Below are 144,179 nucleotides of genomic sequence, written 5' to 3' on the forward strand. Positions count from 1 at the left end.
AAGAGGCCCAAACCTGTTCCAGAATGTGCACAAAGCAAGTTTCATGAGGACATGGTGTGTTAAGGTCAACCACAGAGTCCTGCCCTCGACCACAATGAACACCTTTTGACACCAAGTGGAACACTGACTGAACCCTAGACCTATTCACTTTACACAAGTCTCACTAATGCTTGCATAGCTGACTGAACACAAATCCCAACAGCCCAAGTCAGAATCCAGTGGAACCCTTCCTGATGAGGTCGCTCTCCACATGGACAGCCAGGAGATACACTTATATTGCCAAAGGTTTTGGGACATCCCTCCAAATCTGTGAATTCAGGTGTTGTTTTCAGGGGTTGGGCTCAGCCCCTTAGTTCCAGTGAAAGAAACTCTTAATGCTTCAGCTTCATACCAAGAAATATTTTACAATTTCATGCTCCCAGCTTTGTGGGAACAGTTTGCGGATGACCGCTTCCTGTTCCAACATGATTGCATACAAGTGCACAAATGCAAGGTCCATAAAGACATGGATGAGTGAGTTTTTGACCATTCCTCTAGAAGCGCATTTGCGAGGTCAGACATTAATGCTGGAGGAGAAGGTCTGGCTCGTGGTCTCCGATCTAATTCATCATAAAGGGTCGGGACTCTGTGAAGTTCCTCCACACCAAACTCACTCATCCATGTCTTTCTGGACCTTGCTTTGTGCACTGTTGAGCAGTCATGTTGGAACAGGAAGTGGTCATCCCCAAACTGTTCCCACAAAGCTGGGCGCATGAAATTGTCCAAAATGTCTTGGTATGCCGAAGAGTTTCATTCACTGGACCTAAGGGGCCGAGCCCAACCCCTGAATTCACTGATTTGGAGGGGTGTCCCAAAACTTTTGGCAATATAGTGTACATGGGATTACAATAACACTCTCCGGTGTCACCCAGACGAGAATAAGGTTCCATTTTGAGTCTGGTTCCTCTCAAAATTTCTCACCAATGTTGCCTCAGAGAGTTTTATCCTCTCCGTCACCTCTGGCTTGCTCAAGAGGGATACATTTAAAATTTATACCCCAAAAATTTATATATTTCTGTAAAGGTCTGTTGTTAAAAGTGCTTATAAATAAAAAATTTAGTAGAGATTTTTATAAGAGCAGAGAGACAGGAGAGAGAATAAAATCTGGAAAATGGATGCACATGTGGGTGTGATGGTCAGGGGCGCACAAGTTTTTGGCCATATAGTGAAGTAGTGAGGAAAATATACTATCTGAGATGTCTGACCTTGGTGTGACCTTGACCTTGTTCGATTTCACATTCTTGAGTCAGACGGATGACCCTGAAAATATAATGTGCCGAGTGCCTGAGGAACAATAAAAATCATCATCCTCAGTTTCTGACCCCAATTAAGCAACCACTCACGGGAACACACAGAGACTGAAATCAGCTTTAATATTTAACACTCTCGGGTCAGAACGATCTGAACAACATGATGCAATTTTCACTTTCGTTACAGAATCTGATTCACACACGTGGTACTTCACACTGGAAATTTGCAGGATTGTTCAACTTTTGATTTAATAAAAAGAAATGAACGGGTCGTTCTGACCTGAAGGTTGAAAAGTGAAAGCTGGAAGTTTCAGCTTTGCGTAAGGAAGTGTCATCAATCACGATGTGAGAGCAGAGGGAGGCTGGAGCATGGATTATCAGACCAATCACGAAGCCAGAATCAGGCACCATCAATTATGTAAGAATGTACAAAAATTTACACGGTTAAAAATATCTCCTTTACGATACCCTGAAATATCCGAACAGTAATTTTGCTTTGAAATTGCATTTGTAGCTAAAATTAATTTTAAAAGTGACTCGTCCTCCTGTCCTTCACAGATTTACGTCCAGAACGTCTGGCTACAGACATCGAAAATCACCACATTGCTCTGGGAAAATTATAACCCTATGAACGCGCTTCGCTTTCTTAAAGCCATTTAAAGTTCAAAATAACACAAAGAGGACAAATCCTCTGACAAAAACTGAGGGACAGCGGACAGGGCCAGGAACGAGCACCTAAATAACAGCAGTGAGAATATATATATATATATATATATATACATACATAATATGTGTGGCCTGTAATTCATCAGAGTGGAGGAAAACAGTGAGAGAGAGAGAGAGAGAGAGACAGAAAGAAAGAAAGAAAGAAAGAAAGAAAGAAAGAAAGAAAGAAAGAAAGAAAGAAAGAAAGAGTGGGTGAGAAAGAAAGAAAGAAAGAAAGAAAGAAAGAAAGAAAGAGATAGAGAGAGAGCACAGAAAGAAAGAGAGAGAGAGAGAGAGAGAGAGAGAGAGAGAGAGAGACAGAGACAGAGACAGAGACAGAGGGAGGGAGCGCGAGCGAGCACAGTGAGAAAGAAAGAAAGAAAGAAAGAAAGAAAGAAAGAAAGAAAGAAAGAAAGAAAGAAAGAGATAGATAGAGAGCACAGAAAGAAAGAAAGAGAGAGAGAGAGAGAGAGAGAGAGAGAGACAGAGACAGAGGGAGGGAGCGCGAGCGAGCACAGTGAGAAAGAAAGAAAGAAAGAGAGAGAGAGAGAGAGAGAGAGAGAGAGAGAGAGAAAGAAAGAAAGAAAGAAAGAAAGAAAGTATTCAGTACTGAGGTATTACATGTAGAAGCTTCAGCTTGTGTTAGTGTACAAACATGTTATTATCCTGTGCTATTACAGAGAGGGAGATTATAACACATTTCAGTGAAGGTTCTAAGTTACAGCCTTTAATAACAGAACCCAGGTCTCTGTATAATCACTTCTTAATGAAAAGCAATAAAAACCAGACAAACATCTACACCATTACATAACATTATAAACAAGAGAAATAAACCCATGGCTCCGAGATCAGAGAGGAAGAAGAGGGAAGCAGTTTAATCCGATCCTGTAACAAATGGAAAAGATTAGAATGGGGTTCGGAATTTTTTCAATGGAAACGGAAAGGGGACTTGGCTGAACTGATTTGCTTAGATATTAAAAAGACATTCAAATGATTTTGTTTACATCTCAAGAGACTCTGATGAATTCTTACTTTACATCTAAAGAGACGATTGGATGTTTGTTTACAGGTAAAGAGACTTGATTCCAAATTTTGTTTACATCTAAACAGACTAGATTCAATTCTGAGAACTGGTTCAATTTTTTTGTTTACATGAAAAAAAAACTCCAGTGAATTTTCCCATTTTTATTTCAATTTTTTGTTTACATCTGAAGAGACTTGACTGAATTCTTTGTTTACATTTAAAGACAACTGGTTCAATTTCTTGTTTACATGAAGAGACTTCAGTGAATTTTCTGTTTCTATTTTTTTGTTTACATGTAAAAAGACTTGCTAGCTTTTGTTTACATCTAAAGAGACTTTAATGAATTCTTTGTTTACGTGTAAAGAGAATTGATTCAGTTTCTTGTTTACATATAAAGAGAATGCAGTTTTTTGTTTGTACCTAAACAGATGATAAAAGTTTTGGTTAGGAATGATTTGATTCGATTTATCTATTTGTAGAGTAAGTGATTTTAGTGTGAAAGCTGCAGGCTTCTTTAGATGTGTTGTAGCTGTATATACACTATAGTGCCAAAAGTTTTGGGACACCCCTCCAAATCATTGAACTCAGGTGTTGTTTTTCAGGGGTTGGGCTTGGCCCCTTAGTTCCAGTGAAAGGAACTCTTAATGCTTCATCATACCAAGACATTTTGGACAATTTCATGCCCCCCACTTTGTGGGAACAGTTTGGGGACGACCCCTTCCTGTTCCAACATGACTGCACACCAGTGCACAAAGCAAGGTCCATAAAGACATGGATGAGTGAGTTTGGTGTGGAGGAACTTCACAGAGTCTTGACCTCAACCTGATAGAACATCTTTAGTATGAATTACCAAATTCCATTAGTTTTGGCCTGTGAGCCTTTACATGCACGTGTATTCCATATGGAGTTGTTAATACAAAGTTGGGAGCATGAAATTGTCCAAAATGTCTTGATATGCTGAAGCATTAAGAGTTCCTTTCAGTGGAACTAATGGGCCGAGCCCAAACCCTGAATTCAATGATTTGGAGGGGTGTCCCAAAACTTTTGGCAATAGTGTATGTATCCTGATTCTTTCTGATTAATGAGCTGTGGGTTTTTTTTAAGAAAAGGAGTTTAAGTGTGTTGTTTGTCTGCAATAAAAAGAAAAATCCAAGTGTGAAAGCGTCCTGATTGGATTTTAGGGAAATCAGATTTGCTTTGCTGTGTGGACAATGAGATTACTGTAGACAAACAAGAAACAGTTTTGAATCAAAACAGAGGAATTTAGTGCAGTGTAGTAGGACGTTGGGGTTCACATCTCGAATGATCCGTCAGCGGCTCGTCCAAAACCTGACCTCTGAGGGACACCTAGGAAAGTCATTAATCCCCGAGCTTCAACTCGGTCATCGGGTTTTGGCTTAAAGTGCAAGCGATGACGACGCCGCTAACCGAAATCACATGTTCGGAATCCTGGACGAAGCTCACTCCTGCTCTAAGGCAAACGAATTCCTCGCATTCCAAATGGAAAACGTATCTCCATCACCCCACATGGAGGAACACGGAGATAAGTGGTAGAGGCGGGTTGGGGAAAAAAAAATTTCGCCTCGGAATTGTCCGATTATGAAAGTGCAGTATGTGAAAACCGGAATAACGGGAACTTTACGGGAATATTGCTGCAATCACAACAACTCTTGCAGGGAAATAACTCAATTGCCAAAAAAACAAGTGCTAGATTATTTTTGCCAGGACAGCGTGCCCCTGTCTGCTAACATTCCTGAATAAATACGTCACACGTTTATGACGTAAAATTGGCGCAGGATCAATTGGAAAACAAGCAGCAAAAAGTCTGAGAAGAACAAACCACACTATGTTTTACTTGTAGAAATTTTCTCTTATCCATGGATTATTGACTAGTCAGTTCTTAAGTATAAATCTGACAGAAAAGAGAAAAAAATTGCAGTTTAATGTAATTTTGAGTGACGTTACGGTATGACAGACAGGTGGGACGTTGGAGACGGCTTAAGAGCATCTGCTCCAAGATCTCTCCGTTATCTCGTCACTGTCTCTCCGGCACATTCTGGAAATATTCTCCTCTCACGTCAGAGGCATCTTTCACCCGTTTGCGATCTGAGGACTATCCTCCGTCGCTGTTTAAATGTCACCGTGCTTCATAATAAAAACAGATACACATGCAAAAGAGGAGGTCGGGGTTAGCAAATCCGTGAAGGCAGAACGATCGAATTCCAGGAAGCGATGCGATATTGGTGAACTGGAACAATGATGGCTGATAGAGCGAGAAAGCGTGCCGTGATGTGAACCTGTGACACGTTGTGATTTGATAGGGCAGGATCAGGTCAGCCATGAAATCAAACATTCTGAACAAAGAGATAAGGGATTTGAATACCCGCTGGAATTAGATGTGCAGATGAAAGGCTCGAGCTCGGGTCCGTGAGCGCAAAACAAACATCAGGCACGTTGAGCACGCACCTGACACTTGAAGCGTATCTGTGGTCTCCGGGTAACTCCGTGTCAGCAGCTGGGAACGGATCGGCTGCTCCCACAAGCTGCTAACTAAACAAGCATTTTAACTCACCTGAAGCCTAAAGCAGAGCAGATTTCAGTCACCCTTTGGGTTCTCGTAAAGGTTCAAGATATTCTTTAAGCATCATTTATCCGGTTATTTCCATCATAGGAAGATGCTGGAGCTCCTCATCTTGATTACTGATCGTTTATTAATTGTGAAAGACGTGTCTTGTCGTCTGATTGGTGTTAAGAGAATTTTTTTGGGGGGGGCGGGGGGGGTGTGCATGTGGGTGTGAATAAATGAGAACCGTAATGGAAATCTCAAAAGTGACAGCTGTTTGAAGAATCGACTGTTTATTTAAATGCAATTAGAGATGAAAAGGTTGCCTTGACTCGACAGACGATTAGAGCGCAAATGTACTGAGAAGCAAGAAAGGCGAGATGAGGCAAGTTTAATTATAGAGCCACAGATCATACACAAAGCACTGTACATAAAGTGCATTAAGAGGAGATTAATAACAAAGGGATGCGATAAAATTGGAAATGATGCGGAATTTAATCGCGTCGGTTTTTTCCAGCACTCTGAGGGAGGAACATTATGAAACACGGTGACAATTTAACCTGAAATACACTATACTGCCAAACGTTTTGGGACGTCTGCCTTTACATGCACATGAACGTAATATGGAGTTGTCCCGCCCTTTGCGACTATAACAGCTTCAACTCTTCTGGGAAGGCTTTCCACAAGGTTTAGGAGTGTGTTTATTTTTGACCATTCCTCTAGAAGCGCATTTGTGAGGTCAGGCACTGATGTTGGACGAGAAGGTCTGGCTCGCAGTCTCCGCTCTAATTCATCCCAAAGGTGTTCTGTGGGGTTGAGGTCAGGACTCTGTGCAGGACAGTCAAGTTCATCCACACCAAACTCACTCATCCATGTCTTTATGGACCTTGCTTTGTGCTCTGGTGTGCAGTCATGTTGGAACAGGAAGGGGTCATCCCCAAACTGTTCCCACAAAGTTGCAAGCATGAAATTGTTTAAAATGTCTTGGTATGAAGCTGAAGCATTAAGAGTTCCTTTCACTGAAACTAAGGAGCCGAGCCCAACACCTGAATTTAATGATTTAGAGGTGTGTCCCCAAATGTTTGGCAATATTGTGCAGCTGAAGTATTAGATATTTCAAAAGCTGCTGTAAGAAATGTAAACATTTTCCGTGTAAACACTTCCTGCCAGACATATCAACCAATCAGATGACTGGGATTTCCCTTCTCACAACAACGCCCTTTATTACTCTTATCAGACACCTCACACATTTACAACTTTATGCTTGACATTTTATTATCATGCATCAGTGCTCATGTCCTTTACAATGGATCCCAACTCTATCAGCTGCACAGATAATTCACCCTAATATAGAATAACGTCATTGTCCTCTTACACTCCCTCCCCCTCCTCCAAAACACACGCCAGGAGATATTAAGCTGAAAGACAGACACATACACGGATGGCATCTTTCCACGACGTTGAAATTCACCTTATCGGAAACAAACAATAAAAAAAGCTTTGATGTGAGACGCCAATTCCGTCCTTCAGCCGTGAAACAACCCGAAGCACCGCAAACACAGACGTCGAGCAGTCACTAGACACGGAAGGTCAAAGAAATCAAAGATGAGGCTTAATCCTGAAATCAATTGTACTGGAAAGATCCAGCATCCAAAAAGTTCAATGTAACACTCACTGAAGGCAGAATTCCCAGTCAGGATCTCAGATAACGCATATGCACCCTGAGTTCTGGAGAATACACTGATCCACACTGCACCTATATTGAGGCTTAATAACACAAAGTGTCTCTGGCTCCTGTCATTTTCTGGTCTAAATGTGGGGGCGAGGCTGGTCTCAGAGGAATCACATGTTATTAAGGCTCAATATAGATGCAATATGAATTCATATCTTATCCTGGCTCATGTACAGATCCTCTGTCTCAGCGTTGTATCCCTGTGATTCGACTGAACAAGAAATCATGTTTCAGACATAACCTCTGTTTCGCGAAGCCCAAAAATGTGGTGTAATTCATCCTCATCACCCGTGATGGCAGTTTAAATCTTTCCCCAATCAGCCCACACCATTTCCTCCCATTTCCACATATGTGGTAAGAGGAGACCGGGTCGGCTCGGTTTACACCACCGCTGAATGTAAGCGCTGATGTCCAGTCATGTCCTGTAACTGTAACTCAAACGACACTTCGATTAAATTACCTCCTTTTTAAACCTTTTGAAGACTCAGATTATTAATAAGGGCGTAAATCCGCACGTCCACGCGCTTCACGCAGTTTAATAAAGCCATCAATCTACTTCACATACACACAGCACCAAGACCGGACATGTAAGCGTTATATGAACTTAAATCTATAGGCAGAAATTGAAGTAGTTTGGATCAAGGATAAAGAAAACACGCATCAGATCCATTTGACAGGAATAAAGCTACGATGCTGCTGAAGTAAAAGCGCTGTATGACTCTGTCCTGCTGCAGGACGATGCAGGACGAGTGAGCTGTAGACATTTCTTATTAGTGCAGCTGAGTGAAGTACAGGTTAATATTCTCATTGCACATGCATATGAATGGCATAAAATTATTCATATTATTTAATCACATAAGGTCCAGTACAATGTCAGGTCTTGCTGAGGACATCAGGGTATGTATCAGTTACAATTTGCTGATAAATAACAATAGTAAGTGATAAGTCTAGTCAGCAAACCCGTCGCATTAATCAGTTAACTTGACTCAACAGTTACAAGCTGCTTATGTGAATTTACACTGATCAGGCATAAAATTATGACCACCGTTTGCTGCCACGACAGCCCTGATCCGTCATGCTTTGTGTATTCTGAAAACTTTCTATCAGAACCAGCCTCAAGACACAAATCATCCAGACTCAAATCATGTTGGATGTAGGAAGACTGATCATGTTAATGTTACTCAATCACGGACGCATTTACCCTCAATCAATTCAACAAGCTTTTATCTTCCCGAGGTAGTTTTAGCAGATCTTCTTCTTTTGGCTTTTCCCTTCAGGGGTCACCACAGCGAATCATCTCTCTCCACCTATCCCTATCTTCTGCACCCACTAGCTTCATATCCTCATTTATTCCATCCATATACCTCCTCTTTGGCCTTCCTCTTTTCCTCCTGCCTGGCAGCTCCATGTCCAACATTCTCCTACCAATATACTCACTCTCCCTCCTCTGAACATGTCCAAACCATCTTAATCTGGCCTCCCTAACTTCGTCCCCCAAACGTCCAACATGAGCTGTCCCTCTGATGTACTCTTTCCTAATCTTGTCCAACCGTGTCCCTCCCAAAGAGAACCTCAACATCTTCAGATAAACCGCAAAAAGGGTTTCCTTTCGAAGCAGGTACCGTTTCTGCTCACGGGTTTGGTTCCTCATGACTACAACGATCCTGATCACATGACTCTCTATGCGAAAGAAAAGCATCAGATTTACAGACCGTGAGTCATGACACTCCATTATGTACATAAGTCATGCTTAATACCAAGGTGGTAATGTCTGTACATAAAAAATAATATTTGAATTTGTTTAGTTCAGCTTCATACATCGCTCGAACTCATTTTCTACAATGACTGTTGTTACCTGTTGTCATTTTTACTCCATGAACTGAACGCATTCAATCTATTTAACTCAAACTAACAGCTGAAAATGTCGGTTTGGGTTCGAGCTGAGCGTGGGAGCTCTCCTCGCTTCACGCTACATTGCTGAGCGACGTGATTGGCTGTGGCATTACTTATTTCTATGCATTAAAAGTTTTCACAAGAGATAACAAATTTGCATATTTGTATACTGTATAGTTATATGTCTATGTGATCTTTAGCTCCGCCCCCAAAACAATCACAGGATCGGTCGTCAGTGTGACCGGAGGTGAAGGAATAGCAGCTTGTTTATTATTAAAAACAGAGTTATTAACCTTGTACAAAGTCAAATCTGCAGAAGATCGTCTGCACTGCAGTGTGCTGAATGCTCATGTATATAATTTCCACGATCTATAACTACATTACGACTCTGAGAGGACGAGGATGGAGATGGAAAAAGAACCGAGTCAAATTCTGCAAGGTAAGCGCACCAGAAAGTCTATCATATGAGCCGAAGAGATTTGATCAATTTCTAAAAACAGGCATCAGCATATGGAAGCGTTTTAAAGCTTCCTGTTCTTTACAACAATAGACAAAGACTATCCAGATTAACATTAACGTATTTAAGCTCTGACACCGAAGCGGCTGTGAAAAATACCACACTTACTGACGTGTGTAGCGACAAAGGCGTTAAACACAAACTCCTTTGTTTACCAAATGGCATTTCATTGTGCAGAACATGCCAGGAGGCAAATACAGGTCATGAAAGAGTAACTCTACACCTCCGAAAAGAAGTTTAAGCATGAGACAACGCACTTTCCAGTTCTCTCCCAAAAACAGCACCTCTTCTTTAATGATGGCCTCTTATTTGTGGTTCATTCAGGAAAAAGTTTGTAGCTCGTAAATCTGTAATCTGGTAATTACTGAGGGACTATTAAAAGAAGGTCAACGCTGCAAGAAGTCCAAAGATAACATTTCTGTGTTTATAGTGCACCTGTGCACATTAATAATCTTTAGACCAGTCTGTAAATATTCACACACACACACTTATTTACACTACACACTGATCAGGCATAACATTATAACCACCTGCCTAATATAGTGCCCCTTTTGCTGCCAAAACAACCCTGACCCGTCCTACACTGTGTGTTCTGACGACTTTCTATCAGAACCAGCATTAACTTCTTCAGCAATTTGAGCAACAGTAGCTCGTCTGTTGGATCGGATCACACGGGCCAGCCTTCGCTCCCCACGTGCATCACTGAGCCTTGACCGCCCATGACCCTGTCACCGGTTCACCACTGTTCCTTTCTTTGGACCACATTTGATAGATACTGACCACTGCAGACCGGGAACACCCCACAAGAGCTGCAGTTTTGGAGATGCTCTGATCCAGTGGTCTAGCCATCACAATTTGGCCCTTCGTCAAACTTAACACATCAACTTTGAGGACAAAATGTTGACTTGCTGCCTAATATATCCCACCCACTAACAGGTGCCATGATGAGGAGATCATCAGTGTTATTCATGTCACCTGTCAGTAGTCATAATGTTACGCCTGATAGAAGTGGTGAAGAAACTTCAAGAAAGATAGAATGATTCACTTTTCTGCAGTCGACCCCCTCGAGTTGATTCAGAACCGAGTCGCTCTGTTAAATGCACTGAGGGTCTGATTGCTTTATAAATGAGTATTTTTGTCACGCAGATGCCACAAAGGATTATTACAGGGGAATGTTGCAGCACAGAATGACAATTCCGATGAAACGCACCGCATTCGGGACGCTCTGCACTTCCATTCGTTACGGAAACGCCAGTGGAGATGGCCGCCGTGCTCGTCATCGCAGTCTTAAATTTAAAGCTATATGTGATGCAAACAAGCAGAAAGTCCATTCATCATGCTTTCTAATGGTTCCGGCAGCACCGCTTTGGATTGCACTGGAACATTTTGTTCCCTCTAAACAAGAAAGCGGTCTGTCATTTGTGAGCGCAAGGCCACAGTCGGGATGAGGTGGGGGGAGAGACACTGTTTACCTATTCAATAGCGTCCCAGCCCCTCCGAAACTGACTCTCCAGACTTGGCTGTTAAGTTGAATCCCTGGATAAAGTCCAGTTCCAGGCGGAGCGTTTAGATTCCCACAGATCAGCGGGCGAGTGATTGAGCTGAGAGGACTGTCTCGCTCAGACACTTTACTCAGCTGCTGTGTTTACAACCATCGCAACTTAAAAAATAAAAATAAAAATCCACATCGCACGACCTAATCTGCCTTGCCAGAATCTCACATGGAATTTTTTCCACGGATTGGAATGATCCATGGATCATTAGCAGGAATGTGAAGTCTGGAATAACAAGCAGCAGTAAATACTCAGTGACACGGCTTATGTAACATACACCGCTGGTTCCTGACCCATGGTCCTGGAGCATCCTTGTCTTGGATAATTTGTTATTTTACTTTGTTAGGCCACACACCTGATCTCTCTCGAGTGTGTTTGAGATGGAAAAACACTGAAATGTACAGGGCAAGGCAGGAGGACTCCGAGATCGGAGCTGGAAACCACTTGCTTGGACGAGGGGTTTGGAGTCGGGGAGAAAAATAACTGATTTTAATAACGCTCGGCAGCTTTTTGGCTCGCTTCTAACATGATATAACATTTGGCAAGTGCACGTATATGAGCAGAGTATCCAAAGAGTAAATTTCCATCTGTTTTTTTTTTCTTCCTGACCCTAAACGGTCAGCCAAGGCATGTTCGGTGTCCAGAGTTTGCTTTCTCGATCGCAAAGTAGATCTCGATTGCTGAGAAGTAATGCAAGCTTACAGCATATCTGAGCTGCCCACCATTCAACAACACAAGCGTTAGGCCACGCCTCCGAGTTGACAGCAAAGTACATACTGAGGAAGAATATGTCTCAGCTTCATGACCTTTTTTTCCCATTTTTTGCACATCCTCCTGTATCACAAACCACATGAACACATCTCACCGAGATACCGAAGAACCCTTTGTGATGAGTTCAACATGCTCTTGCTAAAACACCGAGCTATCAGTTTATCAGCGTCCTGTACTTACGACTTACTTAGTCCTTAGTTTCATAAGTCCAGTTGAGAGAAAAAAAAAGATAACTCACGAAATAAACATTGGCTGAAGGAATGCATATTAAAATCTCATAAACATTCCTAGATGTCTTCTTATTGCGTAACAATAAAAACAACAGCCATTTGCACTGGAACATGATGTACAAAAGACATTGAGTCGAGTCCTAATTTTTTTTTTTTTTTTAAACTACATTCTATCTACTAGCCAGCAAAATAGCAGTGACCCCCATCCTGCTCTCAATTTACTCTACAAGTGCTACATCACAGCTTGGAACTGTTGACCTCCATTCACTCAAGCTAGGAAGATAACTGGGATGAGTGAGGATTCAACTATACTATAGACCAACTATACACTGACCAGGCATAACATTATGACCACCTGTCTAATATCATGTTGGTCCCCCTTTTGCTGCCAAGACAGCCCTGATCCGTCAATCACTGTGTATTCTGACACCTTTCTATCAGAACCAGCATTAACTTCTTCAGCAACAGTAGCTCGTCTGTTGGATCGGATCACACGGGTCAGCCTTCACTCCCCACGTGCACCAATGAGCCTTGGCCGCCCACGACCCTGTCGCCGGTTCACCGTTGTTCCTTTCTTGGACCACTTTTGATAGATACTGACCACTGCAGACCAGGAACACCACACAAGAGCTGCAGTTCTGGAGATGCTCTGATCCAGATCCTTCCTGAACTTTCTACCAGGAGAACACATTAGGTCTGGTGCTTGGACCCCTAAATCGCTAAGAAGTAATGCAAGCTTATGTCATAATATAATAACCATTTCTGAGAGCTACTAGATTAAACCACAGAAACTTCCCAATGCAAGCAAAAAAATATCATCATTGTATCAAGCTGAATCCAAAGAAATTCATACATGAATCGTTCACACAGGAAATTTATTACATATAAGAAGACTAACTAATGTAAACCTCTCTTGATCGACTTACATATCTATAACCTGCACGGTTTCCTGCTCTTTCATATCCGGAATATTCCGTGGAGGTTAAACTGCTCGGTTATTCTGTTTACAGCTTTCAGTACAGGATTTATATTAGAGCTTTGGAGTCTCCATTCACATCCTCATGCTAGGTCACAAGGTCAGGGACTAAAGAGCATCATCCAGAACATTTTGTGAAAACCGGCTGTTTCACTTTACAGGCATTAATTAAAGAACTTAAAACAAAAAAAGTAAAGAAAGCAAGCCAACACAACCCATAAAATACAGGAAATAAAAAATAAATAAATCATTCAAACAAGACAAAAGAAACAGTGACGTATAAACGAAGGAGATTTCTCAGCTGTCTGTACGCTTGACCTTTTATGGAGCTTTTGGGCGTCTCTATATGCAAATGAGCCGTGTCAGGAATGTGATTAAGAGGGAATCACCAAATCCACGACTATAAAGAACATCAGCAAAATTTTTGTTGGGTTTTGTTTACACAAGCACACAAATTTACTATAAAACTAATTAAATGAGGAACAATGTTTTATTTATTAAAGAATTACAAGTACTTTTTTGTGTGTTTATCGTTATATTTATCAGTTATTCCTTCACCACCTTCCCTCTTCACTCTCTTGAAGATCAGAAGACAAACACAGCTTGTCATGTTACCACCAAACTTCATTAGACTGTGACAAAGTGTTGACACTGGAGACTCCTTCCTAAAATGTGGTGGTGTTTAACAGAATAAAAAAATATTATCGCATTAAAGGTTGTAAGCGATTTGAAACAGAGTTCTTTGTGAAGCTTATCAGCATACAAAGGTCTTCAGGACAGAGGGGTTTACACTGTCTGGGTTCATGGTACGATGATAAAGTGTATTTTTGAGAGAGAGAGAGAGAGAGAGAGAGAGAGAGACAGACAGAGAGAGGGGAGGTCTGGTGTTTATTGTAGCTATAATGTAACTGAACTTGCATCTCTGACATTAATCTCACCTTAAACTGTTTCTTCATGTTTCTTCATAAATGAAACAATTTCATCACCAGCAAATCATTCTGAAAACACACACACACAGTACCATGCAGTAACCCAAACATCTCTCTCCGAGCGGCAGTCCTCTTGTGTATTGCATTACTGTGATGCATTGCATTACACCACCCTCCATGCATGCATGCATTACTCCTGCATAACCACAGCCTGTCATTCCTAACATAGTGTAAATGTCTCACAATCAATTCTCATGACTTTCCAGGCAAAACAACACTGAGCTCACCAGAGGCCAGGTCTCAGCAGTGCAGTGGGATCTGTAGCGTGAAATATAAGCAGTAGGGAATGGAGTTCCTGTGTAAGCAATGAGCTCAGCATTATTGTGCACTTCCAAGCTCTCATCACTCCTAATAATCCCCTCCTGTTTCCTGTCGTTTTGGAGCTCCACATCCGGTTTCCACAACAAGAGGAAGCGCGTGAGCTCTACACGCACACACACAGCCCTTCCCATACAACAGGATCTGGAATATGCCATGGAAACCAGTATATATTTTCCCTGATCCTAAATCAAAGACACTTTTGTGAAATGCGCACTTTAAAGAAAAATAAATAAATAAATCAATGAAGTGTTCAACCGGAAATAAACACAAGCACGAGCTGCCTCCTGAATGGTGGTTTGTTTGGTTTGGTTTGGTTTTTTAAAAACCACAGCACGCGCACAGCACGGACCCGACGTCGTTGGCTTTAATAAGCGCTTTTTTTTATCAGTTTTATATCTAATTCTTCATAAAAGCAGGAATGTCATTCTGTTTAGGTTGCGGTATAACTTCTAAAGTCGGGACATTTCGTTTCATTCCTCCTTCCCCTAAAGTTCATTCTGCTCAGCTCGCGCACTCCTAGCTCTTAGCATTTAAACATAACGTAAAATCTCAGGCGATGCTATGCTAAGAGAAACTATGCTAAGCTATCGCTGCCTCAAGCTGGGCGGCCTGCATATAAACCACAACATGAACTCTCTCTCCCTCCCTCTCTCCCTCTCTCTCTCACTCTCTCCCTCTCTCTTTCACTTTCTTAAAGGAACTCACTTGTTTTCTCGTGGTCGTATCCAACGATGATGAAATAATCGGCCAGCCTCGCCATGTTTGCCTCTTTTTTCTTCCAATTCCTCCAGCACAATTCAGCATTTTTCTTTCTTCAAAAGCACAGCCATGTTTGACACCGACGCCTCGAGTGCGCACGCGCGCCGGGCTCCCGCGAGCCCCGCTGGATGGGCGTGGGCGCGGGCGCGCGCGAGACCTCAGCCTTGGCTGCCCTCTGTTATCCAGCAGGCTGTAAACAGGGACGTGAAGGGTTTTTTAGGGTTAATTCCGGATGCTAAGAGATTATACCCAGAACGAATAGTCTGTCATTCATTCATTCATTCTTCTTCTTCTTTTGGCTTTTCTCTTCAGTGGTGGCCAGTGAATCATCTCTCTCCACCTATCCCTATCTTCTGCATCCTCAACACTTGCACCCACTAGCTTCATATCCTCATTTATTCCATCCATATACCTCCTCTTTGGCCTTCCTCTTTGCCTCCTGCCTGGCAGCTCCATGTCCAACATTCTCCTACCAATATACTCACTCTCCCTCCTCTGAACATGTCCAAACCATCTTAATCTGGCCTCCCTAACTTTGTCCCCCAAACGTCCAACATGAGCTGTCCCTCTGATGTACTCGTTCCTAATCCTGTCCAACCGTGTCACTCCCAAAGAGAACCTCAACATCTTCAGCTCTGCTACCTCCAGCTCTGACTCCTGTCTCCATTCATTCAGAGTAATTGTTTTACTCTAGTCAGTGGTGGAGGTGGAGATGGATGTCAGGAATATTGGACACCAGATGAACTACTCGGCACAAACTCATTCACACCTAGGAGTAATTTACGGTCATCTGTAACAGTTCCTGGGGTACTTTTGTGCACATCTCACCATCACACCCATATGTACTTTTTCCCCCAAACTATTCACACAAATCTGGAAGCACCCAGTTGTATAAGATGGATGCTGTACCTTTGCAATTCCTTTCACTGCAATTACACCTGCTCCAGGTCCAAGGTTGATATGAGAATTCAAATGTCCTATACAGAGCTCTGACCTCAACCCTGCTGAACACCTTTGGGATGAACTGGAACACAGACCTCCTCAACATCAGTGTCTAATCTCACGAATGCTCTTGTAGCTGAATGAAGACAAATCCTCACAGCCACACTAGAACATCTAAATAGAGCTTATTTTAACAGCAAAGAAGGAATAAATCTCCATTGGGTTGTTCAACAAGCACATTAGGACGGGATAGTCGCAAGTGTATACAGATTTTTGGTCTTTTGGGCAAAGCTACTAGGAGAAAAAACTCTGGAAGCTAATCCCAGGATTGATCCGCTTTTACATCATACATTACCCATAATTCCCTTCGACTACCTGTTGATAGAGGTGCAGTGGGATCAGATGTCTCGGATCATCTTAACCTAATGAGAGTGACGCGGCAGCACTTTAGTTCTTTAGTCTGCTCAGCTCTCTCGCCTCCTCAGCTCAAGCAAATTAGCTGCCAGATCTTCAAATTTCACCCTTTTACCGCCGTCTTAGCCATCGCCTTCCTCTCATCCTTGCTAACTAGCCAAACCAGTGGTTGCACCAATGTCGCCACTTGACACAATATATTTATATTTCTTATTATCATGACATACAAAGTTGATTAAAAAAAGAAGCTCTTGCTGTTTTATGAAAACCTGAATACATCCATCCATCCAGCCATCCATCCATCCATCCATCCATCCATTTTCTATACCCGCTTTATTTCTAATTAGGTTCACGGGGATCTGCTATTCCAGCACACATTGGGTGAAAGGCAGGGGTATACCCTGGACAGGTCACCAGTCCATCACAGGGCCACATATATAGACAGACAACACACTCACACTCACTCCTATGGGCAATTTAGAATTCAATCAACCTAATGGACATGTTTTTGGACTGTGGGAGGAAACCGGAGTACCCGGAGTAAACCCACGCAGGAATAGGGAGAACATGCAAACTCCACACAGAAAGGCCCCTGCCTGTTCAAACCCGGGACCTTCTTGCTGGTTCAGTGCAGTGCTAACCACTAAGGTCAGGTTGGGTGCTGCCCAACCTGAATGCAGTCCCTTATGTATGAGTTACCTTAAAATGCCATTGTAATTGCGCTAGCAATAACAAAGACAACCGAGTGACATCAGCAGTGCAGACAAACACATTCTTCTCACAGGAGTAATGACAATACAGCACAACAAATAAAGCCCCAGATTCACTAAACACATCACACAGTATAAACACCTCTAATGTGATTCAGGGTGACGTTTCCCTCCAAGCCCGTGTAAGCACCAGACCTCTTGGGGAAAATGTTAGAGGAGAAATTGATTTAAAAAATCGAATTCGAGGCAACGAGGCGGCGGCGCTCATTTCTTTATTGCGCCATCATGTGGTGTGATACACCACTGCTACAAAGATCTGTTAGTTAATGGGTTACGCAATCTCCATCATCGTGTCAGGGCCACAAAGGATTAGGATTCCAGATGTGAATGCTGCAAACGTGTGTGAAAGCTTTACCTGCTCATTTATTTCTCAGTCTTACTGCTGGACTGAGGAACAATCCAGCAAACATCTGCACCCAACAGCGATGCTGATGATCAGTGATTAAAAACACTCATGCTGTTACAGTAATGAAAATCACAACCCATTGTTACTAAAGTGTTTATTTTTGACCTGTTATAGTCAGCCTGTTTGCTTGAGTCACTTAAATAAATCCAATCTATTTAATTCATCCATCCATCCATTTTCTATACCCGCTTTATTCCTAACTAGGGTCAGCAGTCCATCACAGGGCCACACATATAGACAGATGACCACACACACACACACTCACTCCTATGGACAATTTCGAATTACCAAATCAACCTAATGTACATGTTTTTGAACTGTGGGAGTAAACCCATGCAGGAACAGGGAGAACATGCAAACTCCCCTGCCTGTTCAAACCCAGGATTCTAACCCAGGACCTTCTTGCTGTGAGGCAACAGTGCTAACCACTATGCCCTTTATTTAACTCAGTTCAATTTTATTTTTCTCAATCTATACTGAGTTAACTTCTTGTAATTGTTAACTGTGAATTGTAAAAGTCACAGGCAGGTGTAATGCAAGGAAGGATATATCTTTAACTCAGAATCCTTTAACGTCACAAAAGATGTAACACCACCAACAAACAGTCAATAAATACAGACGATAAGCTATACAACAGACCCTAAACACGTTACAAACTAGATTCCTGTTTTTGGTTGAAAGCAGGGAAACCCGATGCTCTTGTAGCTTGTCCTTTGCACACAATTTGATGTCTAGTGTGTCCTGAGATGCTTTTCTGCTCACCACGTGTGTATAGAGTGATTATTAGACTCAGTTAAAACCACTCTCGTTTGATTTGTCTCATGAAAAAGGCGTTTTTTCATCCACAGAAATCACACTGTGGCACATCAGGGCTGATGTTTGTCATGAACACCTGAAGATCTGTAGCTGCATTGTGTTGCCACAACCTGATTGGCTGGAAACAGTATACACTGTAGTATATACACGGATTCCAGGCACAGGATAAAAACACTCAGCGACTTATACACATCACTTTAGTTTTTTCCAAAAGTTGAGAGAAAATAAAATCCAGGAATGCACCAGGAATCTTTCATGATCTCAAGGTTGCAGGAAGGACGAGTTGTTTGTTATCTGACTCACGCATGCTATGTATGAGTCCAACACAAAGCAATTCCTGAGACTCTAATATCATACATCCAATTTTCTTAACACAGGTAATAGCACCTGACTGTTCGTATTCCTTTAGCATGACTAATTACTTTCCCGATTCTGACTCAGCAAGCGACGCCCATACAAGGACACAAACAACCCCCCACGGGCCTGGTGCATAAACTTTCAATCAGCCCATAAAAGGATAAAACACTGTGCTTCACGGCGATTACTTTCTATCTGGCGTCAATTAAATTTCCAAACAGTCGTTATGTTACCGGCTGTAACGTAGCCCTGTGAGTGTCACATTCTTTCACACCCGGGTCGTGTCTGTCTGTCAAAGAGCCGATAAAAGAAAAACAATCACAGGAAATTCCAGCACTTCCAAATAAATGATGCTCACGCTCACAGTAGTCGATTATTAAGGCTGAAGTAATGTATTTGCATTCCCAAATCTCTAGGTATCTGTTGATTCCTGAAATTTCCGACAAATATTTACATAACAGATTACGCCACATGGAACAGGAATAATGTTAAAGATTAATTGGGTATTAGTTCGAAACCAATGCTTCTCAAGGCACCATTTTAACTCTAAATTAAATAATAATAGTAATGATAATAAGAATAATTATAAAATAAAAATCCAAAGCCACAGATCTACAGTTTGCAGTACAAATAAATTCCAACTCTTCAGATATCAGGCTCATTATTTTAATGCGGTAAAGCGTTGGAGTCAAGACGTGTTTATTCTAGAACTTTCCTCACATTTTTTTTTTTATAACGTTGATGTTATTCATTATACTCATAACTCTTTATGAATTCTTGAGAATCAAATGAATCAAGTTGATCAGTCAACCCGGCTCATAAATATAGTAACTTTGACAGTAGGATTGTATTTATGACATATTCTTGCGTCCACATTCGGATTCTCATATCCAAGACTAGAAGAGTTCGGGTCGAGGCGGGTCGAGGCTTAAATCAAGATCCAGAGTCCAGATGTAGTCCAATCCAAGATCCAATCATTTTCCAGGCCAATCCTGTACTTTTGAACTATTTGGCTTTACTCATGTATCGCCGAAATGATTTGGCGAAATGAGGCTGTTTCTAGAAAAAAAGGAAGTAATTCTCGTCAAATCTTGTAAATGGACATTTCATTAAATCTTACTGGAGACCGTGAAGATATTAAGCAAGACCAATGCTCGAGGACGAGACCAGTCCAAGTACAAATGGCAAATAAATTCGAAGCTCAAGTTAATGAAGAAAGAAAACATCACGAGCTCAGTCTTGGACTCGGGTTCTTGATCCCTTGTGCTTCACGGACCCCTGTTTAAGAAGCAGCACAATAAATGCCAAGTGCGATAAGTCTACATGATGCATAGCAACCACATTCGAGTGATTCATTCGAACGGACCGATTCATTCGAATGGTATTTTTCTCATTGAAATTTTTTCACCTCTCTAGGGGCCTGTAATCAACATCTGCTTGATGACCCAGTCTGACATTATATTAACCCACGTGCCTCTATTTCACTATCCTGAAGTGTTCTTACTAATAAGTAATAAACTGTTTTGAATGCTAAAAATACCTAGAAGGATTATTTAATGATGTAATGCATTTTGGGAAACCCAATGACATTGTTATAAAGCGTTTATAACATACTTCTGTAATTAACCAAAACATAAAAAAATTTGTGTCAAAGTTCATCCTTTGGACATCGCCTCCAGATTTGTCTCAGCCATGAGCAATAATAGCAGGAGTACAATAGATTTAGTGTTTCCATTTTGTATTCTGAGGTTGTAGGACATGTAGGCACTAGATCTTCATTTCCGCAATTATCCGTACAAAGCATCCCTTTAAGGTGACTCATGGGAGTTGGGTAAAACTTAGCAACCTGCATTTACTCAAATTAAAAGAAAGAAAACAAACAAAAGTATAGAATTGCAATGCGTTCGTGATATTCCTCATGTTTGGGAACTGCTGAAGACTGGAAATCCTGGCTGGGGAGGGTGGGTCCTGGTGGTGGTGGTGGGGTGTGTATGTGTGTGTTTGTGTGTGTGTTTGAGAGAGAGAGAGAGAGAGAGAGAGAAGGCCACTCCTACCACCTCAAGTATAAATGCTCTGACGCCTGGTGTGGAGATTCAGACTAATAGCCGAGTGTCACAGCTGCGTGAAGAGAGAGCAAGAGAAACGGAGCTGGTGGAATTTACTGCGTCTGTACGGACTCGTACGAAACTCCTCAAGCCTAACCTGAATAACCCAGGTATGCACTCTTCTTCTACATCACTCAATAATTCATTCTAGTGTTTATTTAGGTCAGAGCCTTTAATTTAGGGCTATGTGATCTACTTAGACTTTTTTGTTTTGTTATATAGATCTATAAGTGCAGGTTTTATGTTGTGTGTGTGTGTGGGGTGTATAGTGTTGCTATTTTTAAAATAAACCACCAGCGTTCTCTTGTGCACTTTTGCACTTTGGCTATTTAAGAAGTCTTTAAGCGGTGCAGCTGATGTAATAGAGGAGTTGAGTCGAGTCAGACAAGCTGCAAGGCAGATTAAAGCTCACCACGTTTGTAGAGCTCGCTCATCCTCTTGTAGCCTTTGTCCTCTTTCTCCTCTGCTCTGATGACCAGTTTACTTATTTGCACAGAGCATGACCTTCTGTTTTTTCTTCTTCTTTTTTTTTTGGACCGGCTTTTGGACTCTTGTGTCTTTTGGGCTGCAGAGCAGAGCAGAGCAGAGCAGAGTTTGGCTTGACTTAACCTTGGCAGAGTGATATTTGGAGCTTACAAATGTTTTTTTTTTCTTTCTTCCCTTGCAGATTTCAGTCAAAATGAAAGCGATTGTTTTGTCCTTCTACTTCTACTGCTGTCTGCTGCTGACTGTCACACCCAGCGTGGACAGTGCAAAACTCAACCTCAGCCAAGTTTTAAAGAGAAGGTGAGTCCTTTTATTACGAACGGATCAGAAAAGCAACTCGTACGTATGTTGGAATGATTTCTAAATCTAATCGACGTCTTCTTATCCGCATCAGCATCGGGGTCCAGAGGACAAAAAGGGATCTGAGTAGTCTGTCTGCACTGAGGGAAGCACCACAGCCTGGGCAATTTGTTCGCCCTGATGATGTCAAAGACACCCTGCTTCCACATTCCAGGTACTTTCCTACCACAGTATGATTTCACTCAATAGTAAAACAGCATGAAATGAGGATTCCAGGAATGAACATGTTTCTTTTGTCTTGTCTTATCCAGCACTGGTTTCGGTGTACGGACCAAGCGCTCCAAGAACTCCGTCAACCAGTCGCGGAGGTCAGGCTGCTCACTGGGCACGTGCACGGTACACGACCTGGCACACCGCCTGCACCAACTCAACAACAAGCTGAAAGTCAGTAGCGCCCCCATTGATAAGATAAGCCCGCTAGGCTACGGGCGCAGGCGCAGGTCCGTCCCTGAGATGCAGATGAAGATAGAGATGCAGGGCGGCCACCTGCAGCCAGTGTGGAGGCTGCACAAGCTGGAAGCTCTGCTCAGACGGACATGAGCGGGACGCCGGCTGAGGGAACTGGAATGCTGAGATTTCTCCTGCCAAGAGTTCTCCGGCACGTTCTTTCGCAAAGGCGAGCGGCTGGGACAGCAGACGGGGCTCGACCGAAGCACAATAAAAAAAACCAACAGCTGTTCCGTAAGCACTGTGAATGAGAGACAGAATCAGAGGAGTTCTGTGGTGGAGCACTGCAACTTTCTGGGGTGGTAGGGAAGTGTAGGATCGGTGCACTTGGTCCCTGGAGGAGTGGAGTGGCCACAGGAACTGAGGCTGAAGATCGAACCTCCTCTAACGGGACAGAATTTCGCTGCTCCTCAGGTGAACTATTCAGTGGGATTACGGGATTACGAGTGCGACTCGTTTTCTGTCTCGGAGAAACGAAAGACAACCAAACAAACTCTGGACTTTAATCCGGTGTATCAAACAGGGAAAGACGTGGATTGTTCATTCTGAGGAGATTTGAAGGATTTTCTAAAGATGGCCGTGAACCTTTTCCATCACAAACTCTACACCTTTCTGGACACTGTATGAGGGATGAATGCTTTAGATATAGATATTTTGAATTTGCCTTTTTCGGTCCGTAAAGGATTGTCATGCTACTTGAACATTATTATTATTATTATTGTTATTGTTATTGTTTTGTATAGAGATATGTGCAATCTATATGTATTTTTTTACTCCCAGTATATGTATATATATGCCAAACAAAAAAAAAAGATATTGTTATTTAATATTTTGTTTTTTATATTGCGTACTACTTTATAGAGAGCTATTTTTGTACAGGATTTAAAGGAATATGGGCATTGTTGTATATCGTTTGTCGTCTATCGCTCGTTATGTCTGTGATAATATATTTGTAAATGTGGTCGATTTTTGTTTTTTTTTTGTATGTCCAAGTCACATACGTTGTCATCTAATAAACTTCGAATTAAAAAAAACGAAACAAAACAAAACAAAACAAAGAAATGTCTTTGTGAAGATTTCATTTGTTCTGCTGTGACAAATATAACACAACACAACACACGGTCTTCTGTCTGGAGATCAGAGAGAGACCAGACGCACGAGGATACAGTCAAAAGAGGCTCGCTGTAGTCCCTAGTGGCCAAATGGAGGCTTTCATTTCATTTCATTCCTGGACTGGAAGCATGTGTGATGGAAGGCAGACGGTCTGTAAAGGATGCTGCTCTCTGGGGGGGTGGAAGGCGTGTGTGTGTGTGTGTGTGTGTGTGTGTGATGGGGGGTATTTTGGGTCGCATTCCTCAGGGATGTAGAGGAAAGGGCTTAGCACTTACACTCAGACAGGCACGCCATAGGACATTCCTCTTAAACACATAATTACCATTCCTGCCTTAATGAGAAGGAACTTTAGCTATGCACTTTTACGGTCGCAGTCATGCTGCTTTAATATGAAAGCCCCTAAACAACAATGTGATGACTCCTAGAAAAGGCTAGAAACATGGACATGTGTTTTGAGATTTCAATAGTTTATAATGTATTGCAGCAGTCCATGAAGCATAATCAGAGACCCCTGACAGTCTTCCAGTCTATCACAACCCAATATTATCAAACCTATTATTTTTATTCTTCTGTTTTGATAGTTAACAAAGTTATTGGGCTTTTTCTTTTACCAGGTTTAATCCAAATCACGTTCCCTCAACAGCAGGCTGCTGATAAATAACATCACTTTTGCACCCGGTGTGTTTTTCAATAATAAAAATAAAAATATATATATATGTGTATGATTATAAACATGTAAGTTATGAGCCGGATATTTGAATAGTTGGATTGTATTTGGGGAAGACTTGTATGTAGAAGCCACTTGTGCTCAGATTTCTATTTTTATTTCTTGGAAATAAAAAGTCTAAGGACCAGCCCTTTGCAAATATATAACAGAATAAGTGTCACATACACAATAATGCACAATATGACATGCATGTATGTATTAAAATCCGTTGTCTCTCTCGTTGTTGTGAATGAAAATAGTTGAAATAAAAATAGAAATCGAATTACTTGTACATTAGCAAAGGGGAACATATACATATATCCATACAGTATAGGGATCGGTGTCAGAACAGTAAGTCTATGATGAATAAAATGCAGATTTGTGTAATCGTGTGTAATTTTTAATGCAGTATATGTAATATGTTCTGTGCTGATTTAGTGTGTAGGGTGTTATGTAGAAAAATCCACTACTCAAGCCATTAGAGCTTCTTATCACTGAACCAGCTGTAGATCTGAAGCATCATACTAACATCAATTCCTGGATTGATGTTATGAATTTTATTATTGTAGTTAACTTTATTTATACTTTTAAACGTATAATAATAATTAAGATTGCTTGTAGTTATTATTATTCACTCACTACACTGTGTAATGTTTCATGTTACACTGGTCGCTCTTTACTGTTCCTCTTGCCTAGTTATATTTTTATAGTTCTGTATTTTTGGCTGCTGTCACAGGACCTCAGTCCTTAGTTTCGTTCTCTTTCATGTACCACATGTCCTGGAATGACAATAAACCTTGCCTGATCCTTGATCCTTGATAGCAATCTCCAATGCTTGCATGAATAAAAGCCAACAAAATAAAAGCAAAAGAAGAAGCAATACAGTCAAGGAAAGACACTGGAAAGACATCACGGCCCCCTGTGGGTCCCTGGACCCCACACATTAAGGGCCACGGCTCTTGGCCAACAAAATAAAGAGCAACAATTCTACAGAAGTTGTAATTTAACACCCGGGATAATATTTTAACCTTTTTACATAACCATAGTTTATGTTCTTTTTCCTTTGGCTCTGTGATTTCTGTGATCTTGTGCAGCTGAAGCTGAAGGCTCGTACCTGGGTGTTGTGTTATTCCACGTCCTACTCGTTGGTTTGTACTAGTCGGTTTCCTTTCCAGGCAGCTATAAACATCTTTCACAATCACACACACACACTTTTGCTTTCACATTTTGCTAGGAATAATTGCTAAACATTGCCCATAAAGTGAGTATGTGGATCTTATTATTGTGTCTAATCGTTGTCTGGTGACCATTAAAACAGCCTAGAAAAAAAAGTTCTCTATAAAGTTCCTTTACCCTCAGCCAATTTTAAAAAGTAAACACACTACCAGCCAAATAGTACTAATACATGTCTATGCCTGGCTTTGCTCTGCCCACTGTCTGATATATAAGTGTGTTAGTCACTGTTTTGGAGCACATTTGTTGTGTTTTTCTTTTTAAGGCTAAGTAGATATACTCTCTCTCTCTCTCTATATATATATACATATATATATATATATATATATATATATATATATATATATATATATATATATATATATATATATATATATATATATATATATATATATAAGTATAAGGATTTTACAGAGAAAGGCTGCTGAACTTCCCGTGTGACTGTCATGTGGTGACTGATGACCCTCTCAGGGTTAACTCAGGGCTAATAATCCACCCTCGAGTTATTCTGCAGTCTGAATACGGATCTTTATAATATGTAAAACTAGAGCGCCACCTAGTGCTGGTATTGCAGAAGTGCTAAATGGAGCTCCATACAGAACACAGCCTGCCAGACTTATTTAACATCATCAGTAAATGTATATATATATATATATATATTACTGCCAATATTAGCTTGTGAACATGTCCAAAAGCTAATATTTGGAAAGAAAATAATAATAATAATAAGTATTATTTTATTATTATTATTATTATTATTATAACGTATACATCTTTAGAATTGTGAAAAAAGAAAATTATTTATCTTATATATATATATATATATATATATATATATATATATATATATATATATATATATATAAGATTAGTTTTATTTTATATATATATATATATATATATATATATATATATATATATATATATATATATATATAAAATAAAACTAATCTTTAGTCTAAGATAAAGGCGCTGATCAACTTAAATTCTTTGCAGAATTTTATTATAATATTGTAGCTATTTTTTTTTTTAAGTTACTAAATAATTTCTTTTTTAATTGTTATATTATTGTTGTTATTATGATGGTCTTTTTTATTATTATTTATTTAGTATTTATTATTATTATTATTATTATTATTATTATTATTATTATTATTATTATTATTATCATTATTATTATTTTCTTTCCCAATATTAGCTTATGGACATGTTCACGAAGCCCCGCCCCTCCGTTCTACGATGGCCTGTAGAGAACACTATATGAGATGACTGACAGGCGGCCGGTCCAATCACAAACAAGCATTCCGAACCGCGAGGCTCTTTCCTAACGTGATTTCTCAGCGGTTTAATATACTTTTGCTAAAGCCACGGATTAATGCACTGTTTATCACTGCCTTTTAGATATCTTACGGATTATTTGTACAATGAGGAATAATTCGGATATTTGAGGCATTTGTTTTATTTGGTCGTTTGTTTGTTTTATTTATTAAATCCCATTATGTCAAGAAGCTTATTCAATATCTTTAATTAATGTAATCATTTTAATGCACCTTTAGGTTTTCTGGAATGAGTCTGTGACCTAAATAACACCAAAACTGGTGGGAAAACAAGAGGAAAATATATTCCACCCAATAACGGGAGTGGAATACTGCGGGTTTTGGATACGGCTGCCGTGTTTAGCTCTGCAGTGCCGAAAAAGTAACGTTAAACACAGGGTTGCCAGGTGTGTTCCAAATCAACAACAATGTTTACATTTCTTTTGAGAGAAAATCAGCTAAAGCTAACGCTCTGTGTGTGTCTAAGAAAAAAAAAGAAACTAAATTAATAGACTAATTTTATAATCATTATAATTTTATATCATTGATAATCATAATTATTTGCATTTCAAATTCCAATTGAGGATATATACGAAGAAGGAAGATTTTCTGATGACACTTCAAACAGGAAAAAATTATTATTATTATTATTATTATTATTATTATTTTCACATTCAGGAATAGAATAGGGAATATAAATTATTAGAATTTATTCCATATAGAAAAAGTAAGAAGTCATCTTTTCTCATGGCAACCCAAAATAACTGTTTATGCAATTGAAAAAAAAGATATATCAAGATTGCCCAAAGATGATGATGAAGAAGAAGATGATGAAGATGAAGAAGAAGATGAACAAGAAGAAGATTAAGAAAAAGAAGATGAAGCAGAAGATGAAAAAGAAGAAGATGAAGAAGAAGATGATGATGATGATGAAGAAGAAGATGAAGAAAAAAAAATGAAACAGCCTTTATTTGTCACATATACATTACAGCACAGTGAAATTCTTTCTTCACATATCCCATCCTTGGAGGTTGGGGTCAGAGCGCGGGGTCAGCCATGATACGGCACCCCTGGAGCAGAGAGGGTTAAGGGCCTTGCTCAAGGGCCCAACAGTGGCAACTTGGCGGTGCTGGGGCTTGAACCCCTGATCTTCCGGTCAACGACCCAGAGCCTTAACCACTTGAGCCACCACTGCCCCTAATGAAGATGAAGATGAAGAAGATGAAGAAGAAGATGAAGAAGAAGTGGTAGTGAGAAGTCCATAAATAGCCATGAAGAAATTGTTACTGATGTCATTGTTAGATTTTTGTTGATTGTAAATGTATTTGTTTGAGCGTGAACACTTAACTAATCTCTGTATTGCCTACACTCAAAAAAAACAACAACTCACACATACACTGGCACTTACACATCGATTCTGTGCTTAATTCAAATCTAGTGGAAATCTTGTGAAGTGGAAATGCTGCCTGTGCGTCATCTCGTCTTTATCCACCGCACTCACAATCTTTATGGCCTGTGGAAACATCCAGTCACAACCATGAATACACTGTCTCCTCTGCTATACCTATCAGGCATAACATTACGACCACCTGCCTAATATTGTGTTGGTCCCCCTTTTGCTGCCCAAACAGCCCTGACCCGTCCTGCACTGTGTATTCTGACACCTTTCTATCAGAACCAGCATTAATTTCTTCAGCAATTTGAGCAACAGTAGCTCGTCTGTTGGATCGGATCACACGGGCCAGTCTTTGCTCCCCATGTGCATCAGTGAGCCTTGGCTGTCCATGACCCTGTCACCGGTTCACCACTGTTCCTTCCTTGGACCACTTTTGATAGATACTGACCGCTGCAGACTGGGAACACCCCACAAGAGCTGCAGTTTTGGAGATGCTCTGATCCAGTGGTCTAGACATCACAATATGGCCCTTCGTCAAACTCCCTCAAATCCTTACGCTTGTCCATTTTCCCTGCTTCTAACACATCAACTTTGAGGACAAAATGTTCACTTGCTGCCTAATATATCCCACCCACTAACAGGTGCCATGATGAGATACAGAAGATACTCAGTCTTATTCACTTCACCTCATAATATTATGGCTGATTTGTGTGTGTGTATATATATATATATATGGAAAGCAAAACTCCGAAGCACTGATAGAAGTAATCAAACTTATACAAGGCGTCCATTCCAGCAAACAATTCCCCCAGTGCTACAGGGCTGTCTGAAGCTATGAGCAGTATACACAGTCTCTTATACTCCCATAAGACCTTTTCGCTATAGTGCACAGTGAGCCCATGCTTGTTACCATGGTTCAGCTTTTCCCAGGAGTCCTGCTTTGTGGTTTACATCCCTGAGAAATGTCATTAGGGTTGATTTTCAGCTGCAGGGTCGGGTTTGAGGGGGAAAGAAAGACGTCACGGTTCGCAGAGTTTCAGAAACAGACCTGCTGCATTCATTAAAACACGGCTCTTGCTTCATTAAGGTCTCGTGTCAGAGCTGTGATTTGATTCCTATGTGTTATACTTCTTGTTGAAACAGGAAGTCAGGGCATGCAGAAAGCCACACAAGAGCTAAGAGGGTTTGAGATACACTACAAGACTGTGGAATAAATAAAAAAACAAAAACTTTAGTCACTAGCTAAATTTGAAGAAGAGTTTCAATGAGAGTTTTTTGAAGTGTTAATGAGTTAGCAATTGCTTGTTGCTACTGAGCTAACAACATGATACTGTTGATGCTAATAACTGCCACAGTAGAGCAAGACGTACGTTTCTAGAGAAATTGGACATATAGAACATTGTCTCTGTTTATCTCTCTTCTGTTTCTCTCCATTTGTTTTTCTCTCACTGTCAGTGTTTTTTTCTCGTTTGAGCCTCCTCTATTTCTATTGCTCTTTATCTGTCTCTCTCCCTCTCTCTCTCTCTCCCTCTCTTTGTGACACTCTGTCTCTTTCGTTCTCTGTCTCTCTCTCTCCCTCTCTCTGTGACTCTCTGTCTCTCTCCCTCTCTCTGTATCTCTCCCTCTCTCTCTCTCTCTCTCTCTCTCTCTCTCTCTCTCTCTCTGTGTCTCTCCCTCTCTGTCTCTCTCTCTCTGTATCTGTATCTCTCCCTCTCTGTCTCTCTCTCTCTCTGTTTCTCTCTCTCTCTCTCTCTCTCTCTCTCTCTCTCTCTCTCTGTGACTCTCTCTCTCACTGTGACTCTCTCTGTCACTGTGACTCTCTCTCTCTTGCTCTCTCTCTCTCTGTCTCTCTCTCTCTGTTTCTCTCTCTCTCTCTCTCTCTCTCTCTCTGTGACTCCCTCTCTCACTGTGACTCTCTCTGTCACTGTGACTCTCTCTCTCTTGCTCTCTCTCTCTCTCTGTTTCTCTCTCTCTCTCTCTCTCTCTGTATCTCTCCCTCTCTCTCTCTGTCTCTCTCTCTCTCTGTGACTCTCTCTCTCACTGTGACTCTCTCTCTCTTGCTCTCTCTCTCTCTGTTTCTCTCTCTCTCTCTCTCTGTATCTGTATCTCTCCCTCTCTCTCTCTCTGTCTCTCTCTCTCTCTCTCTGTGACTCTCTCTCTCACTGTGACTCTCTCTCTCTTGCTCTCTCTCTCTCTGTTTCTCTCTCTCTCTCTCTGTATCTGTATCTCTCCCTCTCTCTCTCTCTGTCTCTCTCTCTCTCTCTCACTGCCTCACTGTTTCTTTGTCCTTCATGCACAAAAAGCTGCCTAAGACTAATTTTTCTTTTCATTTGCCTACTTATACCATGCACTAAAAGTATTTTCTCTTTTTGTGAAGAAAATACTTCTGCGCAGTGCTAAATATGCTTCACTTGTTTTGTCTTAAGACGTTTAAAAAACATTTTTACCCGCGTGTAAAACGTGTACCTGGCAACATGGGTTAAAAGGCGGTTGCTAAGCGACAGCAATTGGCTGATAGAACCCACCTCTTTTTAAAATCTGCACAATGAGATAATGGTAAGTGTGTGTCAATCATGTAAATCTGGCCGGAGATTGGTTCCCGCGTCAGCCAATCACAAGTTTAGCTTTTTCTTTAAAGATTCCGCCCTATTAAGCGGCTGCTGTTTCTCCTGTTCACCTTCGGGAGATTAATGAGGAGGAAGAGGAGGGGAGAGAGAGAGAGAGAGAGAGAGAGAGAGAGAGAGCAGCAGGAGGAGGAGGAATACAGGGAATAATAAAGGGAATACAGTGAAGTAAAAGGTAAGCGGTTTGTGAGGATGGACTGATGAGTTTGTTTTATTTATATTGATAAAACACGATATTTTTAATCACGGAGGCTTTAGACCTTATTGTGGCGTTGAGGATTTAATAAGTGTGTGTGTGTGTGTGTGTGTTTACATCTGCACGTCTGACAGTATTATAAGGTGATTGTAATATGATTTAATTGTAATAATAAATGATAAATAATTGGGTTGCAGTTTTCTTCGTCATGCGGCGAGGCGGCGCTTCTCTTCCTCTGACAGAGCGGAACAGAGGAGACTCAGGTGGGCAGCTGTCTCTCTCTCTCTGTCTGTCTGTCTATGTCTCTGTCTGTCTCTCTGTCTGTCTCTGTTTGTCTCTCTGTCTGTCCCTGTCTCTCTGTCTGTGTCTATCTCTTTTTCTGCCTGTCTGTCTCTCTGTTTTTGTCTTTCTCTGACTGTCGGTCCCTGTCTCACTGTCTGTCTCTATCTCTCTTTGGGCATGTCTGTCTCTTTGTCTTTCTCAGTGTCACTGTCTGTCTCTGCCTCTCTGTCTGCTTGTCTGTCGTTCTGTCCGTCTGTCTCTGTCTCTCTTTTGGCCTGTCTGTCTCTCTGTTTTTGTCTTTCTCTGTCTGTCTCTCTGTCTTTGTCTCTCTCTGTCTGTCTCTGCCCCTTCTGTCTCTCTTTCTGTCTGTCTGTTTCTCTCTCTCTCTCTCTCTGTCCCCTTCTCTCTTTCTGCCTGTTTGTATCTTTCTGTGTCTGTTTGTCTATCTGTCTGTGTTTACTGTTTCTGTCACTCTGTGTCTCTGTCTCTGTTTATCTTTCTTCTGTTTTTGTTTATCTGTCATCTGTATCTCTCACTGCCTCTCTCTCTCTCTCTCTCTCTCTCTCTCTCTCTATCTTTCACTGCCTCACTGGTTCTTTGTCCTTCGAGCCTCCTCTGTGTCTGTTGCTTTCTATCTTTATCTTTCCTTCATCTTCCCCCATTCTCTGTGACTTTCTCTCTCTCTGTCTTTCTCTCTCTCTCTCTCTCTCTCTCTCTCTCTCTCTCTCTCTGTGTTTAAGAATTCTGCCACTCTCTTGTCTGTGGTTCATCTCTCCTCTGTTTCTGTCTCTGTCCATCAGTTTCCCTCTCATCTGTCTGCCTCACTGTTTATTTCTCATTCAAGCCTCCTTTGTTTCTCTTCTCTTTATCTCTATCTCTTCTCTGGTTCTGTCAATTTGTGCTCTCTCTCTCTCTCTCTCTCTCTCTCTCTCTCTCTCTCTCTCTCTCTCTCATACTACCTTATTATCTTTTTTCTTCTCCCTGATTTTCTTTCCCACTCCTCTGCATGCTCTCTCTAGTTTCCTGCTCAGTCATGCGGATAACTGGACTCATTAATTCCTATATTTTCTGGACATTAATTTGAAAATATTTGAAATTATATCACAAATATTTTCACAGGACATGGTACTGGTTACAAGTCAAGAAACAAGAAACACATGATTAGGGATTGTGTTTTTGTTGGACGTCGTTGTTTTTGCTCTTATTGCTCGACCCCAATGTGCTTGACTGCTTGGCCTAGCGATCGATTCCAAGTGTGCCTCATTTCCTCCTGTGTTTCGAGTCGTATCCATGCCTCCACACAAGAGCCCGAGCTCTTCTGTCTGACATTATCACCACAACCTCGAGCTGAGACCATTAAGATCTGGGCTGCATCGCATTAATCTTCCATAAAGCTCAAATCCCTCAGCCAGTCATCTGATCCGCTCCTCCTCCTCCTCCTCCTGATCAATGAGGAAGAGAGCGCAGGAACACAGCCTTGAACCTCAGTTCAGTTTATTACAGCTCGACTCCACTAGCTTATCACATCGCTTCTCTTTCTCTCTGGAGTTTATGAGCCATTACGGCAAATTGTAGTAGATTATACACTGTGTATTTCTCACTACCTTCGAGAAAATAGCCAGGAAGAACTTAATAAAACATTAAAAAGCACTCGTTGAGTATATTGCAAAACTGTATTAAGTTGCACCAGAATGCTTGTTTGTGGTTGGATGTGCCTCCTGTCAATCAAAACCTGGGGGCGGAGCTTTGAAAACAAAAAAGGCGGTGTTCAAAAATTCAGACTTCTCTAACTATTAGAGACGTAACATGACATTAAAGTCTAATCTTAAACCAATACACCTTTAATTATCAATAGAAGAAAAAAAATTCAGCTGCATTATTCAAGCCTCATCATGAACTGGTTCCAGTATGACCACCTGCATAATATTGTGTTGGTCCCACTTTTGTTGCCAAAACATCCCTGACCCATCGAGGCATGGACTCCACAAGATCCCTGAAGGTGTGCTGTGGGATCTGGCACCAAGATGTTAGCATCAGATCCTTTAAATCCTCTAAGTTGTGAGGTGGGGTCTCCATGGATTGGACTTGTTTGTCCAGCACATCCCACAGATGGGATTGAGGACTGGGGAATTTGGAGGCCAAGTCACCACCTCAAATTTGTTGTTGTTCTCATCAAACCGTTCCTGAACCTTTTTTTCTTTGTGGCACGGCGCATTATCCTGCTGAAAGATTCCACAGCCATCAGGGAATACCGTTTCCATGAAAGCGTGTACATGGTCTGCAACAATGCTTAGGTAGGTGGGACATGTCAAAGTAACATCTACATGGATGCAGGACCCAAGGTTTCCCAGCAGAACATTGTCCAAAGCATGACACTGCCTCCGCTGGCTCGCCTTCTCTCCATAGTGCATCCTGGTGCCATACACTGTGACACCTTTCTATCATTACCACTTCAGCAATTTGAGCAACAGTAGCTTGTCTGTTGGATTGGGCCAGCCTTCACTCCCACGTGCCTCAATGAGACTTGGCCACTCATGACCCTGGGACTTGTATAGTGGACGGGCCACGTATTCTACAAACTAATATTAAATACTGACAATAGACAGCTTTCTTTGCTCCCTGGCTTTTTGATGAAAGTTTCTGCCACCAGTCTGCCCTCTTGTTTCATTATCAATAGAAGAAGGAGGAAGTGACCGCTAGCTAGACTTCAGAAGATGATGTAGTAGGCTTTATTTTGTCATGTACACATTACAGTGCAGTGAAGTTCTTTTCTTCGCATAGTCCAGCTTAGGACGTTGAGGTCCGCCATCAGTAGTTGTAGCGCTGGGGCTTGATCCCTGACCTTCTAGTCATCAGCCCAGAGCGTTAACTGTTTGAGCCACGACTGCCCCAGACTTATGGTATTGAATTTCAGAAGATATCTGGAATACCAGACCACGCCCCCTTTCAGAGGCCAACTAATCATCATAAAGAGAAGCTTTGCATCCATTTGTTCTCTTTCCCTCTGTCTCTCTCTCTCTCTCTCTGTCCCCCTCTGTCTCTCTTTCTGCCTGTCTGTTTCTCTGTTTCTTTCTCTCTCTGTCTCTCTCTCTCTCTGTCTGTCTGTCTCTCTTTCTGCCTGTCTGCCTATCTTTCTATGTTTGTCTGTCTGTCTGTCTGTTTACTGTTTTTGTCACTCTCTGTGAGTCTTTGTTTACCTCTCTTCTGTCTATCTCTCGCTGCCTCGTTGTTTGTTTTTCTCATTTGAGCCTCCTCTGTTTCTGTTGCTCTCTATCTATAGCTCTCCCTCTCTCTCTCTGTCTTTCTCTGTGTCTCTTTGTCTCTCTCCCTCACTCTCGCTCTCTCTCTCTCTCTCTCTCTCTGTCTCTTACTCACTCTCTCTCTCACGCTCTCTCTCTCTCTGCCCTCTCTCCTTCATACTGCCTTATTCCTCTGTTTTTTCTTCTCCATGATGATCTAGTTTCCTGCTCAGTCGTGCGAATAACCTGGACTGATATTAACTCCTTCATTTTCAGGACCCCCATGCATTAGAGACGTCAGTATGAAAATATCATATCACAAACGTTACCAGACAGACGAACACTTAATACCCCCCCCCACCCCCACCGTCCACCTCCCGCGTCTTGATTATAGCGTGATAAAATCCTGTTCTCTAACGAGCGTTAATCTTTCATCCCATTAAACCACAGCGTACTCGGATCTGCCGTGGACATGGGTGTTTGGGTCCTTGGGTGTTTATTAGCGAGCTTCGAACAGGATCTGCACGCAGGATGTGCTGTTCACTGAAACCAATCTGAGATTAATGAAGAAACAGGACGATACTGCAGTGAGATCATCTGATTGATTGAAATATTAAATTCCACCAAGGTTGTTGAACAAATGAGACACATTTTATTGACTCTGTTGTATCAAATGTTGTATTTAGGGTTACAGCTTAAGCACAGAGCTCCTCATATTCACCCACTATCATGACTGCTTCTGTGTTCTGTTGGTTTTGCCTATTTGTTTCTCCAAAACGATCTCAGCGCTCGATCTAACTTTTTCTGAAAGGTAGAAAGGGACAGCTGAAAAATAAATAAACACATAACAGACTGATCAGCTGCTTGGATCTGGATGGATCTTATTTTTCAATTACATTTTTTTAGTATACATATTTGGCGCTTTTAACAGTGTACACTGTCTGAAAGCAGCTTTACGGAAATATATATACTCTAATTGAAGTGGATAGTATTGACTTTTGATCTCAGTGGTCAGTGGAATCTGATGATTATATTTAGGCAGCAAGTGCTGAAAACAGCTGATGTTTTGGAAATAGGAAAAATGATCAAGTGTAAAGATTCGAGCGACTTTGCAAATATCCAGATTGTGGTAGCTAGAAGTTGGGGCTAGAGGTCAGAGCATCTCCAAAATGGACACTGAAGGCTCATTGATGCACGAAGGTTAGTCCGTCTGGTCCTGTAGCATGAAGTGAATACTGGCTCTGATAGAAAGGACACACAGTTTGCTGAATTCTTATACACCATTACAGTGGGCAGTGGTAGCTCAAGTGGTTAAGGCTCTGGGTTGTTGATTGGTTGATTGGTAGATTGGGGTTCAAGCCCCAGCACTGCCAAACTGCCACTGTTGGGCTCTCTCAACCCAACAAGTCTGATCCGTGGAGGTCCCGCCTCCTAAATAACAAGTCTGATCCGTGGAGGTCCCTCCTTCTAAATAACAAGTCTGATCCGTGGAGGTCCCTCCTTCTAAATAACAAGTCTGATCCGTGGAGGTCCCGCCTCCTAAATAACAAGTCTGATCCGTGGAGGTCCCGCCTCCTAAATAACAAGTCTGATCCGTGGAGGTCCCGCCTCCTAAATAACAAGTCTGATCCGTGGAGGTCCCGCCTCCTAAATAACAAGTCTGATCCGTGGAGGTCCCGCCTCCTAAATAACAAGTCTGATCCGTGGAGGTCCCGCCTCCTAAATAACAAGTCTGATCCGTGGAGGTCCCGCCTCCTAAATAACAAGTCTGATCCGTGGAGGTCCCGCCTCCTAAATAACAAGTCTGATCCGTGGAGGTCCCTCCTCCTAAATAACAAGTCTGATCCGTGGAGGTCCCGCCTCCTAAATAACAAGTCTGATCCGTGGAGGTCCCGCCTCCTAAATAACAAGTCTGATCCGTGGAGGTCCCGCCTCCTAAATAACAAGTCTGATCCGTGGAGGTCCCGCCTCCTAAATAACAAGTCTGATCCGTGGAGGTCCCGCCTCCTAAATAACAAGTCTGATCCGTGGAGGTCCCGCCTCCTAAATAACAAGTCTGATCCGTGGAGGTCCCGCCTCCTAAATAACAAGTCTGATCCGTGGAGGTCCCGCCTCCTAAATAACAAGTCTGATCCGTGGAGGTCCCGCCTCCTAAATAACAAGTCTGATCCGTGGAGGTCCCGCCTCCTAAATAACAAGTCTGATCCGTGGAGGTCCCGCCTCCTAAATAACAAGTCTGATCCGTGGAGGTCCCGCCTCCTAAATAACAAGTCTGATCCGTGGAGGTCCCGCCTCCTAAATAACAAGTCTGATCCGTGGAGGTCCCGCCTCCTAAATAACAAGTCTGAATCTGATCTAACTTGCATTTTATACAATTGAGGGTTAAGGGCCTTGCTCTGGGGCCCAGAAGTGCTGGCTTAGTGTACAACCCACAACCTTAATCACTAAGCTACCATGATCTGCAAGGGTCTTGTGGGATCCAGGCCTTGACCAGTCAGCTGTTTTAGTAGCACAAGGAGAACGTACACTATATTAAGCAGGTGCTTATTTAATGTAATGTAATCTTATGATGCAATGACCACGTGTATTTGGTCAGTGCTTTGGAGAAGCTGCTGATCTCTATGTTTAGATCTAAAAGGGCGTCGTGAGAAAGGTAACGGTGATGAAGACAGAACACGGAGTCAGCTCATGTGGACCAGAGCCTTGTTTAGTGAGGCAGATAAAGGCAGCTGAGACGATCGCCAGTAATTAGAAGCAAACAGAACAAACAACAGGCAGCTCACGTAATCCTCATAACACCCACCCTGCCCACACCTGCCCCACACACACACACAAACACACACACAAACACACACAAACACGGTCGTCTCGTATACACTGTACCCAGCTCGAGCTTTCATACTGGAGAGGATTATTTTATTCCTCATGCTGTAAACAGAGCCGGCGTGTCTTCTGCACTATGTGTGTGTGTGTGTGTGTGTGTTTGTGTCACAAGTCTCTGTGTCATCAGCTAAGTTGCAGTTGTTGCACAGAGACTAATACAGGGATCTGTTACAAGCCCGCTTATTGACCGGCAGGAATATTTATTTTGAGCCTCGACGCTCGTTTTCCAAGCGCCAGGGTTAAAGCCGAGAGTTCACGCGGAGTGTGGCGCGAGTCAGTCGAGTGCCGGGGTACGATACACAATCGATTCTTATACACATCACGAGTCACGAAACTCTTTTATGCGTCAAACATCGAACTGAACCGAATCCAACCGAACGCGGCTAAGTTGCACATAGTCCAGGAGCCATTCAAAACGTGTTAGCGTCAGGAAAACCTTTTCAGTGAAAGCTGTTTGGAAAGACTCAGCCCACGATAACAACGTTGCCTTCAGCATGCGTTCTGTTGACAGATTGGTGGTGTGGGCGGTCTGTTCTATTTTTAGCCCAAGCGTGGTGGCACGACTTCCTGTGAGGAGCCTTGACATGGAATGCTTGGCTTGGGTCAGTTCTTTGTAAGCAGCCGTACAGTTTCCATACGCTTCGTATTGGGAATATTGGTCATATTTTTGGGCAGCTGGAACGGATTATCTGCATTTACATTATTTCTGATCGGAAAATTCGTTTCACAATACAAATTTTCACCTTAAGAACTCTCCTCCAGAACGGATTAAACTCGTATGTTCAGGTTCCACTGTGTTTTAGTGTTTTTTATGCATTCGGACATTTTGAGTGTGTAATGATGTACAGTGCTGCTAGAAGGTTTTATAGTTTTCTGCGCATATGTGACCTGAAACGTGATCAGATCTTCGATCTCAGTAGATAAAGTAGATCAGGAGAACCCAACTAAATGAATAACACAAACACATCATTCTTTACATTTATTTATTATGTAAAATGATCCAGTGTTGATTCTTGTTTTCAGTAAATGATGTGACTGAGCAGCAGAAACTTCAACCAAAATATCACAGACAAATATATTCATTCATTGGATCATTTCACAATAAATAAATAAATAAACGGAATTTTTTTTGTCATCTTTTTAACCGGGTTCTCTGCTCTGGTTTTAAAAAGGTTTAGGACTTGGATGAAGATCTGGTCACATATCCGGTCAAATTAATGCAGAAAATTGTGAAGGGTGCACAAACTTTCAAGTGGCTCCGGATTCGATTCTGGTTTCCACCTCGATGTTGAAACACTCACGTTAAAGCAGCTAGAAGCTAGCTCCCCCACTAGTTTTTTTTTACTTTCTCTCAAAGACAAAACACGGGGAAAAAAATTAGCTTTACAACTGTGTTTATATCTGATTGTTAGCGCCTCCTTCCTTAAACGTTAAATAAACGTCTCCTTATATTCCATCATACTGTAATACATTGTGTAAGTTGTTGCTATGGAGACAATAACGTATCGGAGCAAGCGCAGTACTATAAACCTTATTAGGCCCTTATTGCGCCGATGTCACAGCGCTAGCTGGAGGCAAAGCTAAGTGTAAAGGAGGCCAGCGGTAAGTGCTGTGCAGGTAAACCTCACTTCCCTGATTTCAAGAGGCAACTAGCAACTGATGCGAGAGGCTGCAGTCTTTAGCCTCCTTGTTAGAGCACCCACCTCCCGTGCTGGAGACCCGGGTTCGAGACAGTTGTGAGTAGGACCCGGGGGGTTACATGAGGGAAAACTGGAAGCGGCTAATACAAACCAATACGTAGCCTGCTGTCATTGCCAGACAAAAAACCGAGGACAGCTGTGGTTAAAGGCAATAAAACGACCTCATCAGAAATTGGGGAGCAAGTTAAATAATTTGTCATGTAACGCTAACTGTTTAGCGTGTTAGTTAGCTAACTGGTAGCTAATGACCATAGACTAAACAAAGGAAACTGTTTGTGTCGTCTCCCATTCTAAACAGAAGCGTTTGAGTTTTTCTATTAGATAGATGTAGATGTCTGTTCACTCAACCGGAGGTCATCCGGTCACCTCGTCCATCCATCGAGTGAGCGTGTACGGGTCGGCCAATCTGGTTCTGTGATTGTTGATTTCTTCAAATAACATTTGTGGTCCTGGACAGCGGAGTGACCTAACACAGTCAGATAAATTGGGATTTTGACCAGTCATTGTTTAAAAACTAACTAACAAAACTTGATAACTTCCGGTTGTAAAGTGGTCAGGGAAATCTTTCTGCCTCCACCTAAGCTTCGCCCACAAAAAAAAACATCACAGAAAATGGGTCTAAAGAAAATAATTCAGCAGCATCTGACCAATCAGATTGCAGAACTAAACTCGCACAAGAATTCCAGATACGACAGTTTGGGGAGCCCCCTAGTGTTAGCCGTCATGTATTACAAATTTGTCTAGACTACTAGAATACACAGTATTGAAAAACTGACGGATAAAAAAAGCACTAATCTTTTACAAAACAAGCGAGTCGTCTTATTCGGATTAAATCAGAACGATAAAATAATACTGTGACCAGAAGAAAGGAATAAATTAGCATTGAGTCTTAAAGATTTATCCCAGTGAAGGTGAAAGGGGGGGGGGGTATGACTGGCAGGAAAGGACAGGACGGGCGAAGCTGTGCGGTGATCCTGAAGAAAACAGGAACAGATTATACCTGGGGGTGTGTGGGGGGGAATGTTAAGGTCAGTTTACGCGAGGCTTACGGTGCTAGCTGGAGGTCTGTGTGTGTGTGTGTGTGTGTGTGTGTGTGTTGACAGGCGCTCAGGATTAGAGGCTGTTGCGAAAAATGATGCCGTTGGCCTCTTAAAATAGAGAGACACAGGGACGCAGAAGAAAACAAAAGCACTGCACGCTACGTATCGGCGACTCAGAGCTCGACCGGACCTGAGACACAACACACACACAAACACACACACACTCACGTGTTCACACACTCAGAGCTGAAGCAGGAGCTGAGATGGCTGTGGCAGGAGCTGATGGTAAGGATGAGCGCACTTCTACACGCGATCGATCCAGTAGCGTAGGAGGAAGATTAATGGGCGCAGATGTGGAGTTTCTTATCGTGCATTAGAGGGTCATAGCGCGTCTTCGGCAGCGCGGGAGAGCTAAGAAACGCTACGGCGCTTTCAGCACAGGCTAGGCTGTATGACACTGCAGAAAGCAAGAAGCTCCCGGCTTTTCTTAAAACTGCATCCTTTTTTTTCTTTCAATTAGATTACGAATTATTGAATTGAATTAGAATTAGTCTGGAGTGGGTATGAAGCAGCTTGCGTGTGTGTGTGTGTGTGCTGGTTTGGGACATGTCGAGTGAACGAGAGAGCGAGTGAGGAGAGGAAAAGCAGCAGAGCAGCGCAGCACAAAGCAACACGACGCAGGCACGTCAGGAATGCGTGCTCCGTAACCGCTCTGGCCGGAATGCAAACCTTGACATTTCTGCGTGAGAGAGAACAGCGAAGGCTGGCGCGGGTTCTCACACTGACGGAACCGGCATCCTGATAGCAGCCAAGGCAGAACTAAGAGTGTGTTACCGGATACAGAGGCACTGGAATAGGAGTGATGAGAGGGTTTTGTCTCGTACCCCACCCTCACCCTGCTTTAATTCACATAGAGGCTGAACAGCGGTGCTGCTAATCACCAACATCATCACTCTGATATTACAGGGAAGAACAGGCAGCACACTGAACTGTCTCTCTCTCTCTCTCTCTCTCTCTCTCTCCGTCTGTGTCTTTCTGTCTCTCTCTCTCTCTCCGTCTGTGTCTTTCTGTCTCTCTCTCTCTCTCTCTCTCTCTCTCTCTCTCTCCGTCTGTGTCTTTCTGTCTCTCTCTCTCTCTCTCTCTCTCTCTCTCTCTCTCTCTCCGTCTGTGTCTTTCTGTCTCTCTCTCTCTCTCTCTCTCTCTCTCCGTCTGTGTCTTTCTGTCTCTCTCTGTCTCTCTCTCTCTGTTCCTCTGTCTCTCTCTCTGTGTCTTTCTGTGTCTCTCTCTCTCTCTCTCTCTCTCTCTCTCTCTCTCTCTGACTGTCTTTCTTTCTTTCTCTCTCTAAAGGTTCAATATTTAACAAACAAAAGAGACCAGAAACATGCAGCGTCTACGCTGCTATTTTTCTCATGTTCCCGTTTGTTGTTCTCTTGAAGTTGAAATGAAAACATTTCAAAACGTCTCCACATTAATCACAAGTGTGACATTTTTTAAATTGTATATTTATTTTAATCAACAGCCAGAGGGATTTATTAAGATGGATTTAATTTTTTTTTTTTTAAATAAAAGAAACTATTAGTAGTAATATTACAGCACTACTGGGAACATGAGAACTTTTTTTTTTTTTTTTTAATTTTGCATTGTTTATTGCAAATATATTTTTTAAACACTTTTTTCAAGTGTTTCAGCACCTAGTTTGCTGGATTGGGCAAAAAAAGGTTGACACTGTTGGATTTTATTTAAAAAAAAAAAAAAGTTTTATTTTATTTGTTCAGTTTTTAATTGATCCAAACAAGAGGTGCTATAATTAAGATATATATATTTTAATTATTAGAAATTATTATTGTTATTATTATTAGTAGTAGTAGTAGTAATATTACCACTATTAGGAATATGAAACACATTTTTATTTGTTTATAGCAAATATATATATATATATATATATATATATATATATAATTTTTTTTTTTTTTTTACCTGTTTTCGAGTGTTTCAGCAGCTAGTTTGCTGGAAAAAAGGTCACAGCAGTGTTATTTTATTATTATTTATTTATTTATTTTTTTTAAAAAAAAATTCGATTTCAGTTTTAAAAAAACAGTTTAATTAAGATTGATTTCATTTTTCAAAAAATATTATTAAATTAGCAATCATTATTAGAAGTAGTATTACCACTATTAGGAACACGAGTCAAATAAGTTTTTTTATTTATTGCAAATTTTGTTATTTATTGCAAATTATTTATTTATTTTTATTTATTTGTGTATTTATTTATTAAACTTAGTATTTATATCTCAACTTCAAGTGTTCCAGCTCCTGAATGGCTGGATTTAGAAAATAAATAAATAAATCACCAAAGTACTCACAAAGTGTGAAATTTTACATTTCATAAAAAATTCTTAGCATTATTATTATTATTATTATTATTATTATTATTATTATTATTATTATTATTATTATTATTATTAGTGTAGTAGTGTTAGCACTATTAGGAAGATGAGGAGGCAAATATTTTGTATTTTATAGTGTGTCGTACTTTTACTTTTACGTACAGTTTTTCATTTGTCTAATTTGCATTCTTTTTCAAAAGGACATGGTTTATGCAAACATGCCGTCGTTTCTCATTCCGATAAAACACTGTGAATGCTAGTAACTCTTTACTCCTCCCCCTTATTTAGGGCCCTCCCCCTCACTCTTATTATCCTCCTGGTGTGTGTGTGTGTGTGTGTGTGTTTGTTTTATCATTACGGGTTTATACATATGCGTAATTATAGATGAGTGTTTTTCTGACCCACTAACCAGCTTTCTGGCAGCACCACAGGAGCGTAGTATCAGATCTCACCAGGCAATCCAATGCTATTTCCAGCCATCATGTTGACAGGATCCATCAACTATATAAATACATATATATAAACACACGAGCGCCTGTTTGAACGCCAGGGGTGATTACGAGCGTTTCAGTAACCGAGAGGCCTCCCTGCGGCACTTTTGATCCCCAAACAAAAGAGATCTTCCAGAGGAATGTGTCATGAATAGAGCTGGAATGAATGTCTCTGGAATGAGGGAATAGATTCAACCGGCTAGCTTCGTTGGTTTACTAAGATCTTAAGAGCTATCTGCAGTACCACGTGCTGGTGCAGTGTGAATAGCGTTTGTTGTGTTCCTGCAGAAATGCCGCGGCAGTTCCCCAAGGTCACGCTGAGTGACGTGGACGAGGAGGTGCGTCTGCTGGCCGAGAAGGTGTACGCCTCTGCGCTGAAGGAGGAGGAGAACAAAGACGCCATCTCCATGTACACCGTGCCCGAAGACTGTCCCATCGGCCTTCAGCAGGCCAAGGACAGGGAGCTCCTCAGAGAACTGGCCGAACAGCACTCCGAGGAGACGGCCAAGAGGTGGGCGTGGTCACTGAGCAGCGGGGGAGGTGTTAGTGTTAGAGTCTATATCTCTTATACCGGGCTTTTCACACTTAAAATAGTTAATTTAAGTGAATTTTGAGTAAACAATCCTGGGTTTGTCTAGTCTGAGGTTTCACACTGCTCATACTTTACCTGGGTTTAACACTGAATCCTGACTCTTCATAATCTGACCTTTCACACTCTACATTCCTAAACCCCACCTTAACCTTCTTCTTCTTCTAATTTGCATATTTGTACGATTGGATAAATACAGTGTTTAATTAAGTTTGTCTAAAAAAGAGCCATGTGGTTTTTTTAAGTCTGCTGAGACACACAAAAAACAAAACAATAAACAGAAAACAAGAAACTCCTGCTATAGTCTTTAGAAAACACACAGAGATCTAAATTTGTTGATTAATTCAGTTATTAACGAATAAACTGCATGATTAAAGGTGAAGTCTGTATTTTGCCACCATGCTTCTAAAAAGGGGTAACGATAACATAGGTTTAGAGATACCTTAGGAAATAAATTAAGCCACAATATTTAGATCTCTGTTAGTTCTTCATTTCAGGGTTTTGTTCACATTTTTCCAGCCCAGAAATTAGCCCCATTACACTACACTCAACTCATGCACAGGAAAGAGTCACAGAAAAGCTGCAGTTTGTCTTGCAGGCAGAAGATGGCGCACTAACATATTACTCTGTTGAAAATGAGACACTTTAAAATAAGATCGTTTCTCCTGTGATGTGCAGGAAGAAGAGTTTAAAGATGATTCGATCTCAGTCCATGCAAATCCCCGTTTGTGTGGACTGGGCGAGAGCCACGCCCACTCCGCTGGTGTCTCCGTCCTCCACCTGTCCCTCCATCCCAGATAACTTCCCCGAGTACCAGAGAGTCACCATCAGTGGAGATTACTGTGCTGGGGTAAGTTTGTTTACTCACTCAGTTTAATTGTCTGATTGCCGGTTAAAAGAGCGGTCAGTGATTTTTATGGATGACCACTGTACCGAAATTTGCATGAGGCGGACCAAGAAGGTGTGTCTGCCTTCATTCAGTAGTTTTTTGGAGGTGTGGCTTTGAAGATCTTTAGCTAAAATCACTGACTAAACTTCACATCAGATCACTGTGGAAGACTACGAGCAAGCGGCTAAAAGTCTTCTGAAGGCGCTGTTCATCCGGGAGAAATACTCCAAGCTGGCGTACCACCGCTTCCCTCAGACCACCGCCCGGTTCCTGCGCAGTGCTGAGAACCTGAAGTGGAGAGAAGAAGATGAAGTCCTGCCAGGTATCTTCAGCGCTTGGGCACTATTGACATGAAATGTGTTTAGAAACATTATCTGATTTATTTATCGGCTATTCGCTGCACAGACATCTGCCCATGCCCTCGGGAAGGAGAGGATCCCTACAGCATGGAGAACATTCCGGAGAACCTGAACTACGAGCTGAAAATGAGGGACGGGATTATACACGTGTACGAGAATGCCACAGCTGTCAGGGAGAACAGACCCCACTGTTTGCCGTACCCTGACCTCGAGACGTTCGCCATCGACATGACCCACGTCCTAGCCATGATCGCAGACGGACCCACGTGAGTGCGTGTTAGCATTAAAGGTGCGGTCAGTGATTTAGTCGGTGCGGTCTGCACAGCACAAGCTTTTAAAATATATCAAATAGAACAGTGAGACCTGTCAATCATTAAAACCGCGCCTCCAGTGGGCGTGGCTTTGACAGAACCACTGAAGGCGCAGGTTGTGTGTCTTCTTATTTTAACACCACTAGCTTTATCTCGCTACTGCTAAAAACACTGACTGCTCCTTTAAAGGAATCCAGTTCAACCTAACAGTATGTAAACATGCAAACGTTCACGATTTTCCCGATTCTTTTCTCCCGGGCCAGAAAGACGTACTGCCACAGACGCCTGAACTTCCTGAGCTCAAAGTTCTACCTGCATGAGATGCTCAATGAAATGGCTGAGCTTAAAGAACTCAAAGGAGTCCCACATCGAGATTTCTATAACGTCAGGAAGGTGCGATTTGCATTTACGTTACTTCTCACGTTCCTGTTCTCTGCTCCGTATTCGTTAATCCATCCTGTCTGTGATTCACAGGTAGACACTCACATCCACGCTGCTGCCTGTATGAACCAGAAGCATCTGCTTAACTTCATCCAGACCACCTATAAGACGGACGCAGAGCGCGTGGTCCTGGAGAAAGCCGGGCAGAGACTGACCCTCAAACAGGTTTTCAACAACCTCAACATGGACCCTTATGACCTCACTGTGGACTCGCTGGACGTCCATGCTGTAAGCGCTCCCAGGTGCCTCTTGGCATTTGGCACTGTCATGATACAGGATTTGGTTTTTCACTGACCCCACACTTATCTGTTTTCAATAACGTACAGATCTGATCTGACCCTAACGTCCTTACATTAACCCATGAGTCTTGGTTGTGATGTTTTTGAATTCTGGTTTCTGATTGGTCAGAAGTAGCCCCAGTAGTTCACAGCAAAGCACAGGTTTATATTAAAAGGGACAAAAAATGGATGCTCCACATGATCAGATTAAAACACAAGGAGATTTTTGGAAGGAGTCTCCAGTGTTGATGCTTCACAACGGTCAGCTGAAACTTTTACAATTTTTCCTTTAGTAGCAGAGAAATTTTCTATTTTTCCAGTTTCTCTGGAAGGTCTTATTACAGTGAGAAATGTAGAGAGCAATGTGTAGCTATAAATGGATAAAAACTATGATGGCGTTGTACACTGACCAGGCATAACATTATGACCACCAGCTTAATATTTTACTTTGGTCCCCTTTTTGCAGCCAAAACAGCCCTGACCCGTCCTGCACTGTGTGTTCACCTCTCAGTGTTCATAATATTATGCCTGATCGGTGTAAAATAAATACAATATGCTAGTGTTAGGAAGTTGCTGTGGTAGAAGAGGAATAAAACACTTCTCTTATAAAATCGTTTAACTATTTATAAGTAACGCATGTTTAAGCCCACTGGTACGCAGCACTGTGAGTTATCTAACCCTGCCTTGAAAAACATTTTATTCTCTGCTCTTTGACTAACACGAGCTGACGTTAATCTCACAGGGCAGGCAGACGTTTCATCGCTTTGACAAGTTCAACTCCAAATATAATCCTGTGGGAGCGAGCGAGTTACGAGAAATCTACCTGAAATCTGACAACTACATAAAAGGAGAGTACTTTGCACTACTGATAAAGGTACAATCATCTAAATCTCTCTCTCTCTCTCACTTCTGTTCTCTCCCTCCCTCTCTCTCTCTCTCTCTCTCTCTAAATGTCTTGCTCTCGCTCTCTCTCTCTCTCTCTCTCATGCTCTCTCTCCCTCTCCTTCTTTCTCACTCTCTCTCTCTCTCTCTCTCTCTCTCTCTGTCACACTGTCAGTGTCAGTCTCCACTGAACTCTGTCTCTCTCTCTATCTCTCTCTCTTTCTCTTGCTTGCTCTCTCTAAATCTCTTGCTCTCAATCTCTCTCTCTCTCTCTGTCTCTCATGCTCTCTCTCTGTCTCAGTCTTTCTCTCTCTCTGAATTTCTCTCTCGGTCTTTCTCAAAATTTCTCTATTGTGCTCTCTTTTTCGCTCTCTCTCTCTCTCTCTCTCTCTCTCTCTCTCTCTCTCTCTCTCTCTCTAAATCTTACGCATCAGTCTCCTCTAATTTCACGCCCCTTGTACTGACAGGAAGTCGCTCATGATCTGGAGGAGAGTAAATACCAGCATGCCGAGCCCCGCCTCTCTATCTACGGACGCTCCCCGGAGGAGTGGGAAAGCCTTGCTCATTGGTTTATTCAGCATAAAGTCCACTCCCCCAACATGCGCTGGGTCATTCAGGTGCCCAGAATCTAGTAAGTGTCTAGCAAGAGTAACCTCAACCTCATGTTTTTACAAAAAGATTTTAAAATAAATGTTAGAATGCATTAGGAGATTTATTTATTTATTTATTTCGTTTTTATTTTTGCTTTCTTAGTAAGAATCAGAGCAACACCCAGCATCAAAATTATTTTCACCCTCCATAGGTACAGTGGAACATCGGCATTATGAATGCTCTTCCTTATGAATTCTTGCCTTAAGAATTGAAATTTTGCACGAAATCTTGCGTTTTCGGCATACGAACAAACCGTACTGAACGGCTAAGTTGTGTGTACGTCTGGGAGCTGTTTAAAAACTTGTTAGCTTCAGTGAAACGTCAAGCGAAGCTAGTTTACGAATATTTTTCCAGTCATTGCAAGCCATTTTGAAAGCCATGTTGACAGACTGTTGGCGTGGGTGCTCTGTTCTATTTTTAGCCCAAGCTTGGTGGCACGACTTCCTGTGAGGAGCCTTGACATGGAATGCTTGGCTTGGGTCAGTTCTTTGTAAGCAGCCGTACAGTTTCCATACGCTTCGTATCGGTCATATTTTTGCGCGGCTGGAACAGATTATCTGCATTTACATTATTTCTGATGGGAAAATTCATTTCTCAATACACATTTTCGCCTTAAGAACTCGCCTCCAGAACGACTAAACTCGTATGCCGAGGTTCCACTGTATTTTGTATATAGAGAAATATTTGTTTAATCTATATTTTATATCTCGCATATTTATATCTTAAGGTAAAAAAAAAAATGTGGAAAAACGTATGGAAACTGGAGTTAGACCAAAATAGCCAAAACGGTATGATCTCCAATGTGTAATATACTGTAGTAACAGTTAAAATATTTCTCTCACAGTGATATCTTTATGTCACGGAAGCTGATTCCAAATTTTGCCAAGATGCTGGAGAACATCTTCCTCCCCTTGTTTGAGGCGACGGTGAATCCGCAGAAGCACAAAGAGCTGCATGTGTTCCTCAAATATGTGAGTGGGTTTAAATTAGCGTACACACACACACACACACACACAACAGCAGTTTATTTCTATAACAGCATGCCCCAAAGTGTTCAATTCAACTCAATTTTATTTGTATAGAGCTTTTAAACCATTGTCTCAGAAAAGCTTCACGGACATATAAAAATATAGAATAAAAATGACAAAGTTTGAAATTAAATTAATATTTATCCCTAATCATATATTTTTCTTTTGCTTTTTTATCCCTATAGAAATGGTGGTATATTATAATGTGAGCATGAATATAAACCTGTGAGTTGAATTTTGTGGGCTTTCAGTGCCGCTGTTCTTAAAAAAACAATTCCACACCTTCTGACCAATCAGATTTCAGCTTCTAGCTCCTAGATTAGAAAAATTTGATTAGAAAAATCTAAATTGGCATGGCGTTAAAAAAGAATGAAAGAAAGAAAGAAAAATCTAAATCCATCTATTCATCACATTAATGTTAAGTTGCATTTGTTGCCCAGCTCTGTATTTCTGTCTCTCTCTCACACACACACCTTTTTCACCTCATCAAGCTCGTCTTTCTCTCGTCCATTAGGTGACTGGCTTTGACAGCGTGGATGACGAGTCCAAGCACAGTGATCACATGTTCTCTTACAAAAGCCCCAAACCTGAGCAATGGACCACCGGCGAGAACCCGCCTTACAGCTACTACCTCTTCCACATGTACGCCAACATCATGGTGCTCAACAACCTGCGCAAGTAAGTAGCGCTCTCTGCTAAGCCCGGTCCGGAACATTCTGTTCGAGCGTATGACATCATTTATCAAAATAGGGAGATGATCATGATACTCACACCGCTAATGCGGGTATTATGGGGTCGGTCTTAATCGTTCCCCCGAGAGGAGCCGTTTTACTGCAGGGTTTAGAGGCACTCTGAATAATCTCTGGAGGATGGGAGTGTGTGTGTGTGTTTGTGTGTGTGTGTTTGTGTGTGTGTGTTTGTGTGTGTGTGTGTGTGTGTGTGTGTGTGTGTGTGTGTGTGTGTGTGTGTGAGAATCTATTCTATAAATATCAGTGGCATATGTGTGCTATAGGGTTACAGTTTTATATATAAACACACACAGATCAATGTGCTTGTTACAAAACATTGTTGTTTCCATAGTAACAACTCATTCACAGAACACATCATCTAAAACACCTCATGGCATGCTGTTATAAGAAACTAATCAACTTCAGAATGACAGTAGGTGCTTCATCACACCATATAGTGACAGTACACACAGTATAGACTGCTCGGTGCATAAGTTTGCACAAAATGATAGACAGTTACCTAGAGCTGCAGTTATGCAAACATTGGCACCACATTTGTGTGTGTGTGTGTGTGTGTGTGTGTGTAGGGAGAGAGGTCTGAGTACCTTCCAGTTCCGTCCACACTGCGGCGAGGCCGGCTCCATCACTCATCTGGTGTCGGCTTTTCTCACCGCAGATAACATCTCACACGGCCTCAACCTCAAGAAGGTAAAGTGCTCTAAAGTCTCTCTATATCACTCTCCATCACTCACTCTCATTCTCTCTCTCTCTGGCTCTATCACTCTCTCCTGCTTCTTCTCAACCACCACTTTCCATTAGCTTATCGCATGCCACTGGACACCTTTATGAATCCTTCTGTTCATTACTTTGTGATAGCGATGATGGCCATCACACTGACCCGCACAATATATTTCAGTTCTTCATTCTTCATATTATTTTATTTCAGAAAATATTTGTTCAGTTTTGAAATGTTTTTTTAAACATTATAGCCTTGTTTTTTTTTACATTTTTAATTTTTTTTTATGTATATATATAATCTGGGCTGTGCTTCTATTATATATATATGGTACTGGGCAAAGGCACCCTTTTTTATTTTATTTATTTATTTTAATAATAAATATATGATTTTAGTAAATATATTAATAATAAATAAAAATATAAAATAATAAATATATATTATTATATATATATTTAATTATATTTTATTAATAAATATATATTTATTATATGTAATTATATAATAATAAAAAATATATATATTCTCATGTATAGATGCTCATTTTATAACTTTAAATACCATTTTTCACAGAAAAAAAAAATATGAATGCTGCTGGGTTTTGCTGGGGAAAGGGAAACAGAGTCTCCAAAAAACTGAACAAGATTCTCCAAGATGCTCGATAAAAACGCACTAATCTCCTTATAAAACTTTTATTGAGACTAAATATTTAACTTTTTTTTTTTTTTTTTTAATAACAGATTTCACACCAGTTGACTGTATTGATTTTATTACCCTATGTTAGAAATATTTACACCACAAAAAAAAGAAAATAAATAATTTTAATAATTAAAAAATATTATTTTAATTTCTGCACTGTGACTTAAAGCCAAATTATTATTTTCTTTCTGATGGTGATTATTATTATTATTATTATTATTATTATTATTATTGGATGCAAGTATACTGGTTTAATATTAAATATTTTTTATTTCTTTATTTAAATATTTAATTTTTTGTTAAAATATTTTTATTTATTTTTCTTATATTTAGACCCACACTGATTTGCTGTTATATTGTACATAATGTGTGTTATGGTGTGTGTTTTTTTGTCTTCTTGTCTTCTCAGAGCCCCGTCCTGCAGTACCTGTACTACCTGGCCCAGGTACCCATCGCCATGTCCCCCCTCAGTAACAACAGTCTGTTCTTGGAGTACTCGAAGAACCCGCTGCGAGAGTTCCTGCACAAGGGTCTGTGTGTGTCTCTGTCCACTGATGACCCCATGCAGTTCCACTACACCAAGGTCAGAACGTGCAAATGACACACTGCATCCGAGCAATCAGGTTCAACCGGTACAGAGGAATGAAATACTGCCGAGTGCAAAAGTTTGTGCCCCCCCCCTCCCCTGTTTCTGTGGGTTTGGTTACATTATGTAATGAATATAGAAATGGTTTTATTTAATAGTGTTACTAAATTTTACGACATACAACCTGAATTTTAGCAACAGAAGTCAGAAGAATTGCACCCTTGCAATCGATCTGCTTAAGTTAACTTATCTGAACTTATGCCTGGTGATTATAAATGTGTCTAATTACAAAACTTTGTTAAATCTTTAACTTTAAGATTAGGCTTTCACACTAATTTCTTCTGAAAATACCACAGCACCATTCAGAAATACTTTGCATATTATATGTGATTTGTAAAGGATCATTAAAAGCAGGATACATCGTAAGTAGCGCCGTCAAAACTTCACTCAACTTGCTGTGATGTGTTTTAGGAAGCTCTGATGGAGGAGTACGCTATAGCAGCCCAGCTCTGGAAGCTGAGCACGTGTGATTTATGCGAAATCGCCAGAAACAGCGTGCTTCAGAGCGGCCTGTCTCACCAGGTAGCGTCCTCACAGCTCCAAAACGGAAATGATCTCTAACAAAAGGAAGCACAGCCATCTTGAGCCGTGTTGCTCTCTGTTCTATATACCTGAGAATTCAGAATTCTCGATTCTGATCGGTCAGAAGAAGCTGATTCATTTCCTATAGCAAATCACAGGTTTATAATACACTACTCATTACGTTATCTTTTGTATAGCGATGGTGTATCATATACAGCGATCATTTCTTCTAATTGATTTGACTCTTTTAAGTAGCTAGATACCATACACTACCATAATTAGACCCGATGTAGTATGTATAGGGTCTTCTATATATGGTAAATAGGAAGGTATTATATTATTATTATTATTATTATTATTATTATTATTATTATTATTATTATTATTATTATTACTGTTATTATTCGACAGGAGAAAAAGCACTTCCTCGGCTCCGACTATTTGAAGGACGGCCCCAAAGGGAACGACATCCGGCGCACCAACGTGGCGCAGATCCGCATGGCCTACAGACACGAGACGCTGTGTAACGAGCTCAGCTTCCTGGTGGACGCGGTGAAATCCGAGGCCCTGGGCTCGCAGACGTAGTCGGAGCAAGACACACACACTGCCATAAGACTGTAGCCATACACACACACACTTGCATGCTGCCTTGTACACAAGACTGCACACATCAGGTATTACTAAATTGCTGCTGCTCGGGTTAGTGGGGGATTGAAAAGAAAGAGAAAAAAAACAACCTGCCTCACTGTAATCCACACTGTAAGTCTTCCATATGAGTCCAGGTCTGCATGCGTGTTCACTGTGGCCTGCGGGTTTGCACTGGGCAATACGTCCTCAGAGATGAAGCGCGTCAGGGGCTGAGGAGACGCGCTGGAGAAAGACGATGCAACGGCGCCCCCTTCTTACTTAATCAATGAGTCGAGTCATGGAAAACTATAGATTAGGTTTTATAGTGGTTTTGCATGGAAGCCTGTTTCAGACATGGAGGGATAAGAAGAAGAAGAAGAAGAAGAAGAAGAAGAAAAAAGGGAATGATGTCTGACTTTATCATCTCTCAATTCTGACTATTTTTTCTGCCATCTGTTTTGGGGTTACAGGCTTACTTGTCTGATGGCATTGAAAGACACACACACTGAGAAATGCGACTGAAAAAAATCGTAATAACGAAGGGAAAAAAATATCAGAATTGGGACGTGAAAAAATTCAGAAAGTCGCAATTGTGAGAAAATCACAATTAATTCATATTTTTTTCCTCTGTGGCAGAAACAGGCTTCTATATTGTTGGATGTGGAATATGTGCATTATTATTTTATATTTATATATATATATATATATATATATATATACACACACACACACACACACACACACACACATATATACATATACATATACACACATACATACATACATATATATATACACATATATGTGTGTATATACACACAGGTACTGGATTCTCACCAACACCAGAATGAAATCTCGAACCCAGCGACGCTGAGCGAAGGTTATAAACACTAGACCTCATTTCCTGAATGTATCAGATACTATGAGAACTTGAAAACAACGTAGCTAATGTGCTGTATGTTCACCCCGACACCCGCTGCATCTAGTGGCCTTTTTCCTCCATCGATCTCAGAACTCGTACGATGTTGCACATAATGTATATAAAAGATATATAGCACGTTATTCTTTATTAAAAAATCCCGAATAGTATGCAGAGAGAGAGAGAAAAGAAGAAATTGTATCTTTATATTGTTATAATGATGATAAATAAATCATTTTCTAGGAGGATGGAAAGAAAAGTGTCTGAAACGAAACTTCTTTTAAAGCTGAATCGATGCACGCAGTCAACTCCAAAAGTATTGGCACCCTTCATAGAGATGAATCTAAAAGGGTGACGTGCAGTGAGTGATATTGAGAGATTTAAGGTATTGGACAAGTGTGTTTAGTGTAATAGTATTATTTTATATGTGTTCTATTAAGTAGAGCAGATTTTTACTGCAAAAGTGCCAGTTTCAAAAGTATTGGCACCCACATGGTTTATTGAATGAACAGTCTAACAGACATTCTGTATGGTCTATGGGCAGAACATTTTACATGGATTTATAAATGTTAGGTTTGTGCATGAGTACACCTTTTTCAATTTACACAAGGGTCCGAGCCGGATCACTGATCAGGCATAACATTATGACCACCGAGAGGGAATAAGACTGATGATCTCATCATGGCACCTGTTAGTGGGTGGGATATATTAGGCAGCAAGTGAACGTCTTTCCTCAAAGTTGATGTGTCAGAAGCAGGAAAGTGTAAGGATTTGAGCGAGATTGACGAAGGGGCAAATTGTGAAGGCTAGACCACTGGATCAGAGCATCTCCAAAACTGCAGCTCTTGTGGGGTGTTCCCGGTCTGCAGTGGTCAGTATCTATCAAAAGTGGTCCAAGGAAGGAACAGTGGTGAACCGGTGACAGGGTCATGGGCGGCCAAGGCTCACTGAGGGACATGAGGAGAGAAGGCTGGCCCGTGTGATCCGATCCAACAGACGAGCTACTGTTGCTTAGTAGTTAATGCTGGTTCTGATAGAAAGGTGTCAGAATACACAGTTGTGTTTTGGTAGCAAGAGAGAACCAACATAATATTTAAAGGCAGGTGATCATAATGTTATGCCTGATCGGTGTGTCAATAATTCTGAGGTTGAGTAACTCCACTGACAGCCAAAAAATATTTATTAAAAAAAACATTCATATTCATAAACCTGGGTCGATTGTACAAATAATAGAATAAATCACAATAAAAGGAAAATGATCTATATCAAAAGGGAGAAACACCACATACAATACAAATCAAAGTAGAAGAAAAAAATGTTTGGTCAGTTGAACAAATAAATAAATACATTTGTGTGAAGGTTTTCCAGCAGATATCGAGTTCAGTGTGGGGGTCTATCTGATGTGGAATGAGATGCTTCTTCAGTCTCATCCTCCGGCTTGATGGCGATGCTCACGTCGTTTGTCTCCGACGTCATATCGTGTTGGTTTTTCACCTCAGCTCGAGACTCCATTCCAGTTTTCTCACAAATTTCAGTCTCTTCTCTCTCGCTCTGATGACTTTTGTTCCACCGGCCCACGTTGTACCTACAGTAAAGTGTGATTATTATGTGCAACCGTTTCTAAAGCTTCAGCATCAAAAGGTTTTCAGAATTTACAAGTCTTTTCTGATTTAAGAGATTTCAGTAATTAAGCCATCACTTACTTTTTGAGGTAACAGATGGCAGCCACAGCGAGCAGCAGGAAAGCGAAGACGGTGGTCAGCAAAGCGATCAGGCCAACTAGGACAAAAGACAGCGGAGGGAGAGAAGGAATTTGTTTAAACTTGCACGTACAAATGTTTGTAAATCAAGCGAATAAAAGGTCAAAATGAATAAATAAATAAAAAGAAGCACCTGCAGTGGTAGGGCTTGAGTTGCTATAGGCTTGTGATTCAGGTGAATCGTTCACAGGTGAGTTTTTTAGAAGTAACTCATCCACAGATTCAGGGAAGCTGGAGGAAGTCGACTGTAGATCTTCTCTAAATCCTGAACCAGTCGTCACTTTGGGATGAGCTCCAGACGTACGGGCTGTAGGCATGACGTGCGGCTTGTTCAAGTGAGCTTCATAATCTGCAATGAAATCATTCCATCATCATCATCATCAGCCCACTGATTTCCTCCGACGTTTCGGGAGGAAACTGGTTTTGGCTGAATTGACGTTTAAAAAGTTTCTCATTTCCTGTAAGAGCAGCTATGCCCTGTTTTACTCTCAGGGCAAGAGAGATAGAAGATGGGCGAAGCTCGGCTGGACAACAGCTACAAAAAAATAAATACACAGCCAAGAGCGGAACAAAACCCTGCAAGTGCACCAGCTATAATTAGCTTTAATTATTAAAGCTAATAATAGCTTTAGCTTTATTTTTTAATGATATTTCCATATCTAATGTGCAAGATATTTTTCTTTTTTTTTGGCAAACCTTATCTTATTAATTATAGTGGATATTTTTTATTCATATAAATCCAAGAAGCAATCAAGATAGAAAGAATTTAGGGATTTCACAACGCTAGGGGTGAAAACTTTTGCAATTCTTTTCCGGTTAGGATTTATGAGCTACCTGTTGAATTGAAACAGAAGACGTCAAATTTCGAGCTGAGAATCGCTCTCCAGGTAATGAGCCCAACTTTGCCTTGACCGCAGGAGGATTTGGAGTGGATTCTGGGAATGACAGCGACTTGTTCGTCGATCCAACCGAACCTGCAGGACAGGAGAAAGGTTCATGAGAGACACGTCACAGGGAGTCATTCATGCGAATCGTACTGAATCATCAGGTCATACTTGCACGTCTCCAAGCCCTGATCAAGAGCTTTTTCCACCTGCGACTTGTCTGATATGGTCACACCCAGACTCTCACACACCTCTCTCGCTTCAAAAGCGTTAAAGTCGTATCCGGTGGAGAGCCACGCGTGGAACACGCCGGACACGCTTCCATGTTCGGGGTAAACTGTTTGAGGGAACCAACAAACCGATGCACAAACAAATAAATGACTAGAAAATATTTTATCTTCAAGCAGAAAAGCTGAAGAGCTTCTTGACAAATGAGATCTTAACATATAACGGGTTCTTAGCTTTCTAAAATGGTTCTGCCTTTGAGAAAAAAGGGAGAGAGAAACAAAATGATGGTTCTAGCTTAAACATTTTGGGAGAGGCTACAACATAAAGGAGAACCCCTTTTAGAAAGCTGAGATTTAAGTATTGAGTTCTTGGATATATATAAAGAGGTTCTACATGAAACACTCTCTGAAGGGAAACCCTCGAACTTTAGAACCTTAAAAAGGTTCTTGAGAAAGAGTGGCGCTTAAAGTTACGGTTCTAGATTAAATCTATAATTTCTAAAAAAATTTAAAGATAAAAAAACATTAGGGTGCTGTTAGGGTTCATGATTAAATTTACTGATTTATTCGGGAGAACAGCTCCAAAGCCTCAGACAAAGAATTTCAGTTACAGAAAGGGTTCCAAAGAGAACCTCTGGGTTCTTTGGATCTCCTCCATCCAGTGCAGCTGATATATTTGTTCTGTAAACCTTGGAATATTTGCATGTACTCTGAGATGTGTAATTACACACTAAAAATGCTCACTAAAAATGTTTTCGTTCTAATTGAGCCAACAAACAGGTCAGAGAAACATACCTTGGATCTTGGAGACATCAATAAGCAGAGCCGACGTGACGAACTGAGCCAAGAGCAGCAGCAGCATCCCAGATTTGGCCATGGATGAGTCGATAAGTCTGTCCTCTCTCAGAGCTCGGAAGACGGGCCATGGACTGACGAGAGAAAGTCCAGGAGTTATAGAGTGTGGGGATCTCCCCTGGGGCAGTGGGGCGGGAGATAGAATGGGGCGGTTATTACACAAATTCCCCTTACAGTGTGTCACAGCGAGGCCACAGTGCCGGGGGAAGAGGAAACAGGAAGAAAATGGGCCTGATGAGGTCAGGAGGGAACCCCGGCCGAGCAGCGGTGACTGATGTTCTGATAACTGACCCTGTACCTTTAATCGACTTTTTTTTAAAAAGTGTGTAATAGTATGAAGTAAAAATATTGGCACCCCATAACCCGAGTCACATGTTTAAGATTACCCAAGGCCCTTTGGGAACATCTGGAATAAACAAGACTTTAAAGCTTTCCCCATAAGACCTTGACATGAAATGGTTTTGTCCGTCAGGGCTATTTGTTTAGGTTCGGTACCCGAGTGTGATGTTAGCATAATCTTCATCTCTCTCTATCTCTCTGTGTCTCCGTGGTATCTGTAGAGTATACTTAATTACAGAAAAGTATTTCCCTTTACCAAGAAAACAACAAAAGTTTGTTTACTGCAAACTCCTATCAAGGACATTTAAGGGCAGTCACTGCATCAATAAATGTACTCGTCTCTGTAGATAAGGAACTATAATTTCTTTTAATGTAATGGTTCTGTTGAAAAAAGGGGAGAATGAAACAAAATGATGGTTCTAGATTCAAGATTTTGAGAGATGCCCACACCCAAACTCTCACACGTTTCTCGCTAAAGAAGCGTCGAAGATGTAGCCGGTGGAGAGCCACACATGGAACACGCCGGAAATCATACCATTTTCGGGGGTAAACTGTTTGAGGGAATCGACAAACCAATACACAAATAGCTTCAAGCAGAAGCACTTCAGAAAGACAAACTATAAAGGGCAACTGCTGCTCTCAAACCTTCTCAGACTAAGAACCAATGCCCTTAAGGGTTCTTCTGGTTCTTTTGGTTCTTTCAGAAATGGATCTGGAAATTAAAGCCCATTTATTTTTCCAAAAATCTGAAGAGCTTATTGAAAAATGAGATCTTTACATATTTACGTGAGGGTTCTTGACTTTCTAAAATGGTTCTGCTTGACATGGATTTCAACATTTTAAGAGAACCAATAAAGGCTACAACATAAAGAGATTCAGCCCCTTTAGAAGGCTGGGATTTAAGAGTTCTTGAATATATAAAGAGGTTCTACATGAAACCCTCTCTGCAAAGGGAAACCCTGGAAAATTAGAACCTTGAAAAATTCCTTAAGAAAGAGTGAGAAAAGCCAAGAGAAGCTGTTAGATTAAATCTTTTTTGGTGGTTTACTGCTGGGAAAAAAAATAAATAAATAAAAATCTTTGCAATATAAAGAATTTCAGTTCCAGAGAAGGTTCATACAGAATCTCAAAAAGTTCCTTAGAAACTGTTATGGTTCTGGATAAAAAATGTTCCCAATGGATGACTACTGGAAAAAAGAAAGTTTTTAAATTATGATTTTATTTATTAAGGGAAAACAAGCAAACCTACCTGGCTCTATGTGAAAAAGTAATTATCTACAAATGGAGAAATCCACATTATCTACAAATGGAGAAAACCTGGAGTAATTTTGATAGGTCAACCACTTCTGGGAAGGTCCAAGAGCGCAACGATGACTCGCCCAGGAGCTCATACAAGAACCTAGAACAACATTTAAAAGAACTGCAGGCCTCAATTGCCTCAGTTTAGGTCAGTGTTTATGATTCAACAATAAGAAAGAGACAAAATGGACTAAAATGGCAGCTATTGGAGAGTTCCAAGGTAAAAGCCACTCACTGCTGACCAAAAAAAGGAGTGGGATGTGGAAGCTTAGTGGTTAAGAGCGTGGTTGTGAGCTGGAATCCCAGGTCCACCAAACTGTTACTGCTGGGCTTCTCTGGATAAGGGCCTCTGCCAAATGCCATAAATGTAAAAGAACACAAAGGCTCATCTTACATTTGTCAAAAAAAAACATCTTAAATTATCCCCAAGACATTGACAAATATTCTCTAGACTGATGAAACAAAAGTTAAACTTTTTGGAAGGTGTGGACCCGTTACAACGCAGCATTTCATAAAAAGAACATCAAACATGGTGGTGGTAAAGTGATGGTCTGGGGCTGCTTCAGCTTCAAGACCTGGACGACTTTCTGTAATTGATTGAACCATGAATGCTGCACTCTAGCAGAAAATCCTGAAAGAGAACGTCCAGCTATCAGTTCATGACCTCAAGCTGAAGCGCACTTGGGTTATGAAGCAGGACAATGATCTGAAACACACCAGCAGGTTCACCTCTGAATGACTAAAAAAAAAAACCCAAAAAAACAAAATGGAGTTTTTGGAGTGGCTTAGTCAAAGTCTGGACTTGAATCCGATCGAGATGCTGTGGCATGACCTCAAACAGACTGTTCATGCTCACTAACCTCAAATTAAAACAATTCTGCAAAAAAGAGTGGGCCAAAATTCCTCCGCAGCCATGTGAAGGACTCATTGCCAGATATCATAAACGTTTGATTGCAGTTATTAAGAGGCCAATTACTTTTTCACCCAAGGCCAGACCGCTATGGAGAGATTTTTTCCCTTACTAAATGACATCATTTAAAAACTGGATTTTGTATTTACTCGGGTTTACCCTTTGGGTAATATTAAAATTTGCTTAATGTCTGAAAAATCTGAATCATTTAAGTGTGACAAAAATCAGGGGGCAAATAGTTTTTCACAGCACTGTTTTACTGTATTGCTCCAGTACTGAAATCAGGGATGTGCTTCGGTTAGACTTCCTCTTACCCTCACATCATACAGGAAAACTATCAAGGGTCACTCATTTATGAGTGACCCTTGATAGTTTATCTTTCTGGGCGTCTAAGTAGCAGCCAAAATGTAAACGCTTCTAAAGCTAAATAGCGAAACACTAATCAAAGTGAAAATCGCTAATCAGCCCACGTAATGCTAACCAAAACGACTTAACTGTAGCAGCTATGTTCACTACTACAATTCCATGCTGTTATTACAGACAGCAAAGATCTCTGTTACTTCCTTCCAAGCTTCATTTTTCTATGTAACTTATTTAACATAAGCTTGTACAGGACAAGATAAGACGAGGAGCTGAAGAAACACTGGACCACACAAGCCATATGATTGCTTCACAGGATCATTCGAGTCAATCTGTAGCTTCATCATGTCAAAAATTATTACACAGAATCAAGAAAATGACAGAAATGGTGGCTGTGTGTGAATATGAAGCTAAAAAAAACGATCGGCTAAAACGATTCCTCGGACCAATCCATGATTTAAAGGATCTGCTGCTAACATCTTGGTGCCAAATACCACAGGGATCTAGTGGAGTCCATGCCTCGGTGGGTCAGGGCTGTTTTGGCAGCAAAAGGCGGACCAACACAATATTAGGCGGGTGGTCATAATGTTATGCCTGCTCTGTGTATACAACCTTTGAGGAATGTGTATAGAGGCGAATAAAAGCTCAGAAGGAAGTCACAAAGATGGTCTGAACATCTGAAGCTAACTTATAACCCGTAATACAAACAGACCTGGGATAGTTTTTAGTTCTAATGAGCTTCAAGATCATTTATGTTTCTCATCCAAGAGCTTGGATCCAAGAACCTAAGAATGGTTTGTCACTCGCTAGTGTGAGTTTTGAATATTTCCACAGCTCATCATCTGCCCTTAGACTTATTATGTAAGTAGTGTTGGAGCAAATAATGTTTTCTCAGTAAAGTGCCAAAGGTCCTCACACACACACCAGATATGATGGACAAAGATTAGGTTTTCTTTAACAAGCAAATGTTCTTCACTTCCTGTGATCCTTCACTGGCATACTGCCTCCTTCCACCAAAACATCTACACACACACACACACACACACTCCATCATTTCACTGGGAAATGACGCAGGAAGACAGGAAGAATAAGCAGTCATCATCGAGTCAGCAGCTTTTCGATCGGAATAAACTGTGCACTCTTCCCTGCTTACGTTTGCATATCACCACCTCATCATAGCAACACGACACACTCTTACTGCACACTACACAAAACAACTCAACCGTAACACAACAATTCAATCTGTTCTGATTTTCAGTTCATGTATCAGTTATTATGATTACCTCTACAGTACTATTAATGAAACTCTTCGATTAACCACAGCTCAAGTGGGGGAGGGCGGTTCTAGTTCAAGTTAAGGCTCTCGGTTGTTGATCGGAAGATCAGGGTTCAAGCTCCTGTTGGGTAATTGAGCAAGGCCCTTAACCCCTCCCTGCTCCAGGGGTGCTATATCATAGCTGCTCTGACCCCAACTTCCTCAGCTGGGATATGGGAAGAAAAGAATTCCACTGTGCTGTAATGTATGTGTGGCGATAATAAAGGCTTCTCGAGCTCCGTTCTTCTAAAGTGATAAATCCATACGATTGGCTAAAACAATTCCTCTGACCAGTTACTATTTTATCCCTAATGAGTAGCCTGAGGCAACGGTGGCGAGGAAAAACTCCCTGAGATGATATAAGGAAGAAACCTTGAGAGGAACCAGGGGCTCAGAAGGGAACCTCATCCTCATTTGGGTGACACTGGACAGAAAATAACGTAAATGTATATAATGTCCTTTCTACAACAGCAACCAGGAGCTCTTGAGGAAACTAATAGGTCAGTGTAGTTTCTGAGTTCATTATTGACTTAACTCTAATTCCTTCCTGCCTTTGAAAAAGAGAGAGAAGAAAACTCTAGAGGCCTGAGAGTAACTGACTGACAGCTGAGCTGTACATTTTATCAGGAACTAAACAGGTTCTGAAAACGTTCCACAACATAAATGTAACCATCCATCAGTCTTTTCAGGATTACAAGAATTTGCGATTTCAGAATTGAACACAAAATCCAGCACATTCCACGATATTCGGAGGATTCTTTCAAATTGACAGCAGATTTTCCACAGATACGGGTTGAGACGTGAGGCGTGACATCACCACGTGTGTGGATCATGAGCACAGCTCTCATAGAAAGTCATTACAGATGGTAGGTGTTTAAAGAATAAGGATCCTGTGTTTGAAATTTCACCAATTTAATTTTTCTGGGGGGAAAAAGCATTTTCGGCTGCAGAAATCCTGTAGGGACTGAATAATGCTGACAAACCAACACCATGTCTTGATAATTGATGCATTTTAAATTGTAACTGTTGGCAAATTGCTGCGGTGTGAGAGGAATGAAAAACACTTCAGGAGGATGTGCTGTTACAGGAAAATAATGAGAGAGAAAGAGTGATAGAGAGAAAGGAAAAAATAGATAGAGAGAAAGAGATAGTGATAGTTAGAGAACGTTTCTACTGGATTCAACAAAATTATAAATGGATAAAAATTACGAGTTCTGAGTTAAGTTTTCTCATGCTGGAAAGCCTGTAGGAGAGAGAACGTTAGAGAGAGAAAGAGAACAAAAGAGAATGAGAGAGAGAGAGAGAGAGAGAGAGAGAGAGCACAAGATAGACAGAGGAAAAAGAGAGACAGAGAGAGAAAGTGATGAAGAGAAAGGAAACAAAGAGAAAGAGAAAAAGAAAGATTGAAAGTGCGAGAGAGAAAGATAAAGAGAGAAAGAGAGGGTGAGAGGGAGTGATGGTTAGAGAACAAATGTTTCTACAGAATTGAACACAACTATAAATGGATAAAAAGTACAAGTTACTTTTTCTGATGCTGGAAAGCTTGTAGGAGAGGGAGAGAGAGAGAGAGAGAGAGAGAGAGAGAGAGAATAAAAGAGAGGCTGGTGAGGGAACGACTGATTCTAACTGCTTCAACCTAAGTAATAAGTCTTCTTTCATCCATTCCACAACATGCAGCTATAAATGGATATAAATGTACGTGTCTTTTGTTAATAAATAAATCTTTATGATGGACAGATTGCTGTGGTATAAGACTAACACAACACTACTGGTTGGGCTGTTAAAATATTCAGTTTTGGGATGGAAACGGAATAAAATCTGATTCCTCACAACATCCAGCTGTAGATTATTTTCCCAGAAAGGCATTCTAGCCTTGCTGACATGAGATTAGAACCACCTGAGACCATTCCTCATCATGACAGACGATCAGTTCAACAATAAAAGGGTTAATTGATCCTCCAACATTGTGAGGGTGAATTGAGCTGTAACTCATTTCAACTGAAACAGAAAATAAAAATAAAATGGAAAATAAAGATGGTCATGTACCGCATTTCATTACCCTGTGTGAAACCTTATTGAAGGCCCCTTTATTAAAAGGAGTGCAGTGGCACAAACCGTTAACACACGTGAGAATTAATTAATGATCTAAAACCATGACAAACCTCTGGTGCTAACAAACAAACCAACAAACATGTAAGTGTTCTGTTCTTTGTTGTAGTTTTGTTTGGAAAACTCGTCACACTAACCAAGCGTTCTCCAAGGACACGATCCGATCCAGAGTGTCCGTGTTGAAACCAGGATTTTTGCGATTTCCCAAAGAAAATACAATCGTGTGGCACAAATATTGCACACAAAAGCTACCTCGGAATGCCAGATCAGACAAACATGGACATAGACATCAGCACTGAATCTCAAAACCCATACCAAAGCTCTTAAATAATGCTTAATATCTCAACGACGACGCTTCATCTCGCAAACCTGAGAAGAGTAAAGTGATGGAATCTCAATCTCATTAAATGTGCCATTTGTCTCTTATCGTAACATATCAAACTATATAGATATAAATCTTACAATGGCTATCAAAAACTTTTTTTTTTGCCCATTTATGGTTTCCTTTTTAAAAAAAAAATAAAAAATTAAATTATTTGGCTCCTCAGGACACGAGCAAGTTTCCAAAGTTCAAGTCAAGTTCAGCTCCTCAGACCGTCTCTAAACGTGTAGGTTAGGTGTTACTCTGGACTCGGACTCTTCGATCCGACATGCAATCCTAAAAACTTCTTCTTGCCCGGAACGCTGGACTTTTCTGCCTCAGGGTCTGCGTGATCGATATAAAGACTGCTGAAGAAGTTTATGATGTTGACTAAAAGGAACACTACTAAGAACAAAGTAAGAACGATCCATAGCGTCCGGTTCCTCCTGAAGATCTTGGGGCACGTCCGTTCGAGGACTTCCAGAACTCGCTCCAACCTGGAGAAATGATTGTGTTGAATTTAGCATCAATGATCTGAAATCAATAGATCATTTCCAGTTTTTTAAAACTGTTTATTTTATTTATTTTTTAATATCCTGGTCCAACTAATCAGCTAATACTCACACACTCACTAAGCTGGAGCAGATGCTGCAAGAAAATTCCTATTATATGATATATAAAAAAAATTCCTATTATATGATATCATTTAAATCTAGTTCACTTTATACCACTATAGACTATATGCACTTTATACCACATGTTAAATGTTAAATTCTTAACTCTAATTGGTCAGAAGGTGTTTATTATTATTATTTTAAACAGCATGAGTAGTTCCAGTTTAAGTCAAGTTTATGCTAATGCACTTGTTCTAATATGGATTCATTCTAATATGGCTGCTATAGTAACAGCTCATTCTGAGGGATTTGATATTGTGACTATTTCTGTTCTGTACAGGAGGAGTCTCCAGTGCTGTGTAATAGATATGAGGGAAAGGCTTTTGTGTTTTTTTTTTCTGGAGCACGGCTAGCTTTTTTTGTGTTTGTTTGGCATATTTGGCATATTAACTTCAAGAATATGAGGAAAAGAAAAAGAAAAAGGCTGTTGTGGTGTCCATTAATCTATTCAAATCTGTAAATATAAATTAGAATAAAAAACTTCATGGAATAAAACACTGTTATAGGTAAATTATCCTCATCCATCCCCAACAGCATGCCTGGGAATATTTTACTCCTTAGTTAGAGCATAAACATTTAAGAAAAATAATAATAATAATAATAAATGATTCCCTATGTGTGGCCTATATAAACTGAATCAGAATTTCTTTGTTACCTGCTTGGCTTATTTTCTTCTCCCAGCTCTTCTTCAGTTATCTCTTCTAACTCCATCTCTTTTTCCTCTGCCTTCTCTTCTTCCTCCTTCACTTCCTGGAGCTCTTTAAGTCTCTTCAGTCCTTCCTGATACCTACAGGTGTACATGCATACTATTTAAAGATTCCCGTGACCATATGTAGATTATTAGATGGAATTTTTAAATAATTCCATGGATCCATGATGCATGTGTTTATGTGCCTGAGATCAGTGCATGAGTTATTTTGGTGCTCAGCTATTTTACATTGTAAGAATTTAGTACGAGACATGAGGACCTCATTTCTCGAAGATTTACATAAATCCTAATGGAAATAATTTGATTTTGATTAATGGTGAGCCAGACAAGGAGTTACAAGAGAGAAGACATAACTATAGCTCAAGAACCCAACTCAACCCAAATCCAAAAAATGTTCAGGTTTATTCATCCTGATTAGCTCAGTGTTCTGGAGATCTACGATTCAAGGTCCGAACCAATCCAACCGTTTACTGATAACACAAATAAGATGCACTTCAGCTCAAACTCCTCCTTGGTGAACAAAAACTGATGATATACAACAAATCGTCTAGACATTGTGTTTGTGGGTTGATAATCTGCATCAAACTGTGAGGGCAGTGGCGGCTTAAACGGTTCAGGCTCTGGGTTGTTGAAGGTCAGGGTTCCTGGTAGCATCAAACTGTCAATGTTGGGCCCTTGGGCAAGGCTCTTTAACCCTCTCAGTTCCAGGGGTGCTGTTACATAGCTAACCTTGCACCCAAAGAAAAGATTTCACTGTGCTATAATGTCTGTGTGACAAAGGCTTATATCTTTTCATATATCTATCTACTTCTAAATTGGTTGCATCTTTTTATGTAGAGTGCTTCATATGGCCAAAAACTACACTAACATCTTATAGCTCTCAAATATATAAGGAATAAGGAAGGAGTCACAGCTGACTAGTCATGCACCAGCAGAAGTTCACAAGCTGTACACTAACTATGCCTAACCTCAACTTTCCAACACATGATTATGGGTTTGGACCTCAGGATTGGCGAGCCAGCCAGGAGTTCCATTCCAGATCACAGGAGAAAAGCTGAAATATGTATTCCAGCTATCATCTCTCAAGCAAACTTAAATACAGAGTTGAGCAAGTACAAGAGGCATGGTTTGGATTGGCTTTTCAGATAAATTATTGTAAAATACTGTAAAAACAATCTTTACAAATCCGACCAGATTGTTGTACTAGTATGTAGATGGTACATGTTTGTCAGCCCAATAAAACCAATGGGTTCATAAAAAGCAAACCAAATGCACTTCATTATCTGTAAGCTTGCTAGAACCTTTTTGCTAATGTGTCTGTGTCAAATCTAAGACTTTACCCTTTATTGTAGGCTTCCTCCTCGATTTTGGCCTTGATCTCAGCTCTGATCTCTTCTGGGCTACAGGAAGCTTTGGCTGGGGTAGCTGCCTCGCCTTCCTGCTCCAGCAGAACTTTTCCACTGCATTGTTTTCAAATAGGAAAGAGGCGTTAGCACTGGAGCTATAAATTTGTACCATAACACAGCCGGACATTGTGTAAAACGTGTGTCTTAAAAAACATCGTGTGAACATTTAGTTCCCTCATGCCCAAATATCAGGCTTCAGCTGAGAGACTTGGCATGACAGCCTTTTAGTCTCACCTTATTAACAAGAGTGAGCAGCGAGCCAGACGTCTGGACTTTGTCAAACACTCCAGCTCGAATGTTTAGTTTAAATCTCAGAATAGCATGTTAAACCTGCTGCATTTGGGGCTGTCGTGGCACATCCAACACTATCCATGGCTGTTACATATTTTAGTCTCAATCATGAACTAACCCCCTCCTTGATAAGGGATTCCTCAGGGTGAAACAAACAAACAAAATATCCCGCAGCACCACAAGAGGCCATGATAACAGATCTTGTTTTGAAAGAGCTATAAATGTCCTTAGGACTTGAACGTTACATTTCCAGAGCTTGACATATTTCTGTTAAGTGTTTGTATTTAGTTACTCACTTTTCCGCTGCTCCCTGCTGCGCTGGGTCTGAACTGGAGTCGCTCTTCATACTGTTTGCCTCGCACTAAACGTTGAAACGAGGAACACAAATGAAATTTGGAAGCCTTCTTCAAAGGTTCTGGTATCTTGACAGATGACCTTCACTTATTGTATGTGTTGATGTAAGAGAACTATGCACTTTATCAGCCACACTGATAAAGCATCATCCATCAAGCACAGAATGAAAGGCTACACTGCTATCATAGAGGAAGTGTTGAGGAAAAAAATGGAACTCACCAGTACAGGAAGTGCACCAGGGCCAGAGCTTGGGTTAAGGCCTGCAGCGGTGGCAAGGCTAGCTCCAGGACCCGGAACGGGGCCCCCTGTGCTTGGAGTCTGACCAGGAATGTTCAGGAGATTAAATTTGGGAACCACAGCTACACTGACTCTCCTTCTGGGTAAAGCCTTAGAGCATAAAGTACATACAATTAACACTCATGAAATGTTCTAACCAAACTTGGACATTTTTAAAGGATGATTTTGTTCATCCCCCCCCCCCAAACACAGATAAAGTATAGACTCATTCTTTGATTCATATGAACTGAATCGTTTGAAAACACAATACCTTTCCCATTGTTAAAGACATGGATCTCGCTGCACGTGGAACGCCATCATCTAGGCCAGAAAAACACGTTAGCATTCAGAAGGTTCAACTGGTTTAGCAATAAAGTCATCAATGTGCCATGGAATACCTCCAGTTTCTATTGAGCCTCCATAACAACGGTTCGAGTTCTGGTTGGCTAGCTTCTTAAACTCCATCAGCTCTGCATGGTCCTTCTCATAGGTTCTTTTTAGGTTCTCGACATACTGCAGCATCACCTCAGTGGCCTTGTTCATCCGTTTCTCCTGCCATGTTAGAACACCAAGTCGTTAAAACAAGATATCTTTATTCTCAGTGATACCTGGACCATTATTTCAATAAACCGTACTACAGAAAGATCCAGTAGGGCTGGATTTTGAAGTTGCCAAATTTTAAATTTGAGCCTTAATATTCCTTGTCTGAATCCATCTTCTATCATTAAATGTGCTGCTGTATTATATTGTATTGACAAAGGATGTAACCGTCAATGCCAGAAATCACACATCAATGCTGACTTTTGCCCCCCCCATGGAAAATTTTTGTGTTATCATAAAGATCATTGTTGCCTTTAGAAAGGAAGGTACAGACTTTGAGGCATTCAGAGCTAAACTAACGGAAGTCGGTATAAAGAAAGTTAATGGAACGAAGGACACTCGCAGACGCCCCTAAAGTATGCTGAGTCCATTAACAGCGTTGCCACTGGCAACATGCAACCAAGCACTTCTCCATTCACAAAGTTTACTTTGGCTCATACATTAGCCTTAAGGGCAAGCATAACATTGGGCTCAATCTTTCACAAACATATCTTATCTGCTGGGAAATGGCACATTCCTTTTCCTGTTAGGCCATTCAAACAGAATAAGAATGCGAGCATTAGGAGTTTATTTTATTTGCTGAGTTCTTACAGCAGAGAATGGCCCGTTGTACCTGTCTCACTGCCCCCACCATCTCTGCCCGGCTGGACAGACGGTTGGTGAGGCGGTGCAGCACAGCTACAGTCTCGATGAGGCGCTGGTAGAACTCCCTCTGCTCTGCATTCTGCCATAAGGACACGGTGCTCTGAAATGCAAACAGAAGAGACATGTGAACTTGGCTATCTGTCTTGCAGGGAGCTCAACGTGACTGCTTATGCTGCAACACTGATATGATGCTCCGCAACTGTACTATCTCTGAAGGGTTCTCTTCTCACAGCTCCAACAATGGAGTTCTTATCATCCACCCCAAACCAAATTATTTACATTGCAAATAATTGAGTCACACAGGAGAATGACAGTTCTGATATTGTCCACAACCTACATGAGTAAAGCCAGACAATGTCTTTGTGCATGCTGTGGCCATTGGAATAGGTGACCACAAAATTTTACTAGATCCATTCCGGTACTCGGTTTTAGGTTCATTCCTACACTGGCTTAGGTTTATCTAAATGTGGTGCACATCTTATACCTTACGGTGTTATACAATGTCATGTGGTGTGCATCAAGGCTCAAGCCTGGGGCTACTATTACTCTAAATCTACAATAAATATAAAGCCATTTTCCCACAGTTCTTCTCAGTGTTCCTGATTAGATTTCAGATCCCATTGGTTTTTTAAAACCCAAACTCATCCTGCCCTTTTACAGTGTTTGAAACAGTCACTCTACTGCAACACATCATCTTCCTTGGGTCAGTCCTTGACTGTCTAGTGGGACATAAATCTATTGGGCGTGGAATATAACAAAAGAGGGAATAACATTTCAATATGGTGTGCCTAAAGTCTCAATTCTAGGTCTGCTATTGTTCAAGCTCCATAAGGAACACAGTCTCTTTTCTACTAATCTGAAGCTTTTTACATCTTCCAGTTCTTCTCAGTGTTTCTGGGTAAATCTCAAATCCCATGGGTCCTTCACACCCAAACCCATCCTGACAGTGTGTGTACCTATTACAGCTTTTGAAACTGCTGACCTACTGCAGTAATGCAATCATCTTCCTTGGCTCAATCCTAGATTGCCTCAGGGCAATGGTTACTGAGTGAGTACTACTGCTCAGAAGGTTCTAAGTTCAAATTCCACCGCTGCCAAGCTGCCACTGCTGGGCCCTTAACCCTCAAATGCTTGTTTGTATAAAGGAGATAATGTTAGACACTCTGGATAAAGGCGTCTGCCAAATGCCATAAATGCAAATGGTTATTGGAACATTAAATCTATTGGGCTTTGAATATGACGCAGCACCACAGAATATTGGCATCATCATGTGGTGTACATCAAGGCTCAATTCTGAGTCTACTAGGAAGTGTGTACTTCCAATTCCCTAGACCTTTCTGGGTAAATCCCAAATCCCATTCTTTAAACCTCATCTGAAAGTATTTAAGTCTTTAATTTACTTCTAATGTCATACTTCATTATTTGGTGTGCCTCAAGGCTTAATTCTGCATCTACTATTATTTAATACTATGACATGGGTTCATAAGATTAAATGATAGTAGTAGGTATTTGTATATTACCCCTACACACCCATAATACATCACTGAGGTACAACAAATGATCATGTATGGCTGTTAATCTTCCATGACCTGGAGGTGATGACAACAGGCAGATTATTAAAAGGTCAAGAACTCTTGATCTATGAGAATTATGGAGTAAGTTGTTCTCACTAGACTAACCTTCAGCGAGTTTTTAAACTCTTCCAGTTCCTTCTCAGTGTTCTCCTCCGTAAGGCTGCGCTCCCTCTCTGCCTGCTTCATTCTCGTCTCCAGAGTGTAGTTGTCGTTGCGGAATGCTAGAGACAGCTGCACAAAGGCATTCTGCAGGGAGAGGATGCATCTTGCGTCATTCATCGGCTGGACAAAGAAAAGATAACATGCACAAAAGCCAGGAAACCTAGAGGCTCAAACGGAAACCAATAGAAAAGGTGACCGACATAAACAAGGTCAATCAGAGAGAGTGAGGATTGAATACCTTGCAAGGAGGCCAACAAAAAGATGATACTGACATCTGAGAAACCCAGAGTGCCCTATAAACCTTGCAGGAGAACAACAGTAATGCCCATCTGTTATGCCCTTTAGTATTCCACTCATGAGGGATGAGATCAAAGCAACGATGCAACTTGAGATGCAGAAATGTCCTGTCTCGGTTTTAAGGTTACGATCAAAGCAAATAGCTGAGCATGAATGTCAGGAGTGGAAAAGCTACCGAGAGCTGAATAGGAGGCCGTGACCTTGGCCGGCTTGCTAGCGTCATCCTGGGAGCAGCTCACATCCAGGCATCAAGGCATGTTTGTGCATCCATGTAGGGGACAGGAAACCACCAAGGCCTTGCAAACTGGTTCATCCTAACCTGAGCTTGAGCGCGCCATGGATTTTCCCAAACTTTCAAAACACTTTCAGGGACACGATGTACCAATACTAGAAAGTCTGTTATGATGTAATAAAAAGTTATCCTTCCAATCATCCTCATAATCCCACCTCTAACAGGGTTTTATTTTATTAACTCTCTCTGGTGGGTCGAGGTTTCCTCTCTTAATACTCAAACACACAGCAGGACATTTGGTTTACGTGAACAATAAGCAGAGCCCAGCTTCAGGACTAGAATATGACGGGAATACATTCTGGTACAGACGTAGACGGAGAGTCCAGGACTTTTTCTGATGTTGCATGTTTACAGTTATGATTTTTTACTCATCCTGATTTTGACTTTCCTTCACAATAGATTTTAATACATCTTGCTGTTTCACAATATCATCGCTTACTCTATTAATTAGTTAATGATCATTGGTTCTCCAAGTGGGACCTGGGGGATCTCTCTTCTTTTATTATATTGAGATCTTAAGCCTGTTAACATTAGTTACTAGAATCAATTAAAGCAAGAAGTTGCTTAATAATATCAGTTAAAAGCTCTAGAAAAGCTCTAGGGTTGTAATAAATATCTAGAGGTGAATTTGGAGATATTATATATATATATATATATACACAGACACACACACACACACACACACACACATTTAATTCATGATAGATTCTACTTAAAGGGATGCAAAATTTTGTGAACCCCTGGTCTAGATTATAGCTTATTTCATTTTGATTTAACATCTCCTTATTTCTCATTCTCAATATCTCTAAACCCCCTTATTTTGACTAATTATTTCAACTTAATTTTTCAACTTAATATTGAACCTCAATTCATTAATAACACAAATGTATCAAATATTATACTCATAACTCTTATTAGATATGCTATTTACTAGAGTTTGTTTTAGTGGAAATTAATTTGACACACGTTAAAATAAGCCAAAAATATTTTAAAGAAATGAATTATGAATTTTTCTTGCTTACTTTAGCGACTTGAAACTTTATGACCCATGATGTACAGTTCAGGGCTTCCCTTCATTTCATACGAATAAAATTTTAGATAGAAATTACCTTTCCAATATAATGTTGAGTTTAATATAAATTTAATAGCATTGTTGAGCAACATTGTTGGCCCTCAATAAAGACTAGAGCAGGGTTCCTCAATTCTTGCCCTGGAGGGCCAATGCACTGCAGAGTTTAGCTCCAAACCCTGATCAAACTCCTTTACCTGTGATTTTCTAATGATCCTGAAGACACTGAGTAGCATGCTCAGGTGTGTTTGATAAAGGTTAGAGCTGAACTCTGCAAAATGGATCTCATGGGCCAGATTTGAGGATCCCTGGACCAGAACTTCTCCACTTCCTGAATCTTAAATTAACCCTTGACAACACTCAAAAATGTAAAAAATAAAAAGCATAGTGAAAGAACAGCCAAGGTTTGAGGTGAGAAGATAAGACGCTCACCTCAACTTCTTTCTCTGTGAGCGGAGGGGCGCTGAAACAAAGGACAGAGATTTAGATTGTGTTTTTTTATTGATACAGGTGGCAAATCTCATATCATATAATGATAAAGATTTCATCGTGTGTGTAACCCTCACCAGCCTGGTAAGCCTCTGTGTAGTTTAAGCTTGCGCAGCATGACGTCTGATATGTTGGGCATGGCATCTGCTTTCTCTTTCAACTCCTCGTCTGCTGTGGACTCCTTCGTAGAAGACGAGGGATCTGATAGTAACAAGATATACAATATTATAATAAATGCATACCTTTTGTAGTGTAAACGGGTACGAGTGCCCACAGTGACACACATTGCCATCTTCTGGTACAAGCATGTAACTGCATGTTGTGTACATTTATATAGGAAGAAGAGATTTCTGGGTCGTACCATGGTCTTGTTCGGCCGACTCGTTCAGGTCCGGCAGCTTCGACCCGGAGATGCTCTGGTTCCTCAACAGCTTATGTTCCTGAACAATGACAAAGAATTCTTGTGAGATGTTCTCTGTCTAAAAGCTGTGTCCAAAAGCTGTGGAACTTCAGACTTACCTCCCGAAGTTTGGACAGCTTCTGGGTGATCACAGGAGGCTTTAGGTTGTCAGGGTAAGAGAGGCCGTCTTCTCCTTTAGGTCCCCCGTTCCTCATGTTCAGAGAGCCCACTGTATCCCACGAGACAGCCCTCATGAGAGGCGGGAAAGCCCCAATGGTCTTGATCTCAGCCGTGCACGGAGCCTGCTGCATGGCCGGCCGTGGTACCGGCTTGGCCACTCCGGTTGCCGGAGTCTGACTGTCTGGTTTCTGGACCGCCGGAACCGGGGTCAGCTTTTTTCCTCTGTCTGCAGGGACGCACGACTCTGAGACATCCTTTGAGGACGTGGTGAGCTCCTTGGCTGTAGCAGAGGAGGTCTGACGAGGGGTCAGCGTACCAGAGGAAACCTTACGCTTCTCAGGCGATTTCCATTCTACAAGCTTCTTCAGAGTCTACATGAGAGGTCAGTTTGGTTCAACAGTAAGAGATGGCAGACAATTAATTTGAAGGCATTTTCAGAGTTTATGATATGACCTGGGTCTTTAGATAAGACATAAACCATACAGAACCACTTAATACAGAATTTTAAAGGATCTTGAGCATCATAGCCGTCTCTCTTTCTCTTGAGAATCCTTGAAGTTTCTATGTTGAACCTCGAAACATCTAACTAACATTCATCAGTTTACATCCAGGTACATGAGCAACTAACACACCTGATTCGGCGAAAAAGGTGGCAACACAAACAGATGAGATTTTGAACTTGAAGAAGAAAAGAAAACTCAAACTTCTGTCTAGTTTTCTTTAAATATTCTGCCTTTTTTAAGAAGCCATGTTGTGAGTTCAATAATCGGACTATAGGGGGTACATGCACTGAAAAATCTACAAAACTTTGTTTGTTTCTTTAGCCGTGTAGCTTTTCACTGGTCCGATGAGCTAAATTCAGCTACATATTTATTTATTGTTTCTTTTTGACACCATGTCAGCAACAAGGCTATTTACAAAATGTTTAGTTTTCCTGGCTAAACTTAAATGGGTTCAGCTGGTACTTTCCTAAAATTTCCCATTAAGCATGTCTCTAAATAAAACAACTTCTGAGGATATCAAAGGTTTTTTCTTAGCTAGTTAATTTACAAAAATGTACATAGTCAAATAGGAGAGTCTCATGAGGCATGTTGACAGAGTTACTGTGTTTTAATAATAAAGAAAAACGATGTGATGAGAAGCTGGAGAAAGGACTGACCTCCTGCTCGGGTTTATTTGCTTCTCCGTGGTCACGCACTGCAGGCACCTCCAACCTCTGCCCAGACAAGCCATCAGAATTTATATAGTACAAAAATAAAGTGTGTTGTAATGACTTTGCGAGTTTTAAACAACCAACCTGACTTGTGGATGGGCTCAAAGGAGGATTTGCCAAGACGTCTGTAGAAAAAAGAAAAATCAGTATCTGGCATAATGTATTAAATATATATAACCAGTTTAAACTAGCTAGTGGTAGTTTATAGGATCTCTACCCGTTTGTGGCGGCGCCGAGACGGAGCTGCTTCTGGACGGTACAGGAGATGAGCCTGGAGTTGGGTTGGGCGAGAGACCTGAAAAGGGACACGATGAATGTTGAGTAGACAAGGAGGTTACATTTTGCAGTTTCTCATTAATTTGAGGGCCTGCTGAGGGAATGGCTGTTTATAGCTGCTATAATGTTTTTGTCCTTTCAGCATCTCGCTGTTCAAGGTGGCCATTGTCTGGTCCGTATATTTGATTTGGCACAAGGTTTTACACTGGATACCCTTCCTGATGCAACTCTCCCATTTTATCCGGCCTTGGGAACTGAGTGTTAACTCTTCAGTAACTGGGTTAGCTCCCTGCCTGGGAATCGAACCTGTGCTGTGGCAATGAGAGTGCTGGATCCTGCCCCTGGACCACCAGGGGGCTTTACAGCTGCTATACTATAAGGAATTAATTCATTTTGTGTTTTTTCCACAACATTAGTCATTAAATTCCTGTGTTATAAGAGAAATAAGACACTTCAGGGTGTGCAGTTATTGGAAAATCATCAATATTGGAGCAGCAACAGGTGTACCACCTTCTCTGATTATTCTCCTGCATCACCAAGCACAGGGTTTTATTCCTTACACCTTACACCATTCGGAATACTGTAACCTTCCAGCTGAGTTCAGAGCTGCTGCCATCAGGAATTGTCTGTGGTCGTTACCTGTAGGAGACTCTGAGAGGCTACACGTAGACCGACGCCCCCTACGGGTCAGGAAACGATCGCTCACTTTCTTGGCCTCCTCCAGCAGCTCCAGGTTCTTCTGCCGGTCCTCCTCAGAGAGCTGCATCTCTGGAAGCTCATCTTTTACCAGGTCTATCACGTGACCATCATTATCTGTCACACACACACAAATGATCTGGATTACCTTTTCCTAGAGCATTGTGCTAAAAGAAACGAATCACAGCATCATCATCCTCAGTCCCCTGCATTTGTTTTCCGAAAATAGCCTCACAACTGGACTCTCACGTTTCCTACTCCTATAATGTCCAAATATGGACAATTACGAGGGCCTGTTCCAGATCTGTACGTGCTGGAGTTGTAACTCAATCTGTAAATGCATTCTGACTGGGAGTTCCAGTTTCTGTAAGCAGACTGTTACAGAAACTAAAAGCACATATTCAACATGTGACAAACTCCGGGATTAGGCTTGAGTAACGTACCTACTGTAGTGATTGGCCCAGACGAGCTGGTGCTCCTCGAGAGCCGGGGTCTGGGGCTGTGCGGTCTGAGAGAGGTAAAAAAAACAAATCACAAATATATCCTGTATGTTACAGCTGCAAGATGGTGGAATAACACATCTTCAATCAGCCATAAATCAAACAAACCTGGCTTTCTCCAGAGGCCTGGGTTCCTGCTTGACTTGCCTCGGCAGGACGATAGCAGGGGGTGACAGGGTCACGTTCACTAGCTTGGATTCAAGCGGCATAACCTGAAAATAACATGGTTAAACTTTCTAATCCATGCTAATCAATGAAGTGTTGATTTATTAAATCAGAAGTACAACTTAACCAGGAGCTCCACTTACAACCTAAAGGAGTCTCTATAGTAACAGCTATAATAAAAAAACATGTGACTTTTGTTGAAAATTGTTGAGGTTTAACATTATGGAAGGAGTCTCCAGCTTTGTAACTCATGGGAAAGTCTTCAGGACAGAGGAGATTGAGCTTTCCAGCTTCTTGGTAACTCATTTTATTTGTCTTATTAACTTTAAGAGATAGATAGAGAGAGAGAACAAAAGGACAACAAAACATTTACAGCTGTACATAAGAACAAATGTTTTCAGGATCATTTCACAGCATTACATGGAACTAGAAATGGTTGGAAGGCATGATGTGCTGGTGTGTAATAAATGGAAAATTGTAATAATGGGAAATTTGTGTGGTGGAAGAGGAAGAACATGCTTCAGGATGCTCTGTTGTTGAACTTTGGGGTGGTAACAGTTTTTATGCATATTACATATCACCATGATGATTATTTTCCTAGAACAGCTAATGCAAAGACACTTCTGCTTGTTCTGGTTTGTAAGGCCAGCAGCTTGTATTAAGGCTGTGCACAATAGTGAATGTATTTTAGATAGAAAGATATAGCTGAAAACAAAGAAATCTCCCCACAACCATTTTCTCCCCAATGTGGTCATGTGGTCAATTCCCACCTGCTAGTCAAGTCTCCCTTTTGACATGACTTCACCTGGACTACTGATCAGAAGATTGAGAGTTTCGAATCCCAGGTCCACCAAGCTGCTGGGGACTTGAGCAAGAACTTTAAACCTTAATTGCATAAAATAATATGAAATATACACTGATCAAGCATAACATTATGACTAATAATTGTGTTGGTCCCCCTTTTGCTGACCCATCTAGTCATGGACTCCACTTGACCCCTGATGGTGTGCTGTGATATTTGGCACTAAGATGTTAGCAGTAGATCCTGTAAGCCCTGTAGGATGCGAGGTGGGGTCTCCATGGGCCCCACCTTGCAACTTACAGGACTTAAAGGATACTTTTGATAGATACTGACCACTGCAGACCGGGAACCCCCGACAAGAGCTGCAGTTTTGGAGATGCTCTGATCCAGTCGTCTAGCCATCACAATTTGGACCTTGCCAAACTCACTCATCATTACGCTTGTCCATTTTTCCTGCTTCTAACACATCAACTTTGAGGACAAAATGTTCACTTGCTGTCTAATATATCCCACCCACTAACAGGTGCCATGATCAGTGTTAATCACTTCACCTCTCACTGCTCAGAATGTTATACATGATTGGTGTAAGTCACTCCAGGACACGTGAAGACAACCTCAAATTTTTTTGGAACTGCTGTGCTTTCTTCATCACAGTGGAGTGTGATGAACACACTCAGAGCAAAGAGCTGTCTGCCCTCTTAAACATACTCAAATGGACAGCCACGGTTGGCTGGAGTCGCTCTGACAGAGGAGAGCGAGTGAGAGAGATTGTATGCCATCCCTCTCATTCTGACAGCATCACTGATTTCACCCCTTTGACCCCAGATGTCCGTGGGATTGATGGGATTCAAACTTATGATCTTCAACGACAACCCAAAGCTTTTCTGTTGTTCCGCTCAAGACCGAGAATATCGTTATTTTCCAGAAAGACACGAAAAATTATAAAAAGTCCCCAGAGACAAAAAACGCAAACACAGATTTGTCTCATGGGAAAACCAGCTCACATTTGCTCAGCTCAGAAAGCTTGCGACCGTCTTACACTGATTTCCTTTCAGCTTAACGGAGTTCAAAGCAACGAGAAAGTTCAGCATTCGCTATACAAGGACTGTTGTATTTTTAAATCTGTTGATAATTAACTATACAGAGATCTCCATCACAACACAGTAGGTTTGCAGCACGACCTCCCAAAAGCGAGCATAATTCTGTCATCACGGCGCAGACAGGAGGATCGCTTTTATTTACTTCTGCCTTAAAGTCAGAGATTAGATTTTGAGAGCTTAATATATAGTCCCGGAGTGGAATCTTATCTGGGTTCTGAACTTTATGAGCCATCTGTGTGGGATGTTTCGGTTTTTACAAGAATAATGCAGTGGCTTTAACGAAAGCGTGTTTTCTGAAGAGGAACAGAACAGTCGATCCTGGCTTTTTCCTGAGCCTCGGAGACAATATGACAGACGCATGTGGGCTAACAGGAAGCAAGATGTTATATAGAGCTCATAAAAATCTGCCTCCAAGTCCAGAACGAACAGGTAAAGAATTCGGTGTGAAGATTTAAGGGGATGGAAATGACTCTCAGGTAAAAGAATAAGCCAGAAGTGAGGCAGATTATTCAGATCATGTTCACAGCTTCTGGACAGCATAACCCATCATATGTAGACTAACCCAGCCATGTTTACACATAAAACCTCTTTATTTGGGGGAAAAATGGTACAGAAAATCCAAAGCGAAATCTATTATTTATTCAGTTTTGCTGCATGTCGCTTCAGTTTTACTTCTTTGTTAACTTTTTAACTCAATTCTAAAGTACAATACTACATGTAAACTGAACTAAAAATTTCCTGCCAGATTTACAAACCTTTAGATTTCCTTTATTAATCATAAGCGCAGACTTTCACCAAGCATGCTCACAGTATAGCTGCTTTACATTTAGCCACGCCCACAAAAGGCAAGCATGCAGAGCTGAAAAGAACAAAATGACAACTAAGCTGTGAAAGAGCGCCACCCAATCACGACACACCTAGAAATTTAATGATTAATTCCTTTGTTTTACAGGGTGCCATTACTTTTATCCAAAATGAACATCTAGTCTTCATTTTTTGCCTTCGTTTTCTTCCATCCATGTCACTGATATGAAGTCAATAAATAGCACGGAATTAAATATGCGTAGTTGATTTAAATAAGCAATTTAAAGCGTACTCCAGATAGAATTATTATACGTTTTAAGCTGAGGACAAAAACATTTCCCGGCAGAATTTATTGTCCAAATCCTCCTGTGAAAGATTTCCAAAATGAAATCCTCCAAGGAGCCGAATGGTGTACTTTAGCTCATTATAATCAGCAGCTAATAACAGAACAGGAAAATATTCCAAAAATGAAAAGGTAACAAGCCAAAATAACTGGAACCTATTCAAAAAATAAGGCCTAAATGAGGCTTGCAGATTAAACATGACTCATTTTTTCCCCTTTCCACCAAGCAGCAGGGGATTGAAGCTCTACATTAGCTGAAGTCAAATCATAATAATGTAAAAGATCTTGAGAGCTGGACTTACAGAGGACGGAGAGCTGGAGGCGCTGTCGACCTCCTCGGGAGAATCTTCCTCCTCTTCAGGCAGGGTGGGCATGGTGGGGGCGGTCGGAGGGCGAGAGCGAGTGTGAGGGAAGAAGAAAGGTGTGTGGGACTCCGGTACTGCGAGATGAAAAGATCTCGGAGAAGCTGGATTAGCCGGAGCTCCTTCTGCTCCACATTCGGCAGAGATTTCTTTCTGCGAGACACCATACACAGATTTACACTTTTAATCCCAAAGTTTTAACCTTGGGGAAATGTTTACACCTCGATTAACAGCAGCATTTTTTCCCCCTTTATCCCCAAGATCCATCGCTCTACATCTACCCGAGCAACTCGAGAGGAAATGCTTCCTCATGCAAAACCGATCCTGATCTCAGATACGTCCTTCCTGACAGTACAGTACATTCAGTGACGAGAACAGAAAGAGAAATACAAGTATACACAAAAGAACATTGCTAGCATTTACAGATTGTATCTTCCTGATGAACAAGATCCCGAAAAAGCCCTAAACGTGCATTCCCAGAGCCGGAGTTGCTGCACTGGAATCCCGTGTTTATAAAGCCATAAATACGTTTTAATCGTGTATCTCGGTTGCTGCGTTCCACATAAAACAACTCTCGCAAAAGCTTTCTCGAAGACGGAGCTAGAAGTTCCGAAGCCAAATTGGGAGACTACTTCAAACTCCCGGAGGAATGAATTCCTGAATCCATTACATCTATTTTCATTTCATCAGAGTGCTACAAAAGCTATCTTTGGGTTCCTGTTAATCCAAACAGAAAAAACCCACTGTTTCTGTTTTCTTAGAGACAGGAAAGATGAAACCGAAGAGAGAGAGAGAGAGAAAAAGAGTAAGACCGTTTTACGGACAATTAAACACTGAATTCCACTTCCTATAGCAGAAATCCTTTGGGGAATTTATAGGAAAAGGAACTTTTTTCTCCCCTCAGACTGTCATTTTTAAAGCTTCAAAATATCCACCCAGAATCAAAACAGCAACTAGACTGGCTTTTAAATGAAAGACACTCCTTTTTGCCCCCCCCACCATGTCCACTTCTGGTTATTTCCTGTCGAGTAGCACTGATCCACACCTTCCTGACCTTCTCTGTTCTTTATTAACTAGTCAGATGCCTTCGTTTTTCTTAATCACATCTGCTGAAACCTCAGAGCTGGTAGGCCTTAAAAGGAAGAAGAATCAGATTATGATTATCGAATCAGAAACTGGAACATCCAAGCCTGTGGGGCATCACGGTATTCAACACCATCACCTTTCAAACAAAGATTAGAACCGTCACGGGTCAGAAAAGCAATCCCATATCTGCTGAACGTTCTTAGCAAAGTGCGACTGAAGGTCACGTACACGGACGATCACAGAACGCTAATCAACGCCTTTTTTCTTCCAACTTTTCAGTAGGTTATTTAAAACAGAGTTTGAGAGACTTCCATCATCCTGATGTTACTGTAGATTTTGAAAACATCTGCCGGTTAAAATAGCACATGGATTGTTTCTGAAGTGTGTGTCACAATCAGCAAATGTTCATTCACATGATTCCTATTGGATCCAGTTATTTCGGTGCCAAGATGGAACCAACAGCACCAGTGTTAATTATACACACATCACATCAATATACAACTACACTTTTTAGGCCAAAACATTGGTCATTGGTTTATTATCTAATTAAAGGCTGATAGCTTAAATCAATCAATGCAAGGGTTTTATTTCTAGCCCCTTCTAGCAGAGAAATGCTGTTAGATAAATACTCTACATTTCATTCCCCTCTCCTTGGAAATAATCCGTTGAATAAATATTATACACTTAACTCCCCTCTAGTGATAAATACTCTTAGATAAATAACTCTTCACTTTATCCAAGAGTATTTACTAACAGAAGGGAGTAAATACTCTCCACTTCATTTCATATACTGATAAATACTCCTGGATAAATACTCTACTTTACTCCCCTTTTCTGATAAATGCTCTTGGAAAAATACCCTCCATTTTGCTCCCTCTATTGATAAATACACATGAATAGTCTCCACATTACTCCCCTCTGTTAGTAAATACTCTTGGATAAATACTCTCCTCTTTAGTCACCTATACTGATAAATACATTTGGATAAAAACTCTCACCTTTGCTCCCTCTATTGATATGTACTGATGGATAAATACTCTCCACTTTAACCCCCTCTGCTAACAAATACTCTTAAATACTCTCCTCTTTATTTCCCCTACTGATAAATACTCTACATCTCACTCCTCTCTGTTAGTACATACTCTCCACTTCATGCGCCTATATTGATAGATAAATAAATACTTTCCACTTTACTCCCTATATTTGCAAATAGTCTTAGAGGGCAATATAGAAAATTCATGTTAGTAAATACTCTTGGATAAATATTCTCCACTTTACTTTACTATACTATTGATAAATACTGTTAGTAAATACGTCACTCGCCTTATTGATAAATACTCATTAATACTCCCCACTTTACTCCCTACATTGGTAAATACCCTTAGAGAGGGGAATGGAGAGAATTTCTCTGTTAAATCTCACTCCTCTATATTTATAAATACTCTACATTGATCATTTTATATTTACTAATTTGCCCAATAGATTTATGAGGCTCGAGAGGCCTAGTGACATCTTTGTGGTCGCAGAACCATTCAAAGCTTTAACTGTTCAGATGTTCTGAGCTCAGATTTCAGATTTCTTGCCAACAATCAGCACTCTCTTTTTTTTAATGAAACTCAAAACTAACCCTTTAGACTTTGTTATGAAGTCATTTTGTTTTAGCTAATCGGTGTTAATCAATCAAAAGTCAACCTTAAAGTAATTGTGTTAATTCAAGATATTTCATGTTGGCCTGGACGATGGTGTGGACCTGATTATTCCGGTGTCTCAATATTAACAGAAAATGAACTAAATAAATATAAATTTATCATGTAGGCATGGTAGTAGAAAAGCAAACTAAAATGTTTCCTGTAGTCAGTCCCTCCAGGATTTTGTACTTTTGTGATCACAGAAATGAACTTAAGTGTCAAACTTTTTCCCCAAGACGTGTCATGTGACATCATGATAATTCATCAAAGTTCTCAAAGAAAGTCATTACATGTGCACGTGTCTTCACTGGTAAGAGATTAAAAGAAGCATCCTGTGCTTGTGATTTCACCAATTCTAGTAGTTTTCCACCAAAAAAACCCACAAAAAATCAAATTTGCATTGCAAATAATAAAAAAAAAAAAAAAAGCTGAAGCAAAATCAAGCATCATGTTTGGGACAAACCTTAATAAATATCCAAGGTGTTTTTATGGAGTATAAATGTCAAAAGCCTTCATTTAATATTAAATATTGTAGAAACATCATCAGGAAATTGAATTTTAAAAACATAGAGATCGTTACCTTTAGTTTTCCAGTCGGTTCTGCAATCTGGACCTGGACGCTTCCACCTTCATACACATCAGAACTTTGTACGTTTCCTGATTCTGCTATGCAGCACCTCCACTTTGTTAGTGAATCCTTTACACTCCTGTTTGTCTCCTCTAGTCTTCCTGATTCTTCTTCCAAACATCCACCTCCACTTAAGAGGAAGTTTGGGAAAGTTTGGTCACCCTGCTCCGGTTCTGCAGAACACCCTTTCTCCAAGACTTCCCTCGGTCCCGATTCTGAACTCCCAGAACTCGCGGATTCTCGGCTCCTTCCCTCGTCGTCCTGATCACGGTTGGGATCTTTCTTCTCCTCTAGCTCTTTGACGGTTTGGTCAGCTTCTTCTAGTGAAACTCCACTGTCTGACTGTTCTTCAGACTTTCTCAGAGAGTCGTCAGTGCCGCCTGGTTCCTCTGACCCGAAGTAGAACCTGGAGGAAAATACTGGCCTTTATAAATACTAAACAGGCCTTACTAGATGCAATTCATCATTGTGCATAATAACAGCGGAGAACGTATCCTGTTGTATTACCTAAGCAACAAAAACATGTCCTTGTTCGACGTGACACATGGGCCTTTCATTCCAAACTAAAAGCACTCGGGATTTTAGCAGGAACTCGTAGAGAGCCTGTGGTAATTAATCGGAGTTTCAGTGGGTGACAATGTAAACTCTGGCGTTTCTGCACAGTCTCACCTCTTTGTGAAGGGATTTTACATAAACACACACACTCACGACTCATCCTGCAAGAACTGGGAGAATGTAAACACTGACCCGGCTCCGTTCTTCTGTATGTCATGGCGCTTTCGCTCCTCGCAGGCAGCGCTCAGGGAAGTTTCCGGTACGGGATCGTGAGCAGCAGCAGCAGCAGCAGCAGCAGTAGATTCTCTCTCACTGCAGTTCTGCGCTGGTGGGTTTTGTTTGTTAACAAGTCCCACAGGAAGATGATCTAAACAGACAGGAACCAGCAGCAACATAAGCCCATTCCCCTGCAGACGTTATGCTTTAATTCTATTTAAAACCCGACTAAAACAATTTGACACTGGAGGCAGCTACATTTAATTTCAGAGAATATGATGATAATGATGATGTCTGCAGTACCTGAAGAAGAAGAGTCTGAGAGAACAACGTTTTCGCACTTCACCAGCGGTTCAGACGAGTCGTTCAGAGTTCGAGTCGTATCCTTCGTGTCCTGGGATGTCCCCTGAAACACAAATTCTATCAGCTTCCACTGGGATCTTCAAAAAATGAGTCCAAAACACCAAAAAAAATCCCTGTTTTATTTCCTTTAGTAGCTGTAGCTAACTCAAACAGATACTAGAACAAAGCCAGAGAAAGCACCTGAATGCACCACAAGGTTCAATCTAGCAGCTTAGGACATAGAACTTGGAACCATTAACCATCAAAAAAGGGGGCTTCTGTAAGAGTTAAAGCTTTTTAGGTCATTTTAGAACTTACAAATACCATTAGGTCCATGATGAGGTCATTTCCATGCCTACTTGTTTTGGAGTAAACTTAGTTCAAGTGACTACTTAAACATTTCAATAGCTAGTTGATGTTTTCATTCAAAACCTCCTGTTAGGGGTCAGAGCTCCTCGAGTTTTATCCAGGCTCAGGACCGGCACCGAGAGAGATTTAACTCCAAAGTGGCTGGGATAGGATTCGAACCCAAACCGTGACAGTGAGACTGTGGGATCCTAGCCTCTAGCCTTTTGCAATTCCTTTCAGCACATTAACTCATTTCTGAAAAGATTCAGACTTTATTTGAACTAGGAACGTTAGCGTTATGACTGATACAGTTACACTACCCTTATGACTGGAACTAGCGCTCACATTCATATTCTGACTGGAACTAGACATCACGATCATTCTGACTAGAACTAACATTCAAATTAGTGTTATGACTTGAACTAGCAGTTACTTTAGCATTATTAATGGAGATTATTATATATTATTATAGATTATTATTATTAGATTATTATATAATGGAGCATATTAGCATTTTATGACTGGAACTAGCATTCTCACTAGTCTTATGACTGAAACTAGTGGTTATATTAGCATTAGTAAATGGAACTAGTGCACATATTAATGTTTTATGACTGGAATTAGCATTCACATTAGTGTTATGACTTGAACTAGCAGTTACTTTAGCGTGAATAAATGGGACTAGTAGGCATATTAGCATTTTATGACTGGAACTAGCATTCTCACTAGTCTTATGACTGAAACTAGTGGTTATATTAGCGTTAAGAAATGGAACTAGTGCACACATTAGCATGATTGGATCTAGTATTCAAATTAGCGTCATGACTGGAACAATGAGTGCTCACATTGGCATTATGACTAGCTTTCACATCCAAATCCATATGGCATTCTCACATGACTTACGACTGAAACTAGCATTCAAATTAGTATTGTGACTGGACCTAGTGTTTATGTTGTTATTTAATAATGGGAACTAGCGTTTAATGACTAGAGCGTGTGTATGCTGCGTGCATTAATAAATGGAATTAGCGCTTACATTGGTATTACGTCAGGAACTAGCAGTTATGATAGAAACTAGCAGTTATGTTAGTATTATTAAATAGAACCAGTCCCTACATTCGCCTTTTTTCTTTTCTTTTCTTTTTTTAATGTTCTAGCACTCTCTGGGATGGAAATAGAGGTCACTATCACTATGACTAGATCTAGCATTCAAATTAGTGTTAACACTAGTAAGAATGCTAGTTTCTGTCATATCACTGGAACTAATGGCCAAATTGGCATTTTATAACTGGAACTAGCGCTCACATTAGTATTATGACTGAAACTAGCAGCACATTAATGTTTTATGACTTAGAAAAGGTCATGTTATCAGTATGACTAAAACTAGCATTCAAATTATTATGACTGTACGCATTAATAAATGGAATTAGCACTCACATTGGTATTATGACAAAAACTAGAGGTAATGTTACTATTATTGATTAGAACCAGTGCCCACATTAGCATTTCTTTTAGCATTCTAGCAATCTCATGAGTGTTTTCTGACTGGAAACAGACGTCACCATCACCATGACTAGAGCTAGCATTTAAATGACTTTTTTAAACTAGCGAATGCTAGTTCCTGTCATATCACTGGAACTAATAGCCAAACTAGCTTTTTATAACCGGACCTAGCACTCACATTAGCATTTAGTGAAACTAGCAATCACATTAGTGTTTTGTGACTGGAACTAGAGGCTATACCCTCACTAAGACTAGAACTAGCGGTTATGTTGGCATTGATAAATCGAATTAGTGACCACATTTGCATTTTATGACAGGAACTTAGCGCTCACATTCAACTCATGACTGGAACTAGCATTCAAATTAGTCTTCTGACTGGAACTAGAGGTCAGTATCATGACTTAGCATTTAGTCAGTGTTATAACTTGCACTAGCATTCACATTCATATGACTAAAACTAGCATTCTTGCTAGATGATGAAGAACTAGTGTTCAAATTAGCATTATGACAATCTAGAGGCCAGGTTAGCGGTAATAACATGAAGTCTGCTTACCGTAACTGGAACTAGCATCGATTTCTCATTTAATTAAGTTTATTTATTACAAATTTAAGACTAGTGTAGCTGTACAAGAAATTTAGTAGTTGCCAAATATTACAGTTGAACATAAGCTAGCTTATAAGCAAACATGGCTAAATTCTGAAAGCAGCTGAAGAGGAAACATTAGCTAAGCTAATTATAGTTAGTACAGTGCTGCATAAGTGGCTAGCTTGCTTTGCATAGTAGTTTAGCATCACTGGAACAGAATTCCGGCTTTATTTACGAAGGAACTAGAGAGAAAATAGAGTTTCTAATGTCACACTCTCAACTGATTACATTTTTTTTTAGTGTTTAAGGTTGTGGTTTTGCTGCTGAACTCTTTGAACCAATACAGATTTCAGCAAATAATTTATGGGTAATGGTTTACTTCCTGTTCTAGTGTTTATACAGGTTATACAACCAACCATTTGACCTTGCTCTTTCATTTTAATTCCATCATCTCCAACAGATCTCTGACATTTAGGCCCAGATCTTCCGACCTTCACGCAAGAGTTCTGTAATGACTGATCGCTAACAAAATGTTCAGGCATCCTGAACATACAAATCTGGACCGACTGACCGTTGCGTAGGGGTCGCAGCGTTTTTTTTGCGACACCTTTCTGAGATTAACTGATTCTCTGGAAGCCCCGCCCCTTCACTTTATCTTTCTCTTTCGGCCTGTGCTCGTGTTCTGACCCGATTTTCCTGCTCGAATGTTGTGCTGATCTGCTGCCCTCGCCTTCTAATCAAGGTAATCGGAGACCGTTGCATGTTCGTTAAATCTATACACGCAATGTGGACTTGTTAACTTTAAACTGGTCCAATGTTAGCTATCAGTTAGCTAGGAATGCATGAAAAAACTTTCTGGGTAAAATGTTCTTTAAGGTGTTTGCTGCGTTTCTACTTCCTCCATCTTGTTATTATTGTTTCTTCCAGGATTAATCATTTTATTTTACACCACACACAGCAGCGTAATCAAATCACATCTGTGCCTTTCTTGCTTCTCCCTATCTTTCTGGTTAACATTGGACAATCTTCTCATTAAGCTATTTTTAGCACGCCTTCGTCCCGGTCCCTACTCCGCAAAAAGTTCCGCTCTCAGAAAAAAAATAAATCTGGAGAGGATGAAGGAGGTCATGCGTCTGCCAGGTCCCTTGGGGTCCCCTTCGGAGAAGCTCTCGCCGAGGCTCCATGAGAAAGTGAACGCCCGGTCTCCTCTCTGTCTCCGCCGGTTATGTAAGGCGACTCCGGCTCAGCAGTTTTGCTTAAAACTTCTACAATAAAGAAGCAGCGACTAAACGACCGAATGAGCCGAGATGCTCACCTGCCGTCATGTTAGAATCCGCTTCATCATAAATAAAAAAAATAAATAACCAGCAGAGACGAGCTGAGCAAACACGGTCACCATCTCAACCCATCATAAAACTATGTTTGAATGGCACATGCAATGTTTTTTTGTTTTGTTTTTTGCAAGAATGTACAATCAAACCAGCACTCTGGCTTACACGTTAGAATTCATCATCATCATCAATCATGCGTACGTTTCTAAAAAAAAAAAAGTTGCAGCTGTCCGAGCATTAGTGCCGCATGTGTAATAAATAAAATCCGCAGTCACACTGTACCTGAAAGTCTACAGATCACCGACGCTCCTGCTACTTTCTTTCCTCTTCTCTATTCCAGCTCTTGTCGTCTCCCCCTCCTTTCTCTAACTCTTTCCCTCTTTTCCTTTCCCTGACTTCCCCCCCCACACCAGCCTCCCTTTGACTCCTGGGAGCTTTGACCATTTAAGGAGAAGGCTTTTTGTGCCTCTCTGAGCAGCTACTGCTGTGCTCTCTCTCGTCCGACGCTCCAGCAAACTGCAGCTGAAGGAGGAGTGTGTCCCATGTACCATGGCCTGCATGTTTATACCCTGCTCCCTCTTTAAGACGAGACACTACGAGTAAATAGGGCAAGTTTTTATTTCAGCAGTAGACATTTCTAGCTATCTTCACCTGCTTCCCCAGCTGAGACTTATTTCTAATGGATCCCTAAAATAAATCTAATTTTTTAGCTAATAAGCTAAATATTTAAAAACCAAACATCTACGCTTTGGATGATGACAGAATGAAAATGTTTGACATAATCAACTATTATTTAACCAAGAAAACACTACAGAAGGCTACAAAAGTAAGAGGTTAGAGAGGTAAGTAGTAGAAGTGAGTAAGAGAAGTGGTAGCTCAGTGGTTAAGGTGATGGATTACTGAGCAGAAGGTTGTGAGTTTGAATCCCACCAAAAGCTGCCAAGAGTAGAATTTGCTGATGATGACTGATAGCCCTTTTAGAATCAATGCTAAGGCACATCAGCAGGAAACACTTCAACAAGCTTGTTTACAAAACTCAACTAGCTAGCTCATTTTAATCTAGCTAAACCCTAAACTAGCCAGCATACCAAACTTAACTCAATATACTACTTTATACTTAATGAACTGATCATCTCCGGAGGCAGAAGAGACTTCAAAAAAAGTTGGAAATCTCAAACAGCCTGAAATTTTTTGAGGATTCTGAAGGTCCAAGTAAAACCCAAGGTACAAGGAGAAAAAAAAAAGAATTTTTTAAATCTGGAAATTTACTTTAGAATTCAACGATGCTTCCAAAGGCTTCCAAAAAAATAGCACTCAAGTACAATAAAGTAATGAAGTATGTTTACATCCCTGTATAAAGTCAAGTCCAATAAACATTTAGGGAAATCTACAAGGAATGAATGAATATAAAATTTCATAAATGATCGTCATCTAGAAAGAATTTTTTGGTTTAGGATGTGAAGAACGTGGTTTTAAATACGACGGGGTTTAACGTTTCCACTCTAGTTACTGTGGTTTATATTTATAGCTTAAAAAGGAAACTGATCCAATCATCAAATCACAGATATACAACATGGCATTACTGTGAAGTGGGCGGAGCTTAAAGCCTCTTTTACAAACACAGTAGCAGGTATTGTGGTGGTTCAAATGGACAAAATAGTGAAAGCAAGCTTTTATTTACTTACTTATTTTAAAGCTTTGCTATTTTTAGTCCGACAGTTTAAAAGTACATTATAGATGTTCTCGAATGTTATAATAATTTATACAAAAATGGATATTTCCTTCGTGAAATCTTCTGAAACATATTCCCACTACTGATTGAAGTCTAATATGGACATGATGGAGCTTGCATGTCTAATAATAGAAATAAAGAAATGGAAAAGACCCTTATGGGATCAATAAAGTATATCTATCTTTCTAAACGATTTAACTATAAAAGTTTGTGATTGCACAAGTATTTGTCCCCTATTGCTAAATTATAATTAATTAAAAGCCCTAAATTAATTCAATGGAGTACAAAGTTTGCACTTTAAGGGTCACGTGACCTCGATATTACATTCGTCAAAGTTTGTTAAACAACATGATGAAGACCCGAGAACCACCGATAAGCCGAATACTTACATTTATTCTAGATGATACAATCCCAAATAATAAATCCAATGTGGCAAAGTTTGGTGGGGGGTGAATACTTATGCAAGGCTCAGCAGGTCCAAAAAACTAAAAAAATTCTTCTTTATAACTTCCCTTAAATTGACCAATGAAAATCAGTAAGAAATGGAATCACTTAGGAATCATTTTACACGGAGATGTGTTATCCATGAAAGCATCAGTTGATACCTAAATCAAAACATCCAGGCCGTTTTGTTCCTTAGTGGAGAAAGGGAGTGTGCTGTGGAAAGGAGATGAGCTCTTACCTCTCGGCTGTTATCCTCGGCTCCTGCGTGCGGAAAGCAGCCACCTGTTTGAAGGGAAGCAGTTACAAAGAGGCGCATGGGTTTATTTGCATCTCACTGGTCCGGCATGCAAATGACCGTGTGTTATAAACCATTACAAATGGGCAGTCTGCTCTATGCTGACGTACTGATACAGGTTCAGACAAATGATTGGTGCTCGAGTTTTCCATACTTCTTTTCAACTCCCTCTCCATATCTCCGGGCAACAATAACCTGGCAACCATTTACATGAGCCCCTGATCGCACGGCCCACACCACGGACCTGTGTTTGCACGTGTGTGTGTGTTAATACCTTTAGAGATGAGGCTATTTCTCTGTACATGTTCATGGTTCATACAGACACCGATATTTCCATTTTAAATAAAATAAAAAGGATCAGGATTGGAGAAATTATTCTGCTTCATAACTCATGAGCGGATCCGTCACCAATCGGTCAGATCAGAGATGAGGACGAGCAAGACACACACACACACACACACACACACACACATACACACAGTAAGACTCCACTCCAAGGCTCTTTAAGCTGGATTCATTGATGCTCACAGACTTCAGCCTCGTTTCTTTTTGCCCCCCCAGGCTTTTTGAAAGCAAGAACTCCCCTGCTGTAGGGTTCTTCATAGGAATGCTAGAACTGTAAAGGTGTTCAATAGAACCTTATTGAAAAAGTTTCAAACTCTATCCAGTAAAATCTCACCAAAAGAAATGATGCGGCAAGTTATAGACAGGAAGTAATGCAGCATTGAATGCGGTCATATGGAGCTAGGGCTAATTTCACAGATGGTGTTGGACGACTTGGAGGAATCATCTGAAAGTTCTCAGGGCACAGATTTCCAAACCTTACAGACATTACATTACCGTCTCCAAACAATCTAACGCAAAATATAAAGACATCCAACTGATTTGAAATGATTACAGTTCACGTTTCTCGAAAAGAAACAGCACCCCTAAAGCATCTTGTTCCTGCCTCATCACTTTTGTTTACTCCTTGAAGTCGTCAGCTGCTTTGTTTCACTTTAATATCCCATGATAGCCTCAGATTCCTCTTCTTGGCTGAGAGAAGTGGAACCTGATGTGTTCTTCTGCTGTTGTATCTCATGTGTTGTTCAATCTGAGTTGCTTTTCTGCTCACTACAGCTGCAAAGAGCACTTCTCTTGAGTTCCTGTAGACTTCCTGTCAGTGGTCAATCTCCCCTGATCTCTCTCAACAAGGTGTTAACCTTCAGACACTTCACTTGCAGGATGTTTTTTTGTTTTTCACACCATTCTGTTTTACTCTAGAGATAAATCCTAGCAGACTGTGAAATACGCAAAGCATCAACCATACCAGTCAAAGAAATCACGATTTTTTCCTTATTCTGATATAAACATTAGCTGAAGTTTTTTACCTGTACCTACATGCATTTTTGCATGATTTGCTGATTAGATAGATTTGCTGACTGGACAGGCGAGTGTATAGTGTATGTAGTGTATGTATGTAGTGTATGTAGTGTCCAGACATGAGTTATATTAGGCAAAGAAGTCACATAGAGATTACAGTACAATCCTGTCCGAATAGGGCTCACATTTGAGCATTTAAAAAAAATATAAAGCAGTATAATGTATAATAAAAGCAGCCCATAAACAGATCCAGAAAACAAACAGAGCAACACTAACAATCAGCATCAAATAAACCATTGTGTGTATGTGTATGATATATATATATATATATATATATATATATATATATATATATATATATATATATATATATATATATATATATATATATATATATATGTAAAAATCTAGAATTCAGCTCCTTTAAACTATAATAATCTGTAATCAACTCTAATCCCACATTATAACTGAACTTGATGTTTTATGCCTCCAGTGAAACTTCCATAGCAGTCCTTCATGTACCTCGCTCATTTGCAATGCAAACACAACACTGTTCATCACAGCGGAGCGGAACAGGGAAAACAGTGGTCACATGATAAGAATGGTCAGGACATGCAAGATGAAGATCGCTTTCTTTACACTTCCAGTTACAGCTTCTTCTTCACATGGATTCGAGCAACAGGCGTTTCATACCATATTAACCAGTGTGTGAGAAGAAGCAGAAGTTTCTACCCTGTGTGTGTGTGTGTGTGTGAGAGAGAGAGATGCAGATTGGAGGATGGAGAAAATAAAGCTGGATTTTAATTGAGTTTGGACGGAAGCCATTGTTGAGGCCCTTGAGGATCAAGCAGGAAGAGGAAGGAATTATTTCTCAACCCAGAGACGTAAAATAAAAGCTGATGTAAAGGACTAAAGAGCTTACGGTTTGTCGTGTTCGGGTTTGAAGGCTCTGAGATGATGATGTCACTGCAGACCACCGGATGATGTCCAGTGTCTGATGAACTTGCGTCCGGCCGTGCTGAAATATCTGAAGTCTTAAATATATTTGAGAAGCATTTTAGATTATATATATATATATATATATATATATATATATATATATATATATATATATATATATATATATATATATATATATATATATAATCTAAAATGATATAATTATATCTCATTTATTACTCATATATATATAAATGATACAAGTAATATGCAAACATTTGTACATCATAACGACAACATAAACCAGAAAGTTATATCTAAAAAACATTCTACTAATAACTAATGAGCCATCGAGTCTGTTTAGCTTTTTCTTTTATCATAATTAAAAAAAGTAATGCTAAAGGAGGTTATTATACTTAAAAGGGAGTAAAATTGAGATCCATAACTAAATGATGATGATATTTACTATTAAATCATTTTTCTGCTTCACAAGACCTCAAGTTCACTTTACTGAGTAATACAACATCTTAAAATTGAACTAGCATTAACGGTTAGCTTAAGCAGATCAGCTAATGCTAACAGTTAGCAAGCCGATTTGGTTAGCAATATTACAAGTAGTTGAAAAAAAAACAACACAAAAAGTGGCTTGCTTTTAACAAACTACCATTTGAACCATTTCATATAAAAGACTGACATTTATAAAATCATAGCTTTGTCAGAAGTTGGCCTTTAATTGACAGACTGCAGACTTGTTAGCTAGCGTAGCATTTCATGAGTCTCTTCAACTGATCTGAGGTCAGTCTGACAATCTGACAGTCTGATCACTGTGTCCATCTTCGAATACACAGGAAGTTACAGTCTTCATGTTAAACTTAAGAACTGAGGATCAACCTGAGGTAAAAAATTAAACATGGAGTCTTTGGAAACGACAGAAAACCAATCTGAGTGTTCTTTGTATTTTGGAGAAATAGATCTTCTTTCTGCTTTTCCCTTCCACCCATTCCAACCTGCCTGCACTCGCTTCTTTACCTCTTTCCCACACTCTCCATTACTCTGGACTGTTGACCCCAAATACTTAAACTCCTGTATCTTCTTCATCTCTTCACCCTGTAATCTTACTGTTCCACTTCCCTCCCTTTCATTCACACACATGTACTCAGTCTTACTATGACTGACTTTCATTATTTTATATATATATATATATATATTTTCATTATATATTCAGGTCAGGTCTGGAAACTGAAGAGCTTGTCTCAAAACCATGGCTTCTTCCCTTTTTTTTTTTTTTTTTTTTTGGGGGGGGGGTCTTTTAAAATCATTCTTCCTTATACTTTGGATTGTTAAACAACCAAAAAACAATTATTATTTCACACAGAAACCTTGTGGGAAGCAAACTAGCAGATTAGCTAGAATTTCTGCCCACTGATAATCTCATTTTTGGTTGCTTCTCCTTGTGATTATGACCGTTTTATTAATTTTACGTTAGCTAGGTTTCACAGCCATTTAAATAAAATAAGAATGTGGAAATGTACTACAATTTATAGAAGTGCAAGAGTGGTTTCATGTAAATAAATAAAACACATATCATGACTTACACACTTCCAAAATCCTAGAGAAAGAGAATCCTACCTTCATGCAGGAGGAAACCCGGTTTTCCAGTCCCTTCAGCTGCTCCTCAGTGTCTGCTGTTCTGCTCAGAGTTTCCTCCACCTTGTGGCTGATGGCCTCCATCCTCTCCTTCATCCTCCTCTCGCTTTCAGTCAGCGTCTCGGCAGCCTGCAGCGCCCTCATCACCACCACCTCCACCTTTCTGATAGACTCCAGAACTTCCTCAGCAGCGACACGTTTCCTCTCATCTTCAACCTGCTCCGTCTGCACGGCCACGTCTGCCCTCTGTGTCCGGATTTGTGCTTCTCTTAACTCCTTTCTGCGCTTTTGGACCTAACGCCATCATCAAAATGGGGTTTGGGTGTTTCTTTTCTTTTAAACTTAACAGGAAGTAACTAAAAGAGTTGTGAACTCTTCTTAAACATAAAATCCCATCTTTCTACTTGGGGAAAATAGAATGTCCCAATACTTCTGGATTAAACAAATTTGTGGGTGGGGCTACACCTGAGATCTATTACAAAATAAGCTTCAGAGATTTCAACCAATGTGCAAATTACCACAAAGTATTACCTAAAAACTCCAAACTTTGTTGGATTAACAGGTTAATAGCTGGCTAGTATAATGGCAACATTATTGCTTTGTTTAAAAATAAAAAAAAATACATGAAGATTAAAATAAAAGAATATTTTGTGCTACCTTACTAGCATTAACCCTGTTAGTTAATATGTGTGACATAAGGCTGTCAGAGATGGACAAGGGGGTGTGTCTAATTTGCATATTCATGTATATTGAAATCCTGATGTTTCTTAATGAGACTAAAGGTGCGTTGCTGTTTAACAAATTGCTGATTTTTCACATCTCGATTGTTTTAATGATACGGAAATACTTGGTAACTTAGAACTTCCTCTCCATCACCTCTATCTGCGCCTCCTTCAGCTGGATCTCCAGAGCGCTGATCTTCTCCTGCATGTCCCTGGTGGTGTCCTGGACGTCTCGGGTGTTCCAGCTGTGATTTTCGTCCTCCACTCTCAGAGCTTTCCACCAAGTGATGGGTGGAGCTTTGCGCACTTCCTGGGTTTGCCGGTGTGTTTCGAGCTGCCTGCGGTCTGGCTGCTGGTCCCACGGAGGTTGAGGATGCTCCAGCTCTCTCAGACTGTACACACACCAACACACACACACTTTTAGTGTTTGGACTAAAAGTCTAACTTTCACCATAAACCTAGTTTCCTGGCTTCCTTTCTCTCTCTCGTGTTTCTTTGCATTTCAGAAATTATATTCAAATCATTTTGACCATAAATTTGCACATTTTTTTTTGTCTCCCATTTCCAAAGTAGTCACATGACCTCATTCACAAACCTGCTGTCAGAATGATCCCTGAGCATGTGCAACTGTTTCAATGCACCATTTTTATTATTGTAGCATACATCAGTCAGGCATAACATTATGAGCACAGACAGGTGAAGTGAACAAGACTGATGATCTCATCATGGCACCTGTTAGTGGGTGGGATATATTAGGGATATATAAGTGTAAGGATTTGAGCTTTGAGTTTGACGAAGGGCCAAATTGTGATGGCTAGACCACTGGATCAGAGCATCTCCAAAACTGCAGCTCTTGTGGGGTGTTCCCGGTCTGCAGTGGTCAGTATCTATCAAAAGTGGTCCAAGGAAGGAACGGTGGTGAACCGGCAACAGGGTCATGGGCGGTCAAGGCTCACTGATGCATGTGGGGAGTGAAGGCTGGCCCGTGTGATCCGATCCAACAGACGAGCTACTGTTGCTCAAATTGCTGAAGAAGTTAATGCTGGTTCTGATAGAAAGGTGTCAGAATACACAGTGCAGGACGGGTCAGGGCTGTTTGGTTACCAACACAATATTAGACAGGTGGTCAAGGTTATGCCTGGTCGGTGTACATAGCTATAAAATACTGCATCTTTCCAAAATAAATGACAAATGAATTAATCTTGCGCTAAATAATTCAAATAAACGTCTGAAATAATGCAGTAAAAACACTAGTTACATTGTCAGTAGCTGCTTGGAGCTCGTCTGCTCTTGCTGGTCCTGAAGGAACGCTTTCTGTAACGATTCGGGATCCTGAAAAATAAATAAATCAGACAGACAGACAGACAGATACTTTATTCATCCCAAAGGGAAATTCACATCAAATCAAATCAATGAGGCTTTAAGTTTATTTTGTAACAAAGGACAAGTTTAAGTCCTAAAACTGCCAGACATTTGAGCATGACCTCTGATGCGGTCTTGAGAACAAGATTATGGAGTCAGGGCTAATTGTTTAGCATGGTCTCCTCACTAGGCCAGCTGTTTCGCAGCTTCTTCTAGTTCTCCTTCTCATCTCGTTCAACAACCAGAGAAACCAAAAGCACAAAAGACACATCTTGATGTTGATCCTACTCGACTTTACTCTTCTGAATCTCACCAGCTGCTGCACCACACACACACACACGTTTTTAGATGCTGGGTTAATTAGCATGTACTGAATCAGGAACACATAGGATTGTGAAAACATCGAGATAAATCACAATAAATCAAACTTTATCTCTATAAACTTTCTCTAAAGTCATACAACTCAAACACCACATAAATGTACCTTCGTTTGTGTCTGTATTAATACACTTTGTGGCCAGGTAGCTCACTCGCTCAGCATACTTTAAGCTAGCTTCCAGTTTTTAGCCTGGTTCACTTAACCTTAAATGATTTATTTGAGTATAAATTAGGTTATAAATTAATTGTAACAAATTAACAATTGTTAAATCGAAAATATTTTAATGGTTACATTATTCTCATAATAATAATAATAATAACAATAAGAATATCTTATTTATTTCTTATTGCACCACATACATTTATTTAATTATTTATTTATTTATTTAAGTAAGTGTTTATTTATTCATGCAATTACTTATTTACTTTATTTTTTTTTAATTTATGCAATTGTTTATTTGTTTAAGTAATTACTATTAATTAATTTATTTATGCATGCCCTCATTTCTCACCCGCAGCTCTGCAGACTTGATCTTGTGGATGAAATTGTACAGATCTCTCTTCGGAGACGAAGGAGACTGAAGCTCAGACCCTGAGCCGCTGTTTTCCTCCACACGTCTCCTCTAATGCCAAATAAAATAAACATCACTTCAAACCAGGAACTGGCACTCATCATGAGCGACAAGTCCAACACACACAGTAAAGGCTGGAGGATGTGTGTGTGTGTCTCAGTTTACCGGCTCGGCCTCCTGGATCTCGCGGTGGAGAGAGTAATGATTTGGGACTGCAGGACTTTTCAGACTTGAACATTTATCGAACCTGCGGTAAAACAGCGGACTGAGTAAACTGAGCATTTAATGTAATGTGTGAAAGACAATCATGTAGGGTCCTGTGAACTTAGTCAAAATGGTGATTCCAGAATTAGGGAATTGAGCCCTTTTTAAAAATAAATAAATAAATAATAATAATAAATAAATAAATAAAAAATATTGTCTCATTGGTAAATACTCGACTTGGTTAACTAGCATCAGTGCTATTGAAATGAAGACCTTAAGTACATTCATTTATTTAGATTTATTTATGAGGAATTAATTTCCTGTAGATCATGGGAACAAAAGTTCTCATATCTCTCTCTCTCTCTGCTTTGATAGACTTTATATATTATTGACAAAAATTATATCACAAAAAAGAAAAATTAAAGTGTAAACTTGTACCAAAAAGTATTAAAAAGAAAGGGTTAACAAGTATATATAAATATAATAAAGATTATTATTATTTATAATATCATTATATATATATATATATATATATACACACACACACACACACACACACACACACACACATAGGGGTTGGACAATGAAACTGAAACACTGGCCAATTTAGTGTTGGAGGTTTCATGGCTAAATTTGACCAGCCTGGTGGCCAATCTTCATTGATTGCACATTCCACCAGTAAGAGCAGAGTGTGAAGGTTTAATTAGCAGAGTAACAGCACAGTTTTGCTTAAAATATTGCAATGCACACAACATTATGGGAGACATATCAGAGTTCAAAAGAGGACAAATTGTTGGTGCACGTCTCGCTGGCGCATCTGTGACTAAGACAGCAAGTCTTTGTGATGTATCAAGAGCCACGGTATCCAGGGTAATGTCAGCATACCACCAAGAAGGACGTACCACATCCAACAGGAGTAACTGTGGACGCAAGAGGAAGCTGTCTGAAATGGAAGTCCGGGTGCTAACCCGGATTGTATCCAAAAAACATAAAACCACAGCTGCCCAACTCACTGCAGAATTAAATGTGCACCTCAACCAAAACTGACAAGGGTCAATGCACATGGCCGGGCTGCTATAGCCAAACCTTTGGTCACTCGTGCCAATGCCAAACGTCGGTTTCAATGGTGCCAGCAGTGAAAGTTTTGGGCTGTGGACAATGTGAAACATGTATTGTTCTCTGATGAGTCCACCTTCACTGTCTTTCCCACATCCGGGAGAGTTACGGTGTGGAGAAGCCCCAAAGAAGCGTACCACCCAGACTGTTGCATGCCCAGAGTGAAGCATGGGGGTGGATCAGTGATGGTTTGGGCTGCAATATCATGGCATTCCCTAGGCCCAATACTTGTCCTAGATGGGCGCGTCACTGCCAAGGACTACCGAACCATTCTGGAGGACCATGTGCACCCAATGGTTCAAACATTGTATCCTGAAGGCGGTGCTGTGTATCAGGATGATAATGCACCAATACACACAGCAAGACTGGTGACAGAGTGGTTTGATGAACATGAAAGTGAAGTTGAACATCTCCCATGGCCTGCACAGTCACCAGATCTAAATATTATTGAGCCACTTTGGGGTTTTTTGGAGGAGCGAGTCAGGAAACATTTTCCTCCACCAGCATCATGCAGTGACCTGGCCACTATTCTGCAAGAAGAATGGCTCAAAATCCCTCTGGCCACTGTGCAGTATTGGTCATTCCCAAGACGAATTGATGCTGTATTGGCCGCAAAAGGAGGCTCTACACCATACTAATGAATTATTGTGGTCTAAAACCAGGCGTTTCAGTTTCATTGTTCAACCCCTGTATATGTATATACACTATATTGCCAAAAGTATTCGCTCACCCATCCAAATAATCAGGTGTTCCAATCACTTCCATGGCCACAGGTATATAAAATCAAGCACCTAGGCATGCAGACTGTTTTTACAAACATTTGTGAAAGACTGGGTCGCTCTCAGGAGCTCAGTGAATTCCAGTGTGGAACTGTGATAGGATGCCACCTGTGCAACAAATCCAGTCGTGAAATTTCCTCGCTCCTAAATATTCCACAGTCAACTGTCAGCTGTATTATAAGAACGTGGAAGTGTTTGGGAACGACAGCAACTCAGCCACGAAGTGGTAGGCCACGTAAACTGACGGAGCGGGGTCAGCGGATGCTGAGGCGCATAGTGCGAAGAGGTCGCCAACTTTCTGCAGTCAATCGCTACAGACCTCCAAACTTCATGTGGCCTTCAGATTAGCTCAAGAACAGTGCGCAGAGAGCTTCATGGAATGGGTTTCCATGGCCGAGCAGCTGCATCCAAGCCATACATCACCAAGTGCAATGCAAAGCGTCGGATGCAGTGGTGTAAAGCACGCCGCCACTGGACTCTAGAGCAGTGGAGACGCGTTCTCTGGAGTGACGAATCGCGCTTCTCCATCTGGCAATCTGATGGACGAGTCTGGGTTTGACGGTTGCCAGGAGAACGGTACTTGTCTGACTGCATTGTGCCAAGTGTAAAGTTTGGTGGAGGGGGATTATGGTGTGGGGTTGTTTTTCAGGAGCTGGGCTTGGCCCCTTAGTTCCAGTGAAAGGAACTCTGAATGCTTCAGCATACCAAGACATTTTGGACAATTCCATGCTCCCAACTTTGTGGGAACAGTTTGGAGCTGGCCCCTTCCTCTTCCAACATGACTGTGCACCAGTGCACAAAGCAAGGTCCATAAAGACATGGATGACAGAGTCTGGTGTGGATGAACTTGACTGGCCTGCACAGAGTCCTGACCTCAACCCGATAGAACACCTTTGGGATGAATTAGAGCAGAGACTGAGAGCCAGGCCTTCTCGTCCAACATCAGTGTGTGACCTCACAAATGCGCTTCTGGAAGAATGGTCAAAAATTCCCATAAACACACTCCTAAACCTTGTGGACAGCCTTCCCAGAAGAGTTGAAGCTGTTATAGCTGCAAAGGGTGGACCGACGTCATATTGATGAACCCTATGGATTAGGAATGGGATGTCACTTAAGTTCATATGCGAGTCAAGGCAGGTGAGCGAATACTTTTGGCAATATAGTGTATATATATACACATACATACATTATGTATATATATATATATATATATATATATTAGAGAGAGAGAGAGATTTTTTATTATAGTCTTATGTATATTTTTGTAACAATTACACTTTCAAAGTCAATCACACAAAACATACAGAAGAAAGACATGAGAGAACTTCATTTTCTTCTTCCCGTGATCTACAGGAAATTCTGTTCATGTGACTTCCTGTTGAACATGTGACTTACGGAATATTCCAGGGTGAATATGTACAGGTAACAGGTTTGGGTGAAGAAACAAAGTATTTTAACTATTAATGTTTTCTGCTTTATTCTAAAATCAAAGCAGTTTTAATTCATTCATTTATCTGCAACATGAATGTATGGAGCTGTGAAGGAAACATTACCTGCATTTACAATGACTTTAAAACCTTACATATGTACATATTAACTATAGTAAATGTAGTATCAGTGGGACATACAGTACCGCAGTCACACATCAGAGCAGGCGGATTGCTGGGATTTACCTGAGAAGTGCTTGCTGTGAGTGCTCCTGTAATCTCACCAGATCACACTGCAGACCCTGAAAGACGACAAAAATACAATACAAACTGTTCCATTTAAGTACAAAAGGTCATTTCAATCATATTCTCAACCGAATACTGAATTCAGTACGTCGATGATTCTGTGGTAGTCCAGAAAAGTCTCTTTTAGCTTCTGCAGTGTGATGTTTTTCTGAAAATATAATACACATACACACACACACACACACACACGGTTAGTGAACACGATGACACAAAAACACACTGTTACACAAAAAACTATGCATTTAATGTAATGCATAAAAAATAATTATGTAGAATCCTGGGAACTTTCAGTGAAATTAGTGATTCCAGACTATTGAGCCTTCTCTTATTTATCTATCAAGAATTTTTCAAACATTGAAATAACTTTAATAAAATTCTCACTACCTTGGATACATTAATAATTTATTTACATTTATATATCAGAATTAATTCCTGTAGATCAAGGAAAGAAACGTTCCCTCATTTTAATTTTTTTTTTATTTATTTGATAGACTTTATATATTAATATTGACAAAAATTAACTTTATCAAGAGAATACAAGTTTAAATTCAGACGTCTAAACAAGCTATACAGAGGAATGAGAAAAACCCACTTGACTTGAAATAGGCTCCCTCCCTCGCTCTCTCTACCCCCAAGTCTCTCCCTGCCTCTCTACCCCTTCCCTCTCTACCCCTTCCCTTTCTCCATCCTCTACCCACTTCTCTGCCCTTCCCTCCTTTATCTTGCTTACCTCTCCCCCTCCCTCCATCTCTCAACCTTCCCTCTCCCCCCTGCTTTCCAAACCCTCTCTCCATCCCTCCCTCTCCCACCTCTCTCCCCCTCCCCTCTCCCTCTTCTCTCCACCTTCTCCCCCTCACTCCATCTGCTCCCTACCCCCCCTCCCAACCCCCACCTCCATCCCTCCATACCACTTCCCTTTCCCTCCTCTCTACACCTCCCCTTCTCTCCATCTCTCTACCTGCTCACCTCCCCACCTCTTCCTCCCTCTCTTCTCCTCCCTTGCCACCTCTCCCTCCCCTTCACTTCTCCTCTCTCCCAACCTTTACCTCCAACCCTCCCCTCTAGCCCTCCCCCTTTCCCTCCTCTCTCCACCTCCCCTTTTCCCCCTCTCTTCATCTCTCTCTACCTGCTCACCTCTCCCTCCGCCTTGCTTCCCTTTCTCCCTCACCTGACCCCCCCATCTCTCTACCACTCCCCTCTCCATCTCTCTCTACCCGCTCTCTACCCCACCTCTCCCTCCCTCTCTTCTCCTCCCTCCCCACCTCTCCCCCTCCCTCTCCTGAACCCCACCTCTCCCCCTCCCAGTCTCTCTACCACTCCCCTTTCCCTCCTCTCTCCACCTCTCCTTCTCCCCCTCTCTCCATCTCCTTCTACCTGCTCACCTCCCCACCTCTCTGTCCCCCTCACTCCCCTTTCTCCCTCCCTCGACCCCTCCCTCATCTACTCCCCTCTCCCCCATCCACTCACCTTGGTGTTTTCCCTTTCTTTCATTGCCAGTAACACTCGCAGTTCCTCCAGTTCCTCCTACAAACAGTACAGAGATCCATTAAATAGCGATAAAGCGAACATTAATTACAGAATAAATAGCACTGCTGTTATGTGAAGAAATAACACCGTGAGGATGCTGAGCTTCTCTTAAGGTGATGATTTTGAAGACAAAGCAGAATGAAACCGCAAAACACATTTTTTTCTTTCATACGTTAAACGTCAACGTTCACACGTTTTTCTCCGTTAAATTTACTCCAAATTATTAGCCTTAGCTTACATGGAGCATCTACCATACCTAGAAAATGAACTGTTACTATAGAAACGATAATGTATTAAAGCTAGCTCATTCATATAAACCTGCACCACAGTCAGAGCTGCTTTAAAAAGTAAATTAATAAATAAAAATCAACACTTTTTGAAGAAACAGCTGAAGGAGTTCTCACCCTGATGTCCGTGTTGGCTCTTTTCAGTTTGTTGAGCCGATCCTCTGCACTGTTCCTCTCCAGCAGAAGTTTTTCATTCTGAGGGGGAAAAAACAAAAAACATTAACATCTCACACAAATCACAATTCTCTCTTTAAACGGTTTCCTGATTTCATAAACAAGACAGCGTACCATCTCTTCCATGACTTTGATATGAGCCTTCAGGTGTTCAATCTCCTTCATCTGAAAGAGGCAAAATCATTACAGCGTAGCCAAACAGAAATCTCAAACTTTACTCTTTCAATCATTTTTATTTTATGCTCACTAAACTTTGTATTTCAAAAAAGAAAGTAGTTTTGCCTGATTCTGTAGCAGTAGCTAGCAATAAATAGCAATGCAGCCAGCTCATTTTTATTAGCAGCTCTTGTAGCTAGCTAGGAGCAGCAATGCAACTAGCTTAAGTGTATTTTTAGTAACATGGAAATATTTTTAAAATAATTTAGCTTTTCCAGTAACTACTGGAGCTACTGCTTAAATCAAGTAGCCGTGTAGCTCGAGCATAGCTACCGGAGTGAGCTACTTTTTTTCTTATTAGCTTGTGGTGTAGTTAGCAACTCTATCCATGCGCTGTAGCTTAGCGTATTAGCTTGTAGCTTGGCAGTTTCAGCTGAAATGGTTTCTTCTTACTGTTGACTGATTTAAATACAAATCAGTACAAAAAAACATTCCCTCAGAAAGTATAAATTACAGAGACCTGGATCATTTTATGAGGTTGAGAAAATTCCTGGTGAACAAAAAGTTAATTAATTCATCTTAAATCATGGATCAGATTGTCGTTGTTTGTGGTATTATTTTATTTGGATGCTTAAAATTAATCCAAATAGACAATGATACTGAAATTCCACTCATATCAACCAGTGCCAAAATTGCACTAGCAGTTAGCTAGCTACTTTATCCACTTTAGAGTGATCTTATCTCTTCTTCTTCTTCGTCGTCGTCTTCTTTCGGCTTTTCCCTTCAGGGGTCTCCACAGTGAATCATCTCTCTCCACCTATCCCTATCTTCTGCATCCTCAACACTTGCACTCACTAGCTTCATATCCTCATTTATTACATCCATATACCTCCTCTTTGGCCTTCCTCTTTGCCTCCTGCCTGGCAGCGCCATGTATCCACCTTCCTTCTCTCCATCATATCAGCCAGCTCTCTACCTTTCCCTGTCATAGTACCAACATTCAGAGATCCTATTCTCAGTCCTACACTCTTACCTTTCCTCTTCTCTGTCAATGCACTCACCTCCCTCCTCTACTTCTTTGACCAACAGTAGCCCAATATCCACATGTAGGTCAACGGTGCCAATGGCGGTCGTTGTTAACCCGGGTCTTCACCGATCCGGAATGAAATTCAAGTACTGATGATTCGCGTGATTAAGACGTGACCCTCTCTATTTATCCGGGCTTGGGACCGGCACAGAAGTCACTGTACTGTGACCCCCATTCCTAGATTTTAGAGCAATCTTATCTATTTTAGTCATAAGGTTAAATCTAATTTCTATAGTTATAGAACTGTTTGGTCATTAAGCATTAAAATGGTTATTTGTTCTATACATTTTAACAGTTTATTTGAGTCGGTTGTGTGACAGACCAGTGAATGGCTGTTAGCTTGAGCTCGGCTAGTTTTCTCTTGACTTTCTCTCAGCGCTCGTCTGGCTTCATCCAGCTCCTCAGCCAAAGACCGAGCTCTTCCTGCACACAGCTGGGCACTGAGGATGTTAAACACAGGACAGAGAACAAACACCGAGACGTTTGTTAGCTTTGTAAGGCTGACTCAGGAGAAAAATGATAAAAACACTTGATGTAGCACCTTGCAAGTTTACTACGAAGCTCTGAAACATCCATCATTAGCTGAAGGTTGGTTTCCTCGCACTGAGATACGCTCCTCAGTAGGCTGCTGTTCTGGCCTCTCAGTCTGCGCTGAGCGTGTTTCAGCTCCGCCACCAGGCCCAACAAATCACCCGCATCGCTGAAAAATCATCATCATCATCATCATCATCCAGAATAATAGTAACACACACCATATACACTTTACACCAAAGTGTGTGATTCTGATTGGTCAAAAGATATGGATTTATATATCGTTTCCATAGCAACAGCTCATTCACAGGAGATTAACCTAATGGAAGGAGTCTCCAGTGTCAGAGCTTCTATCTTGAATTTTTACATCCAGGTCAAAATCTTCAGGACATGTACTACATTTTTTTGTCTCATCAAATTCAAGAGACTGTTTATAGCTGCTACGACGGAGGTTATGCTAATGACCATCATCATTAAACATAGCCATAAATGGATAAAAATTAAACATTTTGCTAAAAAATTGCTGTGTTGTATAAGAGGAATAAAACTCCAGAATGTGCCGTTAGTGTTAAACCGCCACCGTCTGGGTGGAACATCGAATAGCACCCCATCACATCGCTGATTGTTTTCCTATAACGGCATGACACACAGGGATTTATTTCTTAGGTGTATGATGTTAGGATTTTACTAACCAGCGATATTCGCTTTGGTCTGTGAAGGTAGTTTCAGCCGGTGAAGGAGAAAACTCAGCTCCTATGAACACAGCAGCATAAACAGAGTTATAGCTGTTTGCAAAATTATTGTGAAAATGAGCAAAAGTTTATGACGTTAAAAAGTTGCATGTCCATTTATCAGTTTGAGTTCGTCGTAAATTATTGGCACCCTTATAAATGAATATTTCGTGAAGCCAGAGCGAGACTAAGATAATCGTTGTGCATAAATAAATAAATAAATAAATAAATAAATATGTTTGGTTAGAAATATGTTTGGTTTGTAAACTTTTTAAAAAAAAAGCCATAGGTTGCTGAACCACCTAGAAGAGGCAACTAGACTAAAATATTTTGGTACATCATCTCTGATTCTGATTCATCAACTACAAAACAACCCCAAAGCTTCAATGATTAATGATACGCCTCCATCTATTTGAGACACTCGGGGCATTCTTTTGTATACAGTCACCTTTTTCACAGCCCTTTGTGTGTGTGTGTTTTTCCATTTGTGATTTTTGATCCCAAGTGTAGCTCCAATGAGGCTTGATGTTTATTTTGGGGCTGCTTTTAGTATAGACTTAATTTTTTTTGACTAATTTAAACAACTTGTAGGTACAGAGATGGTAAGATCGATTCAAACTATGATCTTTGGGGACGTTCTCTTCCATAGAGACTCTGGGGTAACTGGGTCTATAGCTTTTCAAACATCTGCACTATAACCTTCAGTGCACTTAATGGGATTTTTTTTAACTGTTTATGCATTTTCCATATCTGTGTCATGACCACCATCAAGCCTTTTATTTTCACCATAATGATGGATATATATAAATGATTTCTAGGAGGCATTGTGTGTATGTATTTTAAATAATCAGAGTAGTGGTATGGTAAAGGTGTTGGACGACTGATGAGAAAGTTATAAGCTCGGATCCCAGGACCACTAAGCTGCCACGACTGCTAGACCCTTAAACAAGGCCCTTAACCCTCAACTGCTGTTGTAGAAATGAGATAAATGCAAGTTGCTCTTGGGTTCAGTGGTGGTTCAAATGATTGAGGCTCTGGGTTGCTGATCGGTGAGTGACGTTCAAGCCCCACTACTACCAAGCTCCACTGCGGGGCAATTGAGCCAGGCCCTTAACCCTTCCTGCTTCAGGGGTACTGTATCATAGCTGCCCCTGTGCTCTGACCCTAACTTTCTCAGCTGGGATATGCGAAGGAAAGAATTCCACTGTGCTGGAATGTATGTGTGGCGATAATAAAGGCTTCATGCCCTCAGTTCTTCATGAGGGCATCTACCAAATGCTGTAAATGCAATCCGTAATTCCTTGATTTAAAATATTGTTGTATTACACAGAATATATATCATTACCATAAGAAGCAGGTTTAGTAGTTTCTTAAGTACATGTGAGCTGTTGCTCATTCTGTTGAAGGGTGCCAATAATTTTGACTGCTTTTGTTTACAAGACTCACCATTCGCAGTCGCTTTGCAGGAGTCTGATCCTGATGCTTGGTAGCTGTCGTCAAATAATCTACAAGTCAATGGTAACACTTTTCTTAAACGTATGATAAAAGTAACAATGATCCAAACTGTAACTGTTACTTGTTCTATAAATTGATGAAATAATTATATTTATTGTTTGGAGCAAAAAGAAGCCATACAGAGGTATCGATAACGTAGAGATACATGCGTCTCACCCGTCCTGACTGCACCGAGCGATCCACTTCCTCATAGTGGTGTGAAACACCTCTCTGTCCACAGGCGGATCTCGGTCCTCTGGGTCCAACATGTGCTTCAGGACAATCAGCTTGTCCTGTGCACCACTGTGTCCAGTCATGGCCTGCAGAAACTGCACTACAGTGGAGGCCAGGACTTCTCCTGTCGAGAGATAAGGTTCAGTCTCTAAAATCATCAGTGTGTTGGTGTGTTGTGTTAATCTTGACTTTCTGTATGTTGCAACTGGATGATTGAATTGTCTCCGGGATTAATCAATCATCCATCAATCAATTATCCATCAATCCAATCATCCATCCATCCATCTATCCGTCAGTCATTCATCCATCCGTCAATCATCCGTCCATCCGTCAATCATCCGTCCATCAATCCCTCAATCCATCCATCCATCCCTCAATCCTCCATCCATCAATCTCCACTGATCATCCATCCATTCCTCAATTCTCCATCCATCCATGGAGGAAAAGAAGAGAGTTTACCTCGTCCTGCAGCATCGCACGCCTCGAACGTAATGTTCAGAAGCTCTTCTTCTGAAAACCCGTTTGTGTCAAGGTGCTCGCGTAAATACCTGTCGCAGAGTCTGAAGTCTAAAAGAAAATATTCAAGATTTTTATTTGTCATATACACAGAAATAAAAACCCAACCACTCCTTCTAGACTGTGCATATAAATAAACTGCATTTAGCTTTAAAAAAGAATGAATAGTAATAAGAAGAGGTGTGTAAGATGGACATGTCTGTATCGTGGAGTCTGATGGAAGAAGCTCCTCCTGAGCCTCTCAGTTTTAGCCGTCAGACTCTGTTTGCATATAAATATTTATAATAAAAAAAAAAGATTCACTTCAAATCCTATAAAGTCCAGAGTCTCATTTTGGCCTAGAGAGAGTGATGCAGCGGCACTTTAATCCTGTAATCTATCCAGCGTTCTCTTACCACAAATTTAATGCACAGAATGAATCCATTTAAACGTCAATAAAAACCTACTCTCATTGTCGGAGTGCAGCTGGGAAAGTTCAGCCGAAGAAGTTCCAGAGTCTACGGACAAATTCAAAGCGCTGTATCCTTGACATTCTCCATCCTGCTGAGACTCATCGTTTTCGGGTTGCTGATAGGCTGAAATCTCAGGAACGCTCCAGCCTGCGTTCCTGTTCCCTGAAGCCATGAGCGCTGAGGAAATCATAAACACACGCTGTAGCACTAGAACAAATAAATCCACTTTGACAAGTCTCCATGAAATGGAAAGGGGATTGCATTTTAATTAAATACCAAAAAAAAGGGATCATTTCAATTCCACCGTGAGCTTTTTTTCATACTCTCAAGCATCATTGAAATGGAAATGAGGCTTCAAGAAAGCCCAAGGCAAAAGGCAGAACTTTGGTATGCTTTATTTTCTACAGAAGATTTGAACATGAAGAAAGAGAAAACACATGCTATGAACCATGTTGTGTTTTCTCTCTTAATAAAACCCCAAATGTATCAGAGGAAGGTCTTGCTAATTAAGTGATGAGTTGAATCAGGTGTCTTCAATGAAGAAGGGTGAAACTTCCTGCATCAGCATGGCCCTGAAGTCTTCTACACCTTTTCAAAACACCTCTAAAAGAAATCCCCAAAAGCAATGCATACAGACATGACACTGAAATCCTGGATGTACAGGAATATATAACATCTATACACACACATACCTTTTAGTGGATCATTATCCCTTTGAAAACTTCCATGCTAGCAAATTCACTGCACTCTTTCCAGTCACCAGAGAAGAATATTTCAGCTCTGTCCCATCCTGAATGATCGTGAAGGCCGAGCACAAGCAGCATGCTGTCTGTGCTGTTTAAAATGGAAAGCTGATCTGGAAAGACGCTTTGCATGTCCTCATCTCGGCACACACATCAAGTCCAGCTGACATGACCACCCTCCTCCTCCTCCACCACCACCACTACCATCACCACCTTCACCTCCCCTCCATCCTCCAGTTCACTAACCCCCCCCCCCCCCCACTCCCCACCGCATGCAGAATCATAACGGTACACAATGCCGTAACGCACCATTGTAAGCAACACAACTGTGGTTTTCCATATCAAATGATTCCGCTCGGACGGCGCCGGACAGTATTCAGGCTCCCAATCAGGGCTCAAAGGCAGAAATCAACCTCGATGAATACTGATGATGTGCGAGATGAGTGATGGCTGGTTCTGATATTATACATGTGTGTTGCTAATATTTAAGGCAATCAAATCTAGAAGATAACATCGACTTATTCAACAGTTGGAGTCAGGTGGGGTTTGTGCTTGATTGGAACGGACACTTTGCAGAGGATAAGATCAGACATTCCTGATATATTGTCTTATATACTTATCTATCCAATCAACATGACAGAAATGAAACCCTTATATTGATATCATTGAAGGATAGGCTGATATCATTGGGGATATGGTAGCTAATTGGAAGGTTGTGGATAAGGGAAATGCCACCCAAGCCTGGTTGGATCTTGATTTGGTAATGTCTGTATCAGTTTCCACCATGTTCTCTGTCTTCCCCCTACTGTCCAATAACATCAGTAGGTGGATGAGCTATGATAAATTGCTCCTAGGTGTGAATGTGTGTATGCATGGCTTCCTGGGTTAATGGGTGCATTTCTGCTGTGCAAACAATATTCCCAGGCTTTGGATCCAACACCAGCACCACCAGGATAAATGAGGTAAAGATTATGGGATGATGACCATAATACTATGGATTGTATATAGGATAATACCAGGTACAACACTGTGGTAGAAAATGTGATATGGTGTATGAACATCCTCCCATTTAAATAGTTTGATCTCATTTATTCGGTCATCTTCAGTAAGAGCCTTATCCTGGTCAGCATGATGGTGGACAGGTGAGAGATGAACATATAAGCTTGTGCAAATGAGCAATGATATGAGACTCTGATTGGCACACACACATTTACACACTCATTTACATTTACTCTGGAAAGCTCTGACGAAGCTTGGAAACATAAAAAATAATCGCCAGTTATTATCGTCACACATACATTAAAGCACAGTGGAATTATTTTCTTCACATACCCCAGCTATAATACAGCAGGAATTGCCCAACAGTGGCAGCTTGGCAGTGCAAGAGGGATGAACTATCAGTATCTGCAGAGAAGGTCACTAGGTGGATTTGGATTAAGAGGGCAGATCCGTGTTTAGACCCATCCCTCGATTAACTCCAGCTGGGTAACCAGGGATGTTGTTGGTCTTTCAGCTGCTCCCTACTTGTGAGGGTCGCCACAGCGGACAAGCTGGTCCGCACAACAACTTGGCACAGGATTTTTACCCTGGATGCCCTTCCTGACACAACCTTCCCATTTTATCCGGGCTTGGGACCGGCACTGCATCCAGGAGCTGGGGTTCGGGCACTGGCTGGGAACCTGGTCTTTCTGCATGGTGGTTGGTGAGAAACCTACCACCGAGCTACTAGTGCCAGTAACCAGGGGACCCGCCCAAGGACCCCAGGAACACCACTGATGAAACGTCACAGTGTTTCTTTCACCACACTTAGGGGCAGTTTAAAGTCACTAATGCAATTACTAACATGTCTTGGGAAGGAAAACAGAGAAAACTAAAATGGTCACAGAGAAAACATGACAAAAACCCATATGACGTAAATATTAAAAATCACAAACTCACAAAAAATATATATTATTTAAAAAGGAAAAGCAAAACTAGTGGATGAATATTCAGAGCACTACACAGAGAGTATAAAAGGATTATTTTCCGGATTATTTAAAGGACCTTTACTTTACAGCGTTTAGCGCGCGGAAGTCGAGACACCGGAAGTGGACGACTTTGTTGTTCACATGAACACCATCTTCAATCAGTAGCGACGAGAGAATATGCGAGGTAGCCGAACTGCTAACCTGACAGAAGATTGAGGATATAAACCGTCACCATGTCTCGGGGATCTATTGAAATCCCCCTGCGGGACACTGACGAGGTGCGAAGACTTTTAAACACATTAAACTGGATCATTTCACTGCTTTATTTGCAGCAGAAGGAGCTTTGTTGATTAGCCGACTAGCCATGCTAACGGCTATCGTTAGCGCTAAGCAACATACAGTAAACCTGTTCAGTGTTATTGCGGTATATTAATAATTACATTAGAACACAAGGATTATTAAGTTTATAACTGATTAATTGGACGTGATATTACGGTTTAATAACAAGTTAAAATAGTATTTGATTATTTAAAGTTGTTCAGGATGGAAAAGTCTGTCATTGTAGCTTTTTATAATATTATAACAAGTGATTAATTATTTATTTTTTAAATAATATTTAATGCAGTTATATCCCTTATTTAGTGTCCATTTAAATATAAAAATAAATATTAAATATAAATTATTCTATTTTCTATTCATTTTCTTTCTTAATTTTTTATGATTATATATATATATATATATATATATATATATATATATATATATATATATATATATATATATATAATTATATATTAATTTTATTATATTTAATTATTATTCTTTGATAATTAATGTATTAATTGTAGTAAAATTAAAAGACAAAATGTTACTTGAAAATGTAAAATCTGCTGTTCTATTTCACAAAACATGTTTTAAGTTGAGTGTAATAATATTTATTAAAGTTCAGGATTATTTACTGATATTTGAGCAAATCGAATTTTATATTTAATATTTATATAATATTTAATAATATATAAATAATTTAATAATAAGAATATTTATATTTATAGTTGTTAAAAAAAATAAATAAATCTGTGCCTCTGTGATGAAGGCGGCCTTTAGAAGGGAATTGATGTAATATTAATTCAGCAATATGTTAACTTTTTTATAAATTTTTTAGTTTAAATATTTAAGATTTATTAAATAAAATGGATATTAAATGTGCTTAAGTTTTCGGATGAGTTTCCGCTGTATTATTGGTGTTTTCATCACAGCTATATGTAATGTTTATCACCATTTCTCAAAAATTAAAAAAAATATATAATTATAAAAATTATTTAAAAAAATTAAAAAATATATTGGGCAGTGGTAATGTTATATTAAATGTATTATATTTATTTTGAATTTAATTAATTATTCACATGTTTGTTTATTCACTTTTTAATTTAATTCAAACTGTCTCTAACTGAAAAACTGAAGAATAATAGCCTTATTATTATTAATATTATTATTGTTAGTATTAATAATAATTATTCCATTATTATTATCACCCCTGCTGCTGGAGTTTAGGTCATTTATTTTACGTTACAGGTGTCTGTTGTCCAATCTCAGGGAAAGCAAAGATGCTTTTATCCAAAGCAATGTTTATAAGTTAATTAATAAATCTTTAAAGAAAAAATAAATAGCTTTTCCCATGGACCTGAAACAACACTGCATGAGGTTCGATCACACTTCTCTTAACATTTTTGTCCTTTAGGTGATTGAGCTGGACTTTGATCAGCTTCCTGAAGGAGATGAAGTGATCAGTATCCTGAAGCAGGAGCACACACAGCTGCACATATGGATCGCACTTGCTGTACGTATTTTATTTCTTTTGCTTTGTCTTACAGCTCAGAGAAGAAACCTCGTCTCCTAAAATTGTAACTTTTCTGACTCTCTGTGCAGCTGGAGTACTACAAACAGGGGAAGACGGAGGACTTTGTGAAGCTGCTGGAGGCGGCACGTATCGACGGAAACCTCGACTACAGAGACCACGAAAAGGACCAGATGACCTGTCTGGATACTCTCGCTGCCTATTACGTCCAGCAGGCTCGCAAAGAGAAGAACAAGGATGCGAAAAAGGACCTCATCAATCAGTCCACGCTCCTGTACACGATGGCGGATAAGATCATCATGTACGATCAGGTGAGGGCGAACGCAGGATTAGATGCCCACACTCCTTCGTCCTGCAGATGATAGACATAACTGTTTATTTTATTATATTTAACAGAACCACTTGTTGGGACGAGCCTGTTTTTGTCTGCTGGAAGGGGACAAGATGGATCAAGCCGACGCCCAGTTTCACTTTGTCCTGAACCAGTCGACTAACAACATCCCTGCACTGCTGGGTGGGTAAATCGCTTCCATGATCTAATTCACAAACTTATTTTTAACTGGAAAAACAAATTTCACCTTCTCTGAAAATAATCAGTGTATTCAAATATCAGACTCCTTATTTATTTGCGTACAATAATATTTTATGTGTTTACTGGAGTTTGTTGTTGTTCTTTCGGCTGCTCCCTGTTCGGGGTTGCCACAGCAGATCATTCGGTCCGCATGTTTGGATTTGGCACAGGTTTTTACACCGGATGCCCTAACTCTCCTATTTTATCTGGGCTTGGGGCTGGCTCTGAGAGTTAACTCTTCAGTGGCTGGGTTACTGACCCTAACCCTAACCCTGGCTGGGTTAGCGCCCTGCACCATAACTCGGGAAACCCTAACCCTACTTTGTATTCCTGAATATTCTATAGACAGAAATCAAGTTGTAATTAAAAAAAAAATCAATTCCACAGCCATTTGTTGCCTTTCTAGAGAGCAGAATTTATCTGTGCACTATGAGCAGGCGGGACTTTCGGCTCTCTCTTCTCTTGTCTGTCAATAACGAGTCTCTAAGCGATCATGGGTTTCTCTAAGCTCATGTACGTGGAAGACGGTGTATAGCCATTTCCTCTCTGTGTGTAACGTCACCCTGTGGCACAGAATAAGCGGCAGTTCGAAAAGACAGAGTTGTCTGGCTTCACATGACATTAAGACGTGTTGGTGACAACTGAAAATTTTCCAACATTTTCTTTCAATAGAAAAATAAAAACTCTGAAACAGTCTTTCATCACTGTCTGTGAAAACTGGAATTAAATCATTGGTTAGGACTTAAATTAAGTGGATATCATTAGAGAAACACAAGACTGTTTAATAATCTTAAATCACACTATTTCTTGTTCTTACTTTTTCAATCCGAGTTCCATCATTGTATAGTGATGTCATGGACTCACGAGCCAGTGTAACGGAGATCTCAGAAAAACTTTCCGAGATGGAATTCCGAGGGGGGGGAAGACACACAGCCCTCGCTTGCATTGAGAACCCAGGGATCTTTCATATCTTCAAAAATGCATGCAGTATTAAATGTTGATTTTCTCATTTGTACCTATTATCTTGTCACCCTCACAGGCAAGGCTTGTATTTCCTTCAACAAAAAGGACTACAGAGGAGCTTTGGCTTACTATAAAAAAGCTCTACGGACAAACCCCGGCTGTCCAGGTGAGAACTCGGAACCTGTCCCTCTGTTAGGATGAAACTCGTGCGGTTATGATGGACAAGAATTACTATGTAGAATAATTCAGATATTATTCAGATAATATAGATACCCTGGCACTGATATAACAGCACACCCCGTGATGTTATACATGCTCTGTAGAACGTCTCGTCTTAAATGAAACGCAGTGGTAGTGACACTGATTGTCAGTCTTCACCGTAGGATTGATTGTCACTGTGTGATGCTGATGTCTTTAATTGTCCTTTTGCAGCTGAAGTGCGGCTTGGGATGGGTCACTGCTTTGTGAAGCTGAACAAGCTGGAGAAAGCTCGTCTGGCCTTCAGTCGCGCCCTGGAGCTCAACCCGAAATGCGTGGGAGCCCTGGTCGGTCTCGCCGTCCTCGAGCTCAACAACAAAGAAGCTGACTCCATCAAGAACGGCGTCCAGCTGCTGTCCCGAGCCTACACCATCGACCCAAGCAACCCCATGGTGCTCAACCACCTGGCCAACCACTTCTTTTTCAAAAAGGTAACAAGATTAGTGAGAATAAAGTAACATTTTTGTATGGTGTAAATGGATATTTACTTTTTTATATAAATTCTTGCTTTTTTTTAAACATAGGATTACAGTAAAGTCCAGCATTTGGCCCTTCATGCGTTCCACAACACAGAGGTAGAGGCCATGCAGGCTGAGAGCTGCTATCAACTGGCTCGTTCCTTCCACGTTCAGGTTAGAACCGGGTTCTGGATCTCTGAAGCTTGTGAGATATTGGTTTAAGGTGCTGAAGCATTTAAAAGTCTTTTGTTTTTGTGTAGGAGGACTACGACCAGGCTTTTCAGTATTACTACCAGGCTACTCAGTTCGCCTCGTCCACCTTCGTGCTGCCGTTCTTCGGCCTGGGACAGATGTACGTGTACCGACGAGACAAAGAAAACGCCGCGCAGTGCTTCGAGAAGGTGTTGAAGGCGTACCCGAACAACTACGAAACCATGAAAATTCTGGGTTCACTTTACGCAACGTCAGACGACCAGGAAAAAAGAGACATTGCCAAAGTAATCCTTGCTTTCTGCCAGTGTAAAATGGTTTACAATAAACAAGCAAATTGATGTTGATTTTTTTTTTTTTTTTTTGTGGTTTGGTGTTTTAGGGTCATCTAAAGAAAGTCACAGAGCAGTATCCTGATGATGTAGAAGCCTGGATTGAACTTGCACAGATTCTAGAGCAGACAGACATCCAGGTATGATATTTCTATGGGATTGTGCATGGACTGGGAAAAGAAAAACAACTCATCACCACTTTCTCCTTCACAGGGTGCTCTGTCTGCATACGGCACAGCCACGCGTATTCTCCAGGAGAAGGTACAGGCTGACGTACCCCCTGAGATCCTTAACAATCTGGGAGCCCTGCACTTCAGACTGGGGAACCTTGGAGAAGCAAAGGTAGAAATGACTGATGGTTTCAATGTGTGCCTGTTCGGATTTCTTCCACAGGCATACAACTACATACTACACTGAACTCCAAAAAATATACTAGTTAGGGGAGTCAAGGCCTCAAAATTGACTTTAGAACTGCCTTTTCCTCCTGGGTGTATTCATGCACTCAGAGCTCCTGGAAGTTGCTCCAGATCCACTGAGATGCTGAACCAAGAACCATAAAGTTCTTACTAAAGACGGAGGCACTGGGTTGGGATTGTGATGTGATGGTAATTTATTGGGCAGAATTGGATGAGAGGAGTTTGGGATGGGATGGGATGAGGGATTGGATTGGGGATGATTAGAAAAGATTTTATTGTGAAGGATTGGATTGGGTGGGATGTTGTTTGGATTGGATGGGATGAGACTGGATTGGAGGAGATTGGATAGGATTGCACTGGACAGGGTTGGATGAGATATTGGGATTGGACAGAACTGAATTGGACAGGATTGGTTGAAAGATGGCATGAGTTCAGGATGGGGTTGAGATTGGTTTTTGATTTGGATTCAGCAGGAATGGATTTTAATTTTATCATGAACATTCAAAATCATTAACTTACAGTTTCTAATCTGATTTAGGTCTTTGCATTTGAACATATCCAAGTATTTTTGTTTTTTAACATTAGACACCTATTTTACCCCTAACTCCTGTCTGTGGTTCTCTTATGATATAACAGAAATACTTCCTGGCCTCTCTGGAGAGAGCCAAAGCGGAAGGTGAGCACGATGAGCATTACTACAACGCCATATCCGTCACCACCTCCTATAACCTGGCACGGCTCTATGAGGCCATGTGCGAGTTCCACGAGGCTGAAAAGCTCTACAAGAACATCCTGAGAGAACATCCAAACTACGTCGACTGTAAGAAATCGGAATCACGTTTTTCCCCATGTATATTGGATTCATTAAGCTCAAGATAATTGTCATTTATGATTATTTAATAGGTTACTTGCGGCTCGGAGCAATGGCTCGTGACAAAGGCAACTTCTACGAAGCTTCAGACTGGTTTAAAGAAGCTCTTCAGATCAATCAGGTAGTCCTGATCTTCATTTCAAAAGTCACTGATAGTGTTTTTATATTTATGATATGAGTATATTGTTTATTCCGATACTGATGTTTTAGAATAATAATATTAATAATAATAATAATAAAATTCAGCTTGTCTCTCATTGGTTGTCTGACATGTCAATCAAATGATTTCCTAAAGGAGATGTGAGATTCTACCTACTACAGAAGCTCCGCCTCCTATCAGTTTAGCTCGCCAGTCTAAGCTGAGAATTAAAGACGTCTCTCCGTCTGTTAATTACGTTTCTGTACATCTTTTCAGGATCACCCAGATGCTTGGTCCCTGATCGGAAATCTCCATTTGGCCAAGCAGGAGTGGGGACCCGGGCAGAAGAAGTTTGAGCGTATCCTGAAGCAACCGTCTACTCAGAACGACACGTACTCCATGCTTGCTCTGGGTAATGTGTGGCTGCAGACACTACACCAGCCTACGAGGGACCGAGAAAAGGTGCGAGATTACAGCTTAATGCAGCGAGAAGGTATAGTGGGCATTTCGGTGTTCTCGGCTCATCTTTTCTCGGTTATCGTTTTAGGAAAAGAGGCACCAGGACAGAGCGCTGGCCATTTACAAACAAGTTCTGAGGAATGATTCTAAGAATCTGTATGCTGCCAATGGTATCGGTACGTATTCACCACTTCCTATTGCTCAGTCTGTTCAACTTATTTATTCAGAATATAAACTTTTTATATACATTATCTGTAAGTTTTTATAAGTTGTCTTTTTTGTCACATATACATTACTGCACAGTGAAATTCTTTCTTCACATATCCCATCCTTGGGGGTTGGGGTCAGAGCGCAGGGTCAGCCATGATACAGTGCCCCTGGAGCAGGGTGGGTTGGGGGCCTTGCTCAAAGGCCCAACGGTGGCAGCTTGGCGGTGCTGGGGCTTGAATCCTGATCCTTCTGTCAATAACTCAGTGCCTTAACCACTTGAGCTTCCATCCATGCATCCATCCATCCATGCATCCAGCCGCCCGTCCATCCATCATATCTATCCATCCATGCATCCAGCCGCCTGTCCATCCGTCCATGAATCCATGCATCCTTGAATCCACCCATCCGTCCATGAATCCATCCGTGATAACATCCATCCGTCCGTCCATGAATCCATCCATCCATCCGTCCGTCCATGAATCCATCCATCCATCCGTCCGTCCATGAATCCATCCATCCCTCCGTCCGTCCATGAATCCATCCATCCCTCCGTCCGTCCATGAATCCATCCATCCCTCCGTCCGTCCATGAATCCATCCATCCATCCCTCCGTCCGTCCATGAATCCATCCATCCATCCCTCCGTCCGTCCATGAATCCATCCATCCATCCCTCCGTCCGTCCATGAATCCATCCATCCATCCCTCCGTCCTTCCATGAATCCATCCATCCATCCCTCCGTCCTTCCATGAATCCATCCATCCATCCCTCCGTCCTTCCATGAATCCATCCATCCATCCCTCCGTCCGTCCATGAATCCATCCATCCGTCCATGAATCCATCCCTCCGTCCGTCCATGAATCCATCCATCCCTCCGTCCGTCCATGAATCCATCCATCCCTCCGTCCGTCCATGAATCCATCCATCCCTCCGTCCGTCCATGAATCCATCCATCCCTCCGTCCGTCCATGAATCCATCCATCCCTCCGTCCGTCCATGAATCCATCCATCCCTCCGTCCGTCCATGAATCCATCCATCCCTCCGTCCGTCCATGAATCCATCCATCCCTCCGTCCGTCCATGAATCCATCCATCCCTCCGTCCGTCCATGAATCCATCCATCCCTCCGTCCGTCCATGAATCCATCCATCCCTCCGTCCGTCCATGAATCCATCCATCCCTCCGTCCGTCCATGAATCCATCCATCCCTCCCTCCGTCCATGAATCCATCCATCCCTCCGTCCGTCCATGAATCCATCCATCCATCCCTCCATCCATGAATCCATGAGTGTATTGAGGGATGCAGGCAGTTTAATTTAGCTCAGCATTTGAATAATGTGTTCTCAGTTTTGTTTATTATTAAGTGATCAACTCGTAGCATAATATTCTCCAAATGTCATGAAGTATCTCTAGGTTTCTATAATGAGCATTAAATTTGTTTTTTGGGGTCCTAAGATCCAAATCAGAAGCCAGAGTTCCCAGGACAAGAGTATTATTCACCCCTGCTGCTTGTTTTTTTGTTGATGTACTGCTGTGTGTTGTGTGTTACCCAGGAGCTGTTTTGGCACACAAGGGTTACTACCGTGAAGCCCGTGACGTGTTCGCTCAGGTCCGAGAAGCCACAGCGGATATCAGCGACGTCTGGCTGAACCTGGCGCACATTTACGTGGAGCAGAAGCAGTACATCAGCGCTGTGCAGATGGTGAGAGAGAGACTCTCTGTGATATGACTGCAGTGATGCTGATGAGAATATGAAGCTGGTTAGATGTGTCCTTATCTCTGGATCTTCTGTGTTGCAGTATGAGAACTGCCTGAAGAAATTCTACAAGTACCAGAACACGGAGGTGCTGCTGTACCTGGCTCGAGCGCTGTTTAAGTGCGGAAAGCTTCAGGAGTGCAAACAGATGCTGCTGAGGGTCAGTCAGCTATGGATAGAACATCATTTAAAATTTAGAAATATTATTATAATATTCTTATATATTTGTAAATTACTATTTACATTTGCTTCCTGGAGGCTGATTGGCTCTTACATTTAATGACACAGTAACATGCTGACACTGACTCAGTGCTTTTTCAGTAAGAATTCAGCAAAATTGACCACCAGTCTGCTCAGATTAATTAAGTTTCTAGACGGTTTTAGATGAAACAATGGAGGCTAAAAACTAATGTTTGTTATTGTTTGTTTTTTCCTTCAGGCCCGTCATGTGGCTCCCAGCGACACTGTGTTGATGTTCAACGTGGCCTTGGTGCTGCAGCGGCTCGCCACTCTGGTGCTGAAGGACGAGAAGAGCAACCTGAAGGCTGTGCTGAGTGCGGTGAAGGAGCTCGAGCTCGCTCACAGGTACGCTCGCGCCGCACAAATGTGGATCATACCAATCCTGGATTATTCAGATGAACATCTTTCATCTGCTTATTGATGATGATTCTAATCTTAATACAAGTTTAGATACAAAATTTTAATCAGAAACGTCTCCTAACACTAAAAGATCACTATAATTTCCTGGAATAGGTTTGGATTTTAGGCTCTGCCTACCGAAATCAGAAAGAACTGCTGTACCCTGACCTGCCCTTTTACCTTATAAGGATAGGATACAGGGTCAGTTGTGACAAAGGCTTGTGTTGGACTTGCGTTTGTCTTCACAGGCAGAAGGGGGCGCTGAAGATGACACACTGCACCTTTAATAAATATCCAAATCAAATGAACTCTCCATGATTCTCGTGTCCTCCCGCAGGTACTTCAGTTACCTCAGTAAAGCTGGAGACAAGATGAGATTCGACTTGGCGCTGGCTGCGAGTGAAGCAAGGTGGGTTCACGCGCTTTTTCATGGTCTCTCTGCGACTCGCCACCGTTTGTTAAACTGACGTAGAACATGTGTCGCGGTTGCAGGCAGTGCTCTGATCTGCTGAGTCAGGCGCAGTACCACGTGGCCCGGGCCCGTAAACAGGACGAGGAGGAGAAGGAGCTGAGAGCCAAACAGGACCAAGAGCGGGAGTTGCTCAGGCAGCAGCTGCTCCGAGAACAAGAGGAGCGGAAGGCCAAGGAGGCTGAGGAGCAGAAGAAGCTCCTGGAGCAGAGAGCGCAGTATGTGGAGAAGACCAAGAACCTCCTGACTTTCACTGACGAGATGAAGGAGGCTGCGAAAGAGAAGAAGAAAGGAGGAGGAGGCGGCGGACGGGTCGGTCTTCAAAACTTTTACAGTCTTTGTAATTTATATAATAATTGTTCTATTTTTTTTGGAGTCTTAATTATGTACTTCGACATGCCTTGGACTTTCCACAGTCTGTCTCCTACATATATGGCATGTAAATTCCTGTTTATGGAAAAGGGGCGTGGCTGAGGAGTTGTGCTCTGGCTGAGGGCGGAGCTAAAATATTTTCTATGTCCAAGTCACCGATTTCCTCCTCCTCTTCTTCTTTTTTTTTTTTTTAATCAGCGTAAGAAAGGAGGAGAATACGACGACTTCGTCAATGATGACTCCGATGAAGAGCTGCCCATCAAGAAGAAAAAGAAGAAGAAGCCTCGCAGTGGGAGCGAACAAGAGGGAGAAGATGAAGGAGAAGAAAAGAGGCCACGCAAGAAAAGGAGGAGGTGAGGAACATGATTGGGAGATCTTTTTATAAATAAATAATTATAATCTTTATAGAGAACACCTTTTTCTATTATCGGATGTAATCAGGCATAACATTATGACCACCGAGGGGTGCCGTGAATAAAACTGAGTATCTCCTCATCATGGCACCTGTTAGTGGGTGGGATATATTAGGCAGCAAGTCAACATTTTGTCCTCAAAGTTGATGTTAGAAGCAGGAAAAATGGTCAAGCGTAAGGATTTGAGCGAGTTTGATGAAGGCCCAAATTGTGATGGCTAGACCACTGGATCAGAGCATCTCCAAAACTGCAGCTCTTGTGGGGTGTTCCCGGTCTGCAGTGGTCAGTATCTATCAAAAGTGGTCCAAGGAAGGAACAGTGGTGAACCAGCAACAGGGTCATGGGCGGCCAAGGCTCATTGATGCACGTGGGGAGAGAAGGCTGGCCCGTGTGATCCGATCCAACAGACGAGCTACTGTTGCTCAAATTGCTGAAGAAGTTAATGCTGGTTCTGATAGAAAGGGGTCAGAATGCAGAGTGCAGGACGGGTCAGGGCTATTCTGGCAGCAAAAGGGGGACCAGCACTATAATTAGGAGGTGGTCATAATGTTATGCCTGGTCAGTGTATATAGAGATGGATTGCTTAATGGTTCTGAGCTTGTTTCTGTTTCTTTAGACCAACTAAAGGTGATGAGGGAAGCGACGAGGATGAGGGCAGCTCGAGACCCAAAAAACAGCGCAGACCTCGAGAGCGCAAGAAGATTGAGAAGGCAGAGAACCTTTTTTTTTAAAAAACAAAACAAAATACCCACTGTGATTTCTGAACATTGTACTGCATATCTAAACTGACTGTGTTTTCCTCTCTTTTGCAGAAACCCGAGCGTCTGCCGCCGTCTCTTAAAGGGAAGATCAAATCCAAGGCCATCATTTCCTCCTCAGATTCGTCTTCGGATGAGGACGGACTGAAAATAGCTGAAGACCGGTGAGTCTCTGTGTGTTTATGATCATGTGATTTAATCAGCCGTTCGGTTTTATTCACATCCCGGTCGCTATCTCCATCAGGAATCGGGACAGCGGCTCAGGATCCGAGGACGGAGGCCACCAGAAACGCATCGCCTCCGACAGTGAATCTGAAGAAGAGCGGCGGCGTTCGGCTAACTCCGAAGAGGACGAATCGGACAGCGAGCGCCCGGTGAAGAGGAGGAGGCCGCAGCGTCAGTCTGATTCCGAGCAATCGGATAACGAGAGCAAGAGGAGCCGCTCGGAAGTTTCAGAGGACGAATCCCGGCCCGGTTCTCCGGCGCCAGCCTCGGATCAGGGCTCCGAAAACGAGGGATCGCCTCAGCGCTCAGAAAACGAATCCGAGCCTGAGGGATCCAACAACGAGGCCTCGAACCGAGGCTCTGATGACAGTGACTGAGTTTAACGCACTGTAAATGTGTCATGAAATCTTTATTTCCTCCTCTGTCCTAGGTTAGGTCAGCCATGTCTTTTCTTTGGACACCTTTTATCTGCAGGTTGAATGAACGATACTTCCGTGACTCTTTTTTCTTTTTATTCCTCAAAATGGTTGAACTTTTTTTTTTTTTTTCTGAGAGGGGGAAAGCTTCCTGTAATGTTTTGAGTAAAAATCGCTGAACCTATATGTTTTTCATGCAGTGGATATTTCCAAACAAACCAAGACAGAGTCTAAATACTCAACAGAAATGAATTGGTTATAATGAGATGTGTACATTTGTACTGAATTGAAATAAATCCTTTTGAATCAGGAATCCGTTCTCAATTACTCTCAAGAGTCGAGTAAGGTGATATTTTTAACAACCCGAATATCCTGAGGTGTTTTATTCCTCTTGCACCTCAGTAGTGTTGCTTTATTCTACATTTCATTCATTTGTAGTTTCATGTCCAGGAAACAAGTTAACCCCTGTTCACACTTGTGTTTAAGACTGCTACACTCCCTCATCCCTCTTTCTTTTTAAATCTCATAGATAGACAGACACTTTATTCATCCCAATGGGAAATAAGGTAATAAATAAAAAATAAAATAGAAATTTAAAAAATGTAAGGGTACAAAAATAAGATATAAATAACCTATAACCAATAAAATTTAACAAAAAATACTAAATACTTGAAATGTAAAGGAATAAGAGATAAGTAATGACTTACTATTAATACGAGAAAAATAAATTGCAGCTTTTAATCTTAGAGAAACAGTAACTTGTGAACTCCTGAAGATCCTGTGACATTTTGCTACAGCTTTACCTTTGTGTGCTAAATGCTAACACTGGAGACTCCTCAAACACACATTTTATTCTGATCATCAGTTTTGGGACACCCCTCCAAATCACTGAATTCAGGTGTTGTTTTTCAGGGGTTGGGCTCGGCCCCTTAGTTCCAGTGAAAGGAACTCTTAAGGCTTCAGCTTCATACCAAGACATTCTGGACAATTTCATGCCCCCAACTTTTGTGGGAACAGTTTGGGGATGACCGCTTCCTGTTCCAACATGACTGCACACCGGGGCACAAAGCAAGGTCCATAAAGACATGGATGAGTGAGTTTGGTGTGGAGGAGGGAACTTCTGACCTCAACACCATGGAACACCTTTGGGATGAATTAGAGCGGAGACTGCGAGCCAGGCCAAAACTGGGACGTCTGCCTTTACATGCACGTGAATGTAATATGGAGTTGTCCCGCCCTTTGCAGCTATAAGTGTTTCAACTCTTCTGGGAAGGCTTTCCACAAGGTTTAGGAGTGTGCTTATGGGAATTTTTGACCGTTCCTCTAGAAGCGCACTTGTGAGGTCAGGCACTGATGTTGGACGAGAAGGTCTCTCTCACGGTCAGCATTAGTCTTATCCTATCCATTAAACCAGTGTTAATGTATTCACTGATAAAGCCTTCGAAGCACTATTGTACATCACTCTGGATAAGAATCTTTCAAATGGCAGAAATGTAAAATGAACAAAACGTAAGGATCCGATGATGTAATATACAAACAGAAGTCATATTTACGCAGAAATCCACAGCCACATGATCCTGGTGTGTAACTTTATTGAAAGTTAAGCGAGTGGTACACAGAACATTCAGAGCTCTTACATCTTACAGTAACACTTTAAATAGCAAGTAATTCATTGTACAGACGTATACCACATGTGCATCCATTTTTATTGTTCTACCTATAGATAAAGCATCAGTCGTTTTTTTTAATGATAGAGTTCAATAAATATCTGTGTAAGATATTATGGAAAACGGACTTAGGTTTACATAAGCTGAGTGGTTCTCAAAAGTTGACATCGGTTCAATTTCATTTTCACTTTATTTCACGAATTAAAAGTTTTCTTCTCGTTTTTTTTTTTTTTAAGTCTAAAAAAAATGCACGTTTCGATTCGATCGATGGTTGCTGCATCTGAAAACAGGCCATGTTTGGTAAATCCCTGAACATGCTGTAAAGTAGAAGAAGAAGAAAAAAAAAAAACTTTCAAGTATCAAAGTTTGGTGAGTAATGGAGGGGACAAAGACGGGATGATTTAGTAAAATAAAGAAGGAGGGAGAGAGAGAAGGCTGTCGAACTCTTCTCCCACATGGCTTTACTTTGTCACAATCAGATCAGCATGAGTGAGTAAACCAATGGGTTTATTATTCTTCTTTTCGACCCAGACTCGAGCACCATGTAAGTTTGAAGAAATCTGCCTGTTTGAAGGAGGGACTCGATTCGACTCGGCGCTCTAAAACCCATCGCTGAAGAGGTAGAAATGAACTGCCGACTATTAAAACTGTACGGTCGCGGTGATTACAGTCGAGGGATCTTTGTAACAATCGAGGGAGCGTATATTGCAACAGCTCATGACACTGAGCACAAGGTGCATTTCTGCGCTTGTGTTGTGTTACAGCAGCAGGAAACAAGGCTTTCATGAATACATGGTTTTCGAAAGCAAAACAAACGAGCAGAATCACGCCGATAATACCGTTTCGTAGGTGTTGCTTTTTAAGCGTAGTAAACCATCACATGCTTTAAAATGGTGAAGGTGTGAGGATCGAAGTGTGGTGAGGAGGAACGCGGGGAATGAAGCGACAGGTTACTTAAAAAAAGAAAGAGACAGTATGAGTGATGATAGTGGGATTAGGGGGGAGTGGAAATGGGTAGGCGGGAAAAGCATGATGTAAAAGACCCTTTTAAGGCTTTGGCTGGTTTCCTCAGTCAGCCTCTTCTTCAGACTCCTCTTCCTCAGCCGTCTCCAACCAGGTCAGCCACTGGTTCACCTAACGTGATGAGAATAAAGAAAAACAAACTAAAAACCAATAAATTTCTAAACCCGTGTGAGAGACACTAACAAACAGCTACAATCTATAAAATGCAAATTAAGTCAATTCAATTAAGAGTCTTTCCAGGAATGGAATATTTAATCAATTTTGCTTAAACCAGGTTTTAAAAAGTTCTCTCAGGCCACGACAGAGTTTGTTTAGAAATGTGTCTTCGTGTTGTAACATGCACCAAAAGCCTGTACCTGGAACAACGCTTTTCCTTTGCCAGGAAACTCTTGGGTAATATCTTCTTTCCATGCAAGGAAGGCTTCTTCTTCAATTATTTCCATATCGTAAAAGTTGACAAAATAGCGCAGCAACATTCCTGTGAGGAGGGAGGGGGGGGGGGGGGAAATGCAATCAGTTATTTGCATTTATTACTGCAATGAAAAGCGATAGGAAGTGTCAGTTACAGACCTTTGGGGAAAGCCTTGGCATTGCAGTGCACTTGCAGTGCGTAGAGAGCGCTGACCTGCAGCTCCACGTGATCGTGCAGGAACTTCTGCAGCACTGGCTTGAAAGAGAACAGCAGCTGCTTCTCCTGGTCCAGCTGTTCTTTCGAAGGTGAGGACAGCTGCTCGTCGGCTTCGTTCAAAAACACCTCGTGGAAAATGTACTGCAGAAAGCTGATCGGGAAACCGCAGAGGTTGTAAAATGGCAAGTGCATGTTTTATTTGTTTATAGATGCATTTAAATATTGCAGATTGGCTTCTATTCAAGTTATTTATAATGGCTATTCCCTACACCCTTAGTTTTTGCCTTTTTTTGATGATTTAAAAATAGCAGCTTGTCACTTTGCTAAACCCAGACAGGTTTAAAATGCACATTGGGGTCCTGAGGGAATTTCCCATTTTACATTCAGGTTGGCCATGTCTGCATTTTTCTCCCTCCGCCTCTAAGAAAATTACAGCCGTGATCATTTTGCTCCTATTCGGATACACGTTCGTAATTTTCTATGCACGCCAACCGAATTGGGAAAAGGAAGGTGAGAGAAGAGGGTGAGATTCTAATACACTTAGAGTGGTTTCTGGAACTGAAAAAAAGCTCGTGTCTCCAGCATCTCTTCAACTGTTTGTCAATGGAATGTGATCGTATAGCCACAGGACACAAACATCATCCTGTTATCATTTTTACTGCTCTCCCAACATGAGCGTTTTTAAATCAGGAAATGTTTACAAATACTTATGCTAAACTAATCCAATCTGCATCAATAAGTACAAAAGCATCAAATCCTCAGCCCTGAAGACAGACCTGAGAAAACACTGCTACAAGTTGAAATTAGGATCAGAATCAAAGTGGTTACCTGGTCATCAGGATGTTGACGAAACCCTTATCGGTGTGAAGTTTGGGTGAGATGTTATCTTTGATCCACTTGTAGATGGTCTGGGGTGCCGGGTCTGCTTTGATCTGCTTCAGCAGCTCCTTCTCCAGTTTCATGAGCGGGAACAGGAAGCTCAGACCCTTCCCCTCCAAAATCTCCAACATACGGTCTTTGTTTTGGTCTATTTCTGCACACACAGGATCATATCAATAATGTAACGGCTAAAAGGCTACAGAACACGTGGAAGAATTTGTTAAGGATATATACCTGGCAGCATCTTCTGCATGTTGACCTTGCTCTGCTGGAACAGGTCAGTGAGCCACTCTTTATCCTTCAGCTTGGCTGTCTGCTGCAGGCAAAGCAAGAAGAGAGGGAAGTGTATGCCGTTCTCCAGAGGATGGGCCAGGTCTGCGATGCTCATGAGGTCAGCGATGATGGCACGTGCAGCAAACTGGGCCAGATAGGACTTCACCAGGGGAATGTCACCCTCAAGCTTAGGACACTGGTCCAAAACGTTAAGGAAAGCCTGTGGCAATGTACACAAAGTGGCAACTTTTATTGATATGGGAGACGCAATACGGGGAAGAAGGAGTGAGGAGACATTCATAAAAATCGCACCTGCATGAAGTTATCCCCGGCGATGAGGCCCTCAGTACGCAGAGCGTGGAACAGACTGCTGACATGCTCTTTATCTTCATCTGAACTGTCCAGAGAGCACACGATCATCTTGCTCAACATCTCAGGCAGGAAGTGTTTAGGTGCCCTCATCTCCCTCACCCCGTTCACAGCGTTGCTGATTTTCTTGGTGTTCAAATACTCCTTAACGACAGTCTCCTACAAGAAAGACGTGATAAGTGTTCTCGTACAACAGCGACAGTTTGATGGAAAAGAAATGCACAAGTTGAAATTAGATACATACAGTCATCTTGAGCAGTTCCTCTTTGGCAGGAGGTGGTTTCTTGCTCGTCTTCTGAGGTTTCTCCTGAATAGGAGGTGGATTCGTCTTCAGGCCAAGCTGTGGGGGCTAAAAAAAAAGGTAAAAAAAAAAAAAAAAAAAAAGAAGTGATTATCACTTCTTAGCTGTTAAGATATGTGGAGTGGAGGATTATGGGGAAGACCGGCACCTGTCCAAGCGGTGGAGTGGATGTGCGTGGAGCCTGAGCGCTGGGAGGGATCATGTTGGGAATCTGCGGCTGCAGCTTTGGCACTTGGGATTTGTTCAGGAGAAATGACTGAGCCGGTCTCAGGCTAATCTGTATTGGCACAGGAGGAGAAGTGGGGAGTCAGAAAGGGATATTTCATGCTTCTGTAAAGTAATATTGTTGTACAGCAGATTAATCAACTTCCTTTTAGAGGTCTTTTTACCTCATCAGCATTAAGCTGTCCTTTCTTGCCGAAACGTGGCGGCATGTCCTTGGACTGAGCTTGCTGCTGATTCTGGTTCTGGAAAAGCAGATTCTGGCCCTTTGGAAACAAAAGTGACGACTTGAACACCGATCCAAACAGAAATATTTCATGATAAAAGTTAACACACAGATTTAGAGATCAGACTTGTACCTGATTGGGTTTCATGAAAGGCTTGTCAAACTGAGACTGAGGAGCGGGAGCCATGTGGCCACTGTGGCCATTGAAGAGCGGGTTTGTGCGATGGCGCCCCATGGTGGGGGAATACCGGTCTTGAATAACCCCAGGTCCAGTTCCAATCCCACAGCCTGAAATGAGACAGAAGGAAAACAAATTAAGGCAGCAGGACATGGCAGGATTATCAACGTGACATTTGAACCCGAGCCAATATGCAAAGCGTTCTGCTGTCTGCACAAACTCTGCACCAGCCAGACATTTTGCATACCTTGTCATGCAACACTGAGGTGTAACCACAAACTAAACAGCAGCTCATAGTGTAGTGAAGCGGCATAAATGTTAATGCGCTCGTCCTAATGTGGTATTGTTACTATAGTAACAGCTTACTGCACAGCTGGACAGTCTTTATTTAACATTTATTCAGAAGTAAATACCAGTGTCAAGAGATTAACAATTATGGAAGGATATCCAATACTAATGTTCTAACATTAACACAGAAGCCTATAACAAGTTTTTTTGAGGAAGCTGGTTCAGGATGTTTATGCGTTATCAAAAAAGACGGGGTGGGGGGGTGGATATGACTGAGTTGCTATAATGTAAGCAGTAACAGGAACTAACCTATTTCCCAGAGCAGAGCAGTAAATAAGTATAGCGTGGTGGTGTTAAGAGAATGCAAATTACTGTGGTTTCAGAGAGTAAGCACATTACCACTCCAACTTTGGAAATGGCAAGAGCAACGCCTTGCTGATTACTTTCCTACAACTCCACACCCTAAAGTGTTGTACTGCTTACACAGCAATGTATTAGCATTATGAATGCATCACAACTCTGTATCTGGTGAAACAGTTTCAACACACTGTGTAGCCAGCGGTGTCACTTTTAAAAGGACAGCAAGACTTAGTAGTTAATTGGTAATTGATGAGAGAAAAAAAAAATCCTTCTCAAACTGAACTCACTAGCAATATTAAGCGCAAAAAAACAACCAAGCCCCAAAAAGCATCCAAGATGGGTGGAATCAAAGCTCATGTGCGAGTTCCTTGCTAATCTTGTTGTTCTGCTGGTTTATGTTTAGATCGACGTCACCACGTAGCTTATGAATTATCTGAGAGATGACTTCCCACGCTCACAACCATGTACATTTTAACAAGAAGCAGTGGAGACAAGTGAAAAAGCGAAATCTTAACCTTAGCTGGAGGGGGGAATGGTCAGTGCCCCATTAGAGATTTTTAAGCGTTAAAGTGTACTGAACTTTAACTTACTATTTCCGTGGTAAAGCGGACATCTGTACGAAACTGCCCTTCAAAATTAGCCAGAGAGATATTTAAAAAACCAGATAAACACAGGAGAGAACATGTAGAAAGGATCAGAGTGTACCTGGCATTTGTCCAAACATATCAGCCAATCCCCCGAGAACCTCCCTGCTTAGTCGTGTTGGCAAGAAGGGGTTATCTTGAAAGAAGTCTGTCCTCATTCCTGGGGTCATAGCTGGAATAAACACGCCCAAATCCTGAAACGGAGAGAGAAAATGAGTCACGGGTTCTTTTCATCACCTTGAAAAAGAGAAAAATGCATAGAGATGCATAAAAAAGGAGCACGAACCTTCACTGCATCCTGACGGATCTGGTTGATGGTCTTAGGTCCGTTGTCGATGAAAGCTTTCCGAGGCACCCAGTTGTTCTCTCGCAACTCCACAGTATCCTGCAGCAGGAAACGAATCCTTGCAGGCAAGTCCTTGTTGTTCATTAAGGATCGCATGCGGCTAAAGTACTGATCCATTAAAGACTGAAAGAGAGAAAAAAAAAGAAAAGATTTTTGTGGTTACGAGGTAGAAAATGAAACTAAACCACATCACATAGTAGCGCAAACTATTACTGAACCACTCTGCTTTAAAATGACATCATTTCTTTTTACCTTGGCTTTCTCATGATCAAGTCTAGGCCCCACAGTCCTCATTATCTGACAGAGGCACTCCAAATCCTCCCCCACGTCTGTAAGTTGGACTCTCTTCTTCTTTTCCAGAAGCTGAAAATGTAGCATTTATGTCACCACAAGTTCATCACTAGTGTTTCAACATGAAAGAACTTCATCACATCTCATTCACTTCATCCACAAACTTACTGTTTTGATGCACTTATGAAGGATAGACTCGTGAATGAGATCAAGCTTGCCAAGCTCCCCAATGAATTTGATGTTGCCCAGCATCTTGATCTTAGCAATGGCACGCTGCTCCTCCTCTTCAGAGGTAAGAGGGCCATCTCTTTTGTCATAAACTGGAAAGGAAAGCAGTATTTATAAAATGTCTACAGAACCATAGCACAAACCACTTACTCTCAGGCTACATTCAGTCTGCGGATTTTATTTGCACTGATGTACTGCACATGCAGCTAAACTAATCAAGATGGAGGATATTTTTTCATACAACACAAATGAAACATCGCTGTGTAAGTCTGGTGACGAGGAGGTTGTTTGTCCTCACTGTAACTTTGAAAAACAGAAAAATCGAGAATTCCTGCTGCTTTTGTGAATTGTCTGTGCCCCCACACAGTTACAAAGAGACATCACATACCAGCCAACGCCTCCCCAAACACCAAAAAAAGTTATTTTTATTACTGCACAAAAAAAAATGAGAGTCAAATATTTTCTCTTATTTTCACTCACAACCCAAGACTCTTGTTCCATTGTTTGTTTTCCTTTTAAGCCAACTAACGTGTGACCAAAACAGCTGCAAGTTTAAGACTTGCCTAACTTTAGGAATCAATATATAGAAAAAAGCATCTACAGAAGCTCTTATTCAAAGCAGTCACGCTTCTGTAGGATTTACGAGAAGGAGAAAAAGTGAACGCAACCTTAGTGGGGAGTAATGTGCCGATATATACCACTGAAAGGTGGGGTTAAGCAGGAATCCTTTTCTCATGAAGTTTATTTAAAAAAAAAATGGTCTTCAGGTTTTTGGTAGTGTGTGTCAGATACCTAAAGATCATGTACTTGAAAAGCATTTTATTGAATTGCTCATGGTGCCTGTGGTGTAAAATCTATACTGAGTTTCCTTTTAAAAAATAAATAACTTACTATCAACATTTCTGGTGCGGTTTTCAAATTCATCTTGAAGCTTTGAGATCAAAAGTCTCCTGAATGTCTGGAACACACAAGAGTACACTCATTAAACACCCTGAGACACTGAGTTAATCATTCGGAATTCTTCACGGGGGCTCTTGTAGCATACTTACAGTGCTCTGCTTTTGTGATGACTGGATCTCAGATGTTTGGTTATCAAAGTTTGGAGCATCCTCTGCCAAACGCAGACATAGCTGAGCATATAGCGAGCTATACTTGGGCTCTTCAAGGGCTTTGTCTACAATCTGTTCAGAAGAAAATCCAATATAAGTGATCCCTTTTTACTTTTTATTGTTTTTACGTGATTGGGGGGGGGGGGGGGATGGGCACTCACCAGCAAGATGATTCCTTTGAGGACAAGCTTTGAATCCACGCCCACATTCAGAAGCTCAAGGCATAGCTTGTCAAACTTCTCAGGGGTCAGTTTATTGAGTATGCTGGGGAAGGAAAAAATAAAATACAACAAAAATCAATCAAAAAATCTAAAATCATACAATAAATTCTTTTTACGGTTTAGAGACTTACCCTCTCACTTTTCTGAAGATTGCATCGTGGTGTTCTTTTTCGTTTGAGGAGTTGGCATCTCGTCTAGTGCTTCGTGAAGGAACCCATCTCTGAACGCTAGGCCCTGGGGTTTTCCCCAGGAGCTCGCTGGTAGAGGAAACATCAAAATCGACACATTTACTTCCTATGTTTATACGACAATACTGCTGGATTCTTGCGAATGATTGGTCAAAAGGTTCTCCCCCCCAACAGCATCTCCGTCAGTAGGTTTATATTACTGCACTTGCTATAGAAGGGATCAGCACTAACCCCCAAGATTAACCCCCCCAGCAGTTATAAAATGGAACAGCTAGTGGTTAATGTGGTAATATTAAGCATGCCTACATTTTGATCTTCAGGACAAAACATTTTACAGCTTCCCTGGAACATGATAAGCATTTATTATCCATCTTATTCATGTCGATAGCTGTTATATTTATAGCTGATATAACAAGAGAAAACAGGAACTACAGATGATGTAACCAATGGTTAAAACGTATGAGGTATTTCTTTCTACAAACTGCTGCGGCATAACAGGAATAAAACGTTTCAGTCAGGATGTGCTCTCGTAAAAACAAAACAGTTTCAGGGTGGTGACAGTACAAACCAGTTAGGCTACTGGTTCATCACTGAACGTTTTCCTGGTACAGCACATCCATGAGTGTTTTTTTTTATATCATGAACCGATACGTACCTGTTACTGGCAGTCGTGGGATAGTGCTGAGGCGCACCCCGACCTCCTCCTCCTCCTCCTCCCGAAGAAGCACTGCAAAAGTACACAAAAATCACAGCATTAGGAGCCGAAGATCATATTAAGACACCCACAAGACCACATACAAAATCCACCTATAAAGCTGGCTGGATAAACCGTCTAGTAGTAAACCATCACCTGAAACGAGAAGCACCCCCCTCTGCAACCACACTCTCCACTTTGGCGGCTTGACAACGAAGGACACTCAAAAAGAATAATGTCGAAAGGGTGGGGTGGAGAAACACGATCTGGAAGAGAATTAAAAGAAGAGGCAGAATGTGACTAAACAACTGGCTGGTTGAGTTTTTCCCCCCCTTTCTTCCCACAAGCTGATGATTATAGTGAATGCTTTTCAGTTCCACACAAAAAACGTGTCTGAGGTCTAACTACAGAAAAAAAAAGGAAGTATATACACACAGTAAACGATGTTACAACAACTGGAAAGAATATTCGACCAGATATGATAAGAACATGTTGTATTGATCAGATCTACATTTTAACACAAGGCCTCTCTGGATCCAGACAAAGACTCCTAGCCTGTCGGAGCTCAGTGCTTGGAGGAAATAAAAAGGAAAAATCAATCATCACTCGGGGAAAAAGCTTGCTCAGAATGCGCAGTGGAGGTTACACAATCTTTTGGTGGCTGTAAAATAATCACCAAACACAAACAAAAGGGAGTGAAAATGGCCGGCCCTGTGATGAGCTAATTAGCTTCCTCCCCCCTTAACATGCTAACAGGATGTTGGGGGGAGGGTTCTGATCAGCGTAAATGTTTTAACAGGAAAAATTAAAAAACAGTCAATTAAGGTATGAGATCTTTTTTTAAAATAAGCAGGTTTAATCAGATAAACATGTAGGTCTTGTGATAACTTGTTCCGCTAGCGCGAGCTAGCTTCCAGTTGATCAGGAGGCTGAAGCTAGCCGCCATTTTCTTCTTAAACAATCAGAAAAGGTGGACATTTTTACAAATTTTCCCCGAGGACAAGTCACGGATTTGTGTCATAACCCCGAGTGGAAAAGAAACAGGGTGAAATGACGCGCGACAACGTGGGAATAAAATGTTTTTAACTCGCACTCTTTGTTCGGGCGGATGAAGCGAGCTAACGGCCATTTCACAACCCTGCGCGTGCCGCTAAGCGAGCTAGCAAGTATACATTTGAAAACATAACGGAAAGAATAATAATAATAATAATTACCTTTCCTAAAAGACCTTCAGTTTTGTCGTGGTTCTGTTTACAAAGGAGAGAAAAAAAGAAAAACAGACAGGAAAGAAAAACTTTAGTTGTTTAAACGCTAACCAGTTTAAAAAAAAAAAAAAAAAAAAACCACCCGGAGCTAAGCTAAGGCTAACGTTCAAGTTAAAGGTACTTAAATGCTAATGCTAACTTCACCGGTAAGGAGGACACCGTGCACCATCTGTGACTTGACGTCAGCGATAAGCGCAATTTTATTCGCCAGACCTACCGAAAGTGCTGGCGCCTACGTCATCACCAAGTTTGTCGTGGGCGGCACAGTGGGCGGGGCTTCCGCCGTGTTTTAACGCTAATAAACTCGATGATTATTTATAATGTGGAATTATTAAGATATCATTAGCAAATATTTTAATATCTTATACAGTTGCGCAAAAAAGATTGTTTTGTGGTAGTTTTATAAATTAAATATATATATATATTTTTAATATATTTTAAAAGATAAAATTATATCGTTTTGTGTTTGCTTGTAGGTTTAGGTTTAATTACACGCTATATTACCAAAAGTATTGGGACACCCCTCTAAATCATTGGGTTCAGGTGTTGTGTTTCAGGTGTTGGGCTCGGCCCCTTAGTTCCAGTGAAAGGAACTCTTAATGCTTCAGCTTCATACCAAGACATTTTGGACAATTTCATGCTTTGTGGGAAAAGTTTGGGGATGACCCCTTCCTGTTCCAACATGACTGCACACCAGTGACCAAAAGTGTCCATAAAGACATGGATGAGTGAGTTTGGTGTGGAGGATCTTGACTGTCCTGCACAGAGTCCTGACCTCAACACCTTTGGGATGAATTAGAGCGGAGACTGTGAGCCGGGCCTTCTCATCCAGCATCAATGCCTGACCTCACAAATGCGCTTTTAGAGGAACGGTCAAAAATTCCCATAAACACACTCCTAAACCTTGTGGAAAGCCTTCCCAGAAGAGTTGAAGCTGTTATAGTCACAAAGGGCAAAACAACTCCATATTACATTCATGTGCATGTAAAGGCAGACGTCTCAGTTTTGGCCTGGCTCACACTCTTCTCTCTAATTTATCCCAAAGGTGTTGAGGTCAAGACTCTGTGCAGGACAGTCAAGTTCCTCTACACCAAACTCACTCATCCATGTCTTTATGGTCAAGTTGGAACAGTTCCTTTCACTGGAACTAAGGGGCCGAGCCCCACCCCTGATAAACAACACCTGAATTCACTGATTTGGAGGGGTGTCCCAAAACTTTTCTCCCCAACAATAAATGCAATGCAGTCTCATATCACAATCACCAGATGGCACCACAGATCATCCATTCATCTTCAGTAAGCTCTTTTCTTATTCTGGTCAGCGCTGAGGTAACCTGAGGACAATGAGAGAGCGGCTGGGTGAAAAGGATGCAAGGGTGGATTACTGAACAGGTCTAACAGACACAGGCCCGGGGCCTGAGGAGTTATGAAGTCATTCTTAATAAGTACCCAGAGACAAAAGGGTCAAAAGTCTCCCTGAAGAACCGGAAAAATAGTCTATACGTTACCCGTGAAGATGTCAAAAGATAGAAACTATTATTATGTGTTTTATAACAGCAAGTGGGTGCGATCTGTCCAGAATTAAATATGATTCAAGGAATAGAATGACTAAAAATGACGACCCTTTAGTGCCTCCATGCACAGAAGCCCATTTTCTCATAATTCATCCCTGTCTGAATGAGACGGAATACACACACATTTGTTTTAAAGAAGCCAGACCACCAACTAGCATAATTTTAGGAGTTGAGACCCCACAAGAAACCCACACAGACATTTACATTTATGGAATTTGGCCGACGCCCTTATCCAGAGTGACTTAGAATTTATCTAATTTTATATAAAACTGAGCAATTGAAGGTTAAGGGCCTTGCTCAGAAGCCCAAGAGTGGCAGCTTGTTAGACCTAGAAATCATACTCCCAGCCTTAGGATCATTATTCCAACACCTTATTCACTAAGCTTCCCAGACACAGTGAGAGCATGTGAAACTCTCAACAGACAGTAAGCTGAGCTCAGGATTGAACTCCAAATAATTTAAAGCCAATCATTCTATCAGAAAAGCAGAGCTGTTGCTTCCTCTCCAAGTGTATGAATTTTGATAAGATACCCCACTTCACTGCTCTGCCATAGAGATATAAACACACTCTATTCTGGTCCAGTGGTTTCACAATCGCCAGGCTGTACTTCTGCACCCACACCCGAAACCTGTTTTTCGAAAGCCGATTCCTGGATCTGTCGTATAAAACCACGTCATTGTTGTCCTACAGCTTCTTGTAAAAGTACTCGTTGGCTCATCAACAACAGATAATCATTCTACGCTCCTGTTTGTCCTGATTCTTTACATAAAACTCCCTTAAATAAATTTAATTAAAGATTTATGAATATTATGCAAACTTCCTTCAGTTAGCGCTAGTTACCATTTAGGGTCTTAACAGAAAGCCAAGGGTTTCGCAACTCTGTCTCATTTAATTGCACTGTGATATTTGCTTAAATAATACACAGAGAAAATAACAAAAAACTTAGTAGGGAGGAAAATATTATAATATTAATAGACAAACTAATCAAGAAACCTGGACAAAAATTGTAGAAGAAGCCTTTATTTTTGTCACAGCACAGTAAAATTCTTTCTTCACCTATCCCAACTTTAGAGGTTGTGGTCAAAGCACAGGGTCAGCCATAATGCAATGCCCCTGGAGCAGAGAGGGTTAAGGGACGTGCTCAGGTGCCCTTAGTTTGGCAGTGCTGGGGCTTGAAAACTGATCTTCTGATCAACAGCCCAGAGCTTTAACCACTAGTGGTCCAATAATCGTGACCTAGCCACTCAGAGTTAAACCCTCAGTGAGAATCGAACCCGGGCCTCAACGGCGAAAGTGTGGTATCCTGCTGCTGAAATAAAAAAGGCTTGTTGCACTGAAATGAGAAATAAAGAGTGTTAGTATCAACTATAACTGCAGTGTTTCAGTGTTTGATCCCTCAGCAGGATGGTTAGGCTTGGATGGAGGGTGAGAGGTGCTCCAGTCATGGCTGAGTAGAGCTGAGGAAAAGACGCGAAATATCTTCGACCATGAGTCTGGCTCTGTTCTTGAAACCGCTCCATGTTTAATCAGCGATAGTCCAGTTACAACGACTATAAACCACAAATGACTAAGCCCTTGTGATCTTCCAGTCATCAGCTAATGAATTGCCAGTAAGAGGTGCCAAAAGATGAGTATTTTATACACTCGTTCGGAATGTTTCAAAAAGTTTTCCCTTGACCCCTCCAGCTACCTCTTTTTTCCGCTGATCTAGAGGATTTAACTTGTTTGTGAAAATTTAACCAAAAATGCTAATACAGGGATATAAAAAACAAACAAACAAACACAACGCTTGTTCCTTATTTTGTTCACTTTTATCCAGAAATGTTTTTTAAATCTATTCAATGTAGGATATTTCTACACGTCATTAATCTGGAAATAAAATTTACTTTACTGTTATTGCTTCTGTTAGAGATTCGGATAACTGACTACATTTATGTTATTACAGTGTACTTACGTATAATTATTCTCTCAAATCAAAATCTATCAAAAACATTATCCGTAATCGTCTGTTATTCTAATTGTTTTCGTCTGACAGAACCTGCGTTATTCATTCGCCTAAAAACGTTCAGTAATTCTTTAACTACCAGGAAGCTCATGGGGAAAAAAGGTGTGTATTTAGGATAATAGAAATTTGACTACACAGATTTATACTTGTTTTGCTGATTTATCTGCCATAATTCGATACAGATATGTGTACCACGAGAATATTGTTAAATTAGAACTAAATTGGAAATAAGTCGTGGGGTTTTAAGGCAGTTATAGAATAAAAAGGTGCAGGAGCGAGACTCAACACGTCTACACAATCACCCCAAACCGGAAGTCCTTAACAGTATATTTATTTTGTATTTCTCCGCTCTTTGGAGAGGTTGTACCTGTGTCATGGAAGGAGGTGAAGACGGATGCAACATACACTACTATTGCTTAGGGATTTATTTTCTACATTCTAGAACAATGCTGGAGATTTCAAAACTATGAAATAACTCACATGGACTTCAGTAATCCATATGTAATGACAACAAAAAACAGTCAGTTGTTATTTTAAGACACAAAGGTCTGGAATAGTTCTTGCAAGAACAGTATTGTCAAGTGCATTTGCAAAACCCATCAAGCACCATGATGAAACTGGCTCACATGAAGACCATCCCAGTAAAGCAAGACCAAAACTGACCTCTGCTGCAGAGGAGAAGTTCATTTAGAGTGACCAGCCTCAGAAATCACCAATTAACAGCACCTCAGATTAGAGCCGTTATGAAGGCTTTACAGAGCATCAGTAGCAGACATATCTCAATATCAACTGTTCAAACGACATTATTGTGGATTTCAGCCGCCTTCAGCATTGTTTTACAATGAAGAAAGAAATAAACATCAGGAAAGTTGGTGAAACTTTTGACTGGTAGTGTATATACTGTATACCAAAAATGTTCAATATACATTAATATACATATAAAAACATATATTCAATACAGTTAAATTTATTTGTATAGTGCCTTTTACAATGGACATTGTCTCAAGGCAGCTTTACAGCAGTAGGGCAACATAGAAGGGAAAAAAATGTGTGTGTATATATATATATATATATATATATATATATATATATATATATATATATATATATATATATATATATATATATATATATAATTTATATATATATATATATATAAACTTTAAATTAAAGTTACTATTTTATTCCTATTTTATCCCTAATGAGCAAGCCTGTGGCGACCGTGGCAAGGAAAAACTCCCTGTGATGATATGAGAAAGAAACCTTGAGAGGAACCAGGCTCAGAAAGGAACCTCATCCTCATTTGAGTGACACTGGACAATAATTAATGTAAATGTAACTACATAATGTCCTACAACAGCAACCAAGGGCCCATGAGGATCTATTAGGTCAGTGTAGTTTCTGAGTTTATTATGGTCACTAATTCCTTGCTTTCGGAAGCTGACAGATGTAACAGTGGATCTGAGACTTCTGAAAAGTCTTCAAGTGGCTCTGTCCACGGTTGTCTCCTGGGACACAGACTGTCCACACAGATCCATCCACAGCATCAGTGAGCACCACCAAGCGATGAGACTCCGACCAGGGGGAGAGCCAGTGGTCACACTGGAAACTCAGAACACTCTGAGCTCAGGAGTGGGACGGATGGCTCGACAGAGAAGGACAGAGAGAGAGTATATGTACATATAATCAAGGCATTACACTGATGTGCAATCTTGTATACATGATTACGGCAGATTATGGTGTACTCCATTTATTTATTATTAATTTAAATTCCTTTCAGGAGCATTAGGTTTAAACGAGAGTCGCCACAATACATTTTGAATAGCTTTCGTTAGAAGGCAACTTGAGTCGAATTACAACAGCCAAAACATACGGGCTACGAAGAAGACTGTGCCGAAGACGGCAACAAACACACTTGATATCAACGAATACACTGAAACACAGGGACTTTATATAAAGAGTTTATACATTTCTGAGTGAGTCAGGACACAGGAGGTTCATGTGATGTGCAGGGACTGATGGGAAATGTAATCAAGCGCTGATTTGGCATTACGATTTCTACGAGAATATATTACACAAAATATTTAAATGCTGTTAATTCACAGTTTATTTAATGCAAAGGGGTTTAGTGTCAAAGTGATAGGAACTAGAAACACATCAGTGCATCATGGGTGTTCTGTAACCTTTAGGATACATCCTTTAGACTATTACGTCCTTGCTGCAATGCATTGTGGGAGGTCATGATTGTAGTCTATATTCCGTTTTATGCTTAATAAATAGTGCACTGGACAGTGAACAGGGTGTATTTGGACCAAACCCTGAGACTGCTTTTATTATCAAACTGCAAAACCTTGGAGCCAATTAATATAGGAATATTTTCTACAGACCTCCCATTATTTTCTCAAACGATTCAATAAATCTAATATAAAATGCAGCCATGTTGAATGGAGTCTGGTGTCAGTAAAAATCTGAGTTTGGAAATGAGGGAGATTTTTCAGTAGCCTTACAGGATCACAGGTAAATAATGAAATAAATGAATCGGTTAATTATGCAGGAGCTGAATCGATGAGCGACGACGCTTCGTTGGCTTTAAGTGCAAAAGAAATGAATTCATGTGAGTGTTAAATACAGAACCTTGAGCTGTGATGATAACAGCTTTGGCATTAAAAGCAGGTTGAGCCTCAGGTTTCGTGTTCACGACAAGGAGATTCATGGAGAAGTTTGATCCTAGCTGCTTATGACACACGCACACACACACACACACACACGCACGCACACACACACACACACAGCTCCTCAGGCCAGTGAGAATAAGATGTGGATAAATAACTCTCGCTGTTCTGTTCTGCTCACTGCCATAGTGCCCTTGAGCAACACACTCCAACACCTGCCTCTGCCCCGAAAGTGCCAGATTACCAGCCGTGTGTGTGTGTGTGTGTGTGGAGAAGACCTCCATCTTGTATTTGAGGAAATATATTCTGTTAAACTGCCTGCACCAATATAGTGGGACTCGAACTTTTTCTGTTAATGATAAAAAGCAGCTCATCCGATGCTCACACTGATGGGATCTATTCATTTCTTTTTATTTTTCCCATATGATTTAATCGTTTAAGACGTTTAAGACATCTACTCATAATGTCTGTTCTTGTTCCCTAATGATGAGCTCTTAGTCTCCGGCTTCTCTGGTCATCTTACTTCTGCTGAAACTGCAGTGTTTTGATCATGCAGAAAATTGTAAAACACGCTGTTACTGTACGAACGATTAACCAGCCTTAGATAGCTGTTACGTGCTAACCGACTAGCCTAAATCTAAAAAAACAGCAGATGACATATTTACACAATATTGCCAAAAGTTTTGGGACACCCCTCCAAATCATTGAATTCAGGAGTTGGGCTCCGCCCCTTAGTTCCAGTGAAAGGAACTCTTAATGCTTCAGCTTCATACCAAGACATTTTGGACAAATTTCATGCTCCCAAACTTTGTGGGAACAGTTTGGGGATGAATTAGAGCGGAGACTGCGAGCCAGACCTTCTCGTTCAACATCAGTGCCTGACCTCACAAATGCGCTTCTAGAGGAATGGTCAAAAATTCCCATAAACACATTCCTTGAGGAAAGCCTTCCCAGAAGAGTTGAAGCTGTTATAGCTGCAAAGGGCGGGACAACTCCATATTGCATTCACGTGCATGTAAAGGCAGACGTCTCCGCTCTAATTCATCACAAAGGTGTTCTATCGGGTTGAGGTCAGGACTCTGCAGGCCAGTCGAGTTCTTCCACACCAAACTCACTCATCCATGTCTTTATGGACCTTGCTTTGTGCTCTGGTGTGCAGTCATGTTGGAACAGGAAGGGGTCATCCCCAAACTGTTCCCACAAAGTTGCAAGCATGAAATTGTTTAAAATGTCTTGGTATGAAGCTGAAGCATTAAGAGTTCCTTTCACTGGAACTAAGGGGCCGAGCCCAACCCCTGAAAAACAACACCATTCAATGATTTGTCCCAAAACTTTTGGCAATATAGTGTATCAGTGTAACTCTGACGAGCTTGTTCGTATTTTCTGTAGCTTTGGAGACAGAAAACCAAAGAAATATGAGCTGCTTGTATACAACCAGAGTTAAAGTTCATCTCAACACAGGAATCTTGACAATAAAATATTTAGGATTCGACACGTTTGTCCTTCGTGTTTGTTTTTCTCTCTTGCCGCCCAGCTTGAACGCTGATCACAAGCCTGTCTGTCAGATTAGGACCTGACTGATCAGGAGATGACAAAAAAAAAGCATTTGTTATCAACTCAGTGCAATTTTTTGGAAACTCAACTGTGATGAAAAAGACAAACTCTTAAACTGGTTGCATTCAGTCTGCCGAGATTGGTGCTCAAGCAATGATGGTTCTTTGGTTCTTCGGTTGTTCTCCTGAGGGAAACTTTAAAAGGTTTATAGACACCTATAGCAGAGTCTTTTGTAAAACTAATAATGATCTAATGAACCCTTTTAGAACTCTTAAAAACCTGGTTTTATGAGTAAAGAAATTCTGAACACATGAAATGTTTCCATGGATCTATTTACTGGAGCCTTTATCCTACACAGGAAAACATGGTGTCTGTTTAGAGGACTCTGGGGCACAAGATGGGGGACAACAAGGACATAGAGAGAGAGAGAGAGAGAGAGAGATGCACAATCACACAAACTACAGAGATGCCAAATAGCCTACAATGCATGTCTTTAGCTTGAGAGAGGAGACCTGAGAACCTGGAGGAAACCCCTGAAGCACAGGGGGACCATTACAAACTCCATACACACACAGGATGGAGGCACGAATCGAACCTCCGACCCCGGAGGTGCAAAAATAGACTAAACTAAAGTCACCAGCTTTACTTCATGGTAGATTTTTCAAAACGTCTAGGAAAACCTGTCACATCTTCTTGCGACATTAGTTGTGACACGTATTTAATCTTTAAATTGCTCTACTGCTATGTTTGTTGCTTTCTTTAACCCTTTATACCAGTACACCGGTGTTCCAGTCTGAATGCAGAACAGAAATTGAATGATCAGACATTTTCAATCAGTATAAACAAACGAATGATGTTTAGGCTGTGAGTCTGCTATAAAATGAGTCTGTTGGCTTTCAGTGTGTTTTAGACGTGTGTTTTTCCCTCTGTTGGAGAACCTTACACAGAATTTTACTGGTTGAAGATCAAATTCGAGCTGCTTTTTAGATGAACAAGCACTTGGAGCTTCTCAGAGAGCAGGAATGGGTTTGATATCAACATTTACTTTGAAGACTGTGTGGAAAAATAAGTGGTTTGAGGGGTTTTTTTTGGAATTTTTCTCTGAAAATATCGCCCCTAGTAGGCTAGAGAAAAACAGAACTCCTTCTGAAACACTACAAATTCTTAAAGTCCTGAGTGTCTACTTTCATATGAGCTTCATATTAACCACCACTGTGGAGAGGAACATGACAAAGACGCTCAGTGATGAACATAAACACAATTTGTGTTGGAAAATGGCAACATACAGTGTTTCTCTGTAACATTTACTTTGATAGAAAATGATGTACATTTAAGAGCAGAATTACATTATAGTGGTTTTATGGCTAGTAGGTTTGCCTCACACCTCCAAGGTTGGAGGTTTCCTCCCTGTGTGTGGTGTTTGTATTCCTTCAGGTTCTCTGGTTTCCTCCCTCCTCCAGCAGTCCAGAGACATACGGTAGACTGATTAGCCTCTCTAAATAATCTGTAGTGTATGTTATTTTGGCCTGCGATATGTTCACACTACATTACAGAAGGCGGATGGATGGATGGATGGATGGAGTTCTGCATCTAAGCATTTTCCACATTAACCTACACTCTTGGAGAACATAGAAGGGTTTGTTGAGGATAATTAAGTTATCTTAACTTTCTAAAAATAGAGCTGCTGTAAAGACCGCTATTAAGTCCAAGTCCGGCAGGACTAACCCGAGATTGAAGTCTTAAAGGGTCAAAGCCAAGTCAAGATCTAGTGAGAGTCAAGATCCAGACTGAAAAATCCTTCAAATCCTTTTCACAGCTTTTTATTTCATCTAGCTGGCTTCACTCATGCACTACGCTTGTCCAGAAGAAGGATTGTATATGTGAAAAGAAAAGACATGGACATTCATTATAGAAAAGCTTGCTCAAGACAAACGTAAGTAGAACTGCCAATAAAACCGAGACCGGACCAGAACCTTTAACAGCCAATTCAAGTCTAGTAACAGCTAAAAATAAATAAATAAATAAATAAATATATGAAAAACAGGCTCAAATTTGTGCAATAAGACTAGAAAATATAGGAAATAAAATCAGGAACAGTGAAGAGTGTGTTGAGTATGGAGGAATAATTGCATAATAAATATGTTGTGATGAACTACATAGTCTCCGAGCCGGTTCTGTGACATTTACCGACGCCGCAAACCGCAAGACCTTTTTATTTTTTTTATTTCTTTTAATTAATTTTTTTTCCCATATTCCTGCATATCATCATTCAAATGAGACGCCT

At 40.9% G+C, this 144,179-nt stretch overlaps 6 protein-coding genes across 13 annotated transcripts in view; 3 read left to right on the top strand and 3 right to left on the bottom strand.

Annotated features, from left to right (window-relative positions):
- The window catches only part of sbf2 (SET binding factor 2), a 118,052-nt gene extending 102,622 nt beyond the window's left edge, over positions 1-15,430 (bottom strand). For 2 of the 6 annotated variants that reach the window (XM_058400676.1, XM_058400675.1), the window contains exon 1: positions 15,269-15,430. In XM_058400676.1, the coding sequence (XP_058256659.1) occupies positions 15,269-15,323 (55 nt within the window). In that variant the 5' untranslated portion in view covers positions 15,324-15,430. Of the gene's footprint in view, positions 1-5,590; positions 5,612-14,191; positions 14,252-15,268 lie in introns of those variants that run through there. The other 4 variants (XM_058400680.1, XM_058400677.1, XM_058400678.1 and 1 more) reach the window with 3 other exon arrangements.
- A 5,656-nt stretch (positions 15,431-21,086) lies between these two features.
- Positions 21,087-23,464, top strand: adma (adrenomedullin a). Its single transcript, XM_058401772.1, has 4 exons — positions 21,087-21,242; positions 21,800-21,918; positions 22,013-22,132; positions 22,230-23,464. Exons 2-4 carry the CDS (start codon positions 21,812-21,814, stop codon positions 22,516-22,518), a joined length of 516 nt encoding a protein of 171 aa, XP_058257755.1. The 5' UTR covers positions 21,087-21,242; positions 21,800-21,811; the 3' UTR covers positions 22,519-23,464.
- A 7,425-nt stretch (positions 23,465-30,889) lies between these two features.
- Positions 30,890-53,682, top strand: ampd3a (adenosine monophosphate deaminase 3a). Of its 2 annotated transcripts, XM_058400560.1 has the most exons (16): positions 30,890-30,988; positions 31,207-31,272; positions 43,320-43,542; positions 44,299-44,470; positions 44,666-44,831; positions 44,915-45,134; positions 45,443-45,572; positions 45,654-45,848; positions 46,641-46,772; positions 47,248-47,411; positions 48,276-48,402; positions 48,974-49,137; positions 49,775-49,895; positions 51,032-51,205; positions 51,680-51,790; positions 52,202-53,682. In XM_058400560.1, the coding sequence occupies exons 2-16, from the start codon at positions 31,218-31,220 to the stop codon at positions 52,373-52,375; spliced, it is 2,328 nt and encodes a 775-aa protein (XP_058256543.1). In that variant the 5' UTR covers positions 30,890-30,988; positions 31,207-31,217; the 3' UTR covers positions 52,376-53,682. The 2 variants fall into 2 exon arrangements, with proteins under 2 accessions (XP_058256543.1, XP_058256545.1); XM_058400562.1 differs by lacking the exons at positions 30,890-30,988; positions 31,207-31,272 and adding an exon at positions 40,249-40,438.
- Positions 53,683-54,498: 816 nt separating this feature from the next.
- Positions 54,499-109,029, bottom strand: mrvi1 (murine retrovirus integration site 1 homolog). 2 transcript variants are annotated; one of them, XM_058400558.1, is made up of 47 exons: positions 108,186-108,368; positions 107,683-107,790; positions 107,167-107,347; positions 106,942-107,000; positions 105,457-105,517; positions 104,775-104,933; positions 104,556-104,673; positions 103,105-103,155; positions 102,934-103,011; positions 102,470-102,526; positions 101,091-101,150; positions 100,943-100,998; positions 97,336-97,417; positions 97,111-97,221; positions 96,117-96,190; positions 95,013-95,250; positions 94,119-94,430; positions 92,473-92,584; positions 90,132-90,175; positions 83,911-84,013; positions 83,584-83,758; positions 82,789-83,242; positions 79,375-79,587; positions 75,967-76,070; positions 75,802-75,866; positions 75,302-75,475; positions 74,604-74,681; positions 74,471-74,511; positions 74,333-74,389; positions 73,113-73,544; positions 72,955-73,033; positions 72,671-72,794; positions 72,537-72,567; positions 70,390-70,530; positions 68,679-68,810; positions 67,864-68,017; positions 67,737-67,786; positions 67,409-67,576; positions 67,132-67,196; positions 66,479-66,598; positions 65,085-65,216; positions 57,003-57,136; positions 56,152-56,317; positions 55,931-56,070; positions 55,230-55,445; positions 55,040-55,115; positions 54,499-54,921 (listed from the first exon to the last, which is right to left on the bottom strand). In XM_058400558.1, exons 1-47 carry the CDS (start codon positions 108,361-108,363, stop codon positions 54,717-54,719), a joined length of 6,168 nt encoding a protein of 2,055 aa, XP_058256541.1. In that variant the 5' UTR covers positions 108,364-108,368; the 3' UTR covers positions 54,499-54,716. The 2 variants fall into 2 exon arrangements, with proteins under 2 accessions (XP_058256541.1, XP_058256542.1); XM_058400559.1 differs by lacking the exons at positions 54,499-54,921; positions 55,040-55,115; positions 55,230-55,445; positions 55,931-56,070; positions 56,152-56,317 and adding an exon at positions 108,884-109,029 and having other exon boundaries at positions 57,084-64,252.
- A 1,993-nt stretch (positions 109,030-111,022) lies between these two features.
- Positions 111,023-123,003, top strand: ctr9 (CTR9 homolog, Paf1/RNA polymerase II complex component). Its single transcript, XM_058401408.1, has 23 exons — positions 111,023-111,179; positions 112,640-112,738; positions 112,828-113,067; positions 113,153-113,270; positions 114,367-114,456; positions 114,723-114,979; positions 115,073-115,180; positions 115,267-115,503; positions 115,599-115,688; positions 115,762-115,890; positions 116,601-116,784; positions 116,868-116,956; positions 117,251-117,436; positions 117,522-117,609; positions 119,196-119,344; positions 119,442-119,558; positions 119,838-119,983; positions 120,375-120,446; positions 120,530-120,818; positions 121,077-121,231; positions 121,908-122,001; positions 122,104-122,213; positions 122,294-123,003. The coding sequence occupies exons 1-23, from the start codon at positions 111,135-111,137 to the stop codon at positions 122,649-122,651; spliced, it is 3,450 nt and encodes a 1,149-aa protein (XP_058257391.1). The 5' UTR covers positions 111,023-111,134; the 3' UTR covers positions 122,652-123,003.
- Positions 123,004-124,265: 1,262 nt separating this feature from the next.
- Positions 124,266-134,129, bottom strand: eif4g2a (eukaryotic translation initiation factor 4, gamma 2a; the record flags this gene model as incomplete). Its single annotated transcript, XM_058400881.1, has 21 exons — positions 124,266-125,491; positions 125,737-125,858; positions 125,951-126,159; positions 126,837-127,041; positions 127,122-127,380; positions 127,473-127,688; positions 127,774-127,878; positions 127,979-128,107; positions 128,220-128,318; positions 128,412-128,566; positions 129,810-129,942; positions 130,035-130,217; positions 130,347-130,457; positions 130,554-130,705; positions 131,505-131,571; positions 131,663-131,794; positions 131,884-131,986; positions 132,075-132,200; positions 132,787-132,858; positions 132,982-133,091; positions 134,040-134,129. Coding segments are annotated over 21 exons (2,844 nt in total), but the record flags the coding sequence as incomplete, so codon positions are not given.
- Positions 134,130-144,179: the final 10,050 nt, after the last annotated feature.

Source organism: Hemibagrus wyckioides, linkage group LG10 (genome assembly GCF_019097595.1).
Source record: "Hemibagrus wyckioides isolate EC202008001 linkage group LG10, SWU_Hwy_1.0, whole genome shotgun sequence".
NCBI lineage: Eukaryota > Metazoa > Chordata > Actinopteri > Siluriformes > Bagridae > Hemibagrus > Hemibagrus wyckioides.

Excerpts from the sequence above, each read along its gene's own strand:
- mrvi1 (XM_058400558.1), bottom strand. The coding sequence starts at position 108,363 with ATGGCTTCAGGGAACAGGAACGCAGGCTGGAGCGTTCCTGAGATTTCA. Across the intron at positions 97,418-100,942 it reads TCACAGCAAGCACTTCTCAG|GTTCGATAAATGTTCAAGTC; the intron begins GTAAATCCCAGC and ends GTTTTACCGCAG. Across the intron at positions 92,585-94,118 it reads GGGTTTCCTCCTGCATGAAG|ACTTCAGATATTTCAGCACG; the intron begins GTAGGATTCTCT and ends AATATATTTAAG.
- adma (XM_058401772.1), top strand. The coding sequence starts at position 21,812 with ATGAAAGCGATTGTTTTGTCCTTCTACTTCTACTGCTGTCTGCTGCTG. Across the intron at positions 21,919-22,012 it reads AGCCAAGTTTTAAAGAGAAG|CATCGGGGTCCAGAGGACAA; the intron begins GTGAGTCCTTTT and ends TATCCGCATCAG. Across the intron at positions 22,133-22,229 it reads ACCCTGCTTCCACATTCCAG|CACTGGTTTCGGTGTACGGA; the intron begins GTACTTTCCTAC and ends TGTCTTATCCAG.
- ctr9 (XM_058401408.1), top strand. The coding sequence starts at position 111,135 with ATGTCTCGGGGATCTATTGAAATCCCCCTGCGGGACACTGACGAG. Across the intron at positions 113,271-114,366 it reads CAACATCCCTGCACTGCTGG|GCAAGGCTTGTATTTCCTTC; the intron begins GTGGGTAAATCG and ends TCACCCTCACAG. Across the intron at positions 122,214-122,293 it reads CTGAAAATAGCTGAAGACCG|GAATCGGGACAGCGGCTCAG; the intron begins GTGAGTCTCTGT and ends TATCTCCATCAG.
- ampd3a (XM_058400560.1), top strand. The coding sequence starts at position 31,218 with ATGCGGCGAGGCGGCGCTTCTCTTCCTCTGACAGAGCGGAACAGAGGA. Across the intron at positions 45,573-45,653 it reads ATTTCTATAACGTCAGGAAG|GTAGACACTCACATCCACGC; the intron begins GTGCGATTTGCA and ends TGTGATTCACAG. Across the intron at positions 45,849-46,640 it reads ACTCGCTGGACGTCCATGCT|GGCAGGCAGACGTTTCATCG; the intron begins GTAAGCGCTCCC and ends TTAATCTCACAG.